General features: G+C 33.8%; 13 protein-coding genes and 3 non-coding genes across 24 annotated transcripts; 7 read left to right on the top strand and 9 right to left on the bottom strand.

The window, feature by feature from the left end:
- Nucleotides 1-15,201: 15,201 nt before the first annotated feature.
- LOC115954748 (dof zinc finger protein DOF3.6-like) lies at nt 15,202-16,986 on the bottom strand. 4 transcript variants are annotated; one of them, XM_031072677.1, is made up of 3 exons: nt 16,742-16,986; nt 15,686-16,598; nt 15,202-15,549 (listed from the first exon to the last, which is right to left on the bottom strand). In XM_031072677.1, exons 1-3 carry the CDS (start codon nt 16,790-16,792, stop codon nt 15,530-15,532), a joined length of 984 nt encoding a protein of 327 aa, XP_030928537.1. In that variant the 5' UTR covers nt 16,793-16,986; the 3' UTR covers nt 15,202-15,529. The 4 variants fall into 4 exon arrangements, with proteins under 4 accessions (XP_030928537.1, XP_030928538.1, XP_030928539.1 ...); XM_031072678.1 differs by having other exon boundaries at nt 15,202-16,501; nt 16,568-16,598; nt 16,742-16,985; XM_031072679.1 differs by having other exon boundaries at nt 15,202-16,492; nt 16,568-16,598; nt 16,742-16,985.
- A 19,930-nt stretch (nt 16,987-36,916) lies between these two features.
- On the top strand, nt 36,917-40,027 carry LOC115955880 (heat shock cognate 70 kDa protein 2). The gene is made up of 2 exons (XM_031074273.1): nt 36,917-37,217; nt 38,052-40,027. Exons 1-2 carry the CDS (start codon nt 37,004-37,006, stop codon nt 39,785-39,787), a joined length of 1,950 nt encoding a protein of 649 aa, XP_030930133.1. The 5' UTR covers nt 36,917-37,003; the 3' UTR covers nt 39,788-40,027.
- Nucleotides 40,028-41,546: 1,519 nt separating this feature from the next.
- Nucleotides 41,547-48,419, bottom strand: LOC115955882. Its single transcript, XM_031074276.1, has 9 exons — nt 48,121-48,419; nt 47,955-48,016; nt 47,603-47,693; nt 47,432-47,518; nt 47,178-47,231; nt 46,206-46,390; nt 42,736-42,818; nt 42,498-42,598; nt 41,547-41,871 (listed from the first exon to the last, which is right to left on the bottom strand). The coding sequence occupies exons 1-9, from the start codon at nt 48,166-48,168 to the stop codon at nt 41,656-41,658; spliced, it is 927 nt and encodes a 308-aa protein (XP_030930136.1). The 5' UTR covers nt 48,169-48,419; the 3' UTR covers nt 41,547-41,655.
- Nucleotides 48,420-48,497: 78 nt separating this feature from the next.
- Nucleotides 48,498-54,474, top strand: LOC115955881 (geranylgeranyl transferase type-1 subunit beta). Of its 2 annotated transcripts, none has more exons than XM_031074274.1 (11): nt 48,498-48,803; nt 49,708-49,783; nt 50,099-50,157; nt 50,300-50,439; nt 51,252-51,307; nt 51,384-51,460; nt 51,642-51,687; nt 53,028-53,152; nt 53,407-53,474; nt 53,558-53,645; nt 54,182-54,474. In XM_031074274.1, the coding sequence occupies exons 1-11, from the start codon at nt 48,588-48,590 to the stop codon at nt 54,329-54,331; spliced, it is 1,101 nt and encodes a 366-aa protein (XP_030930134.1). In that variant the 5' UTR covers nt 48,498-48,587; the 3' UTR covers nt 54,332-54,474. The 2 variants fall into 2 exon arrangements, with proteins under 2 accessions (XP_030930134.1, XP_030930135.1); XM_031074275.1 differs by having other exon boundaries at nt 48,500-48,803; nt 54,152-54,275.
- Nucleotides 54,475-56,077: 1,603 nt separating this feature from the next.
- LOC115955597 lies at nt 56,078-58,070 on the bottom strand. Its single transcript, XM_031073787.1, has one exon. It carries the CDS (start codon nt 57,513-57,515, stop codon nt 56,571-56,573), a length of 945 nt encoding a protein of 314 aa, XP_030929647.1. The 5' UTR covers nt 57,516-58,070; the 3' UTR covers nt 56,078-56,570.
- A 5,507-nt stretch (nt 58,071-63,577) lies between these two features.
- Nucleotides 63,578-64,232, bottom strand: LOC115957149 (RING-H2 finger protein ATL57-like; the record flags this gene model as incomplete). The annotated part of the gene is made up of 2 exons (XM_031075373.1): nt 63,578-64,102; nt 64,178-64,232. Coding segments are annotated over 2 exons (495 nt in total), but the record flags the coding sequence as incomplete, so codon positions are not given.
- Nucleotides 64,233-68,761: 4,529 nt separating this feature from the next.
- LOC115955596 lies at nt 68,762-71,815 on the top strand. Of its 3 annotated transcripts, XM_031073784.1 has the most exons (3): nt 68,765-69,155; nt 69,682-69,736; nt 69,843-71,815. In XM_031073784.1, exon 3 carries the CDS (start codon nt 69,939-69,941, stop codon nt 71,457-71,459), a length of 1,521 nt encoding a protein of 506 aa, XP_030929644.1. In that variant the 5' UTR covers nt 68,765-69,155; nt 69,682-69,736; nt 69,843-69,938; the 3' UTR covers nt 71,460-71,815. The 3 variants fall into 3 exon arrangements, with proteins under 3 accessions (XP_030929645.1, XP_030929644.1, XP_030929643.1); XM_031073785.1 differs by lacking the exon at nt 69,682-69,736 and having other exon boundaries at nt 68,762-69,155; XM_031073783.1 differs by lacking the exon at nt 69,682-69,736 and having other exon boundaries at nt 69,783-71,815.
- A 1,055-nt stretch (nt 71,816-72,870) lies between these two features.
- LOC115955595 (probable mediator of RNA polymerase II transcription subunit 37c) lies at nt 72,871-75,996 on the bottom strand. Its single transcript, XM_031073782.1, has 2 exons — nt 75,646-75,996; nt 72,871-74,814 (listed from the first exon to the last, which is right to left on the bottom strand). Exons 1-2 carry the CDS (start codon nt 75,857-75,859, stop codon nt 73,079-73,081), a joined length of 1,950 nt encoding a protein of 649 aa, XP_030929642.1. The 5' UTR covers nt 75,860-75,996; the 3' UTR covers nt 72,871-73,078.
- Nucleotides 75,997-85,426: 9,430 nt separating this feature from the next.
- On the bottom strand, nt 85,427-86,289 carry LOC115954949. The gene is made up of 3 exons (XM_031072963.1): nt 86,138-86,289; nt 85,955-86,022; nt 85,427-85,847 (listed from the first exon to the last, which is right to left on the bottom strand). The coding sequence occupies exons 1-3, from the start codon at nt 86,259-86,261 to the stop codon at nt 85,752-85,754; spliced, it is 288 nt and encodes a 95-aa protein (XP_030928823.1). The 5' UTR covers nt 86,262-86,289; the 3' UTR covers nt 85,427-85,751.
- A 3,614-nt stretch (nt 86,290-89,903) lies between these two features.
- On the top strand, nt 89,904-89,975 carry TRNAP-AGG. Its single transcript has one exon. It is a non-coding gene; the product is annotated as a tRNA-Pro (tRNA).
- Nucleotides 89,976-97,313: 7,338 nt separating this feature from the next.
- LOC115957513 (ubiquitin-conjugating enzyme E2 7-like) lies at nt 97,314-100,429 on the top strand. Its single transcript, XM_031075772.1, has 6 exons — nt 97,314-97,666; nt 97,799-97,901; nt 98,736-98,833; nt 98,944-99,044; nt 99,825-99,902; nt 100,109-100,429. The coding sequence occupies exons 1-6, from the start codon at nt 97,621-97,623 to the stop codon at nt 100,184-100,186; spliced, it is 504 nt and encodes a 167-aa protein (XP_030931632.1). The 5' UTR covers nt 97,314-97,620; the 3' UTR covers nt 100,187-100,429.
- A 7,461-nt stretch (nt 100,430-107,890) lies between these two features.
- LOC115958400 (CASP-like protein 4C1) lies at nt 107,891-109,521 on the top strand. Its single transcript, XM_031076821.1, has 3 exons — nt 107,891-108,415; nt 108,829-108,964; nt 109,073-109,521. Exons 1-3 carry the CDS (start codon nt 108,144-108,146, stop codon nt 109,292-109,294), a joined length of 630 nt encoding a protein of 209 aa, XP_030932681.1. The 5' UTR covers nt 107,891-108,143; the 3' UTR covers nt 109,295-109,521.
- A 3,140-nt stretch (nt 109,522-112,661) lies between these two features.
- TRNAR-CCG lies at nt 112,662-112,734 on the bottom strand. Its single transcript has one exon. It is a non-coding gene; the product is annotated as a tRNA-Arg (tRNA).
- Nucleotides 112,735-121,827: 9,093 nt separating this feature from the next.
- On the bottom strand, nt 121,828-121,899 carry TRNAH-GUG. The gene has a single exon. It is a non-coding gene; the product is annotated as a tRNA-His (tRNA).
- A 4,219-nt stretch (nt 121,900-126,118) lies between these two features.
- LOC115954903 (UDP-glucuronic acid decarboxylase 6-like) lies at nt 126,119-130,597 on the top strand. 3 transcript variants are annotated; one of them, XM_031072903.1, is made up of 13 exons: nt 126,119-126,285; nt 126,896-127,010; nt 127,267-127,353; nt 127,521-127,608; nt 128,303-128,394; nt 128,481-128,545; nt 128,631-128,719; nt 128,957-129,034; nt 129,172-129,265; nt 129,445-129,511; nt 129,637-129,700; nt 129,797-129,837; nt 130,133-130,597. In XM_031072903.1, exons 2-13 carry the CDS (start codon nt 126,921-126,923, stop codon nt 130,316-130,318), a joined length of 1,041 nt encoding a protein of 346 aa, XP_030928763.1. In that variant the 5' UTR covers nt 126,119-126,285; nt 126,896-126,920; the 3' UTR covers nt 130,319-130,597. The 3 variants fall into 3 exon arrangements, with proteins under 3 accessions (XP_030928763.1, XP_030928762.1, XP_030928764.1); XM_031072902.1 differs by having other exon boundaries at nt 126,202-126,658; XM_031072904.1 differs by lacking the exon at nt 126,119-126,285 and adding an exon at nt 126,338-126,406.
- A 2,434-nt stretch (nt 130,598-133,031) lies between these two features.
- Nucleotides 133,032-139,712, bottom strand: LOC115954902 (methionine--tRNA ligase, chloroplastic/mitochondrial). The gene is made up of 12 exons (XM_031072901.1): nt 139,321-139,712; nt 138,662-138,805; nt 138,377-138,526; nt 137,743-137,910; nt 137,277-137,401; nt 136,948-137,041; nt 135,946-136,044; nt 134,942-135,122; nt 134,701-134,816; nt 133,950-134,105; nt 133,503-133,631; nt 133,032-133,373 (listed from the first exon to the last, which is right to left on the bottom strand). Exons 1-12 carry the CDS (start codon nt 139,630-139,632, stop codon nt 133,203-133,205), a joined length of 1,845 nt encoding a protein of 614 aa, XP_030928761.1. The 5' UTR covers nt 139,633-139,712; the 3' UTR covers nt 133,032-133,202.
- Between the last annotated feature and the right edge of the window lie 2,546 nt (nt 139,713-142,258).

Raw genomic sequence — 142,258 nt, 5'->3', positions numbered from 1 at the left:
ATCTTCTTTATAAAAATAGGCAAACTTTAAATCTTCATCGCCCATAAATCATTTTTTTTTTTTAAAGAATAGAGTGAAACTTTATCCACACCTGCTAAAATAAATGTAATACAGTAATAGTATGACCTAATTGTTATTTATTTATTTGGTTATAGAAAAGTATGACCTAATTGAGCTGGTATTTCATGCGTCAAGCGCATGAGACCAGCCTCTCATAAGTAGGTGGACCCCACACATTATAGAAAAGTATGACCCAATTGAGCTGGTATCTCATGCATCAAGCGCATGAGACCAGCCTGTCACAAGCAAGTGGGCTCCACATATTATAAAAAAGTATGAACCAATTGAGCTAGTATCTCGTGCGTCAAGTGCATGAGACCAGCCTCTCAGGTGGGTTCCACACGTTATAAAAAAGTATGAACCAATTGAGCTAGTATCTAATGCACTTAGTACATGAGAGATTTTTCCGACCCAATCATATTTGACAGAAACATGCACGTCCACTAATATACCTGATGAGAAGCAATAGTTTAATCGAATGTCCCCTAAGAGCAAGGACGGACCCAAGTGGGGGCCTAAGAACCCCCTAAATACTTTTAATTTTTTTTTTAGTTTTTATATATTTCATTTTTGTAGTTGGGTCCCCCCTCCTAAAATTTTAGACCCCTTCTTCTCAATAAGCCTAGTTAGTCTCACCCAAATAGCAACTATCCACCCAAATAGCAACTATCCAACCTAAAAACTTAATAAAAACAATAAAATATTCACAATGGTGATTATATTTTAGCAAAATAAAAAATAAAAAACTATTTTGCCACCAAAGAATCAAAAAATCATGTGTTAATGGAGAAAATAAAGCTAAATTTTTTACAACTACAGTAAACTAGTATAAATACTAGTTGACTGTAGCAAGTTATTAAAAATAAAATACAATATTTTATTAAAATATTATATCTCTTCTTTCAATTAAAAAACTCAAATTCTCTCTCTTCCTTTATTATTTTAATGAGTTGTTTATATTATTTTAAATGAAGAGATAAAAAATAAAAAAATAAAAATAAAAATAGAACATTTGATATTAGGTGCATTGTCAAGTGAGGTGGTAAAATATATAAAATAAATTTTTGATATGCTAAAAGCTAAAATTTTTAGTATCATCACTATGAATACTCTAACTTCAACACACACATAAAAAAATCCTAGCCAACCTAGTATTAAAAAAAAAATAAACATTACTTTGTTTTTGTTTTTGTCTTTGTTGGTAAATTATTGCATCTTAATGTGTTTAGAAACAAAATTTTTGTGTATTTTGAGTTTTTTAATACTATATGGATGCTTGTTTCGAGTTTTTTTTTCTTTATACTCTAGCCTCTGTTAGCTTAAAATTCTAAGTTCATCCCTGCCAAAGAGACAAGAAGCAATAGTTTTACTTTGGAAAAAAAATACTTCATATATTAAATACTATTACTACTATATATATATATATATATTGTTACTACTTACTACGTTTCAATCTAGTCCCGCTAGTGGTTTCTACTTTACTAGTAAAGTTTCTGAAAGTTGAATAAGAGGTTTGGGGTTTAATCCTCACCTACACCAAAATATGATTGATGTCTTGGTCTCTATAAGTTAAAGCTTAAAACCCTCTCAAAAAAAAAAAAAAAAAAAAATTTTTGAGTTCGTCCAAATTGAATTGTTTCAAGGGTGAGATTTGGGTCTAATGTCCAGTTGCACTAAACTCGTTGAGATTATAAAACATGTTCACTTTTGAACACATATCACCATCTTAACGAGTCTAGTACACTACATGCACTGGACCTAAGCATCACCCTTGTTTCAATTTACTTCTTTTCGTTTTTAATTTGCTTCAATGTTATTTACTTCAATGTTATTCTAAGCTCTAACCATCAAAATTGATTCTCAAAAAAAAAAAAACCATCAAAATTGAAACTTAACCCATCAAATTATTAGCGGCTTCACATCATTACATTGGCCCAGCCCAAATCGCTCACTCTCTTGCTCTTTGTCAACCCTCCTAAATATATTTGATCATGAACTTTGATGGATCAATGCACCCGGCCGAAGCTAAAAGCATATGAGCCCATTGGCTTCCAATTCTTTCTTAAATTTCAAGCACAAACCACTGAGGAATAGGCCCAAGTTGTAAAGTAGCAACAAGTCGCGGCAGCAGCTGCCCCCAACCATGTTTAAGTTCCTAGAGATCCAACTTCGGTCTCACTTGAGCACTTTCGTAAACTAGCTATGTGAGGTACTACTGATCCATTTGAGTCTAAAGCATGGATTAAGAAAATAAAGAAGCTCTTCACTATCACAGATTGGCTCAGCCGGTCTAACTAGTAAACCTGTGAATTAGTACCTAAGTCTCCAATTGTTTAATTAGGCCATTTATATAATTGAACTTATAAAACCCAATGAATTTTTTATTTTATTTTTAGGCAAAAAGCACATTTTATTCCCTACATTTTCAGGCGATTTCCATTTTAGTCCCAACATTTTATTTTTTCCGTTTTTAGTCACTGTCTTGAAAAACGCTTCTCATTTTTGTCTCTGCCGTTACATCAAAGATGGAAAATGCACACATGACAAACGGCAAAATTAAAAAATATTAAAAATATTTTATTTTATTTTAAAATAAAATAAAATTTTAGTTATTAATAATTTTAAAATAAAAATATTAAAAATTTTAGTTAAAAATATTTGTTCTTCATGTTCTTCCCCCAAGAACATGATTGCCCAGAAATTCAAGATTTTTTTCTTTTTTATTTCATTTTCTTATCATCCAAACAAGCAAAAACATATACAAAACTATGATCAAACTTAGATACTCTGACACAATCAACTAACAACTATCCAAAAAAAAAATTCAAACATTTGTCCTTAATTTATATTTTTGGAAAAATAAAATTTTAAACTAAATATTACTAACTTAATGAGAATATAAAAAGGGGTAGCTTTGTGAAAAACAAGGGGAGAAGTAGAAAAAAAATGGAGGCAGCAGAGGCAAAGTACTTCTCCAAGGACTTCGAATGGGATGAACTCAGAGCAGAGGTCGAAAACGACCCATCATTTCGCTACCACTTGCTCCCTTACGAATCTTCAACAATTCCCTCTTCAGAAACAACAACAAGAGCAACAACAGCAAAAGAAGAAGATTCAACGGCAAATTCTTCAAGGTTCTCAAGCTTTCATCAAATTCCCCTTCGAATTTTCTTTTGTGGGTCTTCTTTCATTTTTCTTTATGTTCATTATTGGGTGTTTGGTTGCCGAGAAAGCTCAGGAAATGTCAGTAAACCAAAAGGAAATTGGGTTTTTGAGTTTGGTGGGTGGGTGATATAGAAGGAGGCTTGTGTCATTCAAATGAATTGGGTTTCTGGAATTTGTTGTGTTCATGGTTTAGTGTGAAGTGATTTGGGGGTTTATGGTGTGGATTTTGGAAGCTAAATTTTTTTTTTTTTCGTTGAGCAATATTGATATGCATTTGGCTGATGGTGTTGTCAGTTGTTCTTCCTTTTTTTTCTTTTCTTTTTTTCAGATCGTTGTTAGTTGATTATGTTAGAGTATCTGAGTTTGATCATGGTTTTGTATATGTTTTTGCTTCTTTGGATGCTAAGAAAATGAAATAAAAGGAGAAGAAATTCTTAAATTTCTGGGCAATCATGTTCTTGGGGAAGAACATGAAGAACAAATATTTTTAACTAAAATTTTTAATATTTTTATTTTAAAATTATTCATAACTAAAATTTTATTTTATTTTAAAATAAAATAAAATATTTTTAATATTTTTTAATTCTGCCATTTGTCATGTGTGCATTTTCCGTCTTTGATGTAACGGTAGGGACAAAAATGAGAAGCATTTTTCAGGATAGGGACTAAAAGTGGTAAAAATAAAATGTAGAGACTAAAATGGGAATCGCCTAAAAATGTAGGGACTAAAATGTGCTTTTTGCCTTATTTTTATCACAACCTATGCAACTCGAACATGTTGTTTTCAACCCATCAATTTGTAGTCTTAAACAAAATCGCCTTTAGGGATTCGTTGGAACATTGTTTTCTAAACTTGAATCATAATGAAAACAAAATATTTTATAATGAGGTTGGTGTTAGATTTTTTTTTTTTTTTTAAAGTAAAAATAGAGTTTGAGGTTTAAACTCATATCATTAATCCATGGGACTAAAGTAGCTAGCAACATAAGTAGGAGTTTGAGATATGCTTTTATTTCTAGAATTTTAAGACATGTAATGTAATAAGATTTTAATTAGCAAATACTTAGATACAGTTTTATCAGATATTTTTATTTTATGTTTTCTAGTATTCCTACTTAGAGTTATGAAACCCCAAGTTTGAATTATATTAGTTGGCCAGTTTTTAAACTTAATTTTAATTACTAATTTAAATATGCTTATTTTTTTAATTTACATATTTATTTTATGATTCCTAAAAAAATATTTTTATATTTATTTAATTTTTTATTTTCATTTAATCCTACAATTCAACTAGTGACCCAATTATTAAACCAATAACCTAACCTTTACATTAGATTAACATTCTTATCCAAATTTTAATAACAATGTATGCATCGTGTTTTGGATCAAATTTTAAAGGGAATAATGCTATATACTATATAGCATTATAAGTCGAGTCTTTACTCTTTACACATAAATATTATAAGTTGAGTAACAAATTTTTTTTTTTAAATTAATTCATTTTATAGTTTAAAATACAAATTGTTTAAAAGTTTATTTAATATAATATCTATAATATTAAATATAAGAAATAAAATTTTTACTGTAAAATAAAATCTCTCCATAAAAGACAATATAGTGAGATAATTAGTATTTAACTCTACATAGTGGATTGGTAAGACGATATGATCTCTGTAATCTAACAAATTAGAGGCTAATCAACTTAAAAGATTAAAGTGAGACATGACACCAGTTAGAAAAAGCCAAAAAAAAAAAAAAAAAAAGTAGGTCCCTCTTATTCGCAGGATATACAGTAATTATTAGTGTTAAAACTGAAATTTGTGGAAAGAGTCCTCATGGGCCTCTCATTTTACTACACCTTTACAGGAAGAAATTAAAGCCTTTCTTATTTTTTTATGTTCCTTAATTACATGACAAGAGCTACATCCACAGATATATTTGCAGGCTACTGGTCTATCTCAGTCAAAGTTCGTGGGCGAATATAATTAGAACACGTATATAATTAACTAATAATAATTAATTATAGTCTAATTTAATTTGTTTGCTTAGTGGCATCCAATTAGTTGAGTAAGTGCACTCCCAAGTCTCCAAATGCTACCTGCTGGTACGGAGAGTTCACCGAAATCAGATTCCACAAAAACATCACAAAGTTACTTTGAAATTAAGACAACATTTTTTAAAAACCATTTTTTTTATAATTCATTTATTACATGAATTCGAGGTTATATATATATATATATATATTTACCTCCATTTCATTTAAGTATCAATTCTTTTCCTAAATCATAAATGACAATATTATAATAAATGTTATATCCATAATATTTTTAGAATACTTTTACAACAAATATTCTTAAGTGGTAAGTTTTTATTACCTGCTACAAATGTGTAAAAAAAAAAAAATTTAATGATGAATTTAAATTAAAACTAATAATAATTTACCACTTAAGTTTTGTTATAAAAATATTATAAAAATAACATTTCTCTAATATTATTGTCTACTTAACTACAAACTTTAGACTCTTGGCAACCAATAGTTATATTTTATCTCTTTTAAATAAAAACAAATAGAATAAAGGTCTTGGATATGAGTATGACTCGTCATGGATGGCAATCAATCAATGGAAAGGAATGTCTAAAATTGAGTGGAGATATATAATATCACTCTTCAATAATATATATATATATATATATATGCTTACTAACGAGGACATGTGCATTATTTAGATGGAGGGAGTACAGTTTTTGTAATACAATGCGAAACTTGATTGTTATTCTTGAAAGCCATTTACACATAGCTAGTTGATGTGGTATAACATGGCTCGCTCTAGTATCAACTAATACAACTTAGGTGCATAGAAGCAGAATCTGTAACATACAATAATAACAATTATTCCACAAAACCTAAGTTTTACAAGAACACTAAGCTATCAGGCAAAAGAATAGAAAAAACCTCACAAAAGAGAGGTTTATTATTAACAACTTAATAATTACCACCTCCTTCTAAAGAAAATTGATATTTTCCAATACAACTAAACTTTCTTTGGCAGTGCGTAGGAAGAGAGAATTGACAATATCGCCGTGCATACGAATGCAGGAAGAAGGAGGTTATCTGCTGCAAATCCCTTACTTAGGTAGTTGATGAAAGGATCGTTTGATGTCTTTATGTATGGCCTTAAATCTCCGCTAGCACCAATTCCTGCAGCTGCCGCACTAAGTAATAGATATGATATAGCCTGCCAAAGCGATTCAAGGTAAAACTCTAAAATTGAAATATAACAAAGTTGTTATATGGGTCTTTTTTTTGTCTTTAGTAACAACTATTATTATTAGACCATGGGTGGCCTTATAAATGGCGAAAGTCAGTCACTCTTCGAAAGTTTAGTACTAGTAGTAGGAGATTCTTTCAAATTGGTATAGAAGAAAACTTTATCCTTTGATCAAACAAAAAGTTATAATGTTTCCTTTTTCTCTTTTGGAAATGTGAAACTTGAAATAGTAACAATGCCAATTTAAAAAAAAAATAAAAATAAAAATGGGAGCTATTTAAACACAAAATAAGCCTAAAAATTCTAACAGTTCCATGCCAAAATGAAATTAGTATGATAACAATTTGATTATTGTACCTTGTCACCATAAAATTCAAATATAACGTATTTATCGCTCTTCATTATGATTTGGAAGATTACAAATACAATTATTTGCAAGACGGTATATCTAATGCTGTTGATGCTTGCACCAAACATGTAGCTGCAATTTAACATGAAAAATTAAATTGTTAATTTTGTTTTAGTAACCATTCCTATTTTTGCATTGAAATGCATATTTCCATATTGTGTGCCAGTTTAGAATTACTACTAATTGATGTATATATTTGAAAATTTGATCATTACAATAATAAAGAATGGAGATTTGAATCCTAGTTTTCCTAATAAATAAGAGCAAGTTGTAACCTTGAGTTACAACACTCTTGGTTATATATGTATATTTCTAATAAAAAATAAATTTACCTAAGTCTTCATCACATAGTTATTTATTTATTTATTCTTCGCATGGTTTTAAACATTATCAATTCAAATTTTAATAATACACCTTCTTAATATCATTATAATAGTATCCTATAAATTTATGATGGATCAAAGCTTAATATAATAGGACTATGGGATCCCATATATTTTAGAAATCTTGGTGTAAAAATGCATGTTGCATGTTATCCTACACACAATACATTCTCTTAAATAATGTGAAACAATTACCTTTTTTTTTTTTTTTTGAGAAACAAACACACACACACAAGAAAGAGAGAAAGGAATTTTAATATAAAAACACACCACAACTCTACTCTCCCTTAAAAATTACCATGGCTTTTGAGTATCAATTCACTTCTTTTCGTTTTTAATTTGCTTCAATGTTATTCTAACCATCAAAATTGAAACTTAACCAACCCATCAAATTATTGGCGGCTTCAACAACATTACATAGGCCCAGCCCAAATTGCTCCCTCCCTTGCTCTTTGTCAACCCTCCTAAAATATTTGATAATGAACTTTGATGGATCAACGCACCCGGCCCAAGCTAAATTCTTACGAGCCCATTGGCATCCAGTTCTTTCTTAAATTTCAGGCTGGAAACCACTGAGCTATAGGCCCAAGTTGTAAAGTAGCAACAAGTCGCGGCAGCAGCTGCCCCTAAACCATGTTTAAGTTCCTAGAGATCCAACTTTGATTTCACTTGAGCACTTTCGTAAGCTAGCTAGGGCCACCTATGTGAGGTACTACTGTTCTATTTGAGGCTAAAGCATGGATTAAGAAAATAAAGAAGCACTTCACTACCATAGATTGGCTCGGCCGGGCTAACTCGTAAACTTGTGAATTAGTACCTAAGTCGGTCCAGTTGTTTAATTAGACCATTTACACAATTAAACCGGTAAAATCCAATAATAAAAAAAAAAATTTATCACAACCTATTCTACTCGAACATGTTGTTTTCACTCATCAGTTCGTAGTTTTAAACAAAATCACCTTTATAGATTCATTGGAACACTATTTTCTAAACTTGAATCATAATGAAAACAAAATATTTTATAATGAGGTTGGTGTTAGAATTTTTTAGTAAAGATAGAGTTTCAAGTTTAAACTATATTATTAATCAATGGGACTAAAGTAGCTAGTTACATAAGTAGGAGTTTGAGATATGCGTTTTATTCCTAGTCACATATTTTTATTTTATGTTTTCTAGTACTCTTACTTGTGAAACCTCAAATTTGAATTATATTAATTGGCTAGTTTTTAAACTTATTTTTACTTACTAATTTAAAGTATGCTTATTTTATTAATTTACATATTTATTTTATGATTTTTAAAAATATTTTTATATTTATTTAATTTTTTTATTTTCATTTAACCCTACAGTTCGACTGGTGACCCTATTATTTAACCAATAACCTAACTTTTACATTGGATTAACATCCATGTCCAAATTTAATAACTATGTATACATCGTGTCTTGGGATCAAATTTTAAGGGGAATAATGCTATATACTATATAGTTATATGACACTCTAGCTGACTAGGCTAAGTTGCTTAGGTACGAACCAATAAATGATCTTTACTCTTTACACATAAATATTATAAGTTGAGTAACAATTTTTTTTTATTTGAAGTTAATTCATTTTATAGTTTAAAATACAAATTGTTTAAAATTTTATATAATATAATATCTATAATATTAAATATAAAAAATAAAATTTTTGCCTTAAAATAAATTCTCTCCATAAAAGACAAATATAGTGAGATAATTAGTATTTAACTCTACAAAGTGGATTTGTAAGACAATATGATCTTTGTAATCTAACAAATTAGAGGCTAATCAATTTAAAGATTAAAGTGAGACATGACACAAATTAGAAAAAGCAAAAAAAAAGTAGGACCCTCTTATTAGTAGGATATAGAGTAATTATTAGTGTTAAAACTGAAATTTGTGGAAAAAGTCCTCATGGGCCTCTCATCTTAGTATCTTACCACACCTTCACAGGAAGAAATTAAAGCCTTTTTTTTTTAATGTTCCTTAATTACATGACAAGAGCTACATCCACATAATTTGCAGACTACTGGTCTATCTCAGTCAAAGTTCGTGGGCGAATATAATTATAACACGTATATAATTAACTAATAATTAATTATAATCTAATTTAATTTGTTTGCTTAGTGGCATCCAATAAGTTGAGTAAGTGGTAAGGTCCGACACTCCCAAGTCCCAAGTCTCCAAATGCTGCCTGGTGCCTGCTGGTACGGATAGTTCACCAAAATCAGATTCCACACAAAAATTATCACAAAGTTACTTTGAAATTAAGACAACATTTGTTAAAACCTTTTTTTTTAATATTCGGTTCATTTAGGATAAATTATGTATTTGATCCCTATTCTATACATTATATTTCAATTTGGTTTTTAACCTTTTAATTATATCAATTTGGCCCATAACCTTTCGATACCGTGTCAATTAAGTCTCTGCCATTATTTTTTAGATGAAAATTGATGACACGTTTATGGCCAAAATAAAAAATTAACTTTGGTTGATGTGGAAATACACTAAAATTTGATTTTAGTCATTTGTCATGTCATCAATTTTCATCCAAGATATAACGACAGAAATTAAATTACGGTGCTGAAAAGTTAGGAACTAAATTAACACAATTGAAATATTTGGGACCAAATTGAAATATGGTGTAAAGAATAGAAACCAAATATGTAGTTTACAAATTCATTTATTACAACACGTCAGAGAGGTTTTATTTTTAAATTTTTTTTATTTCTTTTTTACCTCCATTCCATTCAAGTATCTGAATCTTTTCCTAAATCATAAATTACAATATTATGATAAATGTTATACTTACAATATTTTCACAGTACTTTCATAACAAATATTCTTAAGTGATAAGCTATTACTGTCTATTACAAGTGTGTAAAAAAAATTATTTTAGTGATGAGTTTAAATTAGAACTAATAATAATTTATCACTTAGACTTTATTGTAAAATTATTGTGAATATAACATTTCTCTAATATTATTTTCTACTTAACTACAAACTTTAGACTCTTGGCAACCAATAGTTATATTTTTTCTCTTTTAAATAAAAACAAATAAAATAAAGGTCTTGGATATGAGTATGACTCTCATGGATGGAAATCAATATTGGAATGAGATGTCTAAAATTGAGTGGAGATTTATAATATCACTCTTCAAGAAGATATATGCTTACTAATGATGGCATTCCAAGATTAAAATTGCTTTCCACTTTTTAGTTTGTTTGGTTAAGCTTATTTTCCTTAATTTATTTTGTTTAACATATAAGCTATGCTAAAGTTGTAGTTCTACTTAAAAAATTAAGATTTTTTAAACTTATACATAAGCTTGACAATTTTAACCTATAAATTTAACCTAAAACAACAGACCCTACAACTCTACAAACTACTACATATATATGTGACTTACCATAAACATATTTCGCTTTAAGACTTAAAAGCACACGTTACTTATCGAGAAAGTGGATTAAAATGAACGATCTTTTAGCTAGATATAGATTTTATCCCAATGGCCTCTTTGATTTGATTGCAAATTATGTCTTTTTCAAATCAAAAATTGAAGATGTGATGCCCCAACATTATAAGATGATAACATCCAAGCAATATATTGGCTCAATTGATTGAGCCAAAAAATCATCTATGGCTCTTCGAATGTAAAATAATTTAAGTTTAAGCAGAACTACATCTCTCTCTCTCTCTCTCTCTCTCTCTCTCTCTAACTTTTGTAAAAGCTACATTTGTTTCCTTGTTATTGGATTGGTCTTCTCTCTCACTTTTATAAAGGCTATGTTTCTTGGTCATTGAGGCTGGTCAAACATTTCTTTCTCTCTCTTTCTCTCTGCATATGAAGACCATGGATGGATATATATTGGAATTAGTGACATGACACAGAACTAGCTAGGAAGCTATGGGTTTGAATGAAAATTAGTGCTTCATTACGCAATCTTCCATTTACATTGTTGTTGCATTAGATGATAAAAATCAACCATGCACCCAATGCAATCTTAGAGATTACATGAGCGCATGAGAAGAGACAAAGCCATGCAATTTCCCAGTGATATACATGCAACATGCCTGTAAGATAATATTATTAATTAAATAATGATTAGTGAAAGGAAAGGGAAAAATGATTTCCACAATGCTTGACCACTACAGATTATAGACACGGAAAAATTGGGTTCCACCTCATCCCTAAGAACACTATGTTTGGCATTTTTGTGGTTCAAATTTTCTCTTTATTTTTTCTTCCCCTAAAGTGGGACAAAATGAAGAATGAACTAGTGTTTTTCCCAAAAAAAGAAGGGGGGAAAAACATTAGTGGTTAATTACCTCAACCCTGCTGCTACTTTTATTATCAACAACTTATCATCACTATTTCTAACAAAAGAAATATTTGGTGTACTATAAAGTTACACTTTTTTTTTATTAAACTATAAAGTTATACTTGGGGTATTATAAATCTTACAATGAAACAGTTTTTGTTGATGTGAGTGCTGAATTATTAAGATATATGCATCACTTAGATTCACCATGGGAATTTAGATGCACACATGGAATACCACACATTATATTTGATATCATTACATGTAAACCATATTAATTAATTTGTAATATTAATTGACAAATAAAATTTCTCTTTTCCGTTCATGCATAATGTTCTACTTTATACTCTACCAAGTTATCAACTTCAATATATTATGTATCTGTGCACGCCGGAAATGAAATTATTGGGCCTAATTTCACTTGGGCTCACAACTTATTTATGAGGTGGGTTTTGAGATTTCCTACTTTGGGTCGCTCTCGGCATAGAGACTCAAAGTGATATTCCTTCTCTCTCTCTCTCTCTCTTGTTTTTTCTCCTTGTTTCTAAACCCCCCTTTCTTCCCTAACTTCTACTATTTATAACTCTAAATTAGTGGGGAGGTCATGATTACTGCCATTGTTAGTGCAATCAAAGGTCCAATATTATCTGTCGTAAGTGGGTGTTTAGGTGAGAGTGGAATGCTGAGATTATGGCTTTGCAACTTGGTTCCAACTCAAGCTAATACGCCCAACAGTGATGTTTCCTGAGAATTGCCGAGCACCCTATGGAACGTTTGGATAAAAGACTTTCTTAGTTGTTTGGGAAATTTATACTGAGCATCGGTTAGGGGACGAGATTAAAACTCGCAGTTTATGAAGGTAGTTTAAAGCAGAGATTTGAAAAATGGGGCCGTGCTATTGGGCCTGAACCCAGGGCCCAATTAGGTCTGGGTACCCGGTGCCATACAGTATCAATTTATTTTTATTTTAAATGTTGGTTAGTCTTTTAAATAAAATAATATTTTTATTAACACATTTACTATTAATAATAGGAAAATGCTAACAAATGTCCTTAGAGTAATGATTAATTATCTATTTAAAAAAAAGTTTTTATAAGAAAAAAAAACAATTAATATTTTGACAATTTTTTCCATTTTCAATTAAAATTGTGTCAAAACTTTCCTAAGATAAATTATTAATTATTACCTTAATAACACCCGTTAGCATGACTCTTAATAATATTTTAATTACAGTCACTGTGCGCAAGTACAACACTATCACCGAACGTAGAGGTTATAATTAATGATATTGACAATATCACCATTGCTATTACAAAATCATCATCATGATCTTTAATATGAATTCAAGAGACCATGTAAACCTAGTCCATCTATACTTAAAACGGATTAATTATATATCCTTTATCCCATCCTGACAAACATTATCCCTATGCATGAATTTTTTTTTTTTTTTTTTTTTTTTTTGAGGGTGACTGTGCATGAATATTAATTGTGAAGTACTTCACCGTCAATATTCATGTTTCCAACTGCAACCATATTAATATTAAGACTTTTTCCCTATGCGCATTGCGCAGTAGACATTGGATAGATTATTCACATAAATCAAATAGGAACCCAAGGCAAACACCATCAACAACGTGTTTCACACAATGAATTCCAAATCCGAAAAGAAAAGGATATTGAGTCAGAAGACTCAGAACATACAGTTAAGCATGATACTTTACAGTCCAATTATAGTTTTTCCTTTGCTTTAATTTGGTGCATGCAATATATATATTTTCCTAGTCAGGATTCTAGAAATGATCAAGAATCTACCACGTATATGATTGAGCACATGTGGAAGAACGTGAGGCCAGAGAACCAAGAAGAGCATAGATTGGAATCAAAGGGAGAGAAAGAGAGATTGGAAGGACGTCACAAAAGAGAAAGCTGCCATGGAAACAGAGAGAACATCTTCACGCCTATACATGTGGGCATCAACAACAATACATTACATTGATACACACATAATAAACAGCTTGGAATTCCGCGCTGAGACTTTCTTCTTCTTCTCCTTCTATTTCTCTTTTTCCCAACTTCTTTTACTTCTTTTTATCTCATTCCCAATCGACAATTTCGGGATCCAATCCTATCAGAACTCTCTATGACCAACCAACAAACAAAACCATCTTCACTGTAGAGAGAGAGAGAGAGATATGCTTTTTTGACAATACTGTGATTGCTTTATTCCGTGTTAGTACTTAGTAAACAACTACCCTTGGTTATTGCAAAAGCAAATCCACAGCAGATTCCATTCTCTTAAAAAATAATAATCCCATTAGAATTACAATAATGGCATAATAATAATCATAATAAGCAATAATGACAAATTGGACTTAGGTGAAGAAGGAATTTTTTTTTGTTCTTGTTAAGCTTTTGACTCCTTTGGTTCGGTCTTAGGTTAGCTTCCTTACAAGTTACAATTGAGAATCCCTATTGGTGTCTTTGCATGGTTTTAAGTGGGATTTTGTCGTTTCTTTAACTACCTCTTTTACATTTCTACCACTCTCATTTCACATACAACAAACAAGTACGAACTCTTATTTGGTCAAAATTTCTTATAATTAGATCATCATTCCAGTGATCCAGTCTCTTCACACAAAACAACAAAATAATTACCTCTCATAATTTTAATTAAAAATTATTACGAAACCCTCACGCACTTCCACACTTGGTCTAAAAGCATGGAGCACAACGTTATATTTACTCCAACTGTTTTTCTTGGGAGGATTAAAAATAACTAACCTCAGGTAAAATTCCAAAAATTATGAGACCAAGACATATATCTAGGAATTTGGAATTGCCTCAGAGATGATCAATAAAGAAACTGAGAGTTCTATTGATGTTGGTGAAGCAAGTCATCCATGACCACTTTCATGAGCATGAAAGATCAAGCAAAAAGCATTGAACCATTGAAAGCCAACCAGAAAAGGAAATTTTGAAAACTGTATTAGCTTATAATAGAATAATGAAGTAATTAATTGCATGTATAAGTGGTTCAACTCTTTTTCTAAGGGTATTTATCTGCATAATTTGTGTAGGACTATGACATTGTGGAGAGAGAGAGAGAGAGGGTTGCAGGGGGTGGGAGAGTCTTACACGTCATGAAAGCCAAAGCATGAGGACTGACTTCTTTGCCACTTTTTGGAAGATGGCTTTGGTTGGATCTCACTGACAGATTGGTACTCTATATGCCATGAATTTTTAATACAAATGCTGCTCAAGAATTAAATGAATGAGAGAATCTTCAACAATATGAACCACGAATTTTCAAATTAAATCTTCTCTTCAACATTCTAATTGGGAACAATAAGTCTTGGTGGCATACTAATATTCAAATTAATTAGTCAAATAAGTTCCACATAGTGGTAGTTATTTGGCTCAATATTATTCATCTCACAAGAACGAAACTAATAGTTCCTTTTCACAAAATAATAGGAAGGAGCGCACATCATAAGTTTAAAATCCAATAGATGCATTGTAACTTACCAATAAAAAATTATATATGTACAGAGAAAAAAGAAAAGCCAGGTGTAGAAAAGCCAAACGGACACATTTTCACATATCGTCTCAAGGAAAACCACTTAGTACACCGTGCATTTGATCAAGTTATGGCATTCTAGCCTTTCATGTCAGATACCAGACTCAATGAACACACTCCTACTTCTATAAACATAAGCATAAAAGACGAGAAAAAAAGTACACAACAGCAAGAAAATTTCAGACAAGAAGCCTACCATTTCTAAGTTGTTTGAGCAGATAACATGGAATAGATCAAGCCTTCCCATTTCACCTTCTTAGATTCTTTGTATTGGAAACTTGCCAAGTTAGGGTTGTTGAATGAAACTCTAAGACGACGATCAATACTCTTTAGTGGAACCTGTAGTAATTTAACCGGGAAAAATAAAAGGCAAAGATTTGGTGGGGTTTTGGAGATGAAAAACAAGATTAAAATCACAACATATGGCTGGTGGAAGAAGAAGTGAAACCAGACAGATCAGTCCATGCATTGCTACCTCCCCAGTATTGATCATTTCCAGAAGTACCCAAAGGGTTTCTTGACAAGTTCAATCCATGACTTTCTTCCATTTTCACTGAAGCTATCTGAGAAACCCCAGAATCCATTGGCTTAGACCGGAGCTGCCCAGCTATTCCTACATAGCTTGGCGGCTGAACATTTTCACCATCAAATTGGAATAACCCAATTGGTGGTTCCAAATTGGTCAAGAAAGGAAATTGCTGCACTTGTTGCATTCTCCACTGCTCAGAGAAGCCAGTTGATAAACCACCACCACCACTTGAACTATTACCAATTTGAAATTCAACATCTCCGCCACCACTACCACCACCTGTTGCTGCTACTGGATGCTGAAATCCCCCAAAATTTAAGCCAATGTCCCCAGAACCATAATCACTAAGATGATGCAAAGAGGGCAAAAAGGGCAACTGTGGTGGTGGAGGAGGGGGCATGTGGTTTAACATATCATTATTGCAATTGGAAGAAACTGTACTAGTGGAGCTAGACCCTGCTTGGTGACCTGTTGTAATAGGAGATTTTGATCTATTGCTTTTGCTTCTTTTGTTTCTTCTACAACCGCCCCCAACTGGCACGTTCCTTAGTGCACCTCCTCTAGTCCAATAGCGCCGACAGGTTTTGCAAAAGTGACGAGGCTGGGTGAGGCTATAGTTGTTGAAGTAGCAAAACTTAGTATTTGTTGATTCGCATCGAGGGCATTTGAGGGCTGCCTCAGGCTGCGGAATCTTGGCTAGCCGAGCTCTATCAGTCATGGAACCCGGCCTAATTGAGCTTGAGCCACCACCACCACCACCACCTCCGCCGCCACTTCCAATAGTTGGAAGTGGCGGCGGAGGTGGGAGTTGAGTATTCTCACTTCCACCTCCAGCAGGTTGATGAATATGATTTGGTTGCTGTAAAATTGAAAAGCTAAGAAAAATCAAAACACCTGGTATATTCAAGATATAAAAAAGGATATGGGAATATTTATCTTTTATTTTTAGCTTTTTTGATGAAGAAGCTAAGGAAAAAGAAAATTTTGGAAGAAAACCCTTACCTGATGCCAGTTAGGTGGATCCAGATAGACTGGTATGGATGAGAAAACCATGGCTCTTAATTAGAGCTTTCTCTTTTTCTAAAGGTTGATGGGGTTTCTTTTGGAGATGTTGGTGGAGAATCACATCAATAAGGGAGTGTAGTTGCAGAGAAAGAGAGAAAGAGAAAGAGATCAGAAGCAGACGGAAAGATAAAGGAGGGGCTTGTTTATTTATTTTGTTCTTTGTTCTCTCATCCCCCACTCTCTCTCTCTCTCTTTTTGTTTTATTAAAATTTTTAGGGTTTGAAGCGGAAGAATAAGTTTCTTAATCTTGAAGCTCCTTTTCTTTTCTTTTTTCCTTTTTTTAATGCTGTTTTACACTGCCCAAAAAAGATTACTGGCCATGCATGTAGAGAGAGAGAGAGAGAAACCCTAGTGAAAATTTATTTGAATAACTGAATTCTGAGGTTAAAAAAAATTAAAAATAAAATAAAACCAATTTGGAATTTAAAAGGAAAAAGTGAATGTTGGTGGAGTGGTCTTGAGTGGAAGTGTCACAATCAAATGTACCTTTGTTTCTTAGGTCTGTTCCTGGCAGAGTTCTTATTTTTGCATGGAAAATAAATTGGAATCTCTTTTCTTTTTTGTTGCGCCTTTACGTAGATTATTCAAAGGTAAAGATTTATACACACTTCACAATTTAGCATCTGGGATTAAATTAAATATACTACTTACCTAACATCAAAGGACAAAAAATAGGATGTTACAAGTTTATACCATCTGCAAAGAGTATTTGCTAAAAGTGAGAGAAAAAAGTGATGGAATGTTAGTGCTAGGAGTATTAAGCAAATTATACCTAGTCATTCACTCAACACACTTTGTCGTTTTTTATACCCTAAATAGTTTGTCATATGAAAAATGAAAGTCTAATCATAATTTTAAAATCAAGTACTGGTGCAAGAAATTAAATATGTGAAATGTTTTCAAAGTTAGTTATTAACATAAACGGAATTGTGCTCTTGTGCTAAACATGGCTCACCTTAATAAGAAAATATTTCTTTGTAACAGTTAGACATACCTAATCACTCATGTAATAACACAATAAATGAATGTCGTGTAATTCAATTTTATACCCTTTAATTAGAATTAGTCCCACCAAATTTCCATATGATATTCATTTAGGGTCCGTTTGTTTGGAGGGATGGAAATAGGGGCAGAGCCAAAAACTTTTGTTTGGGGGGGCCAATTTGTGTTGCTAATTTATTAATTTATACAAACTTTCATACACATACACAAACACATGCATCTATACACATACAAAAAAAAATTAGTATCTTTCATAATAAATCCTTAAAATTAAATGTTTCATAGAATTAAATTAATCTTTTACCATCTTCCATAGTGAAATCCTTACAATTTTCATTTTCAATATAAGTTACTAAATTGTCTACCGTTGTGAGTAAAAAAATTTCAATTGAATTAAAGAAGTGTTCAAAGACATAAATGATCCAAAATTTTAAGAAATACGAGAAAACATTTTACCATAATAAATGAATTTGAGAAACAATACATTCTCTATAACTACTAGACAAATTTGACAATTTTTTTAAGAACATTATTGGACCAACTCAAATAGCTGGGGGGGCAAGTCCCATTTTTGAGGGCTAATTATTAAAAAGCTCCGCCCCTGGATGGAAAAGTGGGAGGATAGAAAATGGTGGAAGAATATAAAAGATTTTATTTTCTCTCATTTTTGTTTGGTTGAGAATGGAAAAGTAGAATGATGGAAAAAATGAGTTTAAATAAATTTACTCATATACTTTTGTTAAAGAATGATGCTTAATTAAAATAAAAAGTGACAAATAACCACATAAAAAAAATCATCCAAATTTATTAAAAATAAAAATAATATCTGTTAGGTTCTAAGACTTTAGGAACTAAATATATTAGAACTTCAATGTATAATGTGTTGGCAAATCATAATTAAAACTTAGAGTCTAGATTTAGGCTGCTCAAAGTGTATTTATGTGTAAAATTAGAATCGAGTGAATTGCAGGACTTATTTGCTAAATCTGCAAGGCTCGATCGATCGAACCTCGTGCAGATTATTTTTTCTGCAGAATTTCCAACTCAGTCCAAGCCTGGTTTGACGTATAAGGTTTTATATTTTACTCCAAGTATAAAAGGAAAAATCCTAACTACGTTTTAGTTGTTGTTGATGTGTTGTGTGTTGAATCTCTTGTGAGATCTAGAGGTATTTACATTCATACACATTTAGAGTTATCAAGATTAATGTCAAGAACTTGGTGATCGTTTCAGTTGCTGCATAAAGAACTTAAAGAAGATTTGAAACCTTTGAGTAGAGTCTCAAAGTCACAAGTAGGAGAACTTATGGTTGCAGTAGATCAAGGAAAGAAAGTAGTCCGTGAACTCGGAGCTGTCATGTGGTCGTGGTAGTAAGTTTTCTACTCGAGGTAAAAATAAAATGTTAGTGGTCTAAGTCTTATTGTAAAAAACTTCAATTCTTTCATAGTGAATCTATTTTACCTTGAAGATAGCTAGGTTAAATCTTCCCCATGTTTTTTACCAGTTTGGTTTTCCTGAGTTATCATATCGTGTGTTCTTTTTATTTTCACATTACTTACATGATAGGATCTGAATGTGTTAACCTAAATCTGAATAATTTATCTAAGTAATCACTTGACTAAATAATTAAGTTAAACAACTTCTATTTTAAGGAATCTAAAAACGTACAATATCTCCAAAAAAAAAAAAAAAAGAGGCAATGTTACTGCCAAAAAAAAAAAAATGGCACCAAGCCCTAGAAAATCAAAAGAAACAAAAGAATAGGGAAAAAAGGGGGGGGGGGGGCAACGTACTGCTCAGTGGAAAAGAAAAAAATAAAGGTAACTTGAAGAATGTGCACATGGGCATTTTTGTCAATTAAGAAAAAAATCATTCCCACTCAGTTTTCTCTCTATTTTGGGGAGAAAACTTTTTGATGGGATCAGAGAGAAAACACCTGAGCCCCACCGTTTATTTTCCTTCCTCCCCACCTAACTAAACACACTTAAAAAAGTTTTTCTTCCTATTTTCTCAACAAAGTTTTCCATCTACCCTATTTCACCTCCAAACAAACATACCTTATTGAAGCTTTATACATGAGAACTCTTATTATTAACAAGAAATACTCTCTCCAACTTATAATTCTATCCATGTGTAAATGTATATATGTGCTTTAGCCCGATTGCAAAGTGTCGGCTTCAGAAGTTATGCATTTACGTCCACTTCCATATTTATATTACATGATTTTCCTAATTTGCATAACACTTCCCTCCCCCAAAAAATCCCTATCCTGCTGTCTCTTTCACTAGAATTAATCCCACCTTATTAATGCAACGAGGCGCCAAAAAGAGAAAAAATTGTTCCGTATATATATTAATTTGTTGGGGACTGCAAGATGCTACACTACCATGCTAATACTAATACTTGACTAATGTTATACAAACTGAACCTAAAAATAAAACAGACTAGCGTCTCAATCCTAACTTTTTTTTGTGGGGTTGCAGGAATGGGGGTTTCAATCACATTTCTTGATAATTTCATCAAGAAAGTGACTATCATAATGATTTTAATTTCATGAATGTTGCACTAGTGCCGAACTGTCAGAAATAGAAATGCCAGTTTGAAAGTTGAATAGGATGGCAATTGGCAATATTCATGGCACGCTGCTGAAAGCCTCTTCGAGGTACGTAAACATGTGTTCAAAGATAAGGATTCAAACAACGCACCCTCCTTATAAATGGATATATCGAGTTTGAGTAAATAATTAAATTTACTATTTTCTAAAAAAATTAAGTTTCTAGAATAATCAATAATTTATCATTATATCAAAATAAAATGTTATGGGTTCAAACTATTACCTCCTATTTAAAAGTTTCACGTGTTGAATTCCATTTAATAAGAGCAACTTAGGCCTACACATGAAAAAAAAAAATTAATTATTAAATTCATCATTTTTTAAAATTTTAAACTTTTGAAACATTGAATAGTTTATCATAACGATAGTTTGAGAAATTAGAATTGGATACCTCTAATTCTTAAGTTGAATAGTTTATCATAATGATAGTTTGAGAAATTTGAATTGGATACCTCTAATTCTTAAGTTGAATAGTAGAGTTTAAATAATGAGAAATTTAGATATAACTGATTATCACTGCTCGTACGAAAATTTTAGTGTGTTTATATTCAAATAAATATTAGTGCAAGCTTGAATTACAGATTCTCTCAGTCAACATAGGATTCTTGAAAACGAAGTCAATTGAAGTGACCTTACCATTTAAAAGCAAAATAATCTAAAAAGGTACAGTTAAAAAGTATGTTTACCAAAGTCAATTTAATGTGAAATTCTATTGGTAATTATCTAAAAAGATAACCAAATAAATGCTGAGTTTAAATCATTTTTATCTTTTATCATCTTTTTAATTAGTTTACTTTTATATATATAACTTTTTTTTAACCTCACTTTTTCTAATTCTGATGGCTTTATTTTTTCTAATTCTGATGGCTTTATTTAGCATTATACAACAAAGGTCATCGAAAAAGAAGTATACTTACACTATAACAAAATATATTAAGGGGGTGTTTGGTTCGCCATGATATTACATTACACCGTAATATCATGCTATTGTAATCTTACATTAACATAATCTTAATTAATATAAGAATACAACATTAAATTGTTTAAGAAGATGATGAAATTAAGGTAATGTGATATATTTTGTAATTTTAGATTATAATAATATTAGAAAAAATAAAATAAATCAAAAATTTTAATGACACATCATTATAATGTGCATCATATTAAGGGCACATTACAGCGAGCCAAACGCCCTCTAAATATATATATATATACTCTTATACTTGTTTATATCTATTATTTTACATCATTGTCCATAATTGATAAGAAAATATTTATTGTTTTAAGACATAAAAGTAAAAAAAGTTAAATGAGTATAAGAATATCATTGCCCTAAAAGATAATATACACAAATCATATTATAGATAGCCCTTTAAAAAAAAAAAAAAAACCCATGTTAGATAAATGCAATGAACTCTATTGTGGATAAGAATTGAATCATCTTTTTTTTTTCTTTGTTAGGCAATGTAACAATCATAAAACGATTGAGTCGGACTAGAAAATTCCGTGCATGGGTAGGTGATATGAATTCACTACTCATCACTAGGGCTACGAAAAAGAAAGAAGAGATGGCCACTAAATACTATGGCCAAGCCGCCGGATGCGTGGTGGACCGATAGAGTGGTCGACATCAGATGCTCGTGGTCGGGGCAACCCTCTTTACTTTTCCCATATTATGTACCACGTCAGATCACTACTAGGTCCCACACCCATGTATATATGCACCTTCCTGTCAATTTGCCAACCCACAATCTCTCTCTCTCTCTCTCTCGGTCGGTGAAAAAAGCAAGACTCACCAAGGGTCCCCACACGTACGAAACGTGAGGCTAAGATTTTGGCTTCAAGTTTTCATGGACTGAAGACGTGGATCAAGCTCTAGCAATGTGGATCAAATATTATGATCATTGATAAATGAGATTGTGTCCATTTGATTCCAGAAATGTACCCTGCATAGCGATAGTATATGTTAGCAATATACCATAATAGGATACATATGCGATTGATGCTTTATATAGTAGTGGATGATGATCTCACTTTTACCCAAAAAAATCAAAAACTAAAAGAATGGTAATTAATTATAGGATACATATATTAATATAAGGTGGGCACATATGTTGTTATTATTATGGTGCAAGATTTGTGTATGATTGGTTTTGATATGACGTTTCTATATTTCTCAAGAAGCCAAATTATATCATAATTATTTTTTGTTAAAAGTAAGGTGAGAAAAAAGCTTGGTTGGTTCCACTATGATGCACGAAATGGGGGCACTTGCTTTTTTTCTTGCATCTTGTACGATATATACCTTCAATTTTCCAATAATGCTTGCCCCTATGGCCCATCAAGAGGGTAGCACCAAATTGAAGATTCTTAGTATAGATGTTAACCTTTTTTTTTTGATGGGTAGTATTGATGTTACTTATACTATCTATTCGTATATGCATAATTGCATATACCTATATGTGGGTTTGGTCATGCCACAGGCTTTCAAGCACAAGAAATCAAGAGTCTAGTAGAAGCATGCTATCCAAATGTGAGAGAGAGAGAGAGAGAGAGAGCAACTAAAATGGTGAGGACTAACATGAATTTAATGGAGAAAGCTGGAATGGGGTAACCTAAACTCAAAGAGACAGAGAACTAAGAAAAGAGACATGGGATCGACAACCCAAAAAAATGACACTTCAAAATCTGATATAAATGGAGACTAATAATAAGAGGATACACGTGCAATGTATGTAAGTATGAATTGACCTCAAATCAATTTTGTGAAGATATATAGATTATTATTTGAGAAGCAATACATGATAGGACATCTTTGCCAATCACACGCTTTTATTAAACACAAGAGATTAATATCTAAGTAATCTTGTTTATCACACCACCTCCCCAAATGGATGTCCTAACCAAGTTAATTTGGACTCGACAAACGAAGATCATTTTCAGGAGAGAAAATCATGGTGCTCTTGTTTTTTACCCTTTTTTTTGTAAAGAAAGTCATCATGTTTTATAACTAATTAAAGTGATTACCTCTTTCCAGGAATTGATTTTTTTTTTCCATGAAAAGTAGTATTTGGAATGAAATCATTTTCCGCATAATAATAATAATTAAAGAAGATCCTCCAGTAGATTCTGGGACATGGTTAAAACTTAAAACAAACATTTCAGTGTAGGTGTAGTTAGCCAGTAGCGTCAATAAAAAAGGAAAAAAAAAAACAGATGAACACTTTCTACGCTGTTGCTATAGTTTCCTCCAATTTCATTTTCCATATCCATATAATCAATGCATGCAATATATATGGTCCAGTACTGGATCTAAAACAAAAGCTTGTGGCTTACCATAGTTGAAAATTAGTACCAGTCATAGACATATTTAGTATATGGAAAATATTAAAGATACCACAAACTTTTTCTAAAAAAAACTTACAAAATGATGTGTCAATAGATGTGATTTTTTTTTTCATATAATTCAATTGTTAGAGGTAGGGGTATTTAAACTTCTGGTGTTTTTGTTGAAAACGCCAAGAGATGTCAATCAGTTAAACTGCAATACTTTTGGTTAATAAATGTGATTGATATCACACCAATAATATAATAAATATTTTTTTTTAAAAAAAATTAATGAATTTCTTAATTTTTTTTTTTTTTCTTAATAACTTGAGATGCTGAGAAAGCCAACAGCTATGCCCTAACTTACTCCTTTGAAAAAGTAATTCATTTTTCAAAGAAAGTTTAGTATTATTTCACCTTGTATAACGTAAAGAAGACAAATTGTCACAAAACCTAAGAGCTAAGAGAGAGAAAGAAAAGTAAATGACTGCAGACATTTGTCAATGATAAAGCTGAAAAGAATGATGTCCCAACTCCCAATCTTCCATCTGCAAATTAAAATGTGGTATAAAGACTAAACAATATATATTTATATATATATATATATATATATATATGATGATGATCTCATTTCCTCTTTAAAAATTGAAGAAAAAAAATTGTAATACCTCTTATGAAAAACATATCTTGTCACGTATGTATTTGGAACTAACTTATATGCTAATTTTTTGCTTTTTAGTTTTTATGTAAAGTATTTTAAAACTTTTTTTTCTCTTATTTTTTTATATTTTTTCAAAATATAAATATATTTAAAAAAAAATCAGTAAAAAACTAAATAAATTATTCCCAAACAAACATAATGTACATATATATATATATATATATATGCTCCATAGTCCGTAGACACTTCAAATTGAACATTTAGGAATCTAATCACCTAACAACAATTGAATTAGAAAAAAAATAAATAAATAAATAAGAGAGAGAGAAGACAGCTTGAAAATGAGCAACAATGCATGATATAATTAAGGCCAAAAAATGCTGGATAGTGATCTTTTACGTGACGTGCATTTGTATACATACACATATTGATTGGCATTCATTTGATACTTCATTACTTTTACACCATCTTAGATATTTATAATATCTAAACATCAAATTTTTCTAGATGATTAATTCTGCCCCCAATACCATCTTTAAGGAGCAATATTAATTTTTTATGTTCTTCAGGCTGCAACCTGATCCTTAGTCATGTGCTCTGAATAAGTGAATATTATAGTTAGGGCATTGGATATTTTTTTCACTTGTAATAATCAAACGTACTGATACCAATCTTTCACAAATGTCTATTTTGTAGCAAATACTTCGCATCACACTTGGATGCTACGTACATGAATGAAATATACTCCGACTTTAAATTTGTATACTAGATATGTATCCCTAATTTTGGGCTTTGATCCTTCGCATTCGTTTTTTTTTGTTTCTCTTTGTCATCGCCAGCTAGCTAGGATATTATTAATTTCTTCTGCATCATGATTTTCTGTAATTGAATAGACGTTTGCTGCTATCAGGTTGCTTTCATTGCTAGTTTTTTTTTTTTTTATATATATACAGTGTCCAAAGAGCTCTTCGAGCACTTTACTATTCATCCGAATACGTGTAATTCTCCCATCCTGCACACACACATTAGGTATTTATATGAAAGATATCTTTGGGGATGAGCCCAAGAATTCCTCGGATGATTAGAATGATTAACTCATGCTCTAGCTTGATATTTACATCCTAGCTAGGTTTGTTGTCAGATACATATTGAATTGCAATAAAACAATATTGGGTTTGAATTCTCTAAACGTTTTAGGACAACTTCATCAAAAATTCTTAAAATCCTTTCTTCTATTTTGAATGAGAGAATTTACTTTTGTCATCATATCATCAATAATTTCAATAAAAACTAAAACACTGGTGTTGGTCAATATTTATTTAAATAATGATGTCATAGTAAATCTAATCCACTCATTTTAAAATCAATTGAAAGAATTTTAGAAATTACATGATGAATTATTTGTCGTTGTGAGTCTCACACATGGCCCACCTTGCACCCTCATTTCCCACTTCGATTACTACTGAAACTGATTGACATTCCAAATATGTTCTAGCAGTCCAATTTAGAAAATTTTATTTTAATTATAATTATAAACTTCAACCGTAAATATTTATAAAGTGTTAGCGTCCACTTTGATTAGATGTTAAAATGATATTTACCAACTAAGAAATCTAGAGTGTAGATCCTAAGAAAGCCTTCCATAACCTAATCCCCTAGTTCAAGCTTTGCCAATCATATTTTTCAACTGATTGATGACGAAATATCTTTTGAATCTACCTAAATCAGAGTCTTTCGCTCTTTATTTGTTATTTTAAGTAGGTCTTTTTTTTTTTTTTTCCTTAATATAGACATTTTTGTTTCATAGAACATTGAAGGTGGCATTGCTTTGCAATTTGCATGGACCCTATCTTTTTGAAGTCAATCTTTTCTAGTTTCGGGTATTATTAATTTTACTTCATCAGAATTTCACAAAAGAACAGAAAGGTTGATCAAACCTCATTAGTTACCTCAATGGAAGTCAATCACATTTCAACAAACGCTCTCTTTGGCAACCACCTTTTATATATATATATATATATATATATATATTGAAGTCAATCACATTTCAACAAACGCTCTCTTTGGCAACCACCTTTTATATATATAGATTCGGATCAAATTATGTTACACTAGTACTTAATCATTTTTTACAAAGTACAAATTCTTAAGCATTTTCAATCAAAATTAAAACTTAGCTGAGTTCAAAACGCAACTAAGTACAAACTAGATGAGTTCAAGGACACCCATTTGTGAACCTTATTGTGTTTCGTTGTAGGCAAAAAGGAAAATGTTGTTTATTTTTTAAATGGGATCATCATGAATGCAATGCAACTATTTATGAATGAAAATCTAATTAAGATCTAACCAAATTGTATCTATCTGTATTAGGTGAGAAAACCAGGAAATTTTTGTAAGTTTGGTGGTTTTGGAATCTAATTCCCTGTCTAATCAATCTTGGACAGAATATATCTTTAACCCATTTCCATGCACAAAGTAGCTCTTCTTGTCTGCATAAATAGTTGGAAAGGAAAGCTTGGCTTGCAGCTTTTGCCGCCATTATTTAGTTCACATGCTGTTACCTCGCCTTCCCACATTTTTACGCAGAAGCGATAACATAAAGAACAAAAAGGTTCATATTAAGTCCGGGAATCATAACCTTGCATCCATAGAAACATAAATAGCATCAAACAGTAACACATTATTACTACATTTTAATATGCATTGTTATTAAATATAAGAAATCACACAAGAGGTTGCTTTAGTCACGTGTGTGTGAGTAACTTGAGCGCTGTAAATCAAGATCAATTAAGAAGCAGACAAATCTCACTCCTCAATCGTGCTCACGTGCTATTCTCATGTAGATTCTATTAGGAGATTCCAAATTATTTGTTTAAGGACTGTTGAACGTGCCACAAATTCGATTGCTTAGTTTTATCATAAGCTTTATTTGGACATATATAAAAGATAATGGTCCATTTCAATCTGGCGTAATTCATGGTGGTTTCATTTCACACGGTTGAGTAAATGTGGGACTCATATCGATCACAGCTCATGAGGTCGTTGGGCCATAGTGTGGTTACCAAGTGGTCTCTACAATCATCATGAAACGAGCTTTGGATGGACCCCGTAGAGAACAGCTGCAAAGTGCAAACTCCTACCCTATCCAAATAGAACACTTCAAAAAAAATAATGTACAAAGAGGCGACCAAGGTGACTTCGTTATCTGGAAGTTACTATAGTAACATTCTATCCATCCAGACCTGCAATTCAAATAGAATACTTTAGTTCCAAAAATGGATTTTGTTTATATATGAGACTCAGTATTTACCCAATTGATGTATGGGACTTGAAATTAACAATACCCCATCTCACATGATAATCTTTCTTCCAATGGATGACCAAACAATCAATTTAATAACAAGTATGGAGCTTATCAATGACCCATAAACCCAACCTACCAAATCTAACTTGAAAGATCACGAATGGTTTTGAATGGGTGGGTCTATTAGTAACTGGTCTTCTACCTTAAAAAATAGCTTGCAAGTCACGTATCAAGTTTATAAGAATTCCAACTGAATACTCCAACCATTCAACCAATGGTCAGGTCAGATACAAACAATTTGTCAGTTGATAATGGGGGGAGGGGAAGGAAGTGTTTCTTACTTGACAGGATCAGGTCAAGTGACAGGTTGACAACAAACCCAATCTGACTCGATCCACGTACACCTTTTAGAAGTCTTTTTTTTTTTTTTTTTTTTGTGATAATTTAATAGTTGGAGGTTTGGGGTATTTGACCTTGGATATATGCCTTGAAGATATCAAATATAAGTAATGTTAGGGTCTATTTGAGATCTATTTATTTTGCTGAAACTGAAAATTTTTTGTTGAAAATACTGTAAATAAAAGTAAAAGTTAACTGAAATAGTACAGTGGGACTCATGAATAGTACCAAAAAGTACAGTGGAATTCATGAATAGTAGTAAAAATAAACTGAATAGTAAAATAAATTGGCAAAATTAATCATACCAAACAGACACTTAGTTAAGTTACAAAACTCTTGACAAAAATATTTAATTTTCAGTTAAATCACTTATTCTCTACTTGTTTTCTCCAGTTAAATGACTTATTACCATGGTCTGTCTTGCAAAACTTGTCAATTAGCTAGTGCAGATTACATAATGGAATAACACTCTCACACAATCATATTCATTTTTCCGTAAAACTTTTTTTTTTTTTTTTTGGGTACAAACTTGCGCCCACGCAGATATGTATTCAAAACATAAATAATTTTTTTCCCCACTTATTTTGATATCATTTCAATCATAAATTGATAAAAACTCTGATTTTTATTTTATATAAGATAAATACTTTGATTTGAGCATTTAAGAGGAAAGAATTATTTCGAGCCTTTTACATTCGGTCCAAGAAAAAAGGCTAAGCCCGATTTTCGAGCTCATCAGGGAAAATGAGACCCTAAACATTACCTTTTTGTGATAAAAAAAACATGGGCTTGTTCAAAAGCATAGTTTGTGAACTCCCTTTGTTCTTCTCAAGTTCTAAATTTATGTTTTGGGCTTGTATCGTATCGATAATTCTCACAAGTCGTATAATGTTGACCAAACTTGTTAGGAGTATAGGCCAGGTAAGGATGGTCTAAGGTAGGGTTTTGGGCCTGATTAAACAATTATTTGGGGCCTGTTATTTTGAATTTCTTAACCCAATGGCAAAGTGGCCCAATCCATTGCAAACCCTCGCATGGCACTGCATTACATTCCATGCAAGTATAATATCATATACAAATTGTATGAAAAATGCCCCTTCGTAAATTTGAAAGAACACTCTTTTTTAATAAAATAATAACCTTGCTTAAAATCCCCTAGCCTCTTATTTCTCCGTTTACCTTTAATTTTAATCGATTAGGAAAATATTTCTTTGTTTACCAAAAGATTATAATTGTATTAAATACCAAAAAAATATATATGTGATTTACTTTGTTGGTTTTGGGAGAAAGGCCAAATACCATCTGCCAATCAGCTTTTCTTTATTTCTTTTTTTTTTTTTTCAGCCACTTTAGAGCAATTGATTCTCAAAAAATAAAAAGCCACTTTAGAGCAATTAAATTTTTAGAAGTATCATATGTAATTTTTTAAACTAAGCTTGATAAATATTTATATAACTATTATATATTATAAAATAATTAAATTCAGTGGTGGGGAGGTGTTAGGGCAGGGGCCATGACCCCTCATCTCAACATCGCCCTATCCTTACCTTACCTATAACCCTTATACATAAATCCTTAGCAAATTTATATGAGAAAAGTTAATGGACACTCTAAGAGCATTGGTTTAGATAATATTTTAGAAATTTTTTAATAGGAAAATTAAAAAACAACTGATTTTTTTTTTTTAACAATTTTTCATATTTTTCATGAAAGTAATATCAAAATTTTCCTTAAAAAATTTATTAACAAATACCTTAAGAGCACCCGTTAACTAAATTACACTATCTAAAACTTACATAAAATCATTAATCCAATTTTTTAACATGCTTTCGTGAAAAGTTATTCCATTCAAAAAAATTTGAGCTATTGTTTTTCTCAAGGAAAATGTATTGGTTTTTTTTTTAAATTATAAGAATAATCATTTTTTTAGTTTATACCAACATATACTAGGCTTTCTAAAACTTCAATGAAATTATCAATTCCTCTTCTTATGATGAGCTCAATATATGAATAATAAATTTAGAAAAATTAAATTAATAGTTTAATATGACAAAATTGTGGCATGTTACATCCTTATCTTCTTAAAGAACATTTTACCATGAAAATGTATGCAATAGAAAATAAAAATAAACTTTTGATTGAGACCAAACCCGATGCTTGATGGCTGTAAGGACACAATTCTCTGGCGGCCCAATAAGGATGTTGGGCTCGCGTACGAAAGATCCCTCACAATATGATTTGTAGAGAATGGGCTTAAAAAGCTAGCCGCTGGTCACGGGGCGATATCCAATCCTGGTTTTAGAGGAATTCAGGTAGAAAAAGGAGTTGGGCTTGAACATTTAAGCCCTAAGACGTCGTACCCTATGGGATGGGACTCCTCGGAGTTGATCCGAGGACCATTGAGGCCTTTCCCCGGTTCTCCAACGACGGACTTTCTTAGTAAAGTCCGGTGTTGTTGAGATGTTCTCCCCCATGTGATCCTTCTCTTTTTGGGGGTGGGCTGGGATCCCCTTTAGATTTACTTACTTTCTTCTTTTATACTCGTCCGTGTTGATTGTCCTTCGTCCACGTGTAGGGTCAATCTATACAAGACTGATATTTGTCCCATCAGTCTAATCCCAGAATTGTTGGGTATGGTTGATAAGGCTGCAGAGTACGGCTCTGTCATGTGTTGGGTCTTATCTGGAAGGGTAGTAAGGATAACTTCCCCAAGATATTTTGGATCTCCTCACGAATTCGTCCCTATACCTGTTTTACCCCTTTATTTCGGTGGGATTCAGGATCTGCCGAGGACTGAACCGTCCTCGGCTGCCTCCCAAAAATTGTTTTGTGCTCTGTATTGTAGAGCTTGGGCCACAGCTCTCCTCGGATTGGGCCTTCGGACTTCCCAGGAGCAATTGAGCTTGGCCCTTAAATTATTGGGCCCCACAATGGCATTCTACATTGGCTAAAACAAAGGTCATGAATCGCTTCAACAAGACATAATACCAATACATCTTACTTAGTTCTAAGGGGGGTTTAGTGTGATTGAAGGGAAGAGCATTGAGTTTTAGTGCACTTATGAATGTTATATGACAAATGATCAAGAGGGGTAGTTGGGTAAGTGACGATTTTGCAGTGTGGGTCATGATTAGGTAGAATTTATAGCCGGGATGTTGTGTCTATAAATTACACCAAAAAAGTTTCGAGATAAATTTTGATTTTTTGCTTTTAGCTTGGCCAAACTTGGAATTTACAAAAATCATAATTTAAAACACTACTTTAACCTAATTCTAAAAAATGCAACACCCAAACACATTTGTAGTTAAAAAATAATAATAAATAATAAATAAATAAATATTTTATTTTTAGTTTTGAATTAATTATTATAAATTGAGTAAATTACACATTTGGTATCTGAGATTTGGAGTAAAATCAATTTTGGTCCCTACAATTTTTAACAAGGAAACAATTTCGTCAAGGCAGCTTAACCAATTTTGGGGCCTTAGGTGAAAACTTTATGTGGAACTTTTTATTTTATTTATTATATATTAAATATTAATTAAATAATATTTATTTAATTAAGACTATTTTCAGTATTATCTTCTAAACATTTTTTTTGGTTTTTCTATTCATTTATTATATTTTCATCAATTTTTTTTGTTGTGTTTTGTTTAATATAAATAACAAATTTATCTATAGATTCCTTTTGAGATTCAATTTGTTTTCTAGTTTCTCTCCTTTATATATATATTTTTTTAGTTTGTCATATCTATATGGATGTTTTCTTTATAATTTTAATAAATATTTAAAAATAAATGAAACATGATTTATAATAGAAAATTATAATATAACTAAAACAAAATTTAAGTATCGAAAAATAGACCTAATTTATCAAAAATAAGATTGCAACTTTACTAAATGATGCGATCACTTTATACTCTAAACTTGCACAAATAAAATTTTATTTTATCATGTAACTAAATAAATTAGTACTAATACAAAAAATATATTATCCTTAAAGGATAGCTTATGAAATAAGCAATACAAATTAAATAAATTACTTGAAATATTAAAAATAAAATTAGCACTATAGGAGGGGTGAGGCCAAGTACGAAATATAACCCGTGGGCCCAACCTAAGGAGGAAAAAAAGGCCCACTTACACATCAATCCTAACCCAACTTGCAAATTAGAGCTTGAGGAAAAATGAAGAGGCTGACCTCTCGAGGAGCCTAAGGAGTAAGCGTTTCTCAGGAATTACCAAGCAAGCCAATTGTACCAAAAGACAAGAAACCAAGGAAAGTGGAAGAAACATGTGAGCAAAGAAGAAAGGAAATATCTAGATAAAGTAGCCTTCATCTCCGCATTTAATGCATTGTACTAAATTAGATGGCCACATTAATGAAGAAATGATCCCTGAACAGTAGCCTCACAGCTTACAACACATTTTATAACCTTTAGCACAACTTTAATGGGACAATTATCCAAAGGAAGACCCCTAACTGTACAAGTGGAGAGTTAGGATGCAATCCAAAAGACTATATAAAGAAAGGAAACCCCTCCAGATTGGAGGACAAAAAATTGAAATAAAATAAAAGAACCATGTAAGGAAACCTTGTATCTGAAAACTTGAACTTAATATGAACATTGGCTCTTCGGCCAGATCCAAAAAAGCGTTAATAAGATTCGAGGAAGTGTTAATTCTCAGTTTGGTCTTATATGAAAGTGGACTTAGTGTATTTTCGGGCCCATACAAGCACCAATGGAAGTAGAAATGGGAAAAATCAAACTAATTAAAATTTTTAAAAAAGCATTAAATAAAGTCACAAATGGGTTGATGTGATATCTCACCAACCCAAGTGTAATGACTATAGTCTATAGACGTTTTATGTATGTATGTGTGTATCTATCTATCTATTATTAATATTATTATTATATAAAAGAGTACAAACTAGTTTTTTGTGTTTCAAATTATAGTGGAGTTCTTTTTAATATAAAATGCATTCTATTGGCTAATAAAAGGGGTCTTAAGTTTTATTTTATTTTTATAATCTAGGTAAAAGGGTAAATAATGCTATGTTTGTTTCACTAAAAAAGCATTTTATAAAGATAGTTTTTCACATTTTTCTGTGTTTGGTAGTATAAAAAAAATTGGTCAACGAAAAACTATCTTTAATCAACGGAAAACTCTTATAAAAATAAGGCTTATTTTCTATAGGTTGTTTTCCAAAAAAAAAATTTATGGAAAATGATCTCTCTCTCTCACACAGTGCATAACTCCTATAAATATTATCTTCTTTTGACCTAGGAATTTTTTTTTTTTTTTGCTCATTCAGTCATTTTCACAATAAACTCTCTCACTTATTCTCCACCCTTTACTTTTTCTCTCTTTTCACACCCTCACTATCACCCCCTTTGACCTATTCTCTTCCCATAAATTTCTCTCTTTATCTACCTCTCTTCTCTTTTTTCTCCCTATTTCTTCTACCCCCTATAACACCGTTCTTTAATAAGGTTTTTATTTTATTTTTCTCCTCACAGATCAGTCAACGTTTCTATAACAATTTTTGGTTAATTTATCAAACTATTTGTACTGGATTAGTTTGCGAGTAAAACTATTTGGCCTATGTGGTATTTTGAACTATTTAAAATGGAACTTAAGGTTATAATGATTATTTTAAATTATGAGAAGTATGGTTTATATATATATATATATATATATATATTCATATACATGAGCAAGATGAGTATTTGAGATCATAAAAATTGGATAGCTAATTTTGATTGTATCCGTTGTCAAAATTTTAGTTTGAAAACCAAATTCATTCTTGGTTTTTTTTTTCTTTGTTATTTATTTATATTGATTACATTAGGTGGGTTTACACAATACACATAATATACATGTTTTAAATTATACAAAAAATATTATAAAAACTATGAATACCAAACACCAGAAAACATTTCCAAGCCAGTTTTCAAGGTTGTTACCAAACATAGGAAAATGAGATAGTTTTATAGAAAATGCTTTATAAAAAATGAATAATTTTCCAGAAAACATTAATACTGAAACAAACAAAGCGTAAGTATTAATTAAAATATAATATAATATAAGATAGGACATTCTTTTATTTGGGAGTCTTAGGCCTTGTTTGGGATTTTATAAGGGAATGAAATAGAATGTATTTAAGCAATGGAAATGAATGGAAAATAATGAAATTGAATGAAATTAAGTAATATTGATTGGATTTTATTTATTTATTTTTTTGCCTTGAATATTGATTGGATGTTTTAAAATAAATGAATGGAATGTAAGTAATCTTATTTGAGAGTAACATAGAGGGAATATGGACTCATTTTATGACAATATTACTATTAAGCCCCTATTTTAAAATTAAGGGTTGAATATATAGGGATATTTTAGGAGTTTTAGTAAAAAATTCATTAAATCTAATTTCATTCCCTCTCATTCCTCCTAATTTCGGAGGGGAATGAAAATTTGAGTTTTTAAAAGAATAGAAATGAATGAATGTTCTCTCCTACCCATTTCATTCCCTCCCACTTAAACTCTCAAATAAGAAAATAAAATTTTCATTATCTCCATTAAAACACCCAAACAAAGGAAGGAAATAATATTCTAAAATTATTATTTTTCATTTCATTCTATTCCCTCCTCCTAAATGAGGGCTTAGGCGACTGATAGTCACTTATACACTAGAGTTACTTGAATTATGTTCCTTTATTAGAATCTAAATATGAGGAAATTCAATTTTTGCCTTTTAAATATGTAAATATATGATTATTTTTATTTGGTTCCTTTAAAAATGGGAGTACTTTAACTTCTTCTTAGTTCTTATAACTTATAAGCATGTAAACAAAAATTTTATTGGGGGACCAAATTGTTCCCTTCATAAAATCAAAAACCAAAACTAAACCTGTTATATATAACTTCAAATTAAGGGTGTCAATGTTCGACCCAACCCATGAACACGACACGAACCCGACATGGGTTTTTTAAGGTTAGAGTTGGACCTTAATGGGTTTGGGTCATAAACAGGTCGATCTGAAAGCAACACGATAAGAAATGTGTCATAAGTGGGTCAACTCACATAACCTGCAATGGACACGTTTAACACGCCAATTTATTTGTATCAACTCGAAATGATCCACTTAACACGACCCGTTTAACTCGTATAACAAATAAATATTTATTTTATTTTAGATTTGTCAAATACTTTTTATATCCAACATATATTTTAAATTTAAAAAGAAAAGTGAGTAATTACAAAAATTTACAAGGGATATAATTGGAAATTGAAACTTTACAGACCCTAGAACTACCAATACTTTTTTTTTTTTTTTTTTTGGCATAGAACTTGCACAAATGAAATTGGATGAGCTTGTAAAAGATGTTATGAATTTGGATATCAACAAATAATCTATGGATGATAATCGTGGTCATAGTCAGGATTAGTCTACTGTTTATTCAAATTCTTTCAATATTGATACTTAGCATTTGACGAGTTCCAAGGATATTATATTTTTGTTGTACTATGTTATTTTATTTTTGTTAAACTTAGTTATTTTGAATTTGGGTTGAAGTGTATGCACTTCTTTTGGAGTGTAAAGAACTTGTTTTCTAGATGAATGTTATATTTTTGTTGAACAATATTATTTTGAATGTGAGTTGAAGACTTGAAGTGTATGCACTACTTTTTGGGATGTAAAAAAAATTATTTATAGATGGATGTTATATTTAATATTATGCAGGTTAAAATGGGTTGTGTTACATTTGTGTCAACTCAACACGACTTGTTTATTAAGCGTGTTAAATGGGTTGGGTCAGGTCAACTCGCCTTATTAACAGGTTGGGTCAGGGTTAAAGGATCATGATACAATTATTAAATGGGTCGGGTTAGAGTTGAGCCATTTAGTCGAATACCTTTACTTTGACACGATACGAACTCGACACGACACGAACTCGACACGCTAATCCGAATTGACACCCCTACTTCAAATTGATCCTGTACCCAAATTTTGAGAAGAAAAATTATAACTTAAAGCTATAAATTTATAATTCACTTAGAATAAACTATAAATTTATAATTTCTTTTGAGAATACTTTGATATGTGTGTGTTTTTTCTCCCTAAAACTAGCAAAGTGCCATACCAAAAATTAAAAAGTAAAAAAGCCCAACACCTTTGAAAAGAAAAATACATATATATTTTTAAAGGGTCCAGTAGTCAATGTATGCCCTTAAAACATATATTAATCATTTACTTTTGGAAACATTTTATGAGAAATTGAAAAAGGAAGTTAGTAACTTTTTCATTTTTTCATAAAAATTTCATAAAATAATTTACTAATATATACCCTAAAAGCATACACTATTAAAACTTATTTTAAAAAATATAAGGGTCGTGTTAATGGTTGCTTTTAGGATAATTATTAATAAATTATTTTTAAAAAAATTTTATACAACTTTTATGAAAAATTGAAAAAACAGTCAAAACATTAATTACTTTTTTTATTTTTTCATAATTTTAGTGCCTTTACAAAATTCCTTGATATTTCCCGTAAATAAATTCAAATAGCCCTACTCCCTACTCCACAAAGAAAAGAATCCCCACACGTATCTAAAAAAAACTACCACCACAAAGGGAATCAAACCTTGTTGAGATAATTCAGCAACCCTAAAGAATCAATCCGCACCGTCCGTACAAACCAACATCAACGGCTAGGAACTATTACCTCCAACGGAACTTTCTAGATCCTCTCTGATGCACAGAAATATTAACCTATATATACCAACCTTTAGCTCCCACTCCTTTCCTCACAAATCTCAAACCCTAGCCTCTCTCTCTCTCACACGCCGCATTCTCTCTCCTTTTTCGAAGCTCTAGGTTCGCAGCAATGGCCGCGAAAGGCGATGGCCCTGCGATCGGAATCGATCTCGGCACCACCTACTCCTGCGTTGGTGTGTGGCAACACGATCGCGTTGAGATCATCGCCAACGACCAAGGGAACAGGACGACGCCGTCTTATGTGGCTTTCACTGACACTGAGCGTCTGATCGGTGATGCGGCTAAGAACCAGGTCGCCATGAACCCCATCAACACTGTCTTCGGTAATTTTCTACTACCACTTTTTTTTTTTGAAATATATTTTGGGTTTTGTTTTAGATCTGAGCTTTGTTTCGTATGGAAGATTTGTTTTTGGCTGTTGTGTTAGTTTTGATGTACTGAGATTCGATTTGTAGAGATTACTAGTTAAGAACACTGGCCCGTTCGGTAAGAGATTTTTAGTAACGTTGTTTTAAGTGTGGTGGAAATACGTGGGTGAAAAACTGTTGTGGGTTTTAAATAATGAAAACTATTGTTTAAACAACTGTACCAAACAGGTCCTGAGTTTTTTTTAGACAAATAAGCTGTGATTTTAGAAGGGTTATGTGGTGTTTATTCTCTAGTATTTTTAATAGTATTTTTAGAAGGGTTAGATGTGACATGTTTAGCTAAATTAGTTGGAAAAGCTGTTAGATTTGTATTGTTTTGGCTGCATGTTCAGCTAAATTAGATGGAAAAGCTGTTAGATTTGTATTATTTTGTAAATCTAATTATTTAGGATCGTGCACGATAGAGAAACTGTTAAATTTTGAGTTATTTCCAATGTGAAGTGTTTCTTCTTATATATTATTTAGAAAGTTGAGAGTTTTACTGGATAAATACTTAAAACATAAATAAAGCTGTTTTTTTGGTAAATAATGAATACAAATATAGGGTTGTAGTTTGGTTGGAGTTAGTTTGTTTTTGTTGCTGTCAATACTATATTGGCTTTATCAGATTTGTAAGTTTTGTATGTTTATGTGATATATTTGTTATATTGGCTTTATCAGATTTGTAAGTTTTGTATGTTTATGTGATATATTTGTCTGTTATTTACGTTGTATTCTCTGGCTTCACAGATGCGAAGCGTCTGATTGGTAGGAGATTCAGTGATGCCTCTGTCCAGAGTGACATGAAGCTATGGCCATTCAAGGTCATTCCAGGACCTGGTGACAAGCCCATGATTATTGTCAACTACAAGGGTGAGGACAAGCAGTTTGCTGCTGAGGAAATCTCTTCCATGGTCCTTATTAAGATGCGGGAGATTGCTGAGGCCTATCTTGGTGCTACAATTAAGAATGCTGTTGTGACCGTACCTGCCTACTTCAACGACTCTCAGCGTCAGGCCACAAAGGATGCTGGAGTCATTGCTGGTCTCAATGTGATGCGTATCATCAATGAGCCCACTGCTGCAGCTATTGCTTATGGTCTTGACAAGAAGGCAACCAGCGTTGGTGAGAAGAATGTTTTGATTTTCGATCTTGGTGGTGGTACTTTTGATGTCTCTCTTCTTACCATTGAAGAGGGTATCTTTGAAGTGAAGGCCACAGCTGGTGACACTCATCTTGGAGGTGAGGACTTTGATAACAGAATGGTGAACCACTTCGTTCAGGAGTTCAAGAGGAAGAACAAGAAGGATATTAGCGGAAACCCCAGAGCCCTTAGGAGGTTGAGGACTGCCTGTGAGAGGGCGAAGAGGACACTATCATCCACTGCTCAGACCACCATTGAGATTGACTCATTGTATGAGGGTATTGACTTTTATTCAACCATTACTCGTGCTAGGTTTGAGGAGCTCAATATGGATCTCTTTAGAAAGTGTATGGAGCCCGTCGAGAAGTGTTTGAGGGATGCTAAGATGGACAAGAGCACCATCCATGATGTTGTCCTTGTTGGAGGTTCTACTAGGATTCCCAAGGTGCAGCAGCTATTGCAGGACTTCTTTAATGGTAAGGAGCTTTGCAAGAGCATTAACCCAGATGAAGCTGTTGCCTATGGTGCTGCTGTCCAGGCTGCTATCTTGACTGGAGAGGGTAACGAGAAGGTTCAGGACCTTTTGCTATTGGATGTTACCCCTCTGTCACTTGGGTTGGAGACTGCTGGAGGTGTGATGACTGTCTTGATTCCAAGAAATACCACCATCCCCACCAAGAAGGAGCAGGTCTTCTCCACCTACTCTGACAACCAACCTGGTGTCTTGATCCAGGTTTATGAGGGTGAGAGGACAAGAACAAGGGATAACAACTTGCTCGGCAAATTCGAGCTTTCTGGAATTCCTCCAGCACCCAGGGGTGTTCCTCAGATTACTGTCTGCTTTGACATTGATGCTAATGGTATTTTGAATGTCTCCGCCGAGGATAAGACCACCGGCCAGAAGAATAAGATCACAATCACAAATGACAAGGGAAGGTTGTCCAAGGATGAAATTGAGAAGATGGTTCAGGAGGCCGAGAAGTACAAGGCTGAGGATGAGGAGCACAAGAAGAAGATTGAGGCCAAGAATGCTTTGGAAAACTATGCTTACAACATGAGGAACACCATTAATGACGAAAAGATTAGCTCCAAGATTGGTGCCGATGAGAAGAAGAAGATTGAGGATGCAATTGATCAAGCCATCCAATGGCTTGATGGCAACCAGCTTGCAGAGGCAGATGAGTTCGAGGACAAGATGAAGGAGCTTGAAAGTATCTGCAACCCCATCATTGCTAAGATGTATCAGGGTGCTGGGCCTGACATGGCTGGTGGCATGGATGATGATGCTCCCCCTCCTGCTGGTGGCAGTGGTGCTGGTCCTAAGATTGAGGAGGTCGACTAAATGCATTGTTCTACCTCTTAATTTGATGAAACATCTGGTTCTATTTATTTAGCTTTTATTGAATTTAGTTTTCAAACATTTTAGTGTATTAGGATAGCTCTAAATTTTTGTTTCAGCGGATTTTTAATTCGTTTTTCCCATAATCTCCTTGTATGGGATTCATGGTATGCACTGGAAGTCAGTGTCTTTTTGTTTTGGAATTCTATATTTTGTTTTATCATTTTGATATTATTTATTAGAGCTTTTATCAGCCTATCCGCATGGTTTTTAATAATGAACCGGAGAGTGGTTTTTAATTAATAATTTTAAAATTATAAATTTAAGTAGTGACTACTCATATTATTTACTAAATATATCCAAATAAATATAAACAATTTAAAACAAGTTTTCATTGCTTTTATAAAATGGGTAAAAAACGAAGTATAAACAATCATATTAATATTACAAAAATAATAGCAACAATATGATAACATTTATTTAAATTAAATTTAAATAATTTAATTGGAGTTCCCTCCATTAATATGATTGGTATGTTTTTCTTGTAGATATTGATTCTAAAATAAAATGGTGTTAAATTAGATGTTTTTGACTCAAAAGTCAAAATAGTATATTAATAATTGCCCTAGCAACCAGGATAACAACACTTTTATGGAAAAATATAAAAAGCAGTCAAAATAACTAACTTTTTTTTTTTTTTTTTAATAAAAAGTTTGTTAAAATAGTTTTCAAACTAATATCTTTAGTAACACATTTTCTATAAATATATTATATGTTTGCATTATTTTTAAACCAAACCAAATGACTGCCATACGTATTAGTCCCCAATTCTCATGCCAATAATTTTTTTTTAAATTTCATTTCTTTTTTCTCTCTTCTCTTTGCTCTTATTCTCAAATGTCACAGCCGTCTCTTTCAAATTTCAATATCTTAATCTCGAAGAGCCGATTCTGGTTTTATCGGTTGAAACGGTGGTTTACAGTTATTCTTGTTTTTAATTCTTGTATTTTATGTAATTTCTGGTTTTTTATAAGAACAGAACCGGATTAGTGTCAGGTTCCAGTTGAACCGGCCAATCCAGTTTTTAAAACCATGCCTATACATCTTCTCTTGTATTAAATTGTTTGTATGTTTTGGTTAACTATGGTTTAAGATTGGTTTTTAAAGAGTTAATTAGAGCTGTGTGTGTGTCTTCGGCAAGTCGTGTGCAATATTGCATCTGGAGTTGTGGTTTAGAAATTTGAGAGCTCTCGGCCTTAAAAGTTACGCAATGCAATATAGAAAAGGTTGGAGCTTGGACAATGAGTATTACTTTCCTCCCAATTTTCCTTTCGGGTGACGTAATTCATATTTTGCGGTGAGTTTTCGTAAAAATTCTGGTAAAATGTAGACAAAAAGAGGGAAACCTAACGTTGGATTTCCATTTACCTAAGGTTAGAGTGGGAAACTGAAAATAGCATATGGCTGCATTGCTTGGAACTTGGAATAACATTTTTTTCTCAGGAAGAAAAATAACACCATCTTTTCTTGAGAACAAACTGAATTTTATACGGACAAAGAACAGTCCAGAGAACAATGGAAAGGAGCAAGGATGAAGGCGCAAAATATAATCATGATATTATGAATCTTATGATACGAAAAATAGTTATCTTTTCTCTGGGTCCATGCCTATTCGGCAATTGGCCTTGGCAGACGAAAATACAACTAAACTATCAAACCACCTAAGTTAAGAAAACATCAGAGTTATAGCATAGGAGGCGGATAAATAAATAGCTTGGATTAAGAACGGTAAGAAAATAATAAATCAATACATAAATGTGATTGAGAGCATTTTAAAAAAAAAACATCAAATGAAAATATTGTGTCATACTTTATTTTAGACCACTATAACCTGATATTTTTTTGACAGACTCTTCTTCCATTTCCACAAGTTGATGGCAGAAATTTTCAACATCACTTGCCTCTTCCTTCAATGTGAACCTGAACTCCTTCCACTGGTATTGGCTGGAGCCATCCTTCAATAGTGGACTAGGGACCTTTCCCAGAACATCAAATCCCTTGCGATCAATGGAGAGCATGTATGCATCCTTAACATGACAATAAAGACCAGTCAGTTAAGGATTGTACACTTATCCTAAAAAAAATATATGAACAATTCCCAAAAGTGGAATTATTTGCTCTAAGCCAGTTGTCCAAGCACTTTGTTATATTAGAGCTAATCTGTAAAATTCTGAGAGTATCAGAAGTAAAATATTGGGAAAATTAAATAACTCTAAACTTCCTGTCCTAGACTTCACAGGCACAATTTCTTCTTCTTTTTTTTTGATAAATAACATAAGAATATTATTAATAATAGAAAGATTGCCAAACCGAGACACAGGCACAATTTCATGGCAGGTTTGGAGTGAGGTTTATTAAGAAACAGATTCAAGCACACATACAGAGCATCATTTGTTTAGGGGGAGGAGTTGTGATTACTATGACAACCTCCCGTTCTGTTGTATTGACAACACAGAATCAACTGGATATCTCCTCATAGGGACACACAACAAAACTATACTCAAGAATAATTCTGCTATTAAATTGCAGTCATTCATAAATCTATTCTTTGTAAAAAGGAGCATAAAATGCAATACTAGCATGAATACACACAATGGACTGAAATGAAATTACATAACATATAATAGAAACGTGATATGGGTTAGTGTCTTACCCTAGCATTTGCATTCAAGAATTCAAAACAAAAGAGCATCAAAGCTCTACGTCTTGCTTCATTTTGATTAATGCCATCAATTAGCTTTGCAGAGAAAGGTGCTACATGAGACAAATGAAACACATAATTAGAGAAGTAGGAATGCACAAAAGAGATGGTACTCTTATGCAGATATATGTGTGCAATTGTGCTGAAGATAGTAACTATCTTCTGAATTTACTTGTGATGATGGTCTCACCTAGTGGATCCGCTTTAGATGACTCTATATCTTCCAAATCTACTTCATAAGTGCCTCCATTGCCATCAATAAACATGGAGGATCTGGATAATAAAGATTTTTAAAGTCAGTTGTAATTGGCATATGAGAGCAGCAAATGAAGCATACCATTTTGAAAGTAGGTTTGCATATGGTATGATGAAAACATCAAATTGCACAATCATCTAATTCCATATATTTCACTTATCATAGTTTATATGCTCTATAAAAGAGGGTACTACCCTTTGGTGGCACATCATGTACACAGGGACATCCATGTATATATCAAAACTTATAACATATATAGTATTTATTATAATACTTGAGAATTTAGAGATAAATTGGAGCTAGGTGTTAAACAAACACTGAAAGACAGTTTGCTTTTGATTATTTTTACATTGGTGGGAGTAGGGGAGCAAATACCAGAGAAATGGGTGTTATGAGAACATGAAAAAGACTTACAATTCTTTAGGCTATCTTATGTATACATCCTGTTCGGGAATTAGCCTCTCTAAAAAATAATTGGGAGCAAGGCTATGATGGAGGGCAATTTCAAGTAGCTATATCCTAATCCTCTTATAAATAATTAGCTAATTAGTTAGATGATTTTTTAAGCATTAGCAGATAGGATTTAGACACTTGTCAACCATCTAGAGGCTGCCAATGCCAAGCAACTAGCATAAGTAGTAGAATGTAAGCTCTTTGTAAATCAGTTTTTGGTTATTGAATGAATTGTTAGCCTTTGTGTGCTATTTGGAACTGTGTGTTCTTGCAGAGGTACTTATCCACCTATCAATGTGTTCTTAGCAACTCAGCCTTTCATTGTTTCTAAACCATACACAAATAGCCCATAACATTCCCTGCGTTAGCTTGGTATTAGAGCTTGAGATCCTTAGGATTCAAGTTCGTTTGCAATTTGTTTCTTCATTTTCTGTCCAAGAACCTATCAAGATTCATTCTTGATTGCTTTTCCTAGCCTAAAATACCTCTCTTACCAAAACCAAAGCCTTCATATGTGCTAGCTATTAGTTTGTAGTAGCAAGAAGCCATGGTTTTTGAGAAGACAAGGAAGCATAAGGGCAAGAAGCAAGTTGTTCTTGTAGTAGAGGAAGATGATATTGTAGCCAACGGACCAAGGTGGAGAAGGGTTCAAAATGGCTTAGAAGCTGAAGTGGAATTATTGAGGAGGCAACTACAAGCCTCGACTGAACAGTTGAGAAAAGATAAGAAGATACAACAGCAATACTACCAGCATGATACTGCTGGAAGTGTAGCTTTATATGAGGAGGATTATGAACAACCTTTTGTTCATATTCCTAGGTGGAGACGAGAAGTATGACCACAATACTGTGATAGTTCAACCAAAGATGCCAAACCAGAATTGGGAATCAAGATTTGAGATTGAATTCCTTGAATTTGATGGCAGCTTGGATCATGAGGAGTTTGTGGATTGGCTTAGCCAAGTTGAAGAGATCTTTGCTTGTTATGACATTCCAGAATCCAAGAAAGTTAAATTGGCAGCAACTAATTTGAGAGGCAAGGCAAGATCTTGGTGGGAGCAGTTGAAGATTTAAAGATTGAGGGAAGGAAAAACCAAGATTCAAACTTGGGAGAAGCTGAAACAGAAACTCAGGAAGCAATTTTTTCCGTACAGCCACAAGCCACATCCAAACCCACTACAGCAACTTGCACAACTGCTGCACATATTCAAACACAGCGAATAGAGAAATGTTGATCGAGACTCAGCAAACAAAGAGATCACAATCAGCCCTTTTCAATTCAATAACCAGCCCAAGTGCTGGTGCTGCATCAAACTTCACTAAGCATTGGAGGCAGCCAACCATGAATGTTGAGATTGGGTCAAATACTACTGGATCTAATGAAGTTTCCAAGGTACCAAGCCTGTTTTGTCAAAGGGTAAAACCTTGGTGGTTGAAGAGCTAGAAGATTGAGACTTGCTGGTAGAAGCGTTTGAAGATCAAGATTTGCTGGTTGAAAAGTTAGAAGATCATGATGTGAGGCAGCCTATTTTTGATAATTACATTGATTGGTGAAGAAGGGAAAGAAATGAGTGATAGCATGAAATATGTGGCTGAACCTGTTTATGATCAGTCTATGGAAGAAGAAGATGTTATTGTTGAGGAAGAAAAGGATTTATCATTAGTAATATAGGCCTTGCAAGTTCCAAAGCAAGAAATGGAGGAAGACAAACAACATAAAGGTAAAATTTTTGCAATTAATTTCTGCATTGAAGGAAGAATTTGTGACTTGTTGATTGAGAAAGGTAGTTATGAGAATATGGAGTCACAAGAGATTTTGAACAAGCAAGAATTGAAGCATCAACATAAATTGTCTTGCTTGCATAAAGGAGATGAAATTAGAGTTTCAAGAGGTTGTTATTCCATTCTTTGTGATGAACTAGACATACAATCATGTAACTACGATAGGCAAGCCATCTTGGGAGGAAGATGCAGCACACGTGGTTTGCACAAGATGGTGCTTCACTACTCATTGCAACCAAATAAGGGGAAAGCAAGTCCCAAACCAATGGTCAAGATGAAGAAGGCTTTAAAATTGGAGGGTCAACCAAACTTGAGGACAAGTTTACTTTCAAGAAAGGGAGTCCTCCTAATGCAAATGCATCTACATTGGAGTTTCAGTTGTGTGGGACTTTGCTGTGCAGAGGCAGCAACATTTGGTGTGCTACCAACAACAGCAAACTCGTTATACAAAGCAACTGCATCATCCTAGAAGGCTAGAAATTCATACAAATCTTGTGGCAACCAAGAGCACTTGAGGTCAAGTGCTTCTTAAGAGGGAGAGTCCTGATGCAGGGCAATTTCAAGTAGCTATATCCTAATCCTCTTATAACTAATTAGTTAGTTAGTTAGATGATTTTTTAAGCATTAGCCGATAGGATTTAGACACTTGTCAACCATCTAGACGCTGCCAATGCCAAGCAACTAGTATAAGTAGTAGAATGTAAGCTCTTTGTAAATCAATTTTTGGTAATTGAATGAATTGTTAGCCTTTGTGTGCTATTGGAACTATGTGTTCTTGCAAAGATACTTATCCACCTATCAATGTGTTCTAAGCAATTCAGCCTTTCATTGTTTCTAAACCATACACAAACAGCCCATCACATTCCCTGCATCAGGCTACCTACCAATCACCACCCCCAAACCCTACAAAAGTGGGAAATTTGTGTACTAGGTACGACCCTTATCTTATGTATACATCCTGTGTACATGAGGTAGTTCCTTTGCTTTAATAAATTTATGAACATGAAACAGACATTTTTTCTAGAGTGCAAGCTAATTGTGAAGTTAGAACTTCTTTGAAGACTTGTGATAAAATTGTCTTCGCATGACAACAATCATTACATTCAGTTGCTTGACAAACTCTAACCATACAGTACAAGACAAAAACAATCCAAAGTGGAAGTGGTTTACCTTAAGTTAAACTTATAAACCACATATTTTTCATCCCCTTCCAGTAGCTCTTTAAGACTTTCACTTCGAGATGTACAACTAAGATCAGAAGAACTTAATACACCGGAAACTGTATAACTGCATTTACTAATTGCTTTCTGTTCAGATAATATGACTCCTCTAAGGCTTTCTGCTGCAGACTGAGCCTATAACAAGAAAATCCAAAAAGGTAATCAAGACAACTTCTCTTTCACACTAAGAAAGCCCAAAGAGGTAGTCAAGTCAAAGTAGGAAATTTGTAACAATTTTCAAAATTAACAATAATTATAATTTCATTAATCTCACTCAAAGCGTACAATAATACAAAATTTTGAAGATTCTTTTGTGATGTGCAAGGATTCAAGCTACCATGAAATATATATAATTAGTTTACATTATGTTCTTGTGAAAATGAATTCTAAATGAACAAAAACTACAACCAATAAATTGATTCACGCACGCACCCACACCCCTACATCTACAAACCTGTCCCAATTACTTTTTTTCCCATTTCCCGGAATTTCATTGTCAAGAAGTTTGTCTGTAATGTAATAATTGTGGAAATTTTAATATTCTAACTAAAATATTGATGCTTAATCAAATGTTATTGTGATATTCGTGATGCTTAAATAATTTATACTTAAATATATTCTTATGATGCTCTCCTGTTTTAGCATTCCTAAAATTCTTGTGCTAGCAACAATTTGAGAATGAAGACTGGGAAGTCACAGTAAACATTAGAATATCATGAATGTTCTAAAATTTAAATTCAAGGTAACATCATCATGAACTGACTTGCCAAGTTGAAGACCATGATAAAAGAGTTAAACAGCTCAAGCAAAATTATCAGTGCTAGAATCTAAATTAAAAAGGAACAAAACCAGATCACTCTATAAAAGCTATTCTTTTTGATGTAGCATATTCCATTATCACTAAAAGTGGTGCTAATATTACCTTTCCATCTTTAAGAGGCTCTACATCCCCAGTTAGAGCAACCCGAGCCGGAATCTGCAGGAAGTCAATAAATCAACAGCATTGCTTCCAATTTAGAATTATTCCTTTACAGATACGCTCATGTAACAATGTACCATATGGTCCATATCTTGCCCTCATTCAACTAAGTACCATATCATTCCAAACAAGATAAAAAGCGATGTAATTATCAAAAAAAAGAAAAGGAAGTGATGCAACTCTAAATCATCACCAACCTTTTTTGCCAATCTAAGTAAGCTTGCCAGTGGGCCTGGGAAGGGACTGGTCACAGCAAATGAACCACGCTCGTCGATAATTGTGTTCTACATAAGAAAACAAAACAATTACAGATATCAGACCTTTTCGGGTGCGTACAAAACCAAAATGCACTAAAGAGAGGACCTTACCACATTATGCAAATCCTTTTCGGGCACCCAAATGTATGGCTTCCCTCTTTTGAGTATGTACTTAACCTTTGATGTGTAGATATCCTCCTTGCTAACACAACCATCCATGTTAGTAATGTACAACAATATCTTTGTTTCTTATCAAATAAACTAACTATCAATACTAGTTGCTGAAAATAGAGAAAGAAAAGAACCTAAAATTCTCAAGCCAAAAAAAGAAGAATTGAGCCTCATGTTACATGTTCTATACAGAACCCCTGTGATGATTTTCAAAATTCATTTCTATTTTTCTAATAACCAAACAGAGTCTAAGCCAAAGCTGAGAAAGAGGCATTAAGACTGTACTGTGTACCTTCCTTTAGCATCAGCTTTAATGGTATTGAGATGGCCTTGCCAATTTGAAGCTAGTATATTCTGCAACACATGTTTATGGTTAATAGTAAAAGTCTTATTCTAAAGCCCACCACATAATAATACAGTCATATACAAAGCTTGAATTCAGAGAAAGATAGGAAAACCTTGCATTTCTCTGCAAAAGTTAAAACCGTTGCCTTTTTGCCCTTCATGACTCTGTGTATGGAATTCGCGACCTCGCACCCCAAGTGCTCGACGAAATTACTCAAAGAATGTCGTGGGCGCGCGAGACTGAGACTGAGACTGAGAGAGAGAGAGAGAGAGGTGGGTCAGGTTGAGCTGGGGTTTAAGTTTATGCCTTTATGGAGTGAGTGGAGTGAGTCAAGGTTTTAGGGAGCTGAAATAAAACGACATGCCGTTTATTGAAACTAATTGTCATCCGAGTTAGTAAACTCTAACGGCGTTATAATCTGACGTGGCGGCCTAGGTTGCGTGATTCCCTCGCAAAGTGGAGCTGAGGGCTGAGCCTTGCTTTGAGAGTGAAAAAGACATCTTTGTCCTTTCAGATCACAAAAAAAATCACACTCAGCAGAAGTAGAAGAAGACTCAGAACTCGGAAAAAGGAAAAGAAATGGCGGAGCCGGAGTTGGAACCAATGGAAGAGCCACCGTCTCCTCCGCCTTCAGACTCTTATTCAAGTCCAGAGTTCGACAAGGATCGGCACGTGACTTTCCTACAGATGATGTACGAGCTTTTGCCGTGGCAGTATCAGAGCCAAGAGATCAACCGCCTCACCCTCGCTTACTTCGTCATCTCCGGCCTCGATCTACTCTCCTCTATCGATCGCGTACCTCTCTTTCTCTCTCATTTGACTCTCTAATTTCATATATATTCACTATTGTGTGTTTCAATTTTTATAGTTTCACAACTTCTATGGAGATTGAAAACGGTTCAAGCTACTCTGTTTTTTGAAAACGAAACTGTTAAATTTTTACTTTAAGAATGGAATTTTGGACGTTGAAGTGTAATTCAGGGACCAAAATAGTAATTTGGCTAATTCAAAATTATGCAATTCTTGTTTTGTTTGCTTAGGAGTTTTGAAATTTAATGCTTTTATTTTTTTAATGAATTTTTTGAGTTTGGTGTTGTTAGGGTTGGATCATGGATTTTGAATTGTAACAAATTCTGATTAGAAAAGAAGAGCCGGATTTAGCTATGGGAAATGTGGGGGAAATGGAAACAGAAGGCAGATACTATTCTAGCTATTTGTTTTGAGTTCGACTTTCGAGTGATTATGACTTATGAGTTACTGGGAATGTTAGTGAATTTTATGTAAATAAAATTGAAATAATTTTGTGTTTTTGGATTTGGATTTGATTTTACAATTTGACTGTATTTATGCAACTTCCTAATCATGTAAGTGTTGAGATTTTAATGTTTTCCGCTTGAATGTTTCCGTTACAACTTCTTCCTGTAGTGAACTTTCTTTAGGTAAATTAAGATAGCATGAAGCATAGAATTCAAATTTTTACTAGTACTTTTCCTTTTTCATATGCATAATGACTGAAATGAGAGTTTGAGATACTTTTTTTTTACCCTTACTCTATTCCCTATGTCATAGTGTGGTTTGTGACGAACATACATTGGTAGGCACTTGATTATCTTTCCAACTATGGTTGAATTAAACCAAGTGTTTTGGCAAAAAAAAAGAAAAAAAGATTTAATTAAGGTTTGTTGTATACATATTTTAGGTTGACAAGGACACGGTCACCAGTTGGGTTTTATCCTTTCAAGCTCACCCAAAATCTGAAGATGAACCAAATGATGGTATGGGCTTCTCAAGGTGTTCTCTCCCCAACATATTTGACTTGTTATTGTAGTTATCATGGTTTTATTTATGAAAAAAGAAAAGAAAAGAAAAGAGGGCTTCTTGCTTGGAAAACTGATCTAATTTAATTGGGTTGGAACTTTTGAGTATTTTATATGTGGTAATTCGGGGTTGTCACTTAACGTGCATATATAATCTCTGTTTTCTCTTTGTTTTGTAAGTCATGTGGGAGCATTTCCCTTTCAAGCATGTGTAATCCTTATGCAGGAGTATATAAATGAACGAAGTGTCATATATCTGTTGATTTTCTGCAGGGCAATTTTATGGGTTCCATGGTTCCAGAACTTCACAATTTCCTGGTGAAAGTAGGGGGGTATAACAAAAAATCACACACTTATATTTTATTCTAATTTGTTGTGCATTTATATGATAAAATGATTTTGTTTATGTAAAAAGCTTATGGAAATGTATATTTCATACTCTTTCTTGGAGTAAACTTTTCTTTTTTATCCAAGGTTATGAGTCACAATGGTAGTCATTTGGCAAGCACATACTGTGCCCTATCCATACTAAAGATTGTTGGCTATAATCTCTCTAGTATTGACTCTGAGATGATGCTGACATCAATGAGAAACCTTCAACAACCTGATGGGAGGTAAGCTTTAATGTTCTTGGATCTCTTACTTTCTTTTCCTCAAAGCAGTATACTGTCACTTCTCCAAAATTATGTATAATTTGTTTCTCCATTTCCTTCATATACAAATTGTGAAAGCAGTTGTTCAAGAGCTCTAGCTCAAACGGCTCTTCATCTTTCCACACAAGTGGATGGAGGGTGAGTTTGTGGATTCAAAAAATCGTTTAAGCAACCCGAAAAAAGAAAAAAAGAAGAAAAAAAAAAAGCAAACAATAAATGAGTAATTTCAACCAGATCATAAGATCAAAACAAGAGCTTGTAGGTCTTTGTGATGGGTTTGCCAGTGAGATGATGGAGGCGGCTGCTTTGGGTGGGGATTTGTGTAGTTCACAGCACTGATGGGTTAGTGGTGATGAGGTTTCCAACGTAGTGGTTTTGCATTTGTTTGTGGTGATTGGGATTTGGTTGTTGGGCTTGTTTAGGGTTTGGCCAAAGGGATTTTGATGGCTGGTTGGTTGGGTCACTGGATGTTACAGTACTCAATGATATGTTTGATGATATTAATTTTGATTTGGGATTTTTGGTTTGGTGATGATTGGAGAGAGAGAGAGAGAGAGAGAGAGAGAGAGAGAGTTAAACAAATTAAATAAAAAAGGAAAATTTTAATTAAAAAGATTTTTGATTAATATGCTATCTGTGGGAATACATTGCTTAGCTTGAATTAATTTTACTATCGTTTTCTAACATCTCTACCGAAAATAAAACCTTAACGTATTGTAAGTTTTTTATCATCCCTTGATGTAGAATAATTCTGAGTCTTCCTTTCTTGGCAGTTTTATGCCCATCCACATTGGGGCAGAGACAGATCTTCGGTTTATGTATTGTGCAGGTAAGGAAATAGATATGTTTGGGAAACTCAATATGCTCTTTGATGAAATATTAAGAATAACTTATTGTTGTTTCAGCTGCCATCTGTTTTATGTTGGAGGATTGGAGGGGCATGGATAAGGAGAAAGCAAAGGAGTACATAATAAATTGCCAGGTAGTGCAAGTTCACTGTTCTTGAGCACTCTTCTTTTATGCAGCCCTCCTGTGGTTTTCAATGTTGCATTCATTCTTGTTCGAACTCCATCTCCCCCTTCCCCATTATCTACCTATCAAAATCTTGCAAATTATGGCTATTGTGCACATATACTTACATACAATTGATGCTGTGCTTTCAGTCATATGATGGTGGCTTTGGATTAACACCTGGTTCAGAATCTCATGGTGAGTCTAAATAAATCCAGTATGATTTTTCATTTATGTTCTCTCAAATTTGTGTGTCTTGAGGGTTCCAACTTATTGGAAACTTTATCAACAATACCCTTCCAATGGCTTACATTCAAACTCTTATCAAGCGAGGAAAAAAAAAAGGAACAAGAGGGGGTAAGAAGAGATGGCTGTTCGTGTCTTAAAGGTTCAATACATTTTTATTGTCTGTTCAAATGAATATTGACTGTGAGGAGGCTGAATAGGTTTTTAAAAAAGAAGAAGTGTGGGATGGTAAACATGCAGCAATAAGAGCATTGAAATTTCAGGGAAAAAAAAAAGGTCTTGCTATTACTAGTTGCAGTGTTGTAACCGTCCTTATGGAACCTTCAATCACAGCAATGATCTAGTACTATGATTTCTGAAGCGGTCAATTAGAAGATTAAAGCTCAGATATATGTTATATCTAGGTTGTTAATTTGTAAGTTAAACAACTTGAACTAAGATGATTCTGTCTGGCTTGGGAGAGAAGCTTTCCTTATTTTTGTCTGAATTTTTCTTCCTTGCTTCATGTAATATCTTTCACAAATCATCATTCAAAATCCATTTTATCTCTTACATTTCCTCATGTCTGATCTTTATAACAGCAGGAAAAAGTTAAAGCACTTACAAAAGAATTATCTTAGTCAAAGAGCATCTCTTTCATGCGGATGGTGTGGAGAAATCATGTCACTGACTCACCGCCCATTTTTTTTTTCCCCCTCTATTCCCATATCATACCATATAACTGCCGTGCATGATTCCAAGGTTTTCCATTTTGATTCTTTGGGTCAGCATTCACCAAATTATTTTCAGAGATCTGTAAAGAAGACCTATTTCTTTATGTGTTGTAGCTTAACCATGATCCTTGCGAGGTTGATTCATTTCCACCTTGTTTGAGATGTTTCTCTTTTTCCCCATTGTTTTTTTGTTTGTTTTGGGTGGTTTTTTTTTGTTTGGGGGGGGGGAGATGTCGAGGGGATTAGGTACCACGAGGTTATTTTTGATGCTGAATCTTGTCAGAAGATGAAACTCCATTCAACCACGTGTTGACCAAGTCTAAGTCAATTACTGCCATAATCAAATTAGATTCCCAACTGGCTAGTCTCATAGGGTGTGTGGTCTTCTTTTATTGTTTCCCTCATCTGGAAGGGGGGAGTTCAGGGATTTTTGGTTTAATATGGTCCTTTCTTTACAAGCTTAAAAATTGAAAACAAGCTTGGATATGCATAAACTAGCTCTTTGCTATAGTTCTCTTGATCTCCAGAGATGGACTTTTTTTATGATATCTACCAACAGTGTTCATTTTAGTACCACAGGTGGTGCAACTTACTGTGCTGTTGCATCTCTCCGATTAATGGGATTCATTGGAGATGATCTTCTGTCCAATAGTGCAACATCATCTATTGTAAATGTGCCATTGCTGCTTAGTTGGATCTTGCAGGTATTTTTCTCATCTAATTATGGAAACCCCTGAAGGTGATTTTAAATTTAAATAATCAACTGAATGGACAAACATAAACATGACTTCAATAATTGCGAAAAGAGTAAACTGCGTATGAAAATTGTCTCCATTGTTTTCCTATTTGAATATTTGATCATGTCAATTCGATGTTTAATTTTAAGTAGTTCTACTACTCCTTTTACTGTATGGCTGTAAAGGTATTTTTACATACTCTTCTTTTCTATATGCTGCAGAGGCAGGCAATGAATGGTGGTTTTCAAGGTAGACCTAACAAAGATAGCGATACATGTTATGCATTTTGGTAAGCCCACGAAACCATTATGAAGTTCCAGAGGGGTGGTATGGAGTTTTTTGCACATTGACAAGAGCCATTTGTTTGTGCAGGGTTGGAGCGACTTTACGAATCTTAGGGGGCCTCAAATTTATTGATGAAAAAGAATTACATGGATTTTTGCTGACTTGTCAGTATGAGGTAATGATGCCTCTCCTTTTACCTAATAGATTTGGATTCAGCTTAAATATTTAGTTAAGATTTTACTGTGGTGTTTTGAAGGTTTCTTGCCCATTGGCCATGTATTTACTTCTAGTTGTATGCCCAATGCATAGGATTAATATAGTCAGTTGATGAGTCTCATCCATGATACATGGAAAGAAATAAACTGACATACATCTATGGTGACTAAAGCCTGCCATCATACCTGGCAGTTTTAAAGAATAAAGCCAAATATCTTCACTATCAGTATCAACTGATGGAATTACATATATGATCTGTGACTGAAAAGGCCAGGGAGGAGAAATACTAGTATACAATGGTAAAAAAATGTTTTAAGAATTTTTTGTCAATGAAGTTAAAATCAATGACAAATCATGCTTATAATACTAAAAACTTACCCCCCCCCCCCCCCCACGGGTCTGAAAATCTACTGATATGAGGATATCATTAAGTATTCTCTTAGATAATCTCTCTTGAAAATCTAGGTCCGTTGCTGAAATTTGTTTCTGCACCAGTTTGGCGGTTTCAGTAAGTTCCCAGGGCAATTTCCGGATTTGTACCACTCCTATTATGGAATTACCGCATTCAGCCTCCTGGGGGAATCAGGCATGAGCTCACTGTGTGTTGAGTTGGGTATAACAGATCAGGCTGCTACAGGGATCTGACTTATTTGTTCTTTTTTATTTTGTTGGCTTTGTAACAGTCATCTGGAAATGGTTGCACTGCCAGGCCAAATTGGCAAGCAGTGCTTGGTTATTGAATTCATGTGATTTAATTTGTCCATTTAATGTACATTCCACATAAAATAGATGTAGGCGTTTTGTATCTGTATTACTTACCCAAAATAATAATAGCAATAATTTAAAAAAAATCAAAAGTTAAAAAAAAAAAAAAAAAAAACCCTTCTACATATTTATTTTCTAAGACATTCTTTTCCCTCATGTGAAGCATAGAATGGAGTTGTTCTGCGATTGACCTTGTCATGACTCGTGATTATTATTGTTGAATGGCACAGCATTCTTGCCCCTGTCCTTCAAATCCTCCCAAAAAAATTCTACCCCACCTCTATGGGGACTCATGTTTTTAACTGTTCTTAAGTTGTTTTGGCCTTTCTTTCCAAAAAGCAAAAGCTGTTCTGGTCTTCTGGTTAATGTTTTTGATGCTGCCAATCCCTGATTTTGCGAGATGCTGTTCATTTTGAGCTTCCATATTGTCTGTATCTAACTTTCGCTTTTCTCCAAGGTTGATCAGCTCATTATATTGTCTGTTTTAGAACTTAAAACGTAGTCATACACTATTTAAACCAACTTCTCGAAAGTACTAGTGCTTACACTAGTAAGCATTCCAGTTTTACATCCAAATATAAGGTTTGCCACTTGCAAAACATCCATATACCAAGTTACTTAAACTATTTCTCCATTAATGTTGTAAGTGATTTGAGTAGGGATTTTATGGTTATTATAGGCTAGGCATTTGAGTTAGCCGTATGCAATTTGTCTCTCTTCTTTTTGACCAAGAACTCTTGGTGGGCATCAGTTCACTACCCTGAGCTGTTAGTTATACCTCATGGAGGTCAAGACCCTGGACTCTAAAATCTTTCCTGTAGTGTTACAAGTTATTCGCATAAGCAAGGCTAGAGACATAAATTTTCACAATTTTTTTTTCATAATTTATAATTTGTGCAACATCATTTTCACATAGTTCATTAAGCCCATCGCTTATTCCATTTTTATTTACATAATTTACAGAATATCACCTCCAACAGTTGGTAAATGTTTTTGCATCACTATACATATTGTATTCTCATATTAATATAAGCAATGCTAAAGCCAACTTTTTATTTTTTATCAAAATTTATTCTGATTAGAATGATATCAATTTTATAATATATCGATCATAATATATAATTTCAGCCGTTGTGAATTTTTTTGTTGTTGTTGTTGTATCCTGTGTGGCTGTGTCATGTTAGGACAGGACAATAACGAAAACAACCTGGTTTGGGTCAGCTTGAGTGACATAGCAAATAAAAAAATAAAAGAAATCAAGCAAAATACTCCAAAGAGCAAATAAAAAGTAGTGCATATAATGATTCTCTATGTTGGGCAGCTTTCGGCCTACAAGCACGAGACATTTTCACGGGCAATTGCGTCCTTTGTTATTTAGGAAAAAGCCCAAAGGCATCTCACAATCTCCTTTATCCAACTTTGTCACTTTGTTACATGGTATGTCATGAAATCCATTTACATTCATAAACCCTAAACTACCCCTTTGTTTGGCCCACCAAACCTTCTTTCATCTTTGGCTTTCTTTTATGTTTTTGATCAGATAGTCAGAAAATATTTTTTCCCTATCAAATTAAACAACTAAACATGCAACAAAAAAGAGTAAAAGATAACGACATTGCAGCAGTGTGTGTTTTTATACTTTTATTATGTATGTTTCTCTCAACTATTATCACAAAGCGTGCAGAGAAAAACAAAGCTGTAGACTACAAAAGTGAGGGATTAAAAAGGACAATAGCTAAAGGCTGAAAATTAAGGGGAAAGAAAGGCATGGCCTTGAAAGAATTTTACAGTGCCCTTTCGACAATAATATCAGTCACAAGAATGATTACAGGTTTTAGACCCTGTGGAGACATGGAGATTGAATAAAACAAATAACCCCCACAGGTCTCCCCAACACTTGCATCAGAGTCTCAGACCCACCTTGAAAATTCAAGATACATTCCACAATGGTTAAGCAAGTTTAACCTATAAGGTTATAACACTAACAGCATCCCCAAACACCGCAGAAGAAATAAGATACAATCTTAAAAAAGACTGACAAACATCGAAAAAAATCCAATAAGATACAAAGGTGGGGGGAGAAGAAAGACAAAACCATTTCATATTGGTTAATCAAACTCTAATGAAAATTGGGCTCCTTGTTAATCTGTGTTCTGAATGTTGAAGGTGAAGAAGCTAGAGGAAGTACCTGTGAAGTGCTTGAATGATACTGTGGTAAATGGTGATTAATAAGCTCTCTTTCCTTGTTCCTGTCCACAATGATTGTGATGAAAGGCCCATCTTCCTCATCTTTATGAAACTTTGAATGGGAATCTTTATTTATGTTTTCTTGAACAAGCTCATCGCCAATATGAACCTTTTCTTGAGCTGCTTCCATTAGTTTTCTTTCAAGTTTCTCCTCTGCATCCTGCAAGAACTTGAATTTTGGAGGAGGTGATGACTTCATCCTGTTGAACTCTGCATCTGTTGCTGATTCAAATAGAGGGTTGAATCCGTTTTGTTTTTGTGGAGTAAGAGGGGGAGTGAAAAATGATGGAGAAGCCAGAGGGGTCAAATATGGTGTCTCCACTGTTAGAATCAAATCACTCAAGCTTCTACTTCTTGAATTCTTTCCACTCTTGTCACCCTTAGACTTGGCATCTTCAGACTCTAAGTCCTCCCTAGTTTCCTCTATAATTGTGAAGAGGAATCTTGGAGGGCCTGAGAGGTTTTCTAGCCTCATAAACTCTGTCTCTATGTCATCCTCTCCAAAGGGTTTGAGCCAAAAATCCTTGTTTGACTGCATATGAAGCTGGGCTTCTGGTTCATGGACAAGGGTGCCTGCGATTCCCACAGAAGCACGAAGTTCCTGGGGATCCAAAGCTGTGTGCCTCAAAGAAGTAGACTTCTTCCAGCAAAACATGTAGAATAGCTCTCTAGCGGGGCTGCTGTAGTCATTTTCAATCCTTCCATTGGCAAACCTCTTCTTCCACCACAATAAGTAGTAAAGCTCAGCAACAAGAGCCAAGAAAAGGCAACCAAAAACTACACTCAGACCAAGTCCTACACTACTCAAAGATTTCATCTTTGCCTTCAAATCACATTAGAGAACTTCTGAACTTACCTCAAATCACCAAAATAACAAGCTCAAGTTGCACTGAAATATATTAGCCAAAAAACCATCATAAGCTGTAGTCTACCTGAAAATCCACTTGATTCCACTGCAAGACATACCCAAGAAAGTGAAGGAAAAAGCTTACAGGGGACTTCTGAATAGTCTCATTCTTATCTGAACAAGAGACAAACTCTAGAACCCAGATCCTCTATACTTTGACTGGAACAAAGAGGTATCAAACTCTCAGCTTCTCTTTACTAAAAAAGCAACAATGTATTATTTCCTAACTCTATTGGTAAACGACAAACCAAAAACACTCACCTGCTAAAACACACCCAAAAAAAAAGAAAAAAAGCTCTCTTTCTCTGACAATCACACTCTTGAATAATGAAACATGATTGTAGAGTAGAACCCTTTTTTACTTTCGACACGACAAGGTTCTAAACCTACAAGCTGTGGATAATTTTATCTTCTAGCCAGAATTATAAAACATTCTCTAAACCTCACAGGTGCTCCGAAATGGGTTTAACAGAACATAAAATAAAGTAAAAAGATTCTCTCAATCTTAAAACCACAACAAAAACTAGTAGCTGAACAAACCATCGAAGAGTATACTACAAACATAATAATAAATTTCCGTAACATTTTTGCAACAGTTGAATTGACATGTTTTATTAGTTCTCATTTAAGCTTACCACGCATATTTATTATTATTATTATTATTTACCATTAACAATTATCATTTTATAAAAATTATTGTGACTTTATTGTCACAAATCCATTGCCACAAATCGCTAGAGGCACAAGCCACCAAAAAAATTACTGAATCAGTTTTATTTTTGCCATTGGGTCCAACAGCAACCCTGACTAGGTATTTTTTGGTAGATTATTACATGGCTTAAGACTATTCCTTCCTATTAGTTATTGAAAGCTTATTTGTTCAAAGTTGGTAAAAATAGATCATAATTTCTTAAGTTTTTTAGTTTATTTGTTTATATATCATTTTTTTTTTTGAAGTCTTACTTTTTAAGTTATTACTATCATTTAACCAATTTTTAGTAAATAAATAAATAAGTTTTTCAATAAAAATCTAGGTCCACACAATTATATCTAAAAATAATTTTGTAAGACACTACTTTTTTTTTGAAGGTTTGTAAGACAGTACTTAAATATAAATAAGTTACTAAAAAAGAAAAAAATAATCCAACTCACCTTAGGCAAAAGGTCGGCAAATGCCTTACTAGTTTATGCCTTTATGGTTGAGCCATCACGGGGTCGCGTCCTTCGAGGAATCACATGAGATTATAAATAAAAAGGAAAGTGATGTGTCATTTAATAATCCTATCTTTTACAAAAAAATAAAGAAATAATTTGCCTCTTCTAAAAATAAAAAATAAAAAGAAAAGGCAATGGCAATTTAGTACAAAAGAGTATCTATAAAATTTAATAAGAATATTTAACCAATGTCTTAATGGCATTAGTTTATTAAATAATTTTAGAAATTTTTTATAAAAAATAATAATTAATTTTTTAATGACTTTTTATATTTTTCGTGAAAGTAATGTTAATTTTTTTTTAAAAAATAGGTTATTAATAATGGGTCATGCTAACTAGTGTTTTTAGAGTATTAGTTAACAATCAAGTTAAATAAAGTTTTTATGGAAAAAAAAAGAAGCAATTAATGTTTTGACAATTTTTTCCATTTTTCATAAAAGTGATGTTAAAACTTTCTTAAAATAGATTGTTAACAAATACCCTAAAGACACTCTTTAATATTTTTTATTAATAATTATCTTAAGAACATCCGTTAGCATTTTATTAAGATGACCCAAAATTTTATTAATTTTTATCAACTTAGAAATCGTTGTCCAAAATTTCAGCAAAATTTATATGATTCTGTGTTTGACTCGAAGACCAAACCGACCTAAAAAAGATAGTTCTCAATTCAAAGGATTAATTATGTCCAATACTAAGAGGTGTACGGTTATTATAAGAAATAGATCTCGTTATCTACATTCCAGCTTTCGCCTTCAATTGGCATAGATAGCTACAACACAAATTTCTAAGGAATCCCCTTCATCATCACAGCTGGAATCATAGTGCAATTCCACTGTATAAGACTAGGAGAGGGCCAAAATGGCCCTATACCACCTTTTTTTGAAATTTTTAGCAACAAAACACTGTTTCGGAAATAAATGGCAAAGTACCACTTTTTCCAGAACTCGAGTTTCAGAAACTCGAGTTCGTCAAAAAAATTATGTGGTACTCGAGCTTGGTAAACTCGAGTACCATTTACACAATACTCGAGTATACCAAACTCGAGTACATTTTATAAATAAATAATATAAAAAAAAAAATTTACACAGTACTCGAGTTTGTTAAACTCGAGTACTGTGTAATTTTTTTTTTTTTTTTTTCCTGTTTTGTTTTGTTTTTTTGTTTGGGGATATACAAAAAATAAATATAAAGATAAAAATAAGAATTTTATTTATTTAAATAGAAGCATTGTAAAATATAGAGATTTTAATTTCGAAATATGAATTTAATTTTTACATTAATTAAAATTGTTCACTATTTTCCGTATAAACAAATTCTACGATTTTGCATAAAATTATTTTTTGTTCAGCATTATTTATGAAATTATTCGCTCTCTTTTTTGCATAAATTATTTTCTGTTCACTATTTAAAAAAATTTTCACTGTTTTCTCATAAAACACCAAGTGAAATCGTGTTTTCTAAATTTAAACGCCAAATCTGAATGCTTTTTCATGTTTGAATTTCACAATAATCGAATATATTTTTTTGCTTTGATAAAATCTGTTTCTACATTAATAAAATTTTCTCTCTACACATCATATTTACTGTATATTCAAATCTGCTTACACAGTACAGTGTAAATTTTTTTTTTTTTTTTTTTTTTTTTTTTTTTTTTTTTTTTTTTGTATATTCAAATACTTATTTTTATCTTTATATTTATTTTTTGTATATCCCCAAACAAAAAAACAAAACAAAACAGAAAAAAAAAAAAAAAAAAAAAATTTACACAGTACTCGAGTTTACCAAACTCGAGTACTGTGTAAAATTTTTTTTTTTTTTTGCATTTTATTTATAAAATGTACTCGAGTTTGGTATACTCGAGTATTGTGTAAATAGTACTCGAGTTTACCAAGCTCGAGTACCACATAATTTTTTTGAGGAACTCGAGTTTCTAAAACTCGATTTCTGAAAAAAGTGGTACTTTGCCATTTATTTCCGAAACAGTGTTTTGTTGCTAAAAATTTCAAAAAAAGGTGGTATAGGGCCATTTTGGCCCTAGGAGAGACCCCCATAAACAGTAAAACTCCTCTCGCTTACCAAACAATTCGGTACACATGTTTAAACAGTACTGAGAAAAAATAGTGAGAATCATTATCATTATGTAATGGACTGCTGGACTTGGCTTATCTTAGGGACATGCTATTGTTTTCCAACACAACTTCATTGATAGGGGAATTGTGCTCCCATCTTAAAAGTTGGGTGTTAATTAAACTTGTGGTTAATGGGTAATTTCTAAGCAATGTTGGTCAAGGATTATTTGAGATCTTCATCATAATGTCAACGACTTATTACACATTTACCAACAGATAGAGTTAACCATAATAAACCCCACAAAGATTTTTTGTCCATTCCGCTATTGCTAACTTCATTCTAAAAAAATTTCAAATGATTTATTTTCGTACCACTAATGAGTAATGAAAGAGATCTAGAAGAATTTTATTTGATTATTTGATAAAAAGAGAAAGTTAATGGACTTACTAAAAGCATTGAGTTATGAAATATTTTTTATAATATTTTTCATGAAAGTGGTATCAAAACTTTCTTAAATTGGTATATTAACATATGTTTTAAAGACACCCGATAACCGGACTCTTTGATAAATTATCATGTATCCCAAAACTCTAAAATGATAGATTATAACTTATGCTTACACATTGAAATATTTAATAGTATTGATGATGAGATGGTCTTATCTACACAAGTGAGATGATCATCTTGACTTTCACATTGACTACTAAAAATGGGTCACTTGAAACCAAAATTAAGAAAATTAAATTAAATACATAATATAAATTTAGATTAATTAAAAACTAATTTGAATATCGTAGGGACCTGAGGACTGAGGAAGACCAAGACCTTTATGACCATTATTTATTCATTAGGTGGAAGCACTTTAAACCCGAGGAGTGGGTTTGCTCGCAAAGAAGGAGGGAAGGGACAAAATTTCTTCTGGAAACCTGAGTGGAGAGAATGGTGTTCAAGGAGAAAGTCAAGGTATTTGAAAGAAGTTTCCTATGAAACCTTACCTACTACCTCCACATTAAATGATTAGTAACAATTTTCTCAACTACATTGATGAGGAAATGACACCTGAACAGTAGATTCACAGTTAAGCAGCCCCTTCTACCACCTCCAACAGAAGTCTAATGGGACAAGTGTCCTACGGAGAACCTAAAGGGATGCAGATGGAGGGCTAAGATGCAAGAAGCATAGGAGTATATAAAGAAAGAGAACTTCTAGATGAGGGGATCTCAAAAAATTCAAGGAAAAGAGATTAGAACAAGAACAGTAAGGAAAACGAGAGAGAGAGAGAAGTGTATATCCCTGTGTAAAAAAATTATCCTCAGGCGGACTTGAGAAGAACCATTAATACTATTTGTTTTTAACTTCCATTCATTCCCTTCTTATTTGAATAACTTGAGCCTGACTTGTTTTCCTCACTCTCTAAACAAATATTTATCTATTTGGACCTAATTGGGTGGTACAGGCATCACTATTTTAAGTGGGTTTGGGCCCCTAAATTTCGTGCCCTTACATATATATATATATATATATATATAATGATTATTCAATTTTATTCTATAGGAGAGAATCCAAAGATGCAAGTGGCACTGTAGAATGATACATGCAATAGAAGAGACTGCCACCATGTTTATGAGGATTTAACGCCGGGCCGGGGACATACTTTTGATAGTAATGATGGCCTGATGGGCCTGATGGGCCTGAAAGTGCAATGCTGCTTCTTTTTTCCTTGATAATAATAATCAAACTCCAATGGCCATGGGCCAGGATTTCCTTCCCTCTATGTTAATGAAATTGTAATACTTATAAGAGAAAGATAATATATATCATGCATATGTGCATCTGGCATATGCATTAAACAATAAAATAAAATAAAGGTAATTTTTTGGCCTTCTGAACTTATTTTAGTGGGTCTCATAGACTCATACCAAAAAATATAAAAAAAACTTATTTTCTCTATAGCTCACCACCTTTTAGCGTTTACAATAAGAACATCCAGGATTTGAGTTTTCTCCTAATTATCGATGCATTACAATAAAAAAAATAATAATAATAATAAGTAAAACGCATTGGTGTGTGTGGCATAATAAGCTTTTCTCTATTCTTGGGAGTTGGGGAGAGGGAAGGCAAGAGAAACAAATTAACAAACAAAAGAAGAAAATAGACAGGAGCTGAACACTAGGCGTGGCGGAGATTTTCAAAAGGGCAAGCTTGTAAGTTTGGAATTTGGACTGACTTGTCTGGTGTAGGCCCAATTATAAATTTAGGCAAAGCCCCACAAGTTAAAATGGACGTTAAGTTCTAGGTCCCTCTTGTAGTCTTGTGTATGGATTAGGACTTGGAACAATCATATCTGTAAACCCAAATTGTGTCCCCACATGGCCATCCCCACTATCCAGAAGGAGTTTGAACCATGATCAAGATGGTATTAACTTTCATAAGAACAATTATTGCAGTTTTTTTTTTTCCTGAATGACTAGTATTGCAACTTAAACAGTCTTATTTTTAACCTTAAATTGCAAAGAAAATGGCAATTTTTACAAATCAAGCCTGGCTAGAATTGTTATAGACGGCTAAGACGAGCTTGCACATCACAATTTTTTTTTTTTTCAATAAGGTATGTAGTATCCACCCCCAAAAAGACAGAAAAGGTTGCAACTTTCAAGACTAAACTTTAAGCAAACAGAGCCCCTTTGGGGACATCTAATAAAAATTGGAACTTTAAAGCAAAGATAATAAAAATAAGACAACATTTCACCATCATACCCTCCTAGCTAGCTAGCTAGATTGAACAACGATTTCTTGCAACGTTTCTGACTCTTCTTCCTCAACCTCACCGGATTCTAAATCCAATCCACTCTGAGATATCATCTGCGACGGTGATGGTGTGGCATCAGAGCGACACATAGGGCAACTTGTGTGTGAGTAGAGCCACATATCAATGCATGGTACATGAAAAGAGTGCATGCAACCAGGTAAGGTACGTAGCTCATCACCCTCTTCAAATTCACACAAACACACAGCACAAGTGCCATCTTCGCCTCTCAAGCTCGTGCCCTTTTCATATTTATGGGCAGGAATGAGGTGAGCTGCTGAATTGTTGTTGAAGCTGCTTGAATTTTCCAGTACTGTTGCAGTCACAAAACTTTGTTGCCTTTGCCGGCTGGACCAACACACTGCAATGCAATGGTGCGTTGTGACCAAAATTGCTGCTGATCCTGCGGCAAATAGAAGAATGGTTAAGTTGTGGTTGTCAAAAGGAGGATTGTTGTTCGACATGGATTGGAGATTACCTATGGCTAAGAGTGCCAAGGACAGGACTATCAAGCAATGTAGAGGAGACGATAATTGCAAAGATTAAAATTGTCCTATATGTTTGGCTTATGGCAATAGGAGTATTATTTGAGGTTTAGAATATGATTATAGAAAGTAACATGATAGTTACAGCTGTTTGGGCCTCGTCAACACCCTTGTGCTCTAACATAACTTGGGTCGGATACCACCGTACACCCTTGGTGCAATAGTTACTCTACAAGTATAAGTGCTTGTGGAGTGTGGGGGGTAAGGACTGGGATTCAAGTCTCCAGAAAGGAGTTTTACACACATATACACTTAGATTAGGTTAGAGTAGAATTCTATCTTGTATAAAAAAAATAAATAAATAATTTGGGTCGGATTAGTATAGGACTATAGGCTCATATTTTGTGCCTCTATGGTAGGACAACTGATAAAGTTTTATTGTCATTTTTTTTTTTGAGAATGAAGTTTTATTGCTCTTAAATAAGAGGCTTGAGTTTGAATCTCATTTATATAAAAAATTAATTAGTATATTTGCTTAATAGTAAAGAATAATCAAGTATATATACTTTTCTTGTTTTATACAATACTTATATTGAAGGAAATTGTTGATGTGTCTCTTTCATTCATACATCAAGTTGCTATGTGTGAAGCTTACCTATTATAATTTATTTAACCTTGTTTTGTTCTTAATAATTTCAAGATTAGAATTGTCCTATGTGAAACTTATGAAATGTGATTCGAGGTTTAGCCAATAAATCTAATATGATTAGTTGATTATAAAAAAATTACATTATAGTTACAGTTGAGCTGAGACACTAGTTTGGTTGACATAGGGATGAGAAATTGGAATCCAATTTTCATTGGAGACACTAAAATGTGTCAATTGAGTTGTAAAATTTTTGGTGACAAATATATAAAGTTAAACAATGTTGATAGTGCTAGAAAAATCATAAGTTCTTGTAAAATTTTTGGTTGCAATTTATTTTCAAAATAAATCATTAAACTCTTTTCGTATTGTGACATCACTATTCACTTGTATGGATGGAAGTACATACATCAAAGCTGCTCATGAATAATTTATTAAACCTTGTTTTGTTAGGGCTTACCACTTCTACGAGTTTCTCTCTTGAGATTAATTAGTTGTTGAAGGACAAGAGAAAGTTACATTTTTTGTAATTTAAAAAAAAAAAAAAAAAAAAAAAAAAAAAAAAAAGTCCCATCACATATGTGGAAAGTGTGTGATGAGGCTAGAATATTTTATTCTTGTTAAAAAAATACTGAATTTTTTCCACTGTCCAACATGTGATAGGTCATAGAATAGGAGGGCGCACCCACCATTTTGAAATATCATTCCCTAAATTTTTTTTTTTTTTTAAAAAGAGCTATTTTTCAACATTATTGAGAATTTTTTTTTAAATGATAATAATATGTATATTTTTGTGAATATGTAACAGTACATTAGACTGTCTAGGCATAAGAAAGTGTTACACAAGTAATAGGTGTGCGTAGGAAGTAATGTACTCTACAAGTAAAGTAAACTGGGGCTGAGTCTAATGGGCTAGATGTAGATGTATATATACTAAAAAAAAAAAATTAAAATAAAATAAAATAAAAAAAAGAAGAAGAGAAGATAAGATCTTCGTAGCCAACTGTGTATAGATATGACTATGAATGCATAATGTATGAACTATGAAGATTGAAGAAGTTGGCATTTGGCAAATGAGGAATGATGTCACACAGATTGAAATGTATAACCACACCGACACTTATCCTCCGCAATCATATGCCTTTTGTCACCCATTTTATTTTATTTATTTGATCGCCAAGAATCACCAGCATGGGCTATCAGCAACTTGTACTATCCAGGATATTATTGTCGATACAACTTTAATGCATACTTTTTAAGGTACTACAAAACAAATTTTCTACAGATATGACATAGCAGTTTACTGATACGATGGACAAACCATCCAAAGAAAACCCCTCCGAAATTCAATTTTATATTTAATTGTCGTATGAGAAGTATAAACATTTTATTTAGGGTATTATATTCATATTATACCTATATCATATTGATGTTATATACTTATACTGATCGTTTCATATTATAATTTTTTAAATTGTTACCATGTTAGATCATGCTTTTTAGTTTAGAAGTTAAAAGTCCAAGGAAAAATCAAAATTTGTTACACGTTCTGCTTTGGTGCCCTTTTCAAAGTTCAATGTTCTTCTATCACTTTTGTCAAAAAAAAAAAGTTCAATGTTCTTATCAACAATTATCATGGTCCTTATCTTTGAATTGCGTATGTTCCTTCAGATTATAAAAAAGAATTGCGTGTGTTCCTAAGATTAGTTAGTGGCTTTGTCAATTTCTATCTTGGCACTTCTCACAAGGGATATATTTAAGAACTGAAATTACATAAGTGGTCACGGAAATGACTCACTTCTAATATTCTTAGTTTTAGCCCCCCAAATTTTGAGTATATGCATATTTCTCCAAATGTTAGTCATAATTTCTGATACCAACCCTCACTCTTTGATTTTTTACATCAATCTCTCTACCAACTATGACGAGACCATTTTGAGACTGCAACCCTCAATGTTGATCTTGAGATCCAACACAAGAACCATTGAGATCGAGAACCGCCTCTCTCTCTCTCAGCCAACCAAATTTGGGATTTTTTTTTGTTGTTGATAATTTGTAATTGTTATAAGCTTTTGATTTTTGCTAATTTTAATTGTCATTTGTGCAATTTGTAAATTTTGTTGTGCAATTAATGGTTTGAGTGTGGTGGAAGGTTTGGCCAATTGTGAGGACCTGACTGTGTGAATAGTTTTTTGTTTTTAGTAAAAAAAATGATTTGAGTAAATAAAATTGAACTAGAAAACAAGTGTCAGAGAAGTTTATAATTTTTTTGAGAAAGTTTAGTTTAAAATTGGTTGTAACTTAAGGTTATAACTGTAAGGACACGATTTTTAACGACCCCAGGATGACGTTGGGCTCGTATGTAAAGGGTCCGAACAATACGATTTGTAGAGAGTAAGTTTGGAAATGCATGTCCTTGGGCGCTGGGCAGGGGTCTGGTCCTGGTTTCATGAGAATTCATACAAAGGTAGGCTTGGACTGTATAGCTGAGCCTTACATTGACGTGGTTCAAAAGGTTTGGTTCCTCGGAATTAGTCCGAGGAGCATTACATTCTCACCATTCTTCCTCCCTTTTTTTAGGCCCCCCTCCTCCTCGCTCTCTTTCCTTTTTATACTAGTATTTACCTCCCGTTCTTTATCTACGTGTCAGTTTTTCCTGGTTTTGGGTATTTACTCGTCCTATCAATCCATACGTCAGAGTGGTTGGGAAAATCTGGATAGCATGATATGGAATATGAGCTCATCAGGCGCTGGGCTCCACATTATGGTGTTGGCAGCTTTCTCGTTTGTACTGCTCTTGTACTGAGTTTGTTCTTTTCTTCAGGCGCTTTGTGAGGTGTTGAGCGTGAGATCGTCCTCGGCCACGTTCTTGGGCCTTCAGGGAGTTGCATTGCGCGTCCTCGACGGTTGGGCTTTATCGGACAGGGCTTTGGGCCCTTAACACAAAGTGGGCTGGGACCTCAGATTTCGAGCCCCACAATAACCTTGCTCAATAAAATAAATATTATTACATATTTTGAAAATTTAACCGATGAATTGCATGTTTTTTATGCTCGTAATACACATGTTAAATTTTATGCCAATCAGATATTATTTACTATATGATCTATAAATTTATATTTTATACATAATTTTAAACTACAAAATCTTGCAATTTAAACAATTTTTTTGATAACATACCTATTGATCTTTAGTTTTCTAGAAATTTTGCAAACATGGAGGATATAAAAAGAAAATATAATTCAATGGTAAATTTGTCAAAATATACCTCTAATAAAAAAGATATTGAGTAAGGTTGTAATTTAAGACTACAACCAATTTTATAGCTAAACTTTGTATAATTTTTTTTAGACGGGAAAACACTAAAAAAAAAAAAAAAAAAAAGTTTGAGAACAATTTCTCAAATACTAGAAAACCAGTGGTGGAAACAAAAGCTCTAAAACAACAAACCAAATAGAAAATTGACACAACTACAAGGTTATTTATACAAACCCCAAAAAGAAAGAGGCACTAAAAAGTGTTGCCACACCACTTTCAACAAGCAAAAGGGTCCATCCCCATATAATCCTTTACATCTGGTCGTCCTTTTCTCTCTAGATATTTTCCCCCATTTGAATCTTATCAATCATAGAGGGGGAATATACTTTTACATTATGATAATTGACTCCTCATATAACTTTTTTAATTTTTTTTTCTAATCTAGCCAACATGTATTGACTCACAAGTATATAATAGTGAATGAAAAAAAAAAATTCATCCCCAAAAATAAAAAGTCTTCCTTTCTTAGCCACAACCCACAAGTCTAAAAAATCTTCCAAACATTTAAAAAAAAACAGTGTACACTCTTATTGCCTTTTCTCCTTGTCTTTCTGGTCCCAATTAAAATTTACCTCACACAACAAAAATAGAAATGACCCAAATGATTTGGACAAGTTGGTATAGAGAAAAAAAAGCCTAGACTTTGAGTTTTTTTTGCAACTTGCAAATTTGCAAAAGCTTCCAAACACATTTTATCATATAATTTTGGGTCTAAAATATCAGACGCCTCTTTTGACTCCTTTCCTCAGTTTCTCTCTCTTTCTCTTTCTCTCTCTAAATGGGAAACTCCGTCACCGTTAGCTAACGGTGTGAGTGTTTAAAACGGCGGTCTTAGCTGGTGCCGTGCGGGTCTGTCTGTCTTCCTCAACCCCAATTTACTCCGTCTATTTAAACTGACTCCGTTACACATTCTCACTCTTTCTCTTTCTCTCTCTCTCTCTCTCCCCAAAAATGTGGATCGATTGCGAAATTCTCAGTTCCTGTGGATTCGAAGCCTCGCTTTACAGGTAATCTTCGAATATCTCTCTTTCTTTTTAATTTTTCGATATTTTATTTTATTTTAAATTTATTTTTAGCATTTTTTAGGGTTACAGTTTCGTAGTTGACTCGATCGCTTTGAATCTGTAAAACATTTCTGTTATGTGCGTTTAGATTTTTTTTTTTTTTTTTGATTTATTATACAGGGTTCTTGTTATTTCAGGTTGTTTATGTTTTTTTGCTTTGTTTGGTTGTTGAGAAATTTTGAGAAAGGAAAATTTACTTTTGTAAAATAAAATGTGATCTTTTTTTTTTTTTTTTTGGATTTTTTTTGGGGGGTTCAAATCAAAGCTTTTATACATGTATCTGAGCTCAGAGATTATTGGGTTTTGGAAAATTAAACAGCTTGAGACATAAACTATAACACAAAATTGAACAAGTGTTAGGTTTTTCTGGGGTTCTTTAAAAAGATTCAAGCATGAAATTTTGGTGTTTTGCTTACAAATCAATAGTTTTGAACGTGTCGGCATGTTCTGGTTGATGTTTTTTTTTCAGGTTAATGTGGTTCTAGAAGGTTAAGGTTGTTTGGTTACTGTACTGTGAATTATTGGTTAGTCTTTGTGAGGAAAGCTGATTTGTGGGTTTGATTTATGAAGATATTTAGGAGGTGTTTCTGTTGATCTGTGGATTGAATGATGAGCCAATGGTGTTTGCAGGTGTCAGTTCGATATGTTAAGATGGTTGTGAGGTGATTTGATTGTGGGTGGGTTTGGAGATTAGGCCTCCAAGCGAAAAGTTTGTGGAAATAAAGGATGGGGGAAGCTCTCATCACAACCTTAACGATGGACAATCATCAACTCTCAACACTTCTGTCAATGGATACGGGTTCTTTGTCGCATGATGAATTGGAGAGAGAGATGAATCGGTCTGTTCTCTTTTCACAAGCACCTGATATCAATCTTCCGCTGTCGTCTGAGCCTAGCCCACCTCCCCCAGCTTGGAATGATCCGTGTGATGTACTGGATGTATGCCTGGGGCCTCAGGTTTATGAGGTTGAGACAACAATTAATGTCCCGAAAGTGGCACGGAAATGCACCAAGCGTCTTGACAGCATTTGGGGTGCCTGGTTTTTCTTTAGTTTTTACTTCAAGCCTGTTTTGAATGAGAAATCAAAGAGTAAGATTATTCGGGATAATAATGGTGTGTCTGGGTACGATAAATCAGACCTACAGCTAGATGCATTTTTGGTTCAGCATGACATGGAGAACATGTACATGTGGGTTTTCAAGGAAAGGCCTGAAAATGCGCTGGGTAAGATGCAGCTAAGGAGTTACATGAATGGTCATTCTCGCCAAGGGGAGCGTCCATTTCCATTTAGTGTGGACAGGGGTTTTGTTAGATCACACCGTATGCAGAGGAAGCACTATAGGGGTCTCTCTAATCCTCAGTGTGTTCATGGGATTGAAATTGTTCGGTCCCCCAACCTCAAGGGTCTTGATGAAGAAGAGAGGAAGAGATGGATGGAGCTTACAGGACGAGATATAAACTTCTCTATCCCACTTGAAGCAAGTGATTTTGGTTCATGGAGAAACCTACAGAACACAGAATTTGAGCTTGAGCGACCCCCTCCCATAAAGAACAATATAAATGCCCAACAAAGAAAATTGCTTAATGGTACCAATTTGAATTTGTCCACTCAGTCACCAGACCATGGCAATAGTGATGTCATCGATCTTTCACCAGTATGCAACAAACGGAAGAAGGATTTGTTTTCCCATGGGAATGATGATGATTGTTATTTACCTAATAATGCACACTTTGACAGAGTTTTGGAAATGAAATTCCACCCAGTCGAGCCAACTTGGTTAAATGAGTTTAGTGGGGTAATGAAGAATGTATATGGGCCTGTTACTGCTGCAAAAACTATATACGAGGATGACGAAGGGTTCTTGATCATTGTTAGCATGCCTTTTGCAGATCTCCAGAGAGTAAAAGTTACCTGGAAGAACACTCACTCACATGGGATCGTAAAGATATCCTGTGCAAGTAAGGCCCGCATGCCATTTATTAAGAGACATGATAGGACATTTAAGCTAACTGATCCAACACCAGAGCACTGCCCTCCAGGGGAATTCATCAGGGAAATTCCCCTTCCAACCCGCATTCCAGAAGATGCTAATCTGGAAGCTTACCGTGATGAGACAGGAACGATGCTTGAGATTATTGTGCCCAAACATCGTGCAGGGCCAGAAGAACATGAGGTCCGTGTATGCCTTCGCCCTGCTCCATGGAGTGGACGAGCATACGTTGACCTGAAAGAGGCATTAGTGTGAGGGATGCCAGGATGGTTACAGTGTTTGGTGCTTCATTGTTTTCTAACCATATTCCATAAAGGAATTCTATTAAATTAGATCTGCATTTTTTTCATGTCTCTTTTTCTCTCATTTAGTCTTGTCTATAATTTTTATCAGATTTTTTTTTTAGTTGGTCTTCTATACAGGTGACTGTATGTTCAATGTTTGACCATCTTAGGCTTTACTGACATGTCTCCTTATTTACTTGACATGCGTTAGATGCCCCTATGCTTGTTCTAAGCATTTGGTTTTGTTGGTCACTTGACATGTTTTGAATTTGAAATCTTGCTTTATAATTGGCTGGTTATTACTTTTATGATTATGTTTTTGACAAATCATTTTTAGTGCCAATGCTAAATGGCCTTGTGTTCCCCCTGCTTCCTACGTTCTGATATTTGATTAATATAGTTAGTAGCTAAAGTTTTTGCGTTGCATAATTATGGATGTCGTAGAATGTGTTATGATGACCTCTGAGGAACTGTTGAAATTGTATGGTGTTTTTTCTTTTTCTTTTAGTTGTTCTCATATCTAGTCACATAGCTGTAATCATATTAAAAAGATTGAAGCTTAACGTACATGGAGGTCCATAAGCAGTGTTAATACAATGTGCAAAGTTCCTGCATTAATCGAGTGTAAGCTATGGCTTGCCCTCAAGAGACTTCATCAATACTGCAGCGATTTAGGCCTTTGATGGTGATACTGACTGCCATGATAGTATTGATCTATGTCTCACACTCTTGCGAGTTTGTGAAGGAATGAATGGTGCGACCAAAAAGATCGGTGAATATTCAAACAGATTACTTAGGCCGTATGCTATTATTTACGTTCGAGGGCTTTGATTGTCTTGCACTCCTTTTATACGTCTAAAGTCTGTACCACCCAATCAAGTCATAGATTTAGGCGTTGGTGCTAGGAGCCGTTGAAACTAGACAAATAGCCCGATTCATGTTGAATTTAGCAAATCCTTTCTAACACTAACGTTAAGCAAGATTTTCAGGGCCTGGACAAAATTACATTAGGTTTATATGCACGATGAATTGAATGCCTAAACAAAATGCCCATATATCAGTGTAGAACCTGATGAGGACTTAAGAGCCTTTACGTGCACGACATGGAATGCCAATCGCCTTGCTAACTCCCAGAAAACAATACGTTAATCCAAAATTTACTAGAACGACAAGAAAAATTGTCAGAAATTTCCTGCTAAAATAATATTCTTGTGCTCTTTTGAGCAAGAGAACGAAAGCACCTATCGCTGCTTCCCACCTTAGCCAGATGATACTCAAAATTTTCGCCAAATATATAAAATTCATAAACCAATGTACCAATATGCATCTAAAGTAGAATATATATAAAAAAGAAAAAAAAAATAGAAAGGTAACCAGAACCATTATTGTAATAACGAAAACTATATTGCTTTTAATAAGGAACCGAATAGTATATAATTTACTCAAAACTACTTCCGATGTGTGGAAGTATCCAAAAACCAAGTCCATCAAAAGATGATGGCATCAGCCAAAATATCCCAATAGAAAAAGCTTATGAAACAACCCAAAATAAATAAAAACTTAAGCGTGGAGGCCTAATTAATCATTGACTTAATCAACTTCTTCGATCTTAGGACCAGCACCACTGGCACCAGCAGGAGGAGCATCCTCGTCCATGCCGCCACCACCCATGTCAGGGCCAGCACCCTGGTACATCTTGGCAATGATAGGGTTGCATAAGCTTTCGAGCTCCTTCATCTTGTCCTCGAACTCGTCAGCCTCTGCAAGCTGGTTACCGTCCAACCACTGGATTGCCTGATCAATGGCGTCCTCAATCTTCTTCTTGTCCTCAGGTGAAAGCTTGGAACCAATCTTCTCGTCCTTGATGGTGTTCCTCATGTTGTAGGCATAGTTCTCCAATGCATTCTTGGCTTCAACCTTCTTCTTGTGCTCCTCGTCCTCTGACTTGTACTTCTCAGCCTCCTGAACCATCTTTTCAATTTCTTCCTTGGACAACCTTCCCTTGTCATTTGTGATTGTGATCTTGTTCTTCTGGCCTGTGGTCTTGTCCTCAGCGGAGACATTCAAGATACCATTAGCATCGATATCAAAGCAGACGGTAATCTGAGGAACACCCCTGGGTGCTGGAGGAATGCCAGAGAGCTCGAATTTTCCGAGCAAGTTGTTGTCCTTGGTTCTTGCTCTCTCACCTTCGTAGACCTGGATTAAGACACCTGGTTGGTTGTCTGAGTAGGTCGAGAACACCTGCTCCTTCTTGGTGGGAATTGTGGTATTCCTTGGAATCAATACAGTCATAACACCTCCAGCAGTTTCCAAACCAAGGGACAGAGGAGTAACATCCAAGAGCAGGAGATCCTGCACTTTCTCGTTGCCCTCACCGCTCAAGATGGCGGCCTGAACAGCGGCACCATAGGCAACAGCCTCGTCGGGGTTAATGCTCTTGCAAAGTTCCTTCCCATTGAAGAAGTCCTGCAATAGCTGCTGAACCTTGGGAATTCTAGTGGAACCCCCAACAAGGACAACATCATGTACGGTGCTCTTGTCCATCTTAGCATCCCTCAAACACTTCTCAACTGGTTCCATGCACTTCCTAAAGAGATCCATGTTGAGTTCCTCAAACCTAGCACGAGTAATTGTCGAATAGAAATCAATACCCTCATACAAAGAATCAATCTCAATGGTGGTCTGAGCAGTCGATGAAAGAGTCCTCTTTGCCCTTTCACAAGCAGTCCTCAATCTCCTAAGAGCTCTGGGGCTTCCACTAATGTCCTTCTTGTTCTTCCTCTTAAATTCCTGAACAAAATGATTCACCATTCTATTATCAAAATCCTCACCTCCAAGGTGAGTGTCACCAGCTGTTGACTTCACTTCAAAGATACCCTCTTCAATGGTAAGAAGAGAGACATCAAAAGTACCACCACCAAGATCGAAAATCAAAACATTCTTCTCGCCGACGCTGGTCGCCTTCTTGTCAAGACCATAAGCAATGGCTGCAGCAGTGGGCTCATTGATGATACGCATCACATTGAGACCGGCAATGACTCCGGCATCCTTTGTGGCCTGGCGCTGAGAGTCGTTGAAGTAAGCCGGTACAGTCACAACAGCATTCTTTATCGTGGCACCAAGGTAGGCCTCGGCAATCTCGCGCATCTTAATGAGGACCATGGAAGAGATTTCCTCAGCAGAAAACTGCTTCTCCTCAGCTTTGTAGTTGACCACAATCATGGGTTTATCACCAGGCCCAGCAATGATCTTGAAAGGCCAAAGCTTCATGTCATTCTGGACCGACGCATCGCTGTATCTCCTACCAATCAGACGCTTAGCATCTGCAATTTTCGAACACAATGTAAGCATCCAACAAAAACAGATCTTTAAAAAAAAAAAAAAAAAAAAAAAAAGATTATGCGCGTGTATATATGTGTGCACATGTTAAACAATTGTACAAAACTAATTACCACGTTTTTTTAGCCCACATTTGAAACCTATGGTTTTAGGCCAAGACAATCTCTAAGACTCAACCGAGTCTTTTTGTGTTCCGTGATTAATAAATTTTTAAGACAATATTATATTACTGTCGGAGACTTCGATTAGATCAAGTAATTCCCAACTATCTAACAAAACATACTAAATATTACCCAACAAATTCAAATTCATCACGCACTCTCATAAATTATCAGATCTAATAACTCATAGATCTAAAAACGTTTAATCTTTTTTAATAAAATATTACCCAACAAATAGTTATATATCCAGCTCAAAAAAAGAAAATCATATATTTAAAAACTAATAAATAAATAATATCATACTCCAACTTGTTGACAGTTATACCAAATCCAAACAAAAGGAATTTTATTTAATATTTTGGTAGTTAAATAACTCCAAAGTCAGAACCCAGAAGACCATTCATTACATTAAAGATAAATCATTAAACGACCATCTTTATCACTTATTTTTTCTCTAGTTTTTTTTTTTTTTTTTAATTAAATTTATGGTTAAATTTCATGCTCCTATATATATTGACGTCAAAAATCGAAGCAAATAATTTTGCAATTATAACCAAATCAAAACTAGCTCCAACATGTACAGATCTGAGCTAATGCACCAGGATTTATGAAAAAAAAATTCAAAAAAATTGAAAAAAAATAAATAAAACATACCGAAGACGGTGTTGGTGGGGTTCATGGCGACCTGGTTCTTAGCAGCGTCACCGATCAAACGCTCCGTATCGGTGAAAGCGACATAAGACGGCGTCGTTCGGTTCCCTTGGTCGTTAGCTATGATCTCGACACGGTCGTGCTGCCAAACTCCGACGCACGAGTAGGTCGTGCCGAGATCGATTCCGATGGCGGGTCCCTCTCCTTTACCAGACATTTTTTTTTTTTGTACGGTCAAGATTCAACAATCTGAAAAAAAATTTCTACGGCTTAAAAAAAAAGAGCGCTTTCTGAAAGAAACGGAGAAAAATCAGAGAGCTGTGATAGAATTTGCAGAGTTTATGGGATGGAACTGTGTTGTGGACAAAGGAGGGCGTTTTATATGGGATTTTGATTCCAGAAGGTTCGGATGAATGATTCTCAGCCGTTAGATTGGATTATATGGACGGTCTGTATTTGTTTATATGTGATGACGTGGGAGCCACCCCGTTTTTTTCCACTTCTGGTTGGTTCTGGTTAGTTCTAGAGCTTTCTGCATCCTTCCGTGGGACGGAGAGTTTCCTATTATTTCCAACTCACACAATAAATTAATTAATTAATTAAAGGGGGAAATAATCAAATATTATTGACTAACATAGTATCCAAAGAAGGAAAAAAAAAAAAAAGCAAGAATTTTTTTTTTAATTCCAGTCCCTAAATTTTACCAAATTTTTTTTTTTCATTCATAAACTTTAAAATGTTTTCTTAAATGTTATACCAAATTTCTTAAATTGAAATTTTCATTTTTTATTTCTATACCATTTAAAATGTTTTACTTTCTCTCTTAAAACTTTACAAAAAATTTGATTTTCATCCTTAAACTATTTTTTTTTATAATCTTTTTTCATTCTTATATTTTTTTTCTAAACTAATAAAAAAAACCTATTTACCAATTTTAAGAATAAAAAAAATCTTTTTAAAATTTAGATATTTGTCTCTAAACTATTTTCTTAAAAAAAAAAAAAAAAACTATTCACAAAGTTTAAGGATAAAATATATATATATATATATATATATATATATATATAAAATTTAGGAGCAAAAAATAAACTTTTAGTAAAGTTTAAAAACTAAAATAGTATTTTACCCAAAAATTAATAATAACTTTTTTTTCTCATCATATTTTGCTATCTCTTTCCTAAAACATCTAATAAGGAGCAGTATTTAATCTTATGAAACTAAATTTGAAATATTAGATTATAAAAAATTCCTTTCTCTTACTGTTACAATGTTACATTCACTTTTCAACATTATGGGTTCTCCAAATAAATAATTTAATTATTAAATCTAAATTTTTTTTTATACAAGATAGAAATTTTACTCTCTCTTAAAGACTTGAACCTCGACTCTTACCCCTCACATGCACTTATACTTATGGAGTAATTATCGTACTAAGGATGTGCAATGATAAATCTATAATTAGTATTAAACTATTAAAAGAAAAAAAGTAATGACATAATATTTTCCTTTTTTTTTCCCTCATCGTCTATTGTTGTCTCTTTCTAATACTAATTAGGTGAAATTACATTTTTACCATCCTAAACTATACTCCAGTTTACACTTTGCATTCTAAACTATTCGAATGCACGTTTTGTATCCTAAACTATGACCTTTGCTACACTTTGCACCCTGACATTAAATTTACTGTTATGTTGGATGGAAATTTATAGTATGTGACTTGCACATGAGTTTTGCTTAGGTGGCACAAAATTAAAAGACAAAAACAACATTTTCTCAATCAAATAAAATAAAAAAGCCTCTTCCTTAAACTATTTTTTTTTAAAGTCTTTTTTCATCCTTATATTCGTTTCTAAACTATTAAAAAAAACCTATCTACCAATTTTAAGAATAAAAAAATATTTTTTTAAATTTAGATATTTGTCTCTAAACTTTTAAAAAAAAAAAAAAACCATTTACAAAGTTTAATGATATAAAAAAAAAAAATCTATTTAAAATTTAGGAGCAAAAAATAAACTTTTAGTAAAGTTTAAAAACTAAAATAGTATTTTACCCAAAAATTAATAATAACTTTTTTTTTCTCATCATATTTTGCTGCCTCTTTCCTAAAACATCTAATAAGGAGTAGTATTTAATCTTATGAAACTAAATTTGAAATATTAGATTTAAAAAAATTCCTCTCTCTTACTGTTACAATGTTACATTCACTTTTCAACATTATGGGTTCTCCAAAATAAATAATTTAATTATTAAATCCAAAATTTTTTTTTGATATAAAATAGAAATTCTTCTCCCTCCTGAAAATTTGAATCCCGACCCTTACCCTCCACATGCACTTATATTTATAGAGTAATCATCACACTAAGGGTGTACGGTGATAAATCTATAATTAGTATTAAACTATTAAAAGAAAAAAAGTAATGATAGAATATTTTCCTTTTTTTCCCCTCATCATCTATTGTTGTCTCTTTCATAAACTCTTTCTAATACTAATTAGGGGAAATTACATTTTACCACTCAAAATTATACTCTAGTTTACCCTTTGCATTCTAAACTATTCAAATGCATGTTTTGAACATTAAACTATGACCTTTACTATACTTTGCACCCTGACATTAAATTTACTGTTATGTTGTATGGAAATTTATAGTATGTGACTTGCACATGAGTTTTGCTTAGGTGACCCAAAATTAAAAGACAAAAACAACCTTTTCTCAATCAAATAAAAACAAAAACACCACCGCACACCCTTGGTGTGGTGGTCATTCCACAAGTATAAATACTTGTGAGGTGTGGGAGGGGTAAGAGCCAGGGTTCAAGTCTCCAGGAGGGAGCTTCACACACATATACACTTAGATTATGTTATAGTAGAAATTCTATCTTGTATCAAAACAATAAAAAATAAAAACAAAAGCCTCTTTACTTTTTTTTTTACCAATCTCTCTCTCTCTCTCTCTCTCTCTCTCTCTCTCTCTCTCTCTCTCTCTCTCTCTCTCTCTCTCTCTCTCTCTCTCTCTCTCTCTCTCTCTCTCTCTCTCTCTCTCTCTCTCTCTCTCTCTCTCTCTCTCTCTCTCGTAGCAGTAGCTCCTCTCCCCAAATCCTACTAAACGTGTAGCCCAAAATCATCAACGACACCACCATTGTTGGATTGAATCACAGAAAAATCATAATGGGCACCGATAAGTCATATGAGAATTCAGTTAGAACATAAATGCAATAGGCAAAACCTAAACATAGATTATAGGAATGCTTTTTTTGTCATCGTAAAGAAACAACGTGGTAAAGGCAAATTCTAGTGTTTGTGAGTTGAGAAATCAATTGGTCAACTACGGATTGGATTAGCTAGGCATTGTGAATTTCCTCCTTTTTGGATTTGTCCTGAATTTAAATTTGAAGCGCGAGATATTTTTATTCGGTGAATTTAGAGCTTCTACGTTGATGGATTTTATACTTTCCTCTCACTCTTTAATTAATCACATAAAAATGGCATTATTGGTTTGTTAAAGTTTAATGTAATGGAGCTTCTACTTTGATAAATTTTAAGGATGATTTTGTTTTGTGGATTTAGGGTTACACGTTCAACAGGATTTGGGAAAAGCAAGAGAGCAAGGTTGCGAGAGAGCTGGGTAAAAAAATATATAGAAATAGCATTTTGTTTTTAATTGATTGGAAAAAGGGTGTTTTTGTCTTTTAACTTTGTGTCAACTAAGTAAAACTCACATGCAAGTCACATGCTATAAATTTCCATTCAACATAACAGTAAATTTAAGGTTAGGACGCAAAGTGTAACAAGAGTCATAGTTTATGGTGCAAAACGTGCATTCGAATAGTTTATGGTGTAAAGTGTAATCTGTAGTATAGTTTAAGGTGGTAAAATGTAATTTTCTCTACTATTTAAACAAGTAAATTTAAAATATTTTTAACTTTTTGTCCATAAACCTACTTTCTAACATGCAAATCAGTCCATGTTCAAAAGTTAAGTTCCTCCCGTATTGGTTTCCTCAAAAAAAAATAGTTCCTCCCGTATTGTTACATAAGCTTTTTGAAATTCTGGCTTCTCCAAATAAATAATTTAATTGATACATCGTTAAGGATTTTTGTTTCATTCAATTTCCTTCCCTTCCATCTTAAAGTATATATATTTTTATCTTAAGTCTTTATCACACTCTTTTTTTTCTTTTTCTTTTTTAATGTCTATAACATTTTTAAATTAAAGAAATGACAGATGTTATAAACATATTAATTCCCATTTACTCCCAAATAACACTACTTTCCATTTCATTCCTTTCAAACATCTAAAGATTCTATACAAGAGTGATATTAATATTTAATTCATTTCCATTCTTTTTATCCTATTCAATTAATCTCATTCCTCTACTAACTCTCAAACATAGTATTAGAATATCAAGTGGATTTTTCATCACCTCCATGCATGGCTGAACTAAAAAATAGAAGGAATTAGTAATGTTGTGAATCAATATTACTATGGATACAATAAATATTCACAATATTCTTAAATTAATATATCAAAAAAAATTAAATTGGAGATTTTGGTGGGCTATATGAGAGTTAGCGTGCTAATTTAGGAATGACATTTTATTGTGTTTCTAGCATTAATTTGCTTAGATATAACTTTAGGAGGATGTGAGAGAGAAAATCTACTTTGCTTAAATGTCCTTAACCTTTTAATTCTCAATTTTCCCTTAAATTTTTGTTCGCCATAAAATGTTTGTTTTTTTTAGTACAGGTATTTATAGCATAAACATGGAAAACATAGAAAATGTTTTTTGAAAAATGTTTTATGCCAAAAAGTCTTTTCCTTTATTTATTTTTATCTTTATAAGAAACGAACACAAACATAAGGGGAGAGGTGGTTAATTTATTTGGAAAATCACAATGGATATTCTTGTAATTTGAATTTCATCGTTTGAGGAACTAAGAAATTTAATTTTTTATAGTTGTAATTTGCATGTGATTATTCCTTTAAAACAATTCAACTTTTGGATGCAAGTTGCAAGTTTTATTAAATTTGAGATAATGATTGCAATTTGCAAGTTGTAATAGTTTATGATGAGTTGATGACATAATTCGTTGCTGCATAGTTCCTGATTTATTTTGAATCAATTTTGTCATTGAAATTTCTATCCTTTGCAACTCTATTTCAATTACAATTTTTTTTTTTTTTTTTTATAAATAAAATAAAGTACTGTCACCCGACAAGGTCTAGCCCTGTTTGAATGGACTAGCTAGATAATCATGGTTCAATTCAAAGAAGTTTGCCTTTCATTGGAGAACAGAAATATCTAGCTGAAATTAAGGAGCTCGTTTTTCTACCTAGATGTACCTGTCTAATGCTGAAAGAAAAGTTAAAATGCTTATTGCACGTATAAAATATTAAAGGTATAAATGCATTTTTAGGTCTTATATTTTGATTTTTTTTTATTTTGATCCTCACATTTTAATTTTATTACTTTTAGTTCTTAAATTAATTAATACGTTTCATTTTGATAATTTCCAGTAATGGGCTAACGGAAATTACTTAGGTAGCTGCCGGAAGAATTAAAATATTATAAAAATGCCACTTCACCCTTGACACATCAGCATATAAATTTAAAAAATTAATTTATTAATTTTAACTAAATAATAAAATTAAAATCAGAATTAAAAACTAAAATTCACATGAATTAAGATTGTTCTTCATGTTCTTCATATTGTTCTTCATTTTACAACTTGTTTTTCATATTCTTCCCAAATCAAACCCAGCAACCAAGAACTCAAACCCATCACAAGAACACAAACCCAGCAACCCAAGAACTCAAACCCAGATCACTAGGAAATAAATGAAAACAAGAAGAAAAAACCTAAATTCAACACCTCAGAGATCATCAAACCCAGCACACTATTCTCTCATCTCAACCAACCCAAACAAAAATTTATCATTAGATCATTTTAGTTTTAAGTGTATTTACTTTTCTTTAAGTGAGTTAGTCAAAAGCATCAAACGATTTTTTATTTTTTATTTTTATATTATCATACCTTTTTAAACCATGATATGATTTTAGAGAGAGCTCTACCAAAAAATAAAAAAAAAAAGAGTTTAAAGAGACAGAAGGGGAGAATGAGACGAGGCTGGCGGTTTGGAGCAGATCTAGAGGAAGGGGGCCGGCGGTGGTTTAGAGAGAATGGAACTCCAACAATGGAAATCACAGCCACAGCTTTCCGAGACCCACCTCAAATCCACAGATTCCCACAAACCAAATACATCGACGCCGTCCACTGGCTCCTTTAGCTCTCCGCCTTCGACCGCTTCGCCGTACTCTCTCTCTTTAACTCCGACTCCAACACCTCCTCTCTCGAAATCCACTCCCTTAATCCCCAATCCCAAACCCTAACCCTAACCCCTCAATCCACATTTTCTCCGCCTTCCCGAATCTCCTCCCTCAAGACCTCCCAAACCCCAACACACAAACCCCTCATTGCCGGCTCCACCTTCTCCGGCTCCCTCCACCTCCTCTTCACCAACGCCGTCGACGCCTCGCTCGAGTCCGAGTGCTCGGTCCCCGCTAAGGAGCTGCACGGTGGGGTTGAGTGCGTGACAATGGAGGGGCTAAGGTCATGGTGGTTTACCTCCAATCTATCACAGATCAGTGTGTCTCTATTAGATCAGTGGGTTTAAAATTTATGGGTTTGTTTATGAGTTTCTCAAATCTGGGTTTGATGTTTGTATAGAGGGTTTGATTTTTCATGTGATGTTCTGGGTTTGCTAGAGATTGAGGGTTGGGTTTGGGTTTGTGTTCTTTGTGTTTTGAATCTTTGAAGGTCTTTGTTTTTTGTAGATCTGTGCCCTTTGATTTTACGTGTTCCATGTTGGCATGTTCTTGATTTTTTTAATTGCCTCGGCAACCAAACATATTAGTTGAGAAAGAACATGTTCTTCATGATGACTTGGAAGAACATAATGTAAAGAATTTTTTTTAATTTAATTAATTTAATTTCTTTTTTAAATGATCTGTTTTTAATTTTTTTATTTAGTTAAAATTAATAAATTAACTTTTTAAATTTATATGCTGATGTGTTAGGGGTGATGTGGCATTTTTATAATATTTTAATTATTCTGGCAGCCACCTAAGCAATTTCCGTTAGCCCACTACCGGAAAGGATCAAAATGGAACTCGTTAATTGATTTAAGGACTAAAAATGGTAAAATTAAAATGTAAAGACTAAAATGGAAAAAAATCAAAATATAAGGACTAAAATTATATTTACGCCAATATTAAAATGTTACGAGAAGCTAATCAATGTGTGTATAGTTATAGGCTTCAATCTTTCGAAATCTATGCAAGTATATATAATATGGGAATCTCACCTTTTTTGTATTGTAAACTTTCATCATGAGACATTATATTCGGTAGCTTATTTACATTGTATTCCTATATAATTTTTAGTAACTTTTATTTTAAAAGTTAAAATATAGATTATTTACAAAGAGATTAAGACAAAAAGTACAAAGTGAAAAACTTTTTGTCTTTTCACAATTACTCTCTTTATCTCCACTCTCAAGGGACACTTGAGATGTATATACCGGTTTGCCAAATTAAAGAAATAAAATTTCAGTTTGATTGCAAAGAAAAGGTTAAACTACTAATTTCAGTCTTCCAACTCTTGAGTAAAGTTCAATTTAGACTATCAAACTTTGTCCCTCAACCGGCTCCTCCAAAAAAAAAAAAAAAAAAAAAAAAACCTTTGTCCCTCAACTTTTAAGTGAAGTCAATTTCTTCCTTAGGTCTACTATCATTTAAAATATTAACATGATTATCTAACATTGGTGTTGATGAAAGTCGTTATGAAGTATGCATCTGATTTGTATTAATGTAATGTTGCTAGATCAAGCTATCCCGTTTAATAATTTTAACAAAGATCATACTTAATGATGAAATTGAATTGATCTTGAAAGTTAAAAAACAAAAATTGACATTGTTCATAGCGAGGGACCAAATTGAATTTTGCCAAATGGTTCAAGGATCTTTTTAAAAAATGACGAAAATGGACAACAAATTATCCTTCAGCAAGTTGGTGTTTATAGTTCATATAGTTCATATTCAAAATTAAAATTTAGAAATATTTATACTCAAAAATAAAAGCCATATATTTATGTGATTGATATGTAAAGTAATTTCTTATGAGCAATGGGCCATATTTGAGAGCTTTGTAATTTAATTGATAGGTTAGGTACCTTCTAGTGTTTCTAATAGGGATATATAAGCTTTGTGTGGTGGCCTAGCCCAAAGTACTCAATGGCCTTTGGGGTTGAGCTCCCTTTTTTTTTTTTGTTTAGAGTGAGTAAAGAGCTTCCTACTATGGGTAAATCCATTTGAGGCTAACCTAATAACTCAAGTGAAGGAGTTTGAGACCCCACTTGAATCTTATCCCCCTGTGTGTGTTTCTCGTGGAGTCTCGAGTTAAGTACTAAGCTTCCTTCTTTTTAATTATCTCTCTCTTTTTTCTTCTAGTGTATCACTCTTTCTCCCCAGATTTGCCAACCCCCTCCTCACAAATCTCTTCCCATTTTTATAGCCTTCCTTTAGTGGGTTTGCCATCATGATGGGTGATTTTCCCAAATAGGTGGGTCCTGCCCTAACCCTATCCTAACCAATATTCCTAATCAGATGGGACTTGCCGTACACTTCTGAAGTGACTCTATTGGAACTTGCGCCAACCTCCAAATTATGTTCGGCAGGCGGATATCCCAAGGCACTATGTCTCGTTCTCGGCAATATCTTGTGATGGTCAGTTCAGACTATGCTATGCTCGTGCCTCTCATCACTTGTTCAGTATGACTTAGGTTGGCTTGACTTATGTGGGCTTTGGCCTTGGGCTAGGATTTGATTTATGGACCGTACACTTTGATTCATTGAGGATAGAAAAATGGTAGGGGATGGAAAATTGGTAATAGAAAAATTTTAGTTTTCTTTTATGTGTGTTTGGCTGGGATGGAAATGTGGAAAGATGAGAAACTTTTTTGTTTACTTAAGAAGAAAAATGAAAGAATAAAAAATGTTGTTTGTATCAATTTACTCATATGCTCCTATTACATAATAAAAATTATAAATAAAGTGAACATTAGATTGAAACAAGAAAAAAAAGAAACTAGTGTAGAATGAGGAGAGGAGTAGATGGGTATCCCCATTTTCTCCTTAATTTGGGAAGACAAAGAAATGGTGGACTTGAGGAAAAAACACCCAAACCCTATCATTTTCTCTGCCCCTTTCTCTCTTAACCAAAACAACCCTCTCATCCAAAATCTCTTCTATTTTTCCCTCTCAGCCCCCACAAATCACTCCAAACAAACACACACATAAGATTCAAATCCCACCACCCATTGTAACTAAAAAAAAAACAGCCACATGCATTATTATTGGTGGACGACAAAAAGAATCGCCAGCCAAATGGTTGGAGTTTTGCGAAATTCAAATACTAGTGGGAGTTTGAAGCCTATAAATTAAGGAAGGACATTAGAAAAGAGGACCTAAACATTCCTACAACACTTTGTATTAGCTTCCTTGGAATAACTTAGATAAAAGACTAGGAGTTGTGTAGCAGTTAAATCCTATATTGTATTGAAGGATCGAGCTAGACTTCTTACCGATTTTTTATTGTGTTCTTCGAAATAGATTAATACAAGTAAGTTTTCATTTCTTTTCATTGTTGATTTTATTTCACTCGTCTTCCAAGTTCTCTTCACTGAAGCAATTCGGAACCCACAAAACAAAAACAGTAAAAGTTTTGATAAACAAGTAGCACCTGTCATACGGTCTGAGATCCTTTGAGCATGCAAAAAATCTCATGCCATGGCCTTCTAGTTTTTAAGATGCCACATAAATACTCAATTACTGTGAGTCCGTGACTATGTGGCCAATACATTAGTATTCTAGCTGATCATATCAAAAAGCCTCTTTATATGAATGACTAAAATAGAAAATACCCTTCTGCAAGCATGACATGATGAAAACATTAGTTCTACATGATATCTGACCAAGTACTCCACCAACAAAAATGAATCTTCACCATATTTTATGCTTGCTGAGCATGATGGAACTTGATAACTTCCCCTCTCAGTTATGACCAGATGGTGGGTGCTTATTACCAATAGGGTTGGGTCCTGAAGGAACCTTCTTAACATTTTCTCTGACATGAATTCCTGATTTGCTCTTTTAATGAAACAAAAAAAAAAAAGTTTTGTATTAGCCATTTCTGTCATATAATGAAATGAAAGTAAAATATTCATACCTAGATACGACTGAGAAGTGCTACTCACCCAAGTGAATGACTTGAATTCTGTGGCTGAGCTTTTTCTTGCTTGTGCAGATTTGAGCTTGAAAGCAACTATGGAAGCAACAAATAAAGTAAGTATCTACCTTTTTCTTTTTGTTGCTTCATTCTCAAGCTATCAGTTTAGCATGTATTATTATGTTATAGCAGGGATAGTATAGGGACTTGCCTGATTCTGCAGTGTGCATCCTCATAGCTGTGGAGTGATAACATTGAGAAGCAATAAGGATTAAGGCCAAGAAAAGACATATTTGGATCTGTTCTCTCTTCATCTTTGGCGTGAGCTTATGCATGGTGAGAGCAATTGGGGTACTTAGGATGTGGTCGTTTATATAGGCATGAGAAATATATAAAACTTGATCAAATTACAGTTAATTATAGCTTATTTGAAAGTATGGAATGCCACACTAAAGTGGTCTGGGAATCCAATGCTAAATCAGATTTGAACTGATAAGGCTTGAATGTTGATTTCTTGTCACTGTCCGTTGACCTCGTTTCAATTATCACCTAATAATATAAACCCATCAACGTTGTTGTACTCCAAACGCCCAACAGAAAGATTCTTTATTACAGCTGTCCCTTTATGCTTGGATTAATCACATAAGCGGTGTGAAGTAAAGTCTCACATAGGATAATGATGATGAAAATAAATGGTTAATATAATATAATTGGACCCAATTTATAGGCTTAAGTTTTTGAATATTAGTAGCGTCTCAACATGTTATATCTTATATCATATGAAACTCTTATGAAGAGACTTCTCAACAGGTTAGTGATTAATTCACTCGATCTGCTAATAATGAAACGAAATGTTTTATAAGCTAGATTAATACATATTCCAAAAACGTTTATTAATTTCAAAAGTTGCAATCGATAATATTGAACTCCCTAAGGTGCTATTCTGGAACACCTGCTCTTTAAGAACATTGAATGGAATCAGATTTTTGGTTCTTCATTTTCATGCCTAAAGAAAAATGTAGTCTGCAAAGTGTTGCTGATCATTGAGGGATCTCTCAGTAGTACTGAGAATGCTGATACTCTTCTGGGGCACCTGCTCTTGAAGAACACTGAATAGAATCAGATTTTTGTTTCTTTTCATTTTTATGCCTCAAGGAAAAGACAATCTGTAAAGTGCAGACTGCGTATAGGAAAATTGCTGATCATCAAGGCTTGTACTACTTCATAAATGTTACATTCTAGGTTTAGCCGTTTAAGTTGGCAAATTCTTGTACCAAAATGTACCTAAGTACAAAATTGAGATCCAAACGCCTAAGATATTTAACTTTTTAAATTGTAGATAAATAGCATGATAAACTATCACTTGTTCAAAAAATTAAAACTTATAATAAATATTAAATTTAATCATTCAATTATATATTGTTCTATCAAATTTAAACAATCTAATGATCATTCCAAAAGTTTTTGAATTTGAAGCACAATTTTATATTCTTATATATATGCTCCCACATTAATAGCTTTCAAAAGTCAAAAAGCCTCGGCAGCTATTGCAAGTACTCTATTGGCAAGTTCGGTGTATAATTGACATCTGCCAATGAGAAGAAGTTGCCCATAGCGGGAACACCACACGAGGAAGAAGACTCCTGCTTCATTGACCTCCAATGAGACAATTCATAATGATGCTTTTGGTGCTGTTGATACAAATTTTCCCTCTGGATTGCCGTGTAGGTTACTTTAGGCTGTTGATTTTATTCTCATCTAAGCTTTTCCAGGAAAAGTTGATTGGGTGTTTTGGAATCCTATTATGCATGTGGTTGCGGTTGTCTTTGTCTCTTAACCTCTTATTCATAAAGTTAACCAAAAGTCTATAAAGAGTGTCATTTCAATCAAGGCTCTTATACTGATTTACTGTGTCAATTATTAGAGTGCAAGTGAACATAGATGGAGTCAACAAAAGTCTTCTTGAATATAGTTTCTGGTTGCTGAATAGTGAATCCCCTGTTCTTAACAGCTTCTTTCTTGTTTTAAATCTTAGGTATCAGAGATATGGAAGCCATGTGAGGGTGGAAATTACATGCAGTGATGCAGAGTTTATCTATAAATGAATGAGTAGAAGGATGAAATGGCCTGAAGACTTGAGTCAAATTATATATATACACACCCTTATATCCTTTTAGGAAAAGCTATACCTATTTTGAGCATTGTAGCTTTAGGGTGTGTTTGGTTGGAGAGGTGAAAAAAGGGGAGGATAGAAAATGGTAGAAGGATGAAAATAATTTTAATTTTCCTTATTTTTGTTTGATTGGAAGTGAAAAGATAAAAAGATGGAAAAAATGAGTTTGTATAAATTTACTCATATACTCTTGTTAAAAATGATGCCCAATTAAAAAAAAATGGCAAACAACCAAAACAAAACACAAAAGAAAGCAAAAATAAATAAATAAATAAAGGGCAGAATAGGCAACGTCTAGGGAAGAAAAAAAAAAAAGAGGTTGAAGAAGAGCAATGATACAAATAAAGCCATGTGCACGTGCACAAAGATATTTTTGTCCATTAAGCAGCCTCCCTACCTAACCAAACACACTCCAAAAAAGTTTTCATTCTCATCTTCTCTCCAAAGTTTTCCATCCATCCTATTTTACCTCCAAACAAACACATCCTTAGGAATTAGGAAGAATGATTACCCAATATAGAGTCACATCCATTCGTTAAAGAAATTATGAGGAATTAAAAATGTGTGAGTGGTGTACAATTGTTACAGTGTAATCACTAATTACCCCCTAAAAGCTATGATACCCACAAAATCAAATATACTACAGAGTTTTGAATTTATATAGTTTCTTACATTCACTGCTTCATACATTTGCCTTCCTTTTGTCGTTTGTTTCATTAAGGTCAGATTATTACATTATCAATCAAACTTAAATTACTAATGGCTTTCCAAAGTAATCATGTCCATATAACTCAATCGGTTCTTGTGGGTGGGTAAAATACTATAATTTCAAAGAGGAGACGGAAGCACAACAAGGACTTCAATGATGACCAAATAGTGATGAACATCTTGTAACCGAAAAGACACCCTACTCAAAAGAAGGATCCTATATTTGACCCTAGCCAATCTAGGACTTGGGCAAAGAGGCTTTAATGGTTAAGTCAATAAACTAATGAGTGAATGAGAGAAATGAAAATGGTGTGTTAATAGTGCTAAGTTTACTCGGTAAAAATGATGTCTTTTTATAGATCTGTGAGGGATTGGTTTTGACAAAGAAACCCATCTCCCAAGACTCACTAGTTAGTTTTCCCCTTATTTCAACTAAGATGACATATATCAAAACAACAACTCCATAGATGAGACGTTGCTTAGTGACATTAAATGTGATGGTTTGTTATGGGGCACAATAATGTTGATGTGAAGAGCGTTAGAGGGTTACTTTTAAAGATGACAATTATGGCCAATCAACTAGGAAAATGAATTTGTAGCTTAGTGGTCAGATCAACCAAGATGATTACATAGTTCAGTCTTTGGTCAAGCTTAAATCGACTATCCACAAATCTCATTTATGTTATAAACTTTTTAATGTATTATTACTCCTAGAATAACATGAAATTGCTGTAGTGACCAACGTTGAGTGGATCATGTTGCCAAAAATCTGATTCAATGAAGAGAATGTCCACCTATGAAAGTGGAAAAAGCTCATAATTTGCAACTCTTTTGATAAATTGTTTAAGTTCATAAGAGTTTAGTGAAACAAAATGTCTCGTGGAAGATACTTAATTCTCAAACCAAAAAAAAAGGGGTGTTGGGTTATTTGTATAATATTTTCCGTCTTAAATATGTGTTTTCTTTTCTGCGTGATTAAGTTGGAGCTTGGAGGTAATACTGTACTTTGCAAAGTAAATAGAGGTACCCCTGCTGGCTTTTTGATCACTTGCTAATATGAGGCTATATAATTAATTTGTGACAACAGATGTCAGATGGGCATTTGGTCTAGTGGTATGATTCTCGCTTAGGGTGCGAGAGGTCCCGAGTTCAATTCTCGGAATGCCCCTCCTCTTATTTTTTAAGGCTTTTTGATGTGAGCCAATGCCTATCTTTTTGGGTTCCTGCGGATTACTTTTTCAGCCCACTAATTCTTAGCCTTCTCAAGGCCTTTAAGTCAATTCTTTCTGACTTCTGAGCCCGACTAGGATTGCTTTGTTGCCATTTACGTCTCCTATATCTGTTTTTAGTGTCCAAATTTTTAGAAACTTAAAACAGAACTATCTTCTTGCTCAAACAATTTTCCGAAACTGAATTTGGATTTCTAAACCACAAACGTTTGAGTTCTAAAACCAGAAAGAGGACAAAATAATAGTAGGCTGCATTTGACCTGGTTTTAGTCTCTTAGAAATGTGCACAAATTAAAACTTAAGTTTATGAGACCATGTGATGATATATAAAGTATAAACTTTAGTGTTACGCATTTGTTAAGAATTTCGTAACTCAAGAATCTTTAGCACTTCCAACAGAGATATTTAAGGTTCAAATCCTCATTTTTCCAACAATTGATTTTTTTTTTTTTTTTTTTTTTTTTTTTCATGCATTTCATGCTAGTTTCAAATGCCAAACTCTCCATCTCCAACTTTTTAAAGTGAAGATAGAAATCCATCTCACTTAAAAGTCTTTGTCAAAAATGAAAAAAAAAAAAATTTAAAAAAAAAATAAAGAAGGAATCCTTCAATTTGGCTGATTAGAGATTGAGAAATCTAAGATCAAAGTCCTTGTTGGGAGCCTTGGGACGTGGGAATTGGAAGCAAAATTTTGCATGTATGTGAGTATGTCAAGCACAAAACTTTTAACTTATATACAGTTTTTTAATACCATACTTTAAGTTTCCAATTGAATTCAATTTCATGATTGTATTAGTCCTTAAAATAAAAATAATAGGACAAATTGCAAATTACATTCTTAAATTTTAGAGGTATTTGGATTTTACATCTTAAAATTTCAGAATTTGGATTTTACCCTCTGAAGTTTGGGAGTGTTGGACTAACGTTTCAAAATTTGGATTTTACCCCTTTAAGTTTGAAAGTGTTTGGATTTTATATCCCCAAATTCTAAAACTTTAAGATGTAAAATCCAAACATTACCAAACTTTAGGGGACAAAATCTAAATTTTGAAACGTTAGAGTGTAAAATTCAATCACTCTCAAACTTCAGGGGATAAAAGCCAAATTCAGAAACTTTAGGGTGTAAACTATAAAATCCAAATATCCCTAAAATTTAGGGGGTAAAATCTTAATTTTGAAATATTAGGATGTAAAATCTAGACACTTTCAAATTTCAGGGTGTAAAATCCAAACACTCTCAAATTTTAGAAGTGTAATTTGCAATTTACCCAAAATAACATCATTTTTTTATATAAAAAAAAAATTAAATTCAATCATGTGTTTCATTAAAAAATATAATTATGTGGTCGAATTTAATTGAAAAATCTATGATATAACTCTTTAATAACTGTACATAAGATTTACCCTTTGTATACCACATGTATCTTCCATTTACACTTTAATGGAGTCTAAAAGAGAATGATCACACAGAAGCAAAAAAGATATTATTCCTTCAGAGAATCTTATATTGGCTAACGCATTACGCATTTTGTGCTGAGGTCCAATCCGAGGCATCTCAGCTTTGCTCATTGTAAGGTAGATTAGTAAAATACTAAAATCTTTAGGAAAATTATTACTACCCATAAGTGAAAGTAGTTCATAGTTCCCATACCTGTTAAAAGACCTTGACTCTTTTAATGGGAAAACAGTGCATGAAAAATTGGAGTAATAGTTAAAATGCACAAGAAAGTTTAATAAAAAAAAAAAAAATTACATATGATAAAATATAAATATATTTATAATTAAATTAAATTAAATCATATTTAATGAAGATATAATCTAATTTATTTAGTTCTAATTAGTTTAGTGTTAGTTTGATTTATTAAAAAAATGATAATTATAATTAAAGTAAACAAATATAATCTAGATATGGATAAAAGTGATCAATAGGAAAAAGAAACGTTGACAAATTTAATGCATCAATCATCAAATACATTAACGTCATATGGTGGCCTCTTTGGGATCAACGTAAGCGAGCACTACTTGTAACAAGGTTTGCAGCAGCCCAATATTGAATTCGATCGATGCCTTCAATAATTTTGGGGCTTGAGAAGCCATCCCGATCCCACAAAATTTAATATTGATTTTTGTTTTTTCTCTCTGATCCTCTGAATTATCTCACACGTCAATATTGAATTTCAAATCAAATTTAATACTAAATGTCAAGTGAAAACTGAAAACTAGAAATAAAACAATTTTGGACTTGTCAAATTCTACAATAATACACACACACACACACATATATATATATATATAAATTAATTGTGCAAATAGAGATCCACTCCATTATACTCCAAATTGCACCATATCAACATAAAGTTTACAAATTCTAACGTACCAATATTGTGTAGTCTTTTGGCTAAGTATTGCAAAAAACGGAGTTTATTGTTGTTATAGGTATGTTCAAAGTTATTTAGCAAAATGAGAAGAGAGACTGAATTTCGGCAACACAGTTGTCAAAATTGTAAGAAAAAGTATGAGAGAAAAGAAAGTTGAGTGATGTGATTGGGAGGGAGAAAAAATGAATTTCGGTAATGATATTACCGAAATTCATTCCACTGCCCAAGCTTTGCCCGTGAAGTACCCCGATGGGAGTGCCTAAATGATTTACCAATTGTGGCAACCAAGTTGCCAAAATTGTAGGGAATTGAGGTGTAGGGAATTAAGAAGAGAGAAAATATGAATTGTGACCAAGTTCCCGAAAATGGGAGGAAAAAAAAAAATTAGTTGCCGAAATCTGGGGAGGAATTAAAAAAAAAAGTGTTACGTTCACAATATTTTTACAACATTTTCACAACAAATTACAAGTGATTAGTTGTTATTGGTTCAAATTTGAATTTAACACTGAAATTACTTTTTTAATCCAACAATAACAACTATTAACAACCTGCCATTTAGGATTTGTTATAAAAATGTTGTAAAAATAATATACATATATCATTTCTTAAAAAAGAAAAAGAAAAAGTGGCAATTGATTTGTGGCAATGGCATTGCCTAAATAGAGGGGAAAAAAATTGTGAGAGTAGATTTGTGGCAATGGCATAACCGAAATAGAAGGAAAAAAATATATTGTGGGAATGAATTTGTGGCAATGGTATTGCCAAAATAGGAGGGGAAAAAAATTGTTGCATTGCCACAAATCAGTTGCCACTTTTTTTTTTTTTGAGAAATGATATGTGCACTCTATTTTTACAACATTTTTATAACAAATCCTAAATGGCAAGTTGTTACTAGTTATTATTATTAGATTAAAAAAGTAATCTTAGTGTTAAATTCAAATTTGAATTAATAACAACTAATTACTTGTGATTTGTTGTAAAAATATTGTGGACATAACACTTTTTTTTTTTTTAATTCCTCCACGATTTCGACAACCACTTTTTTTTTCCCCTCCCATTTTCGGCAACTTGGTTGCCACAATTGGTAAATCATTCGAGCACTCCCACTAGGGCACTTCATGGGTAGAGCTTGGATAGTGGAATGAATTTCGGTAATATCATTACTAAAATTCTTTTTTTTTTCCCTCCCAATCACATCACTCAACTTTCTTCTTTCTCATACTTTTCTTACAATTTCAGCAACAGTGTTGCCAAAATTCAGTATCTCTCCTCATTTTGCTAAATAACTTTGAACATTGCCTATAATAACAATGAACCCCTTTTTTGTAATATTTAGCCAAAAGACTCAATATTGTGAATATATCATATTTACAATTAATTTGATTGAAACAAAAAAAAAAAAACACTAGAGGCTTTTGGGGACTTTTTACAAAATAAAATAATAAAATTGTCAGATTACTATTATTATGACTGTAGTCGCTGTACTAGCAAGAGATTGCCATACCTGCCACAATTTTCAAAATGCAAAGGTTATTGGGATTTTTTATTTTCTTTTCTTTTTTTTTTTCTTTTTAATGAAATATCAGATCGTTGCATTTCATTGAGATTTATTCTTTATTTCCAGTCCTCTTTACGAGCGATGCTTTCCAGGTTCTGAATTCGTTAGATACCTGCAAATGCTTCATCAAATATGTGGTCTATCTGGACATTCTTGGCTCCTCTGCTGTTAGGGACTTGCTTTGTTGTCAAAGAATCCCTTTGTATGACGAGTTTGGCTTAGATCCAATGTATTAACGTACTCGACATGATACTATTCAAACACATTTTAAATCGGTCATATGTCTATATCATGTCCCATTCAAAGTACTAAAACACGGAAGAAAAACTTTACCTTGTATCACAACGTGAGGCACTTCAACATCTTCTTCGAAAATGATAGCTAGTTCCAAATTTCCAATGCTATAGGCCCATAGCCTTTATCTTAGTAGTATCGTTGCCCATTTGTTCTTTCTTACACATATACATAGCAACGACTTCCTAACCATAATTAATCACCACTCCACCCCCCTTTCCCTTCCATTGTTTTGCAAATATGCCCATTTGTTCTCTCTTTGATTATTATCTTTGGACCTACCTCACGTTTGTCTCCATGAACTTTTGCACATACTCAATCACCTTCTCGGCTACTTCTTTAATAAGTGCATGTCCTTTTTTTCCTTCTACACATGACAAGTTCCTATTATTTCAAATCCACCATGCCATTGTAAAGAATATTTCTTTCATTTTTCTACGTCTTGATCCACATCTACCGCACTAGCTCAATAAAGGAGTAAATTACAAATTACACCATTTCACTTTTACATGTTTTCAATTCAGTCTTTTAAGTTGTATAGTTTTCATTTCAATTATTTACCTTTGCTTTGTTTAAAATTTAGTAATTTAATCTAGTTCAGTTCAATGTTGTCATTAGAGCATTTGCATTGGCTTCTTTAAAATAAATTAAGATCCCAAATTTGCCTAATGAACCCAAATTCTAACAAAGAGATAAGAAGAAGAGAGGGAAGATTTTTTTGTAAAAAAATATTTAAATGAAATTGAGTTTAGAACAGATAATTGGATGCAGGTGTTTTGAAAAGTAGTTAACTAAAATACAAAAGCAAGTTCTTGTTTTATAATGGAGAGAAAATTTTGGCTAATCCAATGTAAACGCTCTTAATTTTAGTATGTTCCTTTTTCCAAAATAATGTCATTTTGCGAATTTAACGATGCAGATTGGATGGAAGCTAACAAAAAAAAAATACTTAAAATTTTTTTTTTTAACAAACAAATACTTAAATAACTAAATTGAAAAAAGTCGAACTTAGAGATTACAATCTACATATTTATTTTGCACAAGCACAACTCCATAAAGCTAATTTGTACTCTTTAGTCTTTACACACTTTCACCTTTATAATTTACCTTCCAAATTCACTTGTATTTAGGAGTTCTCGTGTGCCATACGTGTTTTAAAAATCTTGTCATAGTGCTTCCATTTCAACTCTCCCATATGCAAGTTGCTTTATGCATGTGAGAGTTGCCAAAGCCACAGAATATGCACTTTTTCACATCAAACTTTTCACATTGCATTTTTTTTAACCCACATCAAATTATCCTCAGACAAAATGTTTACTCAATAGGATTCGTTTTATTTCATCCACCACATAGGATATAAAAATACCTTAGGTTAATGATTAATTTTCCATCTTCTTGTTTCTTCATCAATGTGTTTTTTTCACCACTGCATCCCTGGACAAAATTATTGTAGTTGAGATTTGAGATTAATTTATATCGTTCCATGACTTGACTTGTCTTAATGATGCTCTTTCATGTAAAATAAGCATTATGAGCTATTCGGCCTCCATGAATAGGAAAAGTAATTGATTGTTGTGAGCTTTTATCTTTGTTTTGCTAGCAAAACTAGGTTAAAAGCTTAGGGGAAAACTTGTTACACATGTGTGAATCTACACACTGCTCAAAATGCATTGAACTCGTGACTTTAAGTCATGCCTGTAATAAACATTACTCAAAAACTTATAATTTCTTAGAATTTGTACCATCATATAACTTGGATTCACACAATTTTTTTTACTATTCCCATCGAAATTGATTCATTATTGTTTATAGTTTTTCACATTTATCTTATTTGACGTCTAATATCTACAAATTTGAAAGGTAATGAATGTATATGCCTTAATCAAAGCTACTAAATTTATAAGTATCCTAACTTTATATAATATATGGTATAGTATTTTTTGAGGTGATCATACTACATTATGTATACAAAGTCAGAGGTAAAAATAAAGGGGAAAAAACCAGCATGTGTATGAACTAACCTTCTCGTTTTGATTTAATGAAAAAAAACAGCCATTAAATATACTAATTTGTAATGAGTCTAATGACTAATGATTTAAAATGCTTTTTTTTTTCCCATCCCCTTCTGCCTTTCTCATTCGTTGGCTCCATATTTCAAATCTTTCAAATTCCAAAACACTCCAAAGGTTGTTATGACTTTTAAGTAAAGTTTGTGGTGTACTTTTATGTTAGAATTCTTCTCTCCCCTTAATGTGTGTATTTGTTTCTTAAAATAAAATAAAAAAAATCCTTCCTCTTGTGTGTTTGTATAGTGGAGACTATGTTGAACTATGTTGAGTATGGTTTGTGACCTGATTCAATTTAAAAGCATTACAATTTTAAATGGGAGATTTTTTTTTTTTTAAATGTTTAGTCCATGAAGCAAAAGCTTAAGAGGTTTGATGTATTGAGAAACTATATTATACTCCGTTTCTATAATTTTTTTATTTTTTTGATACAAGATATAATTCTAATCTAGCTTAATCTAAGTGTATATATGTGTGAAACTCCCTCATGGAAACTTGAACCCCGACCCTTATCCCCCACACTCACTCCACAAGTATAAGTACCTGTGGAGTGACCATCGCACCAAAAATGTGCAATGATATAATTTTTCTTAACATAGTAAAATCGTTGCAGATCTAAGGACGTGACACATTGCTGAACCGCTTATTTATTGTATTGGGTGATTAATTTGATTTTATTCCCAACAAAAGGAGAATGTGAGTAATCAAAAAAGTAAGACCGACATAGAGCCCCCGTCAACTTTTCTTCTTTTTAATTAATGGAAAAACAATCATCAATTTTATAATTATTTAAAAAGTAAAATTGTAATCTTAAAAAGAAAAAAAAAATTACAATAATACCTATCACAGTCCTTCAAAATTTTTTTTTTTCAACCCTATTTAATAGGCCGGTTCAATATTTTTCAAATATTTTAAATTAAAAATAAAAATAAAAATAAGTCAAAAAACAATAAAAGTAATGGAAAAGCAAATACTCTACGTGGCCAAGGTGGCCACCGCCTTTCCTCTTTTGTGTTTGTGTTTATAGTTTATTCATCGGAAAAGAGGAAGACTCAAAACGCCCTACTCCTACAAGAACTCGCTCTATTTTGATTCTCTGCTGACTCCTCGTTACCTATAAAAGCTAGTTCACGCTTCAAAGAGAGTCCTCACCCCCATAACATATATAGTATTATTTTATAGTATTATATATATATATATATATATATATATATATATAAGGCAAAGCCCTTCCTCGAGTTTTCTGATTCTCATTCTTGCTTTGCCTCCCTGGTTTTTCTGGTCTACAATGGCTGCGTCTCAAGCAAGCCTGCTCCTCCAAAAGCAGCTCAGAGGTCCTTCTCTCTGACCCTTTTTTCAATCACTTGGTGTTTTCTCTTATGTGGGTTTTGTTTAGATTGATGTTTTTTTTGTTTTGTTTTTGACAGATTGATTAAAGTTTTTTTTTTTTTTTTTTTGATTTATAGATCTCTGTAAAAACCCGGTTGATGGCTTCTCAGCTGGTCTGGTTGACGAGGAAAACGTGTTCGAGTGGAGCGTATCGATTATTGGCCCTCCTGATACTCTCTAGTCAGTGATCCAGTTCTTCTTCCCTAAAGTTTGAATTTTTTAAATTTATTTAGCTTCTTTTTTTTAACGATGTTTGTTATCAGAGCTTTGGTTTTTGGTATATGGGTTTTATTTTGTTTTGAGATTGACATGATAATTTTTTGACTTGAGTTTGAAGATCATGATTTTTGTTGTTTTTTTGCTTTGGAGGTGTGTTTTGTTTATTTGGTTGTTTATCGGTTTTTCTGTGGGAATTTAGTTTTGGTTTTTGTGTTTGATTTGACAATAGAAAGGTGGGTGCTTCTGAAGTTTTGAAGGAGTGTCTGTAATCAGTTTGCAATATAATTTTCTTTTCTAAGTTGGAAATTTGAATGGTATATGATCACTGTGAATGTTTGATGGATTTTTAGTTTTGAGAATGGTATGTAATCACTAGTTAATGATGACCACAAATTCTAAAAATAAGCAAAATTTACATGTTCTGTTTATTGATCATTCAGCTTTCTTTGGTGTTTCTAATTTGGGAATTATGGTTTGATATATGTATTGAATGTGTTGTAGACTGATGCTTTAACTCAGTTTTGGTTAGTTAAAATTGTACTTCTTCTGTTTTTCGCCTGACCATTATGTAGTATTTCACTGATTTATCTCAAACTTAAGCCTTCTACATTGTACCTATATGCTTAGGCTCCAATTGAGTTCTTATCACAGATGTGCTTAGTAGTTGGTTTTAAATTAGGATATTTGGTGCATTGACCTTACCAGCTCTTATCACAAATGTGCTGAGTAGTTGGTTTTAAATTAGGATATTTGGTGCATTGACCTTACAAGCTTGTTTGTGTTCGCTTGTTGCAGTGAGGGGGGTTTCTTTAATGCCATCATGAGCTTTCCCTCTAATTACCCTAACAGCCCTCCATCGGTGAGGTTTACCTCAGAGATATGGCATCCTAATGGTGAGTACTTGTCTTCTGTATTCGAATTTTTGAATAGAGTTATCTCTCTCTCTCTCTCTCTCTCTCTCTCCTTGAGTTGGACTAATGTCTTGAATCTTTCTAAACTGCAGTTTACTCAGATGGAAAGGTTTGCATTTCAATTCTCCATCCCCCTGGTGATGATCCAAATGGCTATGAGCGAGCAAGCGAACGTTGGAGTCCAGTCCATACAGTATGTTTTGATTTTTCAAAATGTTGCTTTCCTTGTTTCACCCTATATATTTTTAGCCCATTATTATGAATTGAATTCTTACTTATTCATTATATCTTTGTGTTTTCACTTGGTCTTGATTTAGTAATAATTAATAGTTCCACCCTAACAGCATTTTAGGCTATGGCACACCGTTTTTTGAGTTCTCTGAGTATGTATATAATATAAAATTGGCTAAACCGATGGCGAACCAGTATAAGAAACTGGTAAAAGAAGAAGGCACGAGATGGAAGATTGGTGGCAGAATCACACCAGTTTCACTTTCATATATTACTTCCAAGAAGAAAACCAAACAAGGAGGAAAAGAAAGTTACACCTATAATATTTGTTATGTCAGTGAATAATTCATTCATGGATGAAAAGTTATTGATATTTTAACATATCTTAATTACCATAGAGTATTTGTATAAAAGGCAATGTGTTAAGATTGAAAGATATTATCATAGTTGTCTTAGCCAACTGGTAAATTTGTAACCACAATGGAGCCAGTGATCTTGATTTCAAAAGGTTATTTGCTGTTTATCAAGGCTAGCAAGACTGTCTTAGCTAGGCTCTAGTTTTTTCACTTTTTTGTTTTACTTTGCATATGATTCTCTTCATCTTAAATCGGGTGTTTTCTGCTTCTTTGATCAAGTTATTCCCCGATTTTCTGCTTCATTGTCTAGTGTCCTCCATATCTCATTCTCTTTATCTCTATACCTTCTTGTACAACCTTACTAACTGATTTGACTTTAATTGCAGGTTGAGAGCATAATTTTGAGTATTATATCAATGCTTTCAAGCCCTAACGATGAATCTCCTGCAAATGTGGATGCTGCAGTAAGTCTCTATATTTATATTTTCATCATTATTATGCAACCCTAAATTTTGAGCCGCAATTTTTTTAATCTATATAAAAAAAATATTAAAAAAAAAAAAAAATCTGTATCAAAGTGAATAAACATAATAGGTTAAAGTTTTTCATTGTGGCTTACCTGATTGATTTGCTGATATACTTTTGCAACTTGTTAATTTTGTAACTAAAGAAACAATGGAGAGACCAAAGGGACGAGTTCAGAAAGAAAGTCAGTCGCTGTGTCAGAAAATCACAAGAAATGTTATAAAACCAACTAATGTGCTGCTATTGCTGGCTTCTATTTTTTTCACCTAAAAGTTCGTAATTTGTTATGACGGAAGGGATTGATCGCCATTAAGTCTTACATTACTCAATATGGTCTTCTATTTTTTATTTTGCTAATCTATTGTAGCTTTATTTTCAGTTCACCATTAATGTCGCTTGTTTTGCACATCTTCTATTGATATTATTAATGAAAATTATATCATACATCGGATGGTTCTTGAACTTATTTGAGTTCAGCTTGTTTATGTTTATACTAGTTATTGAACAAGTACAGTGATATCTTCTTCTTCTTTTTTCTACCATGGAATTCATAGACGTATTGTAGTATTGGTTTCCTAGGCCCTATACAATGTAAGTGCCTCTATTGCTCTATTCGAATGGGTTTGTAATTTTCTATCTCATCTACTCGGAGTTGAGGCTGTGGAGTATACAGTTTGTTGGGCATTCAGGCTTATTTGACCCAAAAACTTTTTTTTTTTAACCCAAAAACATAAAGAAAGTATGTGTGCAATTTTTATATAAAGAAACCATTCAGATGGCCTTGATTGTGTTATAAAGAAACAATAATTATTGAAACAAAAATTGGGTTATCCCAGTGATCCCACAACTGATCTGCACTACAATGTGAATATTACAGAGGCCGATGACCATGAAAATTTTATTGTGTAATCATCTTTTACCAGGTTATGCAAATATTATTAACAGTAAACCCTAAATCTAGATAATTGGAGGTAGTGACGTCTGGTTCTTGAATCAATGTCTTTAACTGATTGGTTAATCTTACCTAGTTTTATTACTTTAAAAATATATATAATAGAATTTCAACTTCTAGCGTCTATTTGTCATCAGGCTAACACTAACTGATTTTTTCTATTTATCATTGTTTCTTATCAATTTACGTGCACTTGAAACCCTAAAAGACTATCAAAATGAGAAATTTACCTAGTATGATTGTTCAAGCTGAAACAATTTGAATCAGACTTTCGATAATAATAATAAAAATTGAATAAGAGCATTCCCAATGGGTAACATGCAATATGCATTGCACTGTAGCAAATAAATCATTAAAAAGTAAAAACACAATTCATTGGTTTATCTATTACTGTAGATAACAATATGTTGCTACAATAACATCTAAAAATAGTTGTAGCACCATATATACCAATTTTTTTTTTTTTTTTTGTATTTTTTTAATCTCTCTCTCTTGGCATATCCATGTTACCTAAGGTAGAAAATGTATTATTTTAATGTATTGGAAAACAAAATAAAAAATTAGATATAAGGTGTGTTGTAAGAGTGGTTATTTAAAATAACAAGCGGATGGGAATGCTCAGGGAGGACCTACAACACACCATACATTCAAAAGACTTAAGCACCCATTGGGCCTGAATTGTAACCTCTATAAATCAACACACGCACAACGAACCCCAAAATATCCTGATACGAGAATACACAGCTTTGTTTTTTAAATGTATGAAGAGGGCTTTAGCCCTCCACTAGAAATCTATATACAAGCCCACAAGCAGACCTATAGAATGCCCTCATTAGCACAGACGTTTATATATTTATTTCTAATTCCTGAAAGCTTTGTTTTATGGGAAAAAGAACACTTATTTCAGGGACTGCACATCCACATTGGTGTGATTGGTCATTTACTCCACCCCCATTAAAATTCTGGCTCCATCCTTGACAACTTGACACAGCATATGAGAATACTACTACTCAATGATAAGGAGGACTCTATATATACTAGAAAATTAGCTAAAGTTCCGAACATGGGATTAGATTAATATATATATATATATATATATATTTATATATATCATTTAGAATGTTGGTGCAAATGCTGGCCCCATTTATTGTTGTAGGAATTATAGGTTATCTTGACGTAAGAACAAAGAAGTTTTAGTGTCAAATGCTAAATAAAAACCAATTTTTAGATTAATTTTGGTTTCTTAAATACCTTTTCAGATTACTTGAGATGGCTTTGGATTTTGCTAACTATTACCTCACTCAAGATACTATTTCTAGCTCGAAGTGATTATTTGACTTCGTAGACTATGGTCTGAAGTTTAGAAACTCTTTACTTAATAGAACTTTTGACAAATGCACAAGTTAACAACAAGAAAATGTGAAATGTGAAATCCTAAGAGACTAAGTTCCTAAAATGAATAAGTTAAGCTATTATTTAAACTATAGTGACTACTCAAAGTAAGTCAGATTGAAGGACATCATCTCGAAATTAAAGAACTCGAAATAAATCGTCTCGATTAAAGCTGAACTACAACAAATCAAATCAATTGAAATTGAACTACTTGAAAATAACTAATTCAAGTTTACTGGATTGCACTAACACTACACTGCTTCGAAATAGATGATTAATTAAATCAAATTACATCAAACAACTAATAATTGCATCAAATTAATGGATACTTGACTGAAACCACATTTACATGTACAAAGGAGCATCAACTTACAAGAAAATAATCTCCTTACATATCTAAAGGACTACTTAATTACAAACTACTTCCTAAGAATCTATACTTATATATCTGAAAGGGAATATTATTGAATACTTTAGGAGTACAATAAATACGTATTCTCCCTCTCACATGAATTGTGGGTCCAATCATAAATTTAATTAGTGAGACCCTCAATTATGTGAGAGGGAGGTATATACATTTATGGTACTCCGAAAATATCCAATAATTTACTCCTGAAGGTTAGGGATGGCAATTTTTTCCCGTTCCGCTTAACCTGGCCCTCCCCACTTCACCCCGCACAGATTTTCCCCACCCCGCGAAGGTAGTGGGGCAGGGATGGGGCAAGATTTTAGCCCCACACCACAGGACGGGGCGGGGATGAATTTAAACTTTTTAGACCCACCCTAACCCGCCCCGCCCCACCCCGCCCTGCATTGCTAAGGGTTATAATTGTAAGTTTTTCATACCCTAAAACCCTACTATTTAAACAAATATATCAATATTAGTTTATTTTATTCTACCAAATATGGTTCTCCGCCTTTATTTTGTTATGTGTTATACTATGAGATTTTTTTTTTTTTTTTTTTTAATGATTGTCTAATTAAATACTTAGATATATTATTCAATTTTTTCTAAAAATTGATTTGATTTGATAGGATAAATTTAGTTATAATTTCAAGTATATTTTTATTAATGAAATAGGTTCCATTAAAAAAATTATACTAAATATAGGGAAAATTAACAAAAAAAAAAGTTTTACAGGGTGGGACGGGACTTCATAGGGCCCCAAGGGACATGGATAGAGTGAGAAAATTTTTCCCATAATATGCGGCGGGGCAAAAATGAGATAAAATAAAACCATATAGGGCAAAGACGAAGACCCTCCTATCCTCCGGCCTCATCCCGCCCATTGCCATCCCTACTCAAGGTGATCTGCTTGTGCTTTTGATAAGTTATATGAATATATGTATGTGTATGTATATGTGCATGTGTCCTTTACTACTGAATGAGACCTCTATTTATCCTTTGAGGATGTAGCAGTTATTTTCTATCTTATTAATGCTTTATGATTACCCTGTGTCCTCCGTGTCTCCTGCTAAGCTGTTCAACCTTTCCTTTTCTGAATTCATGTCATTTCTTCTTTTTCTTGGCTTTTTAAGTCCAATGCTGACTAGTGACCTCTCAGGTTTTTTTATATGCGTGACCCAATCAAATAATGCAATGCGGGTCATTAATGATGAATTTAATTTTAATGGCCCAACAGAACACAATGTGCACTCGCATAGCAAAAATCCCATGGAAATCATTTCAGTATATTCTGCCTTAATAACTGTCACGAGAAGCAAGAAATATGAGATTTTAAATAATCGTTAATGACCTCACCATTATTTCATTTTTACGCATGTGTCCGTACGTGTGTGTATGTATATGCAATGAAAGGGACAGATTACTTCAATTCTAAAATCGAAACACACACTACTAATACCAATTTAATATCCAAGTTTATACACGGTTACCATTTTATTAACCTCCACTTAAATTTCTGCCCAAGCAATAAATAAATAAAAACAAAGAGATGATATTCATACGTACTCCATAATACAGATTATTGGGGGGGAAAAAAAGTCAGATCAAGACAAGGGATTATAGCTAAAAAGTAAAAACTAGTGTTTGCGTAAACCAGTTGAACATTAAAAGTCTGGTGAAGGTGAAGCACGCTAATGACTAATCATTCCGAAAGTTTCGAATATTGACTGTGGCGTACTACACGATTCAGACTTTTTTGGCTGTCCTTCGTCAAGCAATTTCCTTATCACATTCATCATAATTTCCCTACAAACCGAAAGCAGGTGAGAACTCAAAAAAGTTGGCGGGGTGTATCAAATTCTAAACAAAGGAAGGGCTTACTGTAGCAAAAAATGTGTTTTGCTGTTAAAGTAATTTATAGCATGCATAACAAGGGCTTTTCATGGCCTTCTTGTTGAGAAAAAAACAACAGATGGCCACTTCTGAATTTTGATGAGATCTGTCAATCAAGGTATGGTTGGAAGGGATTTAACTCATTTAACACATTCTATGGGGGAACAAAGAGGGGAAATTCTTTTTTGAAAGTGATAGGGAATATTTTCACCGAAACAAAACAAATCTAACACACGAGAGTTGTCTTGACTCCGAGGGATCGTCACATATAAGAGCAGGTACTCGTGATTGGCACCCTGCGATGTGATCTGTCCTATGCCAACTCGTCCAGTACCCCATTATGACTGACGATCCTCTACACTTAGTCTTCCATGGCATTTGCATGCCCTCCACTTCGTCGTAATCTCCATATAGAAAGAACTTACACATCACGTCCAAGGATCGTCCTAGACACTTGTATCTCCCAAGGAGGAGAAGTTAGACCTGAAAATCTCGAGACATTAACTCCACTATGCTCCCTATAAGGGAAAAGCCTAAATTCACAGGAATTTATTCAGCTCTATACCACTATATAAGCTCCTTCCTAAGGTAGCTAGAATTTCCTAACTCGTGTGTTTAAACTTTAGACGAGTGATTCACTGACAATTCATTGCATCATTAGAAAGTTACTATATATATAAACACACAGATGTGGTTGTCTAAATAAAATTCCTTTCTTTTTTTTTTTTAAGGGAAAGAATTAGAAGTCAATCAACTAATAACAATTTGCCCATTAACACCTCTACTGTTAGAGCATCTGCACCAGTTTGTCTATAAAAAAGAATTTTAAAAAAAAAAAGTGAAATTTACACATTTAAGCCACAAATCTACTCGCATCAATCCATCTATATCACTGTATATTTACATTTTTGCTATAGTAATCGTATAAATATACAAGGTTACTATAACTTTGTATTTTATTTTATTTGAATTATTTTTCTCTCTCACTTCTCCCATCACCCATCAGATTCTCTCTCTTCTGTCTTTATCTCAACTTTAATCCTAGTAAAATGCTTTGCAAATTCATCATACATACAAATCATAAAAGTCATCAAATGTAGATCTCAAAATCTTCAAACCCATATACAAATCCTCAAATATAGATCTCAAACTCAACAGCGGTAGCAGTGAAGAGGCGAGAGGTGAGAGGTGAGAGGCAAGAGAGTATTATTTTGAGAGAGTCATCTTGCTATCCTTAAAGAGGTGATTATGCTATTAGTGAGAGAAAATGGAGGGCCACAATAAAAGTGCTAAGAGAGATATGTGTTTTAAAATGGTAATAAAATATGTATGAAAATAATAATAAACAAGTTGATGATGCCAAAATCATCAATTGAGATGTTCGTCCAAATGGAATGTATCATTGGTGCTTCAAGAAACTTGCACAAGATCAAGAGAATGAAACTTGCTCGATTGGCCACCGGTGTGGTGCTGGCCACCGAACCATCGATGATAAAGTTAGATGATGATTGAGTATATTGAGCAAAGATGAATGCATGTCTCTTGTTATCTAAGTGTAAGTATTTTTTTGTGTACCTATCCCAGGAGTTTGGCATTGTATATATGTAAAGTACACCAGCCAAGGCATGGGAGAGTGTCGATGTGGCTGGATCTGGACCTTACACATGGAGTGGCTGTGAGCAAAGGAGAGGAAATGTTGGCTACAAGATATCATCATTGGCCCGTGCCAAGGACGTGACTGATTTGGAAAGGAAGTAAGATATACATCTAACATAGGTACTCAACAAGTACTCATAAAAAGGGAGATAATGACCTCCTAAAGTCAACTACTATAGAAACACCCCTTATTGGCTGAATGTATGTTGGATCACTTCAGGGACACGTGTATCATCTTTAGCACCTCTGATGTCCCTCTAATTGGTCAATAATTGTTCCCAATGCAGTGGCAAAGACATTTATCTCCATGCCACAAACCTGATGGTGGCATTCTCTCTTCTCCAGCCACCAAATAGTACCTTAGTCGTAGTAAGGTTCAAAATAAGAAAATGATGACTTGACACTTGTCTTTGTACTCAGTCATATTCCTTGGACTATAAGAGGAACATACAGCTAGACTATTAGGGCAAGAACCTAAGTAGATCTTTTGAGAAAAGAGTAGAAAATTGATAAGGAAGTAAGGTAGAAAACAATGTCTCTCTTTTGAGGAAGAATATCCTTGTTGTACAAGAGATACCCTTTTTTCCCCATATAATACAAGTTGAACAGAGCAGGAGTGATTCTCTCTTGCTCAAACCATGATTTTTCATCCCTTTCTTAGGGTTTTCCACATACATCATTTTTCTACTTTACATTCTTGCAATCACTTTCCTTTTCTCTAGACATTATGATGTCAAAGCTTGCATTTTTTCACTCATGAGCTTTTTCATCGAAATGTATTGTTAGATAGTTTATCTACTCTTCTATATAAGTTCAAATCTAACTTGCACGTAAAATATATATATATATATATATATATAGAGAGAGAGAGAGAGAGAGAGAGAGAGAGAGAGAGAGAGAGAGGGTTTTCTCTTCTAGCGGTTGGTGGCATTCAAGGGTGGCTTGAATGCCCTCTTGTAACATCTTCTGGTGGCTTAATGAGGTGATTTGATGTCTCCTCCAACAGCCATATCCCCTGCGTTCATTGGTGTGTAACGGTTTCCCATTTAATGTCCGTTTAATGGTGCTTTTGTTCATCCAATTTGAATTGTCTGGACAAAGAGAATTATTTGGTTCATCATAATATATCTATGTAAATAAAAATATAAAATTATATATTTAAACTTGGGTGGAAAATGATGGTCAAAATCCATCCCTTCTAAACAGGTCCTGCACGGGGGTCAAGCAAGACGAGATATTTTAATCATCCCATCCATAATAATCAAAATATTATTTAAATAAATTTATGGCAGAGAAAAAGAAGTTGAAAGTCTTGAATAAATCCTTGCAGGTTTACCAAATAAATAAATAAATTGTTGCAGTTAAAATTCACCTATCAATAGGTGCACATCAATTAAATAGACCATTTATATATAATTTTAATTATATTTTTTTCAGCGTGTATAATTTTATTTAAATGATACATAAAAATAATATTATAATTTACACGTAACTGTAGCTAAAAGAAGAAAGAAGAGTCAAACTTTTGTCCTCGAGTTAAAATTCTACTTTTAAAGCAAGACCCAAACGCAGCACCAACTACCAAAGTTAATAAGTACTCAGTACTTACTCGTAATAATTATTAATTAATGCCCTCTGTCTCTCTCTCTCGCTCGCTCTCACATATCCATCATCTGGTCTTCTCCCCCACTTTCCCTCTCATTTTCCTCTTTCCTCTCTTTTCTCATGAACCTCTCGCCCTCCCCCGTGACTCCGTGACTCACAACTCACACACCCTATTAAAAAAAAAAAAATTCAAATCATTTCCACCACCACCAGTAAAGAAAAAAAAGAAAGGAATGATCTACATCTTCTACTACTACTACTACTACCGGCAGCAGCATGCGATCCCCTCAAGCCCTCCGTAACGGCGAGAACCCGTCACCTCACCGTCGCAACAGTAATTTCTCAACACCGTCGGCAACTCCTCACCACCCAGCGTCTCACTTCCACTCCACCGTGACCGTACACAAGCTCCGCCGCTTCAACTCCCTCATCCTCCTCTTCCGCCTCGCCGCCTTTTGCTTCTCTCTCACCTCCTCTGTTTTCATGATCACTACCAATTCACGCTCCTCTTCCTCTTCTCCGCATTGGTACGATTTCGAAGCCTTCAGGTAACCTAAACCCCTTTTTCTTTTTTTCTTTTTTTTTCAATCTTAGAAATTAATTAAAATTTTTTCTTTTTTTTCCACTCCAAATTTCAAAATTAAAAGGCACTGAAAACATTTATTTATTTATTATTTTTAATGTTTTGCTTTGGCAGAGTGAAAACGATTTTCGAAACACAAAACAAACAGACAAATAGCGATTTTCGAAAAAGAATTTCAGTTTTGCCAGATATGGAAACTGTTTCCAAGCACAATACTACAAGAACTTTGCTTAAGCTGCACTTTTTATAAAATTAAAAAAAAAATAAAATAAAAATTTGAATTCAATTGTCCTCTACTTTCTCAACGGCCAAACGGAGTGAGACAGACCAAATGAATTTGCTAAAAGAAATAGTAGAAACTTACTGAAATTGACGCAGATTCGTGCTGGCGGCGAATGCGATAGTGGCCGTGTACTCTCTCTTCGAAATGGTAGCCTCCGTTTGGGAAATCTCTAGAGACACCACTCTCTTCCCCGAAAGCTTACAGGTCTGGTTCGACTTCGGCCACGACCAGGTCCAAACCCTAAACCTTTTGATTTATTTATTTTTTTCAAAAAAAAAAAATTCTGGATTTATAAATGTTTTTTGTTTTTGTGTGTGTGGGGGCGCTGTGATCTTCTAGGTGTTCGCGTACCTGTTGGTGTCGGCAAATTCCGCGGGAACGGAGATGGCGAGGACGCTGAGGAACACTAACACGTGTACGGCCACAAATGCATTCTGCGTCCAATCAGACATTTCGATCGCATTGGGATTCGCGGGGTTTCTGTTCCTAGGGTTTTCTTCTCTGCTCTCGGGTTTTCGGGTCGTTTGTTTCATAATCAACGGCTCTCGTTTTCATCTTTGAACCGAGAGAGTGAGGGAGAGATAAGAGGAATATTTGAGTGTGTCGGAAACTTAGGCTTTTTTATTGTGTACCGTACTATGTGATTGATATGAGTGACGTGGTGTTTTTCTTTGTGTATGATTGATTTGATCTTCAGATCTTGTGCTGTCGAGCCCTCGCACTTGTATAAAAGTCATTAAAGTTTTCGGCAAACAGTTTCTTAAGCTAACTCCAAACAATTTCTTCTTCTTTTTTTTGATAAATAGATAGTTTTCAGCAAGTTTTGAACACGAAATATATGCTAAAAACACCACACTAGAAGGTATTAATAAAGTTACAAAGCTCTTAACATATTGGTTGGGTTGGATTGAGTTGAAGATACTTTTCAACCTATGGAGGTTTCATTTAGTCTTGCTTAAGATATTTTACAACTCGTATCTCTACAATGAATACCAAGTTAAGTTGCTTTCATATCATATGTTCAATCAGCAATCACGAAATGGTGGTAAGCAAGTACCAGAAAATATCAAAAATTAAAAGAAAAATTTGGGCGTAGAAGGGTCTTTATCATCAATTATCTGCAGCAGCACAAAGACACCATATATCAGCACTACACTCCAAAATGATCACGTCGGTTTCATAATAGGACAGAGAAGTCTATTGGCCCCATGACCCAGCTGGAACACAGGTGCTAACCAGAGCAACAAGCTACTGAATACTCAATTACAGACTGATTGGAAGGGAAATGATCATTAACTTGTATGCACTTGCCTGTTCTTCATACAATCATACTAACAAACATTAGTTGACTATGATCGTTCCCGTAAGAAATACTAATAGGTCTTATAATGACACATTGCTTGTTAGAGAAACCAATCCTAAATGACAGGCATTTTCAACCATTTTGTGTCTCTAAATTCTTTTCTATTTTTTTTTTTTTGAGTTAATTCTTTTCTAATTTTTGGGAGGTAGGTGAAGCGGGGTTCTCTCCTTTTTTTTTTTTTTTTTTTTTTGTGTGAATATGAAAACATTTATTTTCAAAAATGTAATTGATTTGAAAGTAGAAGGCATTCAGCTTTCTACGGCTAAAATTTGATTCGCCCTCAACCTAACCATCCGCATCTTCTATTTATCAAGGTTGTCTCCTCCATTATTCATGAGTGTTAGGTAAGGGAATTAAAATTTATTCTTCTCCATAAGATAAGACACTTTCTGTTTTTTGTGGAAAGTAATTTTCAGGAAGGCAAAGCAAAAGCGAAACCATCATACTTCTTCTAGTATAGGTAAACACACAGTACAGAAGCTGTTGTTTTCATTAATAAAGCATCATGGCCTCTCTGCTCTCTGTACATTTATAGTTCATTCTCCATATGGAATCATTCTATCATAGCTGTAATGTGATCAAATCAAGATTTTGCTCCATTAGTCTAAGTTATTGAAAATATGGAAAGTGAAAATGAAGAGGATGCTCATTCACCAAATAACAACTGTCAACACAAAACCATTTCAATAGAAGAATACACTAAAATCTCATAATTTCTTGTACCACCAAAAATAACGAGGATGCACCAAAAATTTCCATTCACGAGTTCATACATATATTCTCAATTCACACTACACCTATCTTCTTGGTCGCTTACAGTCACGTGGTGATAGAAGTACTGAATATCATCAATATCTGTTGTTTGAGGTTCTGGTCAGTTAACATTCCGCAAGGAAGCTGACAGGGATGGAGGAATTTTTCAAACTTAGACCTCGCAAGTTCTTTTATGAAGTATGCAGTGGGGAAGGGTGATAAGGTCTTCCTTTGACACAATAACTAGCTTCCAGAAGGTGCTTTGTTGCTCAAATAACATTATAAAGCGGTGCTGCTTGTACAATTTTGCTAGAGGTATTCTATCACGTTGAAGGATGGTCACTGGTGTTGACCGCCTGCAAGATCAGAGGAACTTGTGTCCATTCAAGCTGGCTTGTGTTAGATAGTATTGCACATAGTAGATACTATCAAATGGCTTCCTTCTCAATCAGAGGTCACTAGCAATTGTCCTTAAAATAAGATCAAGGCAAAGCAGTAGGAGGTAGATTGGAATAAATTTAATGGTTCCACATGGGAATTCCTAAATACTCCTTTATTTGTTATCTAGCAATCACAAAGAGTCCACTCATGCCAAATGGGGATACAATGTAATTTGTTGTGGGTTTACTGCAGTCTGCAGAAGTAGGAGGTAGATTGACATGAGTTGATTTGTTTCCTAGTCGGAATTCCTAAATGCTCCTTCACTAATTGGCCAATAATGAAGAATAGACCATCCACAAGACAGTTTTAGCCAAATTAGGATACAATGGTGATTTGTAGTGTGGCTGCTGCAAAAGTGGCATGGAACTATGCGATCGTCTATTTTTCAAGTGCACCATTACTAAAAGACTCAGGCAGCACATGTTAAACTGATGTTTGTTCAAAAATATTATTGAATTCCTCGGATAATAATCAGCATTGAGGTGTTTATATGTTGAAAGGAAGAAGTTTAAGAGTTACTATGTGCAAGCTTGTCTTTGCTGTGGTTGTGTATTGTTAGCAACAAGGCTCAAACAAAGCAATCTACTGCAGTTATATCTAAATCTTTATCCTTCTGACTAAAGAATAGAGAACACAGTTGCATGAGAAAAAAACTTTACAGATATTACATAATTGTTTCTTTTAATTCTTTAAATAATGTTCATTTTACCCACCAAACACAAAGGGTAAAAAAACATAGGAGAAACAAGGAAAACAAGCTTTGATCATTTCAAGAAAAAGCATCGTAGACAGACATTAGAGCATACACAGAACAACCACAAGAACAATGTATGCATTAGACATGAAGGAACGACAGGAGAGTGACAGAATCATGCACATATATTCAGTTGATAATTCTCCAACTTAATCACCTTCTAATCCAATAATAACCAAAAAGGTGAGAGAAAAAAAAAAAAAAAAAAGGCTTCTAATACAATATCACATTTAACACCTGAATTTGTTTGGGCTACACTATTAGTAGAAATCATCACTCAATTGTATCGAAAGGAGACCTTTAAACACTTAACACGCATACTCTAACATCGACGAAACCAAAAGCATTTTCTCTCGGTAGCTTAATTATGTGCCATTCGTTAATGATGTATCTTAAGCCTGCTTATGCTTCCTATAGAAGTTAAAAGCAGCTCTATTGGACCTAAAATTATACAATGAACCTACTGCATTGGGTCCAAGAGTGTAGTAAAAACCTTCAATCTTCCATGCAATCAAATATTCCAATATCATTATGCAAATCACATAAAACAGGCAGAGAGGTAAATGTCACAATGTCATAAAATCATTATAAAAAAAAAAAATCAAAAAGAGTGAGGACGATCGCAGTGGGAATCGAACCCACGACCTTTAGATTCGGAGTCTAACGCGATATCCACTCCGCTATGCGATCGCGTGTGCTCTATTTCCTAAATGTCATATCCATATTACATCGAAAACTCATCGGCCCCGATCAAAATTTTAAGAGACAGACAAAGTTTATAGAATTATTCCGCCGATAACAACAGAAGAACATAATATCCCGATACAAAACCCCAAAAAGAAAAAATCATTAATCAAAAATTATATGCAGATTCAGAAGAAAACGAAAAATATATGCCTAAACGGCCATGATTCCCCGCACAATTTATCGAGCGAGAGAGAGAGAGAGAGAGAGAGTATACACCTTTTGGTAGATCAGATGTGGACACGGCAGGAGTAGCAACCAGATCTCGGGGACGAAGACAAATTGTGTTGTTGTGGTGGCGACGAAAAACAAAGAGTGCTTTCGTATTAAATGGTGGGCCCATGGGCCAAGCGACATGTCATATAGGTTATTGGTTGAGTTGGGTTATTTCTTGTCTATTTTCGACCAAAATTTTATTAATATAGAAAATTAATTGGTATTTTGGTCTAATAATATAAAGTGATAATTAAAAGTAAATGTCACAAGTTAAATTATCTCTCAAAAAAAAGAGTTTCAACAAATCTAATAACTTTTTTTTTTAATATAACAAACATTCATTATATAAAATTAACTTTTGATAGGGTGAGTTATATAATAAATAAGGGTTTTTCTCGATCCAAGTTATATAATTCTCAATAGCTTGAGTATATTCTGCTAGTGAGTGAGCATGTTTAATGCAAATTTGAGAAACATCCAATCTACAAATTTCATAACAATTATTATAATAACTAGTATGTAGTCCCGTGCTACCGCACGGGAATAGATATATTATTAATCATGACTTTATTCATATTTAAAAGACTCAGTTAAGTCTAAATTCATATTATTAACCAAAAAATTTCATTAACAAAACTTAGCAGTATATATATTTTACACAGAAATATGAACCTTGGTGACAATATTTATCCAAAAGATCCATTCACGCTTTTGAATCTTCAATCCCTATTGGTGATTGAAATTTTCGTAGCTGAAAAAATTTAAAATTAAAAAAAAAAAAAAAAAAAACCCTAAGAGTTTTACTCATTTTGTAGTTTTACGATGGGTCATTTTGTAACATGATGTGCATTTGTGTGAAGAAAAAACCTCTGAAGTTCCATGGCTGATAAAAGAAATTCTCTCCAATCTCTTTTTATAGAGAGAGGGGTTTGTGCGTGTTTTTATACATCCTTCATAGTTGTATTATCACGAAGCAGGTCCAATAGATTTAGATTGGTACTACCGATTCCCAAAGCATGAGTGTTTAATGTGTTATTAATTTCATCTCATTGGCTTCTGTACATGACAGCAAAATTAAAAATAATTAGATTGTACACGTGTATAATAAAATTGGACTCCAATTTCAGATTCTAATTGAACAATTGGAATGATAATATATGATAGTAACAATAATAGGAAAATTCAAATAAAATTTCGAATTAAATTGTAACAATCTGAATAAAAAATTCTAGTAGAAAGACAGAGTGGAGTGATCCACTCCAAGAAGGCGACCAAACTTGCATAAATATAGAATAATAAATCTCTCTCTGGAAAATTTACATTGTTCAAAACATTTATCTTCACTGAACATTTTAAAAACATAGTGACTCACATTTGCCATCCAGACATCTACAGCCGGGTCCTCTCCAATTCGCGTGAGATTCCATTGATCACTAAGTTCCTTCGCAGCCTGCAAAAAGTATCATCCATCGGTCCACAACAGTGCTTTCTTCATTGTTATAAGTGTCAAACCTGAACAAAAAAGCCAAATATAAAGATAGTGAATTTTAGGCATAATGTGCATCTAATCACATATTAGCAATTTATAACAAATGTAAAGATGCAAACTTTGTAAGTGAATAGTAAACAAAACTCAGTGTCAGAACTAAGAAGAAATCACTTTAATTCGAAATTCAGTGCAAATGTAAAAATGCAAACTTTGTAAGCAATTTATAACAAAGATGCAAATTCTGGTTTTGCTATCTTTTTGGAAATTATGCAATGTACCTAAACCAAGTTCTTATCACCGATATTAATCTCTTTGGTTTTCATGTTTGACTACAAAATCAAGAAAAAACTTAATTAGTATAGTAACTTACTTGACCCGATACATAGAAATGGTTTTAATGAGAATAAGCCCACATACATTTAACCACATGATGCAAAATTCGGGCTCATACATTTAATCACATGATGCAAAATTCAACTTCAATTTCAGATTCTAGACACATGGTACAAAATTAGAGTTCTAATTTGGAATTCAATTTCACACTCTCTCTGCTTCACCTATTATTTTATATATAGATTAGGATGAGAAGCTTTTATTAGTTTTCGTATGGGTCATTATTGATTGTCACTTTTTTATCTTTTTAATATTTCATATGCACCCTTGATGAGAAATGTTAGATTTTTGTGTTTGCTTGGAATTTGGAAATCTAATTGTTCTATTTGTGTGATTTATTTTTAAGTATATTATATTTTTCAAAGCCTTGTAATTAGACTGACAATCCTTAGGCTTTGTTTGAGAGTTGTATTTTAGCAAAGGTGTCAATGCTTCAATTTATTCCTACCAAAATTATCAATTTTAAAAAAAATAAATTATATTATTGTAATTATATCAATGATTGTCATCATTTTTTTATGGTTCTATACATTATTTTGAAAAATGTTGATAAGTCTGATTACATAAATTGTGATTCACGTTGCACACAAAATTCCTTTAAAATTTTACATATATTTTTAGTGAATTTTTTATTTATTATATTTATTGTATTTATTCAAAATATTAATTGAATAATTATATTATTTATCATGTTGTTGGCCCAACCCCAATCAGACTATAAAACCAAAAATAACTTACTTTTTTTTTTTTTTTTGGCCTGGTTTTCAAAATTAACGAATGTACATTTTCTTTTTTCTTTTCTTTTTTTGCCTTTTTGTGTTTATTGGTTATAAAAGTATCTTATACTCAATTTGTTTCAATATTAATGTTTTTATAAAAAATGAGTTATTTTCTAAAAATTATTTTCCGAAAAATTATCTCATTTTCTTATATTTAATAGTGAACTTTAACATTAAGATAAAGTAGTTGTTTTTAACTGTTTTGATGTTTTCATATTGCTTTTTAACTTTCTTTATTTAGTAGTATAGTGTGAGATAGGGTTTCTTTTCGAAAATTTTTGTAGAAAACAATCTCAAAAAAATTAGTCATATTTTTAGTGAATTTTAATTTATTATAAATTTGATTGTATTTATTTATAATATTAATTAAATAAATATATTATTTATCATGTTGTTGGCCCAACCCCGATCAGACCATAGAACCAAAAATCACTCATTTTTTCTTTTTATTTTTTTATTTTTTACTGACCTAGTTTCAAAATTAAGGAATATTCATTTTGATTTTTTTTTTTTTTTTTTGGTGATTATGGGTTATAAAAGCATCTTATAATCAGGGTGTTTCAATATTAATGTTTTCTAAATAATGACTTAATTTCTAAAAATTATTTTTTAAATATTATCTTTTTTTCCTATATTTGGTAGCTAACTTTAACAATAAGATAAAGTTTTTTTCAACAGTTTCCATGTCTTCATATTGCTTCTTAACTTTCTTTAATTAGCGTAGTGTGAGATGGAGCTTCTTTCCAAAAAAAATTAGTGGTAAACAATGATCTGAAAAATTAGTTATATTTTTAATTGAATTTTTCGTTGACGAGAAATAGTTTTTGTGGGAGGTAAAAGACTAATAGGCCCATGTCGATATCTACACTGGGCCAAGGGTCCAGCCCAAGGAAAAACCCCTCCTCGGCCATGGGCAAAATCCTTCTCGGCATGGATATAGCCGAGGGTAAAAGAGGCAACCTACCATGGGTAATGACACTCCATATTGTTCCACAGGGCAGGAAAAGTACTAAAGCAGAAAAAGACAATGGAGAAAATGGAAGCGTCTAAGGGAAAGGCTGCCATTATTACATTCAATGCCTTGTGCCTGACACGGCCATACTTCTCTGTCCTTACAACCACTCCCAACAACTAGAGGGAGGGGCTGATGGGACAAGTACCTACCCTAGGGACCTCAGTCAGGAGGAAGAAAACTACTATAAAAAGGGAGTAAAGAAAAACAAAAGGAGGAGGAGACCCCTCCCAACACACCAGAGGCACCAGAAAAAACTCTTCGGATCGTGCCGAGGACCAATTCTCTCTGGTAAACTCGGCCCATGAAGAACACCATGATGGTCGTTGTCCATACACTAAAGTCTAACTCTTTGGCCCACTCTCTACAAATTCATTGTACCAGACTCACTGGTCTAAGGTCCTATGCATCTTAGGCTTAACCTGAAAAACATGACCCTACAATTGGCGCCGTCTGTGGGAAGAGCTTGTGCGTTAACAAGTGCAACAGCTAATCACAGTGGGATCAAGCTCCTGCAAGTAGGAGTCCATTAGAAAGACCGTTATGGCGGTGGTACAAGCTACACGAAAGCCTCCCCATTATTTCCTAAAACACATCGTCGTTGTCGTAACTCAGCTTCCACTCAGGCCCACACTTCGAAGCGTTGATTACGTGGGAAAGGTTGCTAAACGAAACATGGTCCTAGGGGCTTCTGACGTCAGACGTGTGCCCTGAGCACTTGACAAGGGGCTAATTCTCGCGAGCTTAGTAGTCCAGTCCGCTGAATCTCCTACGGAGAGAGAACTTGATGGCCAAACCAAAAGCCCAAGTGTTAGACAAAACCAAGGTCTTGCATGGTTCTTGGACTCAAACATATGAGGAAACTAGACACTCTAAGAGCCCAACTGCTAGACAGAACCAAAATCTTGCATGGTCCTCGGACTCAAACCTATGGGGAAACTAGACACTAAGAGCCCAACTGTTAGACAGAACCAAGGTCTTGCATGGTCCTCGGACTCAAACCTATGGAGAAACTAAACACTAAGAGCCCAAGTGCTAGACAGAACCAAGATCTTACATGGTCCTCGGACTCAAACCTATAGGGAAAACTAGACACTCTAACAGCCCAAGTGCTAGATAGAACTAAGGTCTTACATGGTCCTCGGACTCAAACCTATGGAGAAACTAGACACTCTAATGCCCTAAATTCTAGACAGAACCAAGGTCTTGCATGGTCCTCAAACTCAAACCTATGGGGAAACTAGACACTCTAACGGCCTAAGTGCTAGACATAACCAAGGTCTTGCATGGTCCTCGGACTCAAGCCTATAGGAAAACTAGACACTCTAAGAGCCCAAGTGTTAGACAGAACTAAGGTCTTGTATGATCTTCGGACTCAAGCCTATGGGGAAACTAGACAATCTAACGGCCTAAGTATTAGACAGAACCAAGGTCTTGCATGGTCCTTGGACTCAAGCCTATGGGGAAACTAGACACTCTAAAAGCCCAAGTGCTAGACAGAACCAAAATATTGCATGGTCCTCAGACTCAAACCTATGGGGAAACTAGACACTCTAAGAGCCCAAGTGCTAGACAGAACCAACGTCTTGCATGGTTCTCATACTCAAACCTATGGGGAAAACTAGACACTCTAACGGCCTAAGTACTAGACAGAACCAAGGTCTTGCATGGTCCTCGAACTCAAGCCTATAGGGAAACTAGACACTCTAAACACCCAAGTGCTAGACAGAACCAAGGTCTTGCATGGTCCTTAGACTCAAACCTATGAGGAAATTAGTCACTCTAAGAGTCCAAGTGCTAAACAGAACCAAGGTCTTGCATGGTCCTCGGACTCAAACTTATGGGGAAACTAGTCACTCTAAGAGCCTAAGCCTAAGTGCTAGACGGAACCAAGGTCTTGCATGATCCTTGGACTCAAACCTATGGGAAACTAGATACTCTAAGAGCTTAAACCTAAGTGCTAGACAAAACCAAGGTCTTGCATGGTCCTTGGACTCAAACCTATGGGGAAACTAGATACTCTAAGAACCCAAGTGTTAGATAAAACCAAGGTATTGTATGGTTTTCGGACTCAAACCTACGGAAAACTAGCAATTTCAAGAAAAAAAGGCCTAAGTCCCAGGCAGAATGGAAGTCTTGCATGGTCCTCAGCCCTCCGGCCTTATGGAAACTAACACACAATGGTGCCTTTCTGAGTGTTTAGACCAGGTACAGTCATGCCTCGGTCCTCGGACCAAACACCTAAAACAAGTTAAAGTTACGAATATCATCGGAAATGCGGAAAAGAACCCTAGTACCCAGCGACTCCCTCGGACAATTTATTTTGGATTACACATCCTCAGGCGATCACCCCGTTCGCAATACAAAACGTGTGGTTGTTATCCCAGTTAGTCTTGTATAGTTAACCTATTTAAAGTCGGCATTGTTGTGCTCATCGATTTTGATAAGTTCAAAGTAATAACTCTTTACCGACGAGGGCATCGGTTCTAAGTTCGGTTCGAAAGAAAAGACACCAGCACATCCATTCACAAGATAATTATTGCAAAAGAGAAAGGATACATAAAATGCGATAAAATCATCTTTTATTAGATAAAGAGATAGTACAATATACATAAAAGGACTTAGACAAGCCTATATCATAAGCTAACTATAAATAAATAAATAAAAAGGGATACACGGGAACGACAAATCCTTCAATGTCGCTCTAGCAGCAACTAAGCAAGTCTGGATGGCACCAGTGATGGAAGAGAAGAAGAAGCAGAGACACCTGGTCCACAACCTTACTCTAGCAGCAATTAAGCAAGTCTGGATGGCACCAATGATGGAAGAAAGGAAGAAGCGGGGATGCCAAATCCCCATACTTGCTCTAGCAACAATCGAGCAAGTATCGTTGTAGCAGCAATCGAGCAAGCATGGATGGTACCGACGATGGGAAGTCCAAGCCCTCACATGCGTAACACGCGACGCCAGATGGAAGTCCCAGTGCTGTCGCACCAAAAATCTGGTGCGACCTCCACGTGCTTCGGATTTTGGCTGAAGGAAGAAAAGGCTCCTCTTGCCATATTGAGGAGAAGAAATGTCTTGAGTCTTTGTCTCTCTTGCCCTAACTGGGCCATTCTGAATCTCGGGGATACCCAAGGCTTCTGAAAAGGGTTTTGTTCCTTCACCCTCACCCTGACCATAACCATTTCACTCCCTAAATCTCATTCACTCTCATAGTAGGGACTTTGGGAACATTTGGGGAGTTAGAACTTGAATAACCCAAGGGTCTGCAAATAAAGGGGGACGATCTCCTACTGGGTGTCTTATATAGGGGACAAATCTGGAGGCAATCAATTCGCCCCAAATCTCTAAGAAGGAATTACAAACGAGGTCAATCTCTTGAATTCCAAAGTAGTCTTCAGCCGTTGGATTTATGTCACCTCGTGAAAGGGCCCTAATCAAAACGCGCCTCGTGTACTGAAATGACAGGAACGCGACTTGGATAGACTAAAAGAATGTCTCACAACTAGGAACACGCCTCGGGCAAACGAAGAGACTCTGGCATTAATGGAAGGCAAGACTTGGCAAGCCGTGACAGAGGCCCGATGTCACTAAAACCCTCCTCTTCGTCTGAGGAGCCGGACAGCAAGATTTTAAGGGGGCTATTGTGGGAAGTAAAAGACTAATAGGCCCATGTCAATGTCTACACTGGGCTAGGGGCCCAACCCAAGGAAAAACCCCTCATCGGCCATGGGGAGAATCCTCCTCGGCATGGATATAGCCGAGGGTAAAAGAGGCAACCTACCATGGGTAGTGACACTCCATATTGTTCCACAAGGTAGGAAAAGCACTAAAGCATAAAAAGACAACGGACAAAACGGAAGCGTCTAAGGGAAAGGCTGCCATTATTGCATTCAGTGCTTTGTGCCTGACACAGCCATACTTCTCTGTCCTTACAACCACTCCCAACAACTAGAGAGAGGGGCTGATGGGACAAGTACTTATCCTAGAGACTCCAGTTAAGAGGAAGAAAACTACTATAAAAATGGAGTAAAGAGAAACAGAAGGAGGAGGAGATCCCCCCCCAACACACCAGAGGCACCAGAAAAAGCTCTTCGGATCGTGCCAATGACCAATTCTCTCTAGTAAACTCAGCTCATGATGAACACCGTGATGGCCGTTGTCCATACACTAAAACCTAGCTCTTTGGCCCACTCTTTACAAATTTATTGTACCAGGCTCACTGGTCTGAGGTCCCATGCATCTTAGGCTTGGCCTGAAAAACGTGACCCTACAGTTTTTATTTGAATTATTTTTTCCAAAGCTATTGAACACTAGAAAATGTAAAAAATTATCTCACAAAGTTTGGGTGAACTTCACATTTATAACAAAATATGGGCAATCTTAGACCAAAAAAGATTTAATTACCTCATTTTCCTATATTTGGTAGCAAACTTCAACAACAGGCTAAAGTTGTTTTCAACAGTTTATATTTTTCCATATTGCTTCTAAACTTTCTTTATTTAGCAAGTGTGAAATAGAGTTTCTTCCAAAACAAATTAAGCGGAAAACAATCTATACAAAAATAGTAATTTTTTTAAATTATATTTTTCTTTGGCAATAAATAGTTTTACTTTGCCCTTTTTTCCCCTCATTTTTCTATATTTGGTAGTGAACTTCAACAACAAGATAAAGTTTTTTTTTTTTTGACTGAACAATAAGATAAAGTTATTTTCAACAATTTTCATGTTTCCATATAACTTCTTAACTTTTTTTCTTAGTGTAGTGTGAGATAAAGTTTCTTTTTAACAAATTTTAGCGGAAAAAAATCTCTAAAAAAATTCATATTTTTTAATTGGATATTTTGTTGACAAGAAATAATTTTTTAATTTTTTTTTATCAATTTCTTATATTTGGTAATGAACTTTAACAATAAGCTAAAGTTATTTTCAACAATTTCCATGTTGCCATATTGTTTCTTAACTTTATTTATTTAGCGTAACATGAAATAGAGTTTCTTTTTGAAAAAATTTAGCAGAAAATAATCATATATTTTAATTGGATTTTTCGTTGACCAGAAATGTTTTTCTTCACAAAAGCTTTGAGTGAACTTCACAATTATCAAAAAATACGGGCAAGCTAAGACCAAAAAATATCTGATGACAGATTGTGGCTGCTGGGATTCGAGCCCAGGTCTCCACGGCCACAACGTGGAATTCTTACCACTAAACTACAGCCACTGGTTGGTATATTGTCTCAATATAGATTATTTAAATGTTTCTTTTTCCTTAGCATTGATTCAATGTCTTTTTTTTTTTTTGAAAAAGGAGGCAAACCCCAACAAATTATTTTGTCTCGATATAGCAGTATACTACCACTTCGTGGATGCAGAAACTCAAGAAATGGACTAGACCAAAGAGCTTGGATTAATATATATGGAGAGGGAGAAAGAGATAGATGAATTCAAGTTATACTATAATAGATGTAACTTTAAATAATGTTACACCACTTAATTTTTTTAATTGAATGTGAGTTTTGACAAAAATATTATTAGATTATATTATTTTATATATTCTTCATACTTGCAAATTTGAGAAAAAAAAAATCAAAGTTAAACAATTTATTAACAACATGACTATTGATCTTAAATAATTTTGATAATTTATACATATAAATGATGGAAAGATAATGATATCATAGTTGCTAGAGTAGCTCAACAAAAGCATAGAAATAATAAATGCTAAACTTAAGCTCAATGCACACAAACATCCCCATCATGTGTAGTCCCATCCAACAGCCTTGATATAAGTGTAGGCCTTAGTGCATTAAGCATGCGGAAGAGATGAAGTTACCCTAACAGGGGTTTCCTAGGATTAAACACCATACCAAATACACATTAAAACAAATTTAAAATTATAAAAAAAAAAAAAAAAAAAAAAAAAAAAAAAAAAAAAAAAAAAAAAAGAAGAAGAAGAAGAAGAAGAAGAAGCTCTGGTACCATTTTTTATTCCATTTGACAATACACATGTTATTGATGTGGCATAAAAAAAAACAATTTTTTATTTAAGCTGTCAACCAGGTCAACATTTTTCATCCATCATTTAACAATAGAGGCCATTTTGACACAATACCAAAAAGTTAAGGATCAAAACAACACATTTGAAAAGTTAAAAATCAAATTGACATATAGTGTAAAGATTATGAACCAAATACGTAGTTAACCATTTTTCAAGTAAAGAGTGTCTACCATAGAGTTTCTTACTATTGATATAAACCATAAACATAGTCAACCACAATTTTAAGTGCATGTATAGATTAAGCTATATGGCTTTTGATAAGGTGAATTATCATTAAACACTTTTAATAAGGTAAAAAAAAAAAAAAAAAAGTAGTGCTCTTGTAATTGCTTATCTCCCCAAAATCAGTTGCCTAAATATAAGTTTTTGTTAGCTCAACTAGTAAGGTTTTTTTATCATGGAGAAAGAGATATGAGATTCAAATATTGCATACACCAAAAATCAATAAGTGTCAAACTTGATGAGAAATAGCAATCATCACATAAAGATATAGGATCCAAACCCCATCCACATTTAAATTTGCTATATTATAAATTAAGAACAAGCTATTTTGGTTGAAAACAAATGGCAAATATCTTTGAAAAATACTCAAACCAATCAAGTAATCTCATATCAATGGGAAGATAATTGAGGTCATTTGAAATAAACACATTGTCAACTATAAGTAATCTAAGATTAAACATATTTGAAGAAAAAAAAAAAACTTAGGAAGACTTCGAAGTTCAAGTAAAAAATCAACAGGTGTCCATATCTTGGCCTGACGATGATAAAGAGTAATTATCATGAAATATACACTATAAACTATAAAGTTGAAATTTTATAATATAATCTATCTTAAAAATGTTCTTCATAAAAGAGAAAGACTTCAAAGTTCAAGTAAAAAGTAAAAAATTAACAGTCTTGAACTTATAATGATAAAGAGTAATCATCATGAAATAAACACTATAAATTATAAAGTTGAAATTCTATAGTATATTGGTTCATGCTAACAAGTGCCCTTAGGGGAATGGTTAACAATTTATTTTAAGAAATCTTTTACATCACTTTTATGGAAAATTTAAAAACGGTCAAAATATTAATTGCATTTCTTTTCCCATAAAAACTTTTTTTAAATAGATTGTTAACTATTTTTATCTGTTAGAGCATTTGTTCTAGCACTTAAATATGCCAAATGTAAGCTTTAATTTACAATTTAGAGTCCCAAAAGCAACCTACAGCTGGACTGGTAAACATGGGATATACTAAATTTTTTTGGCATAGAGCTACAGTGCCATCGCAAATATAGGATGACACTGTAGCAACTTTTTTAGATCACAAATTATTATTTTAATGGTATTGTAGTTACTTTTTAAAAATATATGATGATACTGTAGTAACATTATATTATTTTAATGAGTAAAATAGGAAAATAAAAGTTGGAATATTGGGTATATTGTAAAATAATATAAGATAATTGATAAAATAATTTTTTGAGATAGTAAAATAGAATAGTCTGAAAATATTAAATGTGAATGCTCTTTGCATTTTACCTAGTATATTTTATCTTAATGTGGTAAGTTATTGTGAGTTGTAACCTAAGCTACTCCTAAATCCTACTTACTAGAGTCAAACGTGATGAGTCGAATCTGACGCCGCAGATAACTGTGATCCATAGACTAATAATGGACCTTCCATGTATATCAAACTCTAATGTCAAAACATGAGATGTACCTGTAATTGACGTGGCAGACAATATCCACCTGTATAGGAGTATCTTTGACTCTTTGTATTTTGTAGATAAACCATTCAAGCTACTAATCTAAATTGTATGTTCTGTTATTAAAAAATAAATAAAAATTGTATGTTTATTATGTTATTAACACATTCCTGCCAACTTTTCATTCAAATGAGATATATTTATTAGATATTAACTTTATTACACGCAATGCAATGAAGTTTTTTTTTTAGGTTTAGTGGTCCTATTTTATAGCAAAAAAAAAAGTATGTATTTTTATTTTTTATATATAATTTTTATTTTGAAAATCTAATTTTTTAGTCAATAAAGCAATTTTTTTTTTTAAAGTAGATAAAGTTGTGGGGGTAAAAGACTAATAGGCCCATGTCGATGTCTACACTAGGCCAGAAGCCCAGCCCAAGGAAAAACCCCTTCTTGGCCATGGGAGAATCCTCCTTAGTATGGATATAGCTGAGGGTAAAAGAGGCAATATACCACCGGTAGCGATACTCCATATCGTTCCAAGGGCAGGAAAAGCACTAAAGTAGAAAAAGACAACAGAAAAAACAGAAACTTCTAAGGGAAAAGCTGTCATTATTGTATTCAGTGTCTTGTGCCTGACACAGCCATACTTCTCTGTCTTTACAACCACTACCAACAACTGGAGAGAGGGGCTAATGAGACAAGTACCTACTCTAGGGACCACATTCAGGAGGAAGAAAACTACTATAAAAAGGCAGTAAAGAGAAACAGAAAATGGGAGATCCCCCAACACACTAGAGGCACCAGAAAAAGCTCCTCGGATCGTGTCGAGACCAATTCTCTCTGATAAACTCGGCCCATGAGGAACACCGTGGTGGTCGTTGTTCATACACTAAAACCCAGCTCTTTTGCCCACTCTCTACAAATTCATTGTATCGGGCTCACTGGTCTAAGGTTTCATGCATCTTGGGTTTGGCCTGAAAAACGTGACCCTATAAAAATAATTTGAAAATTAACAGGAGAGCGATCTTATTTTTTAGGTAATGTTTTAGTTGGAGTTAGAGTTGTATTTTTACTGAATTATCTTTTAGTTTTGTCTCTACTTAAACATAGAGGTGTAAGAGTATTTTCGAAAAAAAAAATGATAATCCCAAATAAATATGCTATATCCACAATATTTTCATAACGAATCATAAGTGACAGATTGTTACATGTTATTATTGGTGGATAAAAAATTAATTTCAGTAATAAGTCTAAATTAAAACTAATAATAACTTAATTCTAAAAAAAAAAAACTAATAACGACTTAACACATCTAATTTACTGTGAAAGTGTCGTAAAAATATTATGGACACAATACTTCTCTATTTATTATTTGATTAATTAACTTATTTTTTATATATAATTTTATACCATCAAGACTTAAAATTTAATAATTTGATTGATCTTCTTAACATTTTTGATGACTTATCAACTTGATTTTCAAAAACAAATTTACTAATCAAACTTTTTGGATGCTAAGTTGGAATATTTTTATTGGTGGAATACACCATACTTCCCATGATGTTGACTCTACCAGAAACAAGCCGCGAAATAGGGGAACAAAACCCATGAAAAAGTTAAAATTGCATGTACAACATTTGTAAGATTAAGACGATGACGTGGCGCTAAGTGATTGATAATGATGGGTAACTTCTTCCGTTTAAGATAGACCGCGATGTTCGGTTACAGAATGGAACACAGACTCCCACTGTGTATGTATAAATATAATCATCAAATTGTTTTAGATTACTCATTCAATTTACAAAAACCTTAAATCTCTCAAAACAAAGAAAATTGTTGATATCTCCAAGGTAATTAAAACAGTAATCTTAGTTTATAACTGTTGTAAATGTTTTGTTTGGTTTAGCAAACCTCAGTCACACGTGACAATGAGATTCAGATAGAACGAGATTCAGATCTGAAAATCGTTAGGTGTAATGTCTACTAGTTTCTTTGGTGACAAGCTTTCAATTCTCTCTGCTTTTCGTGTTTTTCAAGTTTTCTTAACTCTCTCTCTCCTCAGTGGGTCTGTTTGGTGGTTAAATTTTATTTATTGTTTTTTAAAAAAAGCAAACTTTTTTTGGTGCTGTTCAATTCCATTTTGTTTATAAAGCTTTCATCTTTCACTTGCACACATCAAAAACTCAATCAGTGTTTGAGAAAATTTTCACAACTCATATTCAGGTGATCTGATACTCTCTCTTTTTCTTTTTTGTTAATTGAACTAAATTTTTGAAAAAAATTTTTTTTTTTTTTTTTTTTTTTTTTTTTTTTTTTTTTTTTTCTGGGTTTTGATTATGGTGTAGGTCTAAATCTATAGGGTGTGGGTTGGTTTGACTAGAATTGAATGAGTTATATAATTTGTGGGTTTTTGTGGATTTGATCGTAAATTGAGAGTTTTGACTGTTTTTGGGGTCTCAGGCATTCAAGAAGGATCTGATAGCAAATGGCTAAGGAAGCTTCAAACGGAGACACTAATGCAGCTTCCAAACCACCTCCATCCCCATCACCCTTAAGAAATTCCAAATTCTTTCAGGTAATGATGGGATTGTTTATTATTTATGTGTGTGTTGTTTTGATTTCATCTACTTTATGTTATGTCTTTCACGCTTAATTTTGGATGATTTTGAGCCTGATTTAACATTTTACTTTTTTTAAGTATTTTGGCCAAAGTGCATTTGTTTGTTGGCATTATCTGAAACAAAATTCTTTCAGAGTTATCATAGTGGTATAAATCCCTTATGTTATATGATCTTTAAGATGTTATGTTAAATTCTCTCTTTTGATGGCAGTCCAATATGAGGATTTTGATCACTGGAGGAGCTGGATTCATTGGTTCTCACCTTGTGGACAGGTTGATGGAAAACGAAAAGAATGAGGTAACTACCCCCCGGCCCCCTTGTTTTGTGCATTATATGAATACTTCAAATCGAATCATAGTTTCAGTTTATGCCTGTGCGTGTGCTTCATTGAATTTTTATATTAAATGTTTATCTTTCTCGTGTCATTAAACTTTATTTTATTTTTCTTTTTTCAATTTACTCAGGTGATTGTTGCGGATAACTACTTCACTGGCTCAAAGGACAACCTAAAAAAATGGATTGGTCACCCAAGATTTGAGCTTATTCGTCATGGTATGTTGTCTCTTATGTTCTCGTATTTTAAATTGTTAACTGGTGAATGCCCAAGATTAAATATGTGCATCTTTTGAGTATAAGATGATGTTCCTAATAGCAATTTTAGAATTTCCAATTAAAATTCAATATTAGAGCCAAAAAAAAAAAAAATTGAGCTGGATGGAAAGTTTGATAGACATGTGCATTATGGTTAAATAGAAAAAGGTTTACCCAAATCCCATGGCATAAAATTTCATATAATCCAATAGACCAGATAAGAATTACAGCAGTAACCAAATTAATGGCAATTAAGAAGTAGCTTGATGCAGGCAATTCTTGTAGCATTGTTTCTGAATTTTCCCTTTTCTTTTGAGCATTTTGCATATTATCTAAATTTTTCAGTGCTACCATTGCAGTTCCTGATATCTGAATGGAGCCTTTAATTAGTTTCTTATAATCCATGATGCCAATAAGCCCTGGTTCAAATGGCACCTCCACCTCCCACAAGAATGTGCGGGAAGGGTGTTTGTAACTTAACAATAAAATAAAATGAATCTATCAATGTTGTACCATCATATATCTCCCCACCCACCCCCGCCCCTCTCTCTCTCTCTCTCTCTCTCTCTCTCTCTCCCTAGTTCAACATTTAATGCCATAAATTTTGTCCAGATGGTGTTTGTATTTTTGACATGCTGGGTTTATTTTCTGGCAGATGTCACTGAGCCATTGCTGGTGGAGGTGGACCAAATTTATCATCTTGCTTGCCCTGCTTCTCCCATCTTCTACAAATACAATCCTGTGAAGGTGTGTATATCCGTATTTATTTATTTCTGTTACTGATATTTGGCATAGAGTGGTTGTCTGACTTGTAAGCTTTTGATACTTGACAGACAATAAAAACAAATGTGATTGGTACATTGAATATGCTGGGACTTGCAAAGCGAGTGGGAGCAAGGTCCGAGATTAGTATGCATCTCGTTTGATATTGCCATTTATGAATATATTCTTGCTTTACTCAAGATATGACAATGTACATGCAGGATTTTGCTTACATCAACTTCAGAGGTGTATGGAGATCCTCTTGTGCATCCCCAGGACGAAAGTTATTGGGGAAATGTTAACCCAATTGGTATGTTTGCCATTCTGCTAACTCCATATTTAGACATGGTTTATCTGGACTTTTTTGAGGTTGCATTTTTGTTGGGGCTGAATCTCATTGCATCTTAATATGAATGTCATCTGTATAAATTGTGAAAAGACATCTCTCAAAGTTAATACAAGTGAAGTTTTTATTCAACAAATACTAATTATACCAACTTTTTGCACATTCATGTTATCCTGATTATGTTTTTGACTAAATGTACAGGGGTTAGGAGTTGCTATGATGAGGGAAAGCGAGTAGCTGAAACTTTGATGTTTGATTATCATAGGCAGCATGGGATTGGTAAAAGCTACTTCTTGTCTTTCTTTTTTAGTCCCTCTGCTATTTAAATTTATGAAGACAATGTTTTTGATGGTTATGTTTTGTATGCATCACTATGGAAGTTCTTACGTTATCTAGTTGTAATGATCCAATGACAGAGATTAGGATTGCTAGGATTTTCAACACCTATGGACCTCGCATGAATATTGATGATGGGCGTGTTGTCAGCAATTTCATTGCTCAAGCAATCCGGTAATTTTGTCAGAGCATTGACATTGTCTTTAATAAACATTGTATTGAGTTTTTCTTTTTACTTCCCCCCAAACCTTTTGCATTTTCAATGGGAACTTTCTGTCAATGTTCCTTACCGAGGTTAGATCAGTTGACATATATTTCACATGCAATTTCTGAACGTGTTATTTTTTTTCCAGTGGTGAGCCCTTGACTGTTCAAGCGCCTGGAACCCAGACAAGGAGTTTCTGTTATGTCTCTGACATGGTATGCAAGATCTTGCTATTTGGAGATTGTTTTATATTATGGATGGTTTAGTTAATTTCTGAGTACCATTTGGGATTTGGCTGTATATTATTTTGACCCTCAACTCTTTATTTCCAATGTTGAAGGTTGATGGCCTTATTCGACTCATGGGAGGAGAGCACACTGGGCCCATCAATATAGGGAATCCAGGTTCTTATACAAAATCTGCTATTCGTTTACATTAAGTGTTTTCCAGATATGAAATTCTATTTTGGCCAATATTAACTTAGATTTTCTTTGTTTTAGGTGAATTTACCATGGTTGAACTTGCAGAGACTGTTAAGGAGGTCAGTGTTTTTTTTTCTCCTCCTTACTTGAAATGTGATAATAGATCTCTTTTAGTTATGGAGGTTTGTTATCACATTCCATTCCTATGCCAGCAAATATTACATCTCTCATAATATTGATGACCCTTTATAAAGGAGCATCAATATGTAGAACTCTTATCCAAAAACAACTTTTTTTCCATGCTGTCTGTGTCCAAACATCACACCATCAGACATGAAACCAAATATTAATTTAGAACAAGAGAAGCTAGTATATATAAACATGGAAACTGAGAATTTATTATGTCACCTGCAGCTTATCAATCCTGAGGTGGAGATCGCAATGGTGGAGAACACCCCCGATGATCCTCGCCAGAGGAAGCCAATTATCACAAAAGCAAAGGAACTGCTAGGATGGGAACCAACAGTCAAGCTGCGCGATGGCCTTCCCCTCATGGAGGATGATTTCAGGACTAGGCTTGGAGTCCCCCGAAAGAAGTAAAAGTACATTTTATAGCAATGAAGTACATTTTATAGCAATGAACTGCAAGGATGCAGGCACGCTGTGTGCATTCATTTCCCGGTTTACATCAGCACAAGAGTTTGAGAAATGCTTGAAACCGGCATTTTACTTTGGTGCACTATATGTTCTTTATTCCTATATATGTGAATTGGTATTGGCTCTTATTTTTGTAATGAAGTTTTACTCATAACCAGGAAATTCTTTACCTGGGCATTTTTTACGGTATTTGAATAAAATATTTAGGAAGAATATTTTTTAGTTTGTGGTCTCAGTCATACGTTCTTACTTTATTAATGCTGTTGTTGATGTTGCTCATACCTTTACCTCTTGTGTTTAGTTGAATAGTATTTTATTAGAGCTAAAAATCTTGTGATTCAATGGCACTTTTCAGTTTTTCACTAGGGAGAATTTGGGTTATAAGGAAAAAAAGATAACTTGATATATGATTAGAAGACGGCTGCTTTGGTTGTTTGGTTATTTAGACTGGCAGATCATTTCCACATTCTCGCTCCATATAGCTGCATAAAAGTTTCACAATTTATACAGCATAATCAAAATCACTATCCAAAACTCTTTTCATTATCAAAAGCTCTTTTTATGTTTTGGGTACTGCTAGCCAAGTGAAAGGTGGTGACTTGAATGGCTTGATCAGAGTTTCTTGCAATCATTTGGCGCAACTTCAACTAAATTTTAATGACTCTCTTTTATTTTTATTTTTACTTTTTGTTTTTCTTTTATCAGATATTTGCAGAAGAAAATTTCTCTTACCGCAAATTTGATGTACTTTTTTTTCACCTTCTTTTTTAGTTCAGTTGTTCAGTTGAAGGGTTTTTATTCCCTCCCATTTCATATATCTTGAGATATAGCTCTAGATCTACGAGTAGAAATGAAAAATTAAAGAATCTATAATTGAATGGGGATAAAAATTTACACACCCTGTAGGTCGGGAAAATTCCCGACCTATCATAAGTTGACACATCATACTACCAAGTCCACAAAATACAGCTAATTACAAAACGTCACATACTGCTACTAGGTTTTGCTATCACTACTCAAAAACTAACAGAAATTTGCCAAGTATTATTAGAGGCATAAAATGCATGCAAAAACCAATCACACATCAGCACATGTAAGTGATGACATAAGTAGTCTAGTACGTGTAAGTGATGACATAAGCAGTCCAACACGCGTAAGGGATGACATATGTGCGTGTAAGCGATGACATAAACGGACCAATCAGGCTGTGACATGTGTCACCAATCAGACTCCGCCACATGTCGCTCACCCATCTCCAAACTCCTATAAATAAAAGCCTTCCTAAGGCAATTAATAGACACCAAGACATCTTGGGAGAGAGACCAAGAGACCGGGAAGAGATCTTGAGTTCAGAAGTCCAAAAGCTTTGCTAGAACCAAGCCCTGAAGCCTCCAGGAACTTCAAGAACTTCAACTTCGAATACAAAGAACATTTGAAGAGAAATCATCCAAATCATCTTCCTAGATCTCAAAGGTCACTGGAATCAAGCTCAAAAGCCTTCAAAAACTATAAATTGGTGAAGTTCTACATATTCAAGCCTCTAAAGCCTCGAAGAACTTCCGCCACAAACCTTCAAATACAAAAAACATTCGAAGAGGAATTATACAAATCATATTCCTAGTCTTAAAGTTCATTGAAATCAAGCTCAAAAGCCTCCAGAAACCTTAACAAACCACAAATCAGTGAAACTCTACAAATTCAAGCCTCCAAAGCATCGAAGAACTTCCACCACAAACCTTCATAAAAGAAGAATGCACGAAGAACACGAAGAATACGAAGAACATGAAGAACAAAGAATTTCTAACAAGTTCATAGCCAGAGATTCATTGTAATTCCGTTTCAAAGATCTTCGATCCATTCCTCAACCAAATTGAAGGATATCCTGTGTTAAAATCAAAATCACATTACCACAATTCCAATCAACAAATCTTTCAAGGAAATCAAATTAAAGGATCACTCTTTTGTAATCACAGAGAATTGTACCACACATTCATCAATACAAATTCGCATTTGTGAAACTATTTTACTTATTTGACTTATTTCGAACTAGAAATTTAGTCGTCCACACACCCATGAATACATCAAAATTGCATATTTTTTTGCTCATTTGCCTATATGAGGTCCTGCAGTCCAAAAATTCATGCATCTAATCTCTATCAAAAAGGACGCGATAAAAGAGAAAAAGGATAAATCGTAGATATCAATAATTGAGGGAAGAGTGATTTGAACCTAGACATCTCTGTTAAAAACACTAGAAAATGTTAGTTGAACTACAAACTCTTAGCAATCACATAATTCTAGCGTCACGAGGGTTTTCACTAGTGTCTTAATTAATGCATTTTTACATATTACTTGAAAGAGCTTAGAAAGAAAAACCCTTAATAAGTTTTAGCACCACGCAACATTAGCTTTTGAAAGTTTAAAATCGCCCATCGATTTGGCTAAATTTGATTCCTATGTGACTGTGTGAGGCGTAAAACTATTTATTGCCCCTCAAAAAGACGCCAGGTTACATGACTAGAATCATATTGTAAGAATTTCTTGCACTTTGTTTGAAGTGTATATCAAGCCAGTTTTGAACAGAGCAATCCAGAAGTTCAATGTAACATAATGTATCTTGCATAGAACGTTTATAGAATTGGTTATTGCTCACATAGAACTGAAGATGAAATACTGGATTAATTTATTGGAAGTATCTATTACAAAACAATCTATTACAAAATTATTGCCAAAAATGAGTACAAACTCTTACAATTGACAATTTGATAAATAAATAAAAAAAGTTGGAGAAATTTGTGGTCAGGGAAAGGCAACTATGTCTCTTTCCCTAAGCCTCTGCAACCCCTTGAGCCTGAGGTAGCCTATCCTTGTTTTTCACTACCTTCTTAGCTGCTTCACCCCCATCTTCCTCTTCCACTTGGTTTTCAATCCTTGCGAAGACTGGTTTTGGTTGAGCCATTACCTGACCACCCTTCAGCCCACCCCACTTGGTCTCACTCTACAGCAGAAAACCTTTAAATTAGTTGCTAATCAAATGGAAGTATATATATGCACAAAATTTTTATTTCATTTGTGTGTGTGTGTGAGAGAGAGAGAGAGAGAGAGAGAGAGAGAGAGAGAGAGAGACCCATGTTGCAGTGTCAAACTGGTCTTTTGAGAAGCCAAGCTGTGCATATACTCTCCAGCATAAGCTTGGTGTGACCGGGGATAATGCAATTGCTATAATCCTCAATGCTTCCAATATAATCACAAGGTCCTGCTCCAACATCAATAAGACTAAAGTCTTAAGAAATTAAGGTATTGGCAATTAATAAAAACTTAGAAAAACTTCAATGGCTGAACTCAATTTGTACGAGGTCCAATAAAAATAAAGTAGAAAAACTGGCAATAAATATTACAGCAAATAGTCATTTGCCCTATATTGGTGGGTTGCAACAGATTTTCCCCATTGGTTTTAGATGAACTAAAAATGAAATAGAATGCTGAGGTAATTTGAGACTAAAATGCACATCAACATGATTATTATAAGTCACTGGTTGAAGCAATTAATAATTTATGTGTACTTATGGAAAACCTTTGCAGCAGCTTCAGAAGCAGCACCCCCTTTCTTAAAGAGAGACCATGGTGCACGTTCATCCATGTAGGAATTCCCCGCATTTCCAATCTCTAGAATAGCCTCACAAGCTGATGAAGGTGAGAGTTTTTCATAATGAACCCTAGCTTTTTCAACCTACAAAAGTAGAGTGGGAAAGTCAGAAGGCCTGGGACAAAAGGTTGATGCAATTCATCACAAACAATAATTCCCAAAACAAAACAAGAAGAGAACATTTTGTAGAAGAGAGCCCCTGGCATGCATCACCAAGGTAGCAAGTTGACCTTTATTTATTAATATCATAGGACCAACCATAAGCACATATACTATTCATAAGAACTTTCAATTAGAAACTTTAGTCATTTACGAAAAAATACATGCAAGAAGAAACATGTGAAGTGACAAATAGAAATGAATATCAACATTCAAACACACATTTGCATGGGAGAGACTAGTCTGTCTCCAACACATCTTATATTTTACAACTGCTTTCCCCATTAATAGGAAGTTGAAAATTTGGTAGTAGGAATTAGCCTGCTATTTCAAAATTCAGAATATTCTAACAGGAAGCCGAGCAGCTGCCAGTGTCAAGGGGACCCACCAGGCTACAAGTGCAGCAGTCACAAAAGGCTAGTCATGGTTAAAAATTAAAGTCACTTTTTATCAAGTCATTCCACTAAAATAATGCATCCTTGGATGACACGTGAATTTATAAATTTGAACCAAATCTTACCAACTTCTGCACAGTATCCTGGAATGCATTTCCTTCAGCTGCGACGGTGGAATCAACCACTAAAGTTGATTGGCAGTTCTTTTTTAGAAGTCCAAGAGTACGGTTAAGAAGATTTCCTGCAAGGAATAGTTAAGGTCATATATATGAATACACCCATCAGCTTCACAAATTCAAAAATATATAAAAGCAGCAACCCCAATGATCCACAAAGACTGGTTATAAGAAGCCAGAGTAGATATACCAATTGTATTGGCAAGATGTGCATTGACAATATTGATAAAACGGTCTTCTGAATAGTCCCCATCACTGCCAAATTCCACCTCCTTGAGGAAGAAGTATCTGACTGCATCAGCGCCAAATTTATGAACCAGATCATTTGGATCAAGTGTATTTCCTAGTGACTTCCCCATCTTCATGCCATCCTATAATTTTACAAATAAAAAGCATTGCTGCATGAAATAAAATTAGGTATATGAGACAAATTTAAAAACTCTAGCTCACTCGCATGACTATTGATAATTTAAGGACAAACATACAAAATTTTATGTAACAAAGAAATACACTTCCACTAACTGACTTTAAGAAATCTAAATTTATGAGACAACAGCAACTAACGAAACCGAATTGTAAGACTTGTGGTTCAGAGAAATTGAAAGCACAATATAAAGAAAACTCATACCCACCAGTTAAGGAAGATGAATATATGGATGTACAACTGGTGCAAATTAATTTGGCAAGATATGATATATGCGAGGAATGGGAAGGTGCAAGAGCACTTCTTTCATCACAAAGGAAGAGAGAATGTTAAGTATAGAATTCCACTTAGCAACTAGAAAACAAACTCAACATTGAGTAAATAATTAGCCATAAGTTTACTATATCCATTTGACCACTCTCTTTTGATTCAAGAAAAGTTTGATGAGATGTTTTGAGACCATTATTGAAATGTCCACCATCATACAGAGAAAATACTGTGAGATACTAGAAAAGGCAAGATGCTCAAATTTTCTAATCTGTATGGAGCCCCATCAATGCAAGCTTCTCTTTTCAAAAATATCAGATCCATAATTTTCCCCAAGAGAATTTAACCCTCGGGAAATATGAGGCCCAACAGCACAAATAATAAGAAAGAATATAGCTGTTCTAAGATTATAAAACCAACAGCTCTCTTAGGAAGATGTAGCACATGAAGATATTATGTATATCCATAGAGGGAAAAATGAAATATATTCTGAGTTCAAATACCTTTGTCAAAAATCCATGGCCAAACACCATCTTAGGAAGGCTTAGTCCTGCAGACATTAGCATAGCTGGCCAGTAAACTGCATGAAAACGCAAAATATCCTACAGAAGAACGAGAAAACATTAGAGAAGTATAATACTTCTGAACTCCATATAATAGTGTGGGAAACCACCTTTCCAACCATTAGAATTTTAGGAACATAAGACAGTTAGTTATTAAAAAAAATATATATTTGTACAAGGCTCCTGACAACAACAAAATGAAAAGAAAAGTCACCCAAAAAACCACATATGTCTTATAATAACAAAGACAGAAAAATGACAAGCAATGAAGCAACACTGACCAACATTGCAAGTCATTGTTCCAGGAAAATTCACGAGTTCAGCATCAAATACATGGATATCACAGAGCAGATTTTCCATCCCAAGATCAAATCTGTGGAATACCCAAACATGCAAATAATGTGCACTGCATCAATTATTCCAGATACGAACTTATTGATGCAAAGCACATTCATGAAAGTGTTGCGCCCTACTCCTGCATCAGTTATACCTCAAAAACAATCTAGCATTATTAATATTTAATACAATTTGAGCCAAAAATATGAGGTCATATTTCACAGCATCCACAATCCAGAGTCGAACGCTGAAATACGCCACCTACTTGGAGAGAAAATTATGTGCAAAAATATTGAATGACTCGGGTCTTACAGCTTAATAGCTTACGAGGTTTTAATAATTAGCATAAAGATGATAAATTTAGTACAGCTATTAGATGGTTAACCACACAGTTTCTAACAAGCATCTTTAAAGAGCATGTGACACAATAAACCACATTCCAGAGAACATGGCCAGAGATCAATTGGAATTACTATCATGGAAAATATCACATTTTGGTGTCAATTGTAAATGGCATGCCAATTAAAGATATGAAACATTCACACTAGTGTAATATACTTTCTGAGAAGAAGAAAAAAAATCATAAATGCATAGAAGATGCCATACCTTCCCAATCAAGTGTAGTGAGGCAGGCCAACCTGAAGAAACAGCACGTTGTAGATTGGGTTGCTCTGCGACCTCTGATAGTGCTGATACATATCTGTTCAACAGAAAAAAAATAAAATAAAAAGTCAATAGAAGTTAATAGATAAACATCTCTAATGATATATAAAGCAGAGGCTTTCATAAATCTATTTCAATTTACAAACAGCTGTTTTCATAAGTTGGAGTTAACTGACTACATGTTTGTGGTGATTAAAAAAAAAACATTTGTCATACAAGTTAGGACATTAGAAGCTTAGCAAATCCCGAATTACTAAAGAAAAGGACTTTACCCTAGTAATGCATCAAACCACACATATATAGTTTGCTTATTGTCATTAGGAACTGGGATGCCCCAATCCACCGATGCTCGAGAAATGGAAAAATCTCTTAGGCCACTTTTGATCCAGCTTTGCACCTTGAAGAAAATTAATAATAAAAGTAATCAATAGAAAATTCCATATAGCAAGATACAAAAAGGATATTCATAACATTTCAACAGTAAATTGCTAAAGGAGAAAGAGAGACAAAGAGAATTTAGAGTAATCCCAATTATTGAGCTTACAACATTGAACATCCTCAATCAGGATGCTCAGGCTCTTAGCAGGAAACTAGTCATGCTGAAAGACACCCCACCCCCCCCCCCTCCCCCCCAAAACCCAAAAAAAAAAAAAAAAAAAGAACTTTTACAGTAAAACTCAGGGACAACTATTAAGGACATACTAGACTAAGTTTTTACAAAATTCCCTACCATCTCACCTCATTTAAACGGAACGAAGGCTGCACAAAATTTGGATTTTGTGTCAAAGTTTCTTCCAATAATTTTTGATATTTTGATAGTGCAAAGAAATAATTATCCTCTTTTCGCAGAATACACGGCTTCAGGTGCATAGGGCAACAGTTGTTATCAAGCAATTCTTTCTCATCCTGCAGATTCACAGAGCTAAAGATATTACATTATTGTAGTACATAAACACAAAACCACTCTCAAACAAAACAACCACAACCACAACAAATACATAAACACACACATTCAAACAAGACAATGCATATATGTAAATGGAAATCAGCAAAAACCTATTATTAAAAAAAAAAAAAAAAAAAAAAAAGGAATTCCACATACAAGTCTCAACAAGTTCTTGCAAATATCAAAGAATATTTTCTACACAAATACTAGCCCACACCTCCCCCCCCCCCCCCCACAAAAAAAAAGGAAAAAAAAGACGCTTTTATAAAATGCTCCACTACATGTAATGCAAGAGCCCCCAATCACTAATACCAAAAAGTTGTGAATATTATTAAAAAAAAAAAAAAAAAAAAAAAGGCGATAAGGGAAATTAAATTTAGATAATGTTGTTAAATCCACATTTACAAGTTCAAATGCGAATATCACCTTATACTCCTCACAGTTGACACAATAAAGTCCTTCATAGTCAGCCCGATAAATATCACCATTGGCAAGAACCCTTGAGTAAAATTCCTTCACAATTGCTTCATGCTTGGGATCAGTCGTCCGAATGAACTTATCATAAGATATGTCTAACTGCAGGCAGAAAGTAAACAACAAAACGAAAAAGATTACAAAAGAAAAATGGAAAATATGCACGGCAAGTGGAACATTCAACAAGTCAGGCCAAAATAAACTGAGAGTGAATTTCTATCTTGGATTTAATATTACATCTTTCCAGAGTGTCTTATATGCTTGTGAAATGACATCGCAATGTTCACTCGGATCGGAACCCTGGGCTGCAGCAGCAGTAGCAATTTTCTCTCCATGCTCATCAGTGCCGGTAATGAATACAACTTTCTTCCCTAACAGCCTCTGCCACAAGATATGAACCGTAAATATTTTGCCTTTTACATCACATTGCAACTCTAGAATCGCCCAACAACATAAAAATAAAACAATGCACATTTTTCCCTGATTTGCTTGTAAAATTATTTAAATTATATGCTATTAAGAATATACACACACATTGTCTTTTCAAATAAAACCATAAATCTATTCGAATTTACTCTTCATTATTATAGAGCTGAGCTCTTTACTTTGTTTTTAGACATCTCATCAATCCATGAAACATATATAAACCAAAAATAAAACAACTGAAATGAATTTATTACTTGAACCTTGGTAACAAATAAGCTAGCTCAAATTCAAACATTAAACAAATAAAAGCAACAGAGAAAGCAAACCCAACTTTTTGTTTCTCTTAATTTCATACATATAGCAACCAAATATAAATACTTTCTCAAAAATAGCATCCAAAAAAAAACCAACTTTATGCAAACCCCACTTGTTTAAAAACATTTTTATCCAAAAATAAAAGCAAAAGGGACCTGAAAGCGAGCAATGGCATCAGCGGCTATGGTAGAGTAAGCACTGCCCATGTGGGGAGGGGCATTTACGTAATAAAGAGGAGTTGTTAGGACAAAGGGCTCGCCACCATCTTGGAGATTCTTGTCTGAGCTAGCGCTTGTGCAAGTGCAGAATAAAGCTCTTTTTGACCGATAAGAAGAAGAAGAAGAAGGAGATGAGAAGAAAGGGTTTGAGCGAAAATGGAAGGTGGGCTTGACTAAGTTGGATGGATTATGCAAAGGGTTTAAGAGCCAGAGAGTGTTCTGTATCGATTGGTTTATTCTCGCTGCCATTTTTTTTTTTTTTTTTCTATCAGTCAGAGTAGAGTTCTGTTGAAGTGTTCTGGTTTGTTTGGGGAGATAAGTAGGGGGGAGTTACGATTGATTGGGTGGAAGAGATTCAAGTGACTGATAAATCACCACGATTAAGGTCCTTTTTCTTCAGTTTAATTTTTTAAACCAACTTAATACAATTTTTTTTTTTAATTCATTGTTTTCATGTACAAAACTTTTTATTTTCTACCAAAGCAAAAACCTTATATTTTTGCCTAGAATTCAAACAAATAAAAAATATTTTTGTCTAACTTACAAAAAGTCAATAATTTAAGCCGGTTATTTTTCTTTTTCTTTTTTCTTTTTTTTTTTTTGAGAAACAGTCAGCCGTTTAATTAAATCATGGTGGCATAGGTAAAACAAAAACCTCCCACTCCAAGTGTGGGTTTTGACCCCAAAAAAAAATTTAAAAATAAAAATAAAAACCCGCAAGGTTACTGTAGGGACACGATTTTAGTTAATCCGGTCCTGGATGGTCAGGCCTTGGCCCAAAAGGTCCCACACAATGAATTTTTGTAGAGTATGGGCTGAAAAACTTGGTTCCAGTTGGCTTAAACGGTTCATTGCATGTCCTTAGTAGATATAGAAACAAGAATGAAGAAAGTGGATGTGAAGGGGGAAGTTTTATTCATGGGCATGCATTCGTATAATGAACCTTTGCTCCTCTGTCTCTTCTCTCCTTTTTCTCTGTCCCCTTCTCTTGGGGGACTCTTACATATTATATTGGCCCTCTTTTATCATTTGGGCCTTACACTTGTTGATCATCCAAACCCCTACTTGAGCACCTATCTCATCAGACACCTATATCAGTTCTTTGTGAGTTGCAGTGACCAAGGTAGCACTGTTCAAGGGTCTTCTCTTCATTAATGCGGCCAAGAGAGTAGCTGTGGTGCATTTAATGAGGTGGTGACAGCCTTTACTGGGATATTTTGGGACTCCTTTCTTTTTATGTGCTTGGAGGGAGTACTACAGTAGCTGGGATGCACCTTTGACCTAGATTTTGGAATGTCCGAGGAGGAATTACTCCTCGGACGTGTTTTCTTTGCTCCAGTGGGCCTGAGTAAGGATTCTGGGCCGCGACGTCTCCTCGGACAGAATGGTCCTCGGACGGGCCTAAGGCCTAGCTAACCCGTTATTCTGGGCCGGTCCCCACAGTTACTATATCAAAGTTTGATTTATTTATTTTTTAATTGAACTCCAATATAGAATTTTTTTTTTTAAGAGTGTTTCAACCTATGATGCCTACTTATAAGGATAGTTATTTATCATCAGTGGTTTTTGGTGTAGATGGGAATTGAACCCTAAATGTCTTATTCAACCATCAAAGACTTTACCGGTTGAACTAACTAAAACTCATGAACTCCATTATAGACTAAATGAACACTTCTCATAAAAATATGAATGTGACTTATATATATATGTGTGTGTGTGTGTGTGTGTGTGTGTAATTCAAGAGTTAAAATAGGAGAGAAAAAATTTGAATCATAAACATCAGGGAGATTTAGGTCTAATGTCTAGTGGGACTGGACCCGTTGGGATTGTAACACATGTTCATTTTTTTGACACGTTGTACACACAATTTTCGTAAAAGATAAATCACACGATCACGAAATAGTGTAACAAATTATCAACTTGTATTTGATTTGTATATATGTGAGTACAATCCTCTGTATGACTCTTTACAATGAAAGAATACAATAAAACTCCTCTGATTCGATCTCCAAGTAACTTTACGATTCGAAGGGTTATGAACCTTTATCTTGAATCGTACTTTGATGTCTCGAGCTGGTTGGATGTGTGATTAGATGTACTTGAGTTTTGATTTGAAGTTGAGGGCCATTGATTTGATCTCGAACTTAATTGAAGGAAAATCTCTACTTTGATTTGAAGAAGTAGAAATGAGCCTTGATTTTGAGGGAGCAAGAGTGTTATTTTGGACTTAGAGATGACTCTCTATTTTGGCAGAGTGTCGGTAGGGTTTTTCTCTCTAAGTTTCTCCTCCATAGTCTTGGTAAGTTTAGCGATGGCATGTCCCATTTCAACAATCTTTTCATCAATGGTAGTAGTCTCCGTCATCATGGCCGACATGAATATCGTACGAGATGAGCTTCCTGAGAAGATTGAAGAGGTAACCTCTTGAAAGGATCCTGGGGAAGGACCCAAACACGAAGTAGTGCTTGACTTAGTTGTTAATGTAGAGTAGGATGATTTGCCCCCTATCACTAAGTCCCCTAGAGGGAATGTTGAATTTTCCTTCTCAGCGATGGTGTGCTTTCCTGCCCCTAAAGTGCTCAAGGAGATGAATGTCTTTGGTTGAGTCGAGGCATTGACGAGCTTGGTCATAGGAGCTTTCCCATCGGCTTCTTGTGATGTGAAGAGTTCCATTGCCTTAGCTTTGTCTCCAAGAAATGTTACGATCTGAAGGGGCTATAAAGCTTGATCTTGAATCCTGATGTGATGTCTCCAAGTTGAATGAATAGTCGAACGTGATTGATTTGATGCGAGGCCCGTTGGCTTGATCTCGAACTAGGTTAAAGGAGAATCCCCACTTTGATTTGAAGAAGTAGGTATAGGCCTTGATGAATAA

Source organism: Quercus lobata, chromosome 8 (assembly GCF_001633185.2).
Source record: "Quercus lobata isolate SW786 chromosome 8, ValleyOak3.0 Primary Assembly, whole genome shotgun sequence".
Taxonomy (NCBI): Eukaryota; Viridiplantae; Streptophyta; class Magnoliopsida; order Fagales; family Fagaceae; genus Quercus; species Quercus lobata.
The sequence above is the reverse complement of the archived record's forward strand: the minus strand, read 5'-3'. Positions and strand labels throughout refer to the sequence as shown.

Excerpts from the sequence above, each read along its gene's own strand:
- LOC115954748 (XM_031072676.1), bottom strand. The coding sequence starts at position 16,792 with ATGGTTTTCTCATCCATACCAGTCTATCTGGATCCACCTAACTGGCAT. Across the intron at positions 16,599-16,741 it reads ATCCACCTAACTGGCATCAG|CAACCAAATCATATTCATCA; the intron begins GTAAGGGTTTTC and ends TCAATTTTACAG.
- LOC115955880 (XM_031074273.1), top strand. The coding sequence starts at position 37,004 with ATGGCCGCGAAAGGCGATGGCCCTGCGATCGGAATCGATCTCGGCACC. Across the intron at positions 37,218-38,051 it reads CCCCATCAACACTGTCTTCG|ATGCGAAGCGTCTGATTGGT; the intron begins GTAATTTTCTAC and ends CTGGCTTCACAG.
- LOC115955882 (XM_031074276.1), bottom strand. The coding sequence starts at position 48,168 with ATGAAGGGCAAAAAGGCAACGGTTTTAACTTTTGCAGAGAAATGCAAG. Across the intron at positions 42,819-46,205 it reads GTTTATAAGTTTAACTTAAG|ATCCTCCATGTTTATTGATG; the intron begins GTAAACCACTTC and ends TTTATTATCCAG. Across the intron at positions 41,872-42,497 it reads TCTTGAATGCAAATGCTAGG|GATGCATACATGCTCTCCAT; the intron begins GTAAGACACTAA and ends TGTCATGTTAAG.
- LOC115955881 (XM_031074274.1), top strand. The coding sequence starts at position 48,588 with ATGGCGGAGCCGGAGTTGGAACCAATGGAAGAGCCACCGTCTCCTCCG. Across the intron at positions 48,804-49,707 it reads TACTCTCCTCTATCGATCGC|GTTGACAAGGACACGGTCAC; the intron begins GTACCTCTCTTT and ends TACATATTTTAG. Across the intron at positions 51,461-51,641 it reads AGTACATAATAAATTGCCAG|TCATATGATGGTGGCTTTGG; the intron begins GTAGTGCAAGTT and ends CTGTGCTTTCAG.
- LOC115955597 (XM_031073787.1), bottom strand. The coding sequence starts at position 57,515 with ATGAAATCTTTGAGTAGTGTAGGACTTGGTCTGAGTGTAGTTTTTGGT.
- LOC115955596 (XM_031073785.1), top strand. The coding sequence starts at position 69,939 with ATGGGGGAAGCTCTCATCACAACCTTAACGATGGACAATCATCAACTC.
- LOC115955595 (XM_031073782.1), bottom strand. The coding sequence starts at position 75,859 with ATGTCTGGTAAAGGAGAGGGACCCGCCATCGGAATCGATCTCGGCACG. Across the intron at positions 74,815-75,645 it reads CCCCACCAACACCGTCTTCG|ATGCTAAGCGTCTGATTGGT; the intron begins GTATGTTTTATT and ends CGAAAATTGCAG.
- LOC115954949 (XM_031072963.1), bottom strand. The coding sequence starts at position 86,261 with ATGCATAAGCTCACGCCAAAGATGAAGAGAGAACAGATCCAAATATGT. Across the intron at positions 86,023-86,137 it reads GATGCACACTGCAGAATCAG|TTGCTTTCAAGCTCAAATCT; the intron begins GCAAGTCCCTAT and ends TTGCTTCCATAG. Across the intron at positions 85,848-85,954 it reads AATTCAAGTCATTCACTTGG|AGCAAATCAGGAATTCATGT; the intron begins GTGAGTAGCACT and ends TTTCATTAAAAG.
- LOC115957513 (XM_031075772.1), top strand. The coding sequence starts at position 97,621 with ATGGCTGCGTCTCAAGCAAGCCTGCTCCTCCAAAAGCAGCTCAGAG. Across the intron at positions 97,667-97,798 it reads CCTCCAAAAGCAGCTCAGAG|ATCTCTGTAAAAACCCGGTT; the intron begins GTCCTTCTCTCT and ends TTTGATTTATAG. Across the intron at positions 99,045-99,824 it reads GTTGGAGTCCAGTCCATACA|GTTGAGAGCATAATTTTGAG; the intron begins GTATGTTTTGAT and ends CTTTAATTGCAG.
- LOC115958400 (XM_031076821.1), top strand. The coding sequence starts at position 108,144 with ATGCGATCCCCTCAAGCCCTCCGTAACGGCGAGAACCCGTCACCTCAC. Across the intron at positions 108,416-108,828 it reads TACGATTTCGAAGCCTTCAG|ATTCGTGCTGGCGGCGAATG; the intron begins GTAACCTAAACC and ends AAATTGACGCAG. Across the intron at positions 108,965-109,072 it reads TCGACTTCGGCCACGACCAG|GTGTTCGCGTACCTGTTGGT; the intron begins GTCCAAACCCTA and ends GTGATCTTCTAG.
- LOC115954903 (XM_031072903.1), top strand. The coding sequence starts at position 126,921 with ATGGCTAAGGAAGCTTCAAACGGAGACACTAATGCAGCTTCCAAACCA. Across the intron at positions 127,011-127,266 it reads GAAATTCCAAATTCTTTCAG|TCCAATATGAGGATTTTGAT; the intron begins GTAATGATGGGA and ends TTTTGATGGCAG. Across the intron at positions 129,035-129,171 it reads TCATAGGCAGCATGGGATTG|AGATTAGGATTGCTAGGATT; the intron begins GTAAAAGCTACT and ends ATCCAATGACAG.
- LOC115954902 (XM_031072901.1), bottom strand. The coding sequence starts at position 139,632 with ATGGCAGCGAGAATAAACCAATCGATACAGAACACTCTCTGGCTCTTA. Across the intron at positions 137,911-138,376 it reads TCAACTGTGAGGAGTATAAG|GATGAGAAAGAATTGCTTGA; the intron begins GTGATATTCGCA and ends GTGAATCTGCAG. Across the intron at positions 135,123-135,945 it reads GCCATGGATTTTTGACAAAG|GATGGCATGAAGATGGGGAA; the intron begins GTATTTGAACTC and ends GTAAAATTATAG.